General features: G+C 35.2%; 2 protein-coding genes and 1 long non-coding RNA gene across 5 annotated transcripts; all 3 read right to left on the bottom strand.

Moving 5' to 3' along the window:
* Positions 1-1,985: 1,985 nt before the first annotated feature.
* LOC149421117 (zonadhesin-like) lies at positions 1,986-58,750 on the bottom strand. 2 transcript variants are annotated; one of them, XM_089635820.1, is made up of 18 exons: positions 58,528-58,750; positions 57,829-57,996; positions 57,567-57,737; positions 57,201-57,374; positions 54,995-55,165; positions 54,629-54,802; positions 52,465-52,635; positions 52,098-52,271; positions 49,945-50,115; positions 12,435-12,608; positions 9,744-9,914; positions 9,383-9,556; positions 7,568-7,738; positions 7,211-7,384; positions 5,397-5,567; positions 5,040-5,213; positions 3,231-3,401; positions 1,986-3,043 (listed from the first exon to the last, which is right to left on the bottom strand). In XM_089635820.1, the coding sequence occupies exons 1-18, from the start codon at positions 58,694-58,696 to the stop codon at positions 2,862-2,864; spliced, it is 3,105 nt and encodes a 1,034-aa protein (XP_089491946.1). In that variant the 5' UTR covers positions 58,697-58,750; the 3' UTR covers positions 1,986-2,861. The 2 variants fall into 2 exon arrangements, with proteins under 2 accessions (XP_089491946.1, XP_089491947.1); XM_089635821.1 differs by lacking the exons at positions 1,986-3,043; positions 3,231-3,401; positions 5,040-5,213; ... (4 more) ...; positions 9,744-9,914; positions 12,435-12,608 and adding exons at positions 47,845-48,182; positions 48,400-48,591; positions 49,038-49,214; positions 49,308-49,490; positions 49,570-49,743 and having other exon boundaries at positions 58,528-58,746.
* On the bottom strand, positions 18,679-19,966 carry LOC149421118 (uncharacterized). Its single transcript, XR_016302636.1, has 2 exons — positions 19,533-19,966; positions 18,679-18,935 (listed from the first exon to the last, which is right to left on the bottom strand). It is a non-coding gene; the product is annotated as an uncharacterized LOC149421118 (long non-coding RNA).
* Positions 58,751-79,441: 20,691 nt separating the features above from the next.
* Positions 79,442-105,777, bottom strand: LOC149421116 (zonadhesin-like). Of its 2 annotated transcripts, XM_089635822.1 has the most exons (6): positions 105,591-105,777; positions 92,844-93,008; positions 91,347-91,511; positions 90,442-90,606; positions 89,525-89,710; positions 87,434-87,572 (listed from the first exon to the last, which is right to left on the bottom strand). In XM_089635822.1, exons 1-5 carry the CDS (start codon positions 105,667-105,669, stop codon positions 89,538-89,540), a joined length of 747 nt encoding a protein of 248 aa, XP_089491948.1. In that variant the 5' UTR covers positions 105,670-105,777; the 3' UTR covers positions 87,434-87,572; positions 89,525-89,537. The 2 variants fall into 2 exon arrangements, with proteins under 2 accessions (XP_089491949.1, XP_089491948.1); XM_089635823.1 differs by lacking the exons at positions 90,442-90,606; positions 91,347-91,511; positions 92,844-93,008; positions 105,591-105,777 and adding exons at positions 79,442-79,711; positions 83,080-83,253; positions 84,959-85,144 and having other exon boundaries at positions 87,393-87,572; positions 89,525-89,664.
* Between the last annotated feature and the right edge of the window lie 2,130 nt (positions 105,778-107,907).

The raw sequence follows: 107,907 nt of genomic DNA, 5'->3' as shown, positions 1-107,907 counted from the left end.
GCAATCTTTAGAGCACAGGCGTCAGGTAGGTATGCTGTCCTTGTTCTATCGGTATTACAATGGAAGATGCTCTGAGGAACTAGCGTCATTGATCCCTTCGGCACCTGTGCGTAGTCGGGATACACGCCAAACGCGCGCCCAACATTTGTACACAGTTGACACTTGTCACATGAGAACGGGTCGCTTCTACGATTCGTTCTTAAGTTCAACAGCTCGGCTGTGGAACGAACTGCCGGCCTCTGTGTTTCCTCCCTCCTACAACATGGGACTCTTCAAGACCCATGTTCACTCCTTCCTCTCCACAAAAAGACCCTCCACACAGCATCCCCAAAGATGACATAGGCCCTGAGGGAAATTATTTTCTTCAGAGCCTCCTGTGTGGAGTAAATATAAAAAAATAAAAAAAAAGTCGGATACCATATGAAAACGAAAGATAATCAGATGGGCTTCAAAAGAGAGTGCTCTACTGATTCGGCTATATTCTACGTAAAAAGAACGTTAGAATGCTACAAGATGAAGAAAACAACAAATTACGCATGCTTTCTGGACCTTAGTAAGGCATTCGACAGAGTTTCCCACCCCTTATTATGGAAAAAAAAAACAACTAAGTAAAGGAAAGGGGGATACCATGGAAAGTGGTAAAAATTCTTGAATCATGGCACCGTCAGCAGGAAAACCTTGTAAAGTGGAAAGATGGATTCTAAGAACCCTATTTCTTGAAAATCATGGTCAGACAGGGAGGATGTATGTGTAATAAGGGGATTACGAATTCTCCTGAAAATCTGTGAAGAATTTGCACACGAAACCAACATGATTTATAATGCGAAAAAACCGCACTGTTGGTCATAAAACACGGGGAAGGCCCAAAAAACATTCCCCCCGCCTTTTTGAATGTTGAGCTTTTGAAAACAGTAGAAACCACAAAATATCTTGGACATGTCATCAACAATAAGCTAACGGATGATGAAGATATTGACAGGCAGAGGCGTGCATTGAGTATAAAATGTAACATGCTAAGTAGAAGATTTCGGCTCTGTAGTCACGAGTGAAAAGGACGGCACTGGTAATCCAATAAACCAATCCAGGCACTGCAGTGCCTCCTCAATGTTTACAGAAGGGCGAGTTCCAGGATTTACAGCTCTATTAAGAACTAGAATTGCAGGACTGAAGGGAAGGATAAACCATTCCAGAAATATTCTTATCATAGAATCCCGTCTTACTTCAGGATGGAGCGTTGAAGACCATTGGAGAAAGATACATGTCCCACAATCTTAAATCCGATGGATACCCGTGCTTCTCTGCTTTAATCTTATTATTAATTTTTATTTTTAATCTATTTTCTTATTATGTAAATATTATCTGTACTTTTACCCTCTATGGGGTGTGTGGGATTGCACTCACCTCCCCACATCCTGGAATAAAGAATTTATTTATTCATACTCTTTTTTCTTGTGGTCATTAGGCTGCACCGGAAGTACTCGTAGGCCGCAACAAAAAGCCTCGCGGCCGCAGGTTCCCCACCCCCGGTATAGAGTCTAGTTTTTTTACCTTAAGAGTTTTGTCTAGGGGTCTTACTAATAAATTTGTTTTAAATTTTACACAATGGATAAACAACGATTATTGTAGCGGAAATGGTTGTTTATCAGTTTTGTAAAATTTAAAATACATTTACTGTCTCGATGCCCTGATTCACACATGAGTATCGAGAAGTTTGGTAAGCATTTATTTTTCTTTGTGTCTGTTTATTATATATTATACGAAATTATATATGTACTTTTCATTACACACCTATTTTAGAATTTTTTTTTTAGAAACCCTATTGCAATATGTATATTATTCTTGATGAATTGCATTATATTTACAATGAGTTCTAAAATAATAAAACCGCCTATAGACAAAATTGCACCATCAAATAATTTGTGGATCCAGAGCAAATTTGCCCTGAGTCAAGTCTGAATATGATTGTCAAAATAAAACACATTGAATTTTAGGTAAATTTTGCTGTATTTTTTTACTAATTTTTTAGAAATTTTACAGTGGAAGTTGCTAGGTACTTAAATCAAATAGGCAGATTTGCGATTTTGGTAATTGGTTATTCGACTTAATTAGTTCACTTGAAGCAAGGCACTGGAATTTGTTAATACAATATTTGACAATGATGCAGGTATACAAGAAGATGTTCCTTGGGAGGCTGTTGGATTGGCGCAAGTATTTTGACAATCATTAGCTCCACATTATGTCACCTTCCACAACCACAAACTGAACTTCAAACCATTCATAACCCTCGAGCAGCTGCGGGAATACGTCTGCCACAATTTGTTTTTTAACATGTCTGCATAAGGAATCTCGCTCCTTTGACACTCTTCAAGCGAAAGGTTTTAAAGTCATCCGACTTAGGGCTATGTTTTGATATTAACAATTTTTTAGTGTACTCTAACGTTCGCCCTTCAGGTATCTTGGGGTAGAAGATGATTGTTGGCTGAATGGTGCCAAACTCCCTTGGGATACCATCAACTGTAACTGTGCCCGATGACTTGACTGATGAGCTGGTCACTCCAGTTGACCTTATTCTGCCCATCCAGGACAGCCTGTGAGGTTTCCCTCGTTAGCAGTGTCAGCTCCACCACATCATCCTTGACAGCGCCTTGAACCAGTAGCGCCTCTTTGATAACCTCATACTTCCCCTTGTAAATAGCCAACTCCGCGAGTACAACAGCCGCCAGATCCAAAATAACATTTGTATTCGTAAAGACCTTATTTTTGTCTTCCCTGTTTAGTTTCGATTTAGAATCACTGACAGCAGACTCAATGTTCGTTATATAAAATTTATCTACCTACTCAAAATTATTATTCAATAGATCTTATATACTGCACTCTCTTTTCAGGATGCAAACTCCGTTCTGATCTCTTATGTTACCTTCAGAGCAAATGCATCCTGGCTCGCAGTCTCCTTCACATACTTCGGACTTATCTGGTGCATCGCAAGTGTTCTGGCAATTATTGTTGCCGCATTTGCTGAAGACTTCTTTATCCTTGCAGACGTCTATAAAATTAATATATATTCTTTAAAAGTTTCATAAATTTACTAAACGAATCGCATATATAGATTGACTTTACAAAAAGATGATGGGGCATTTAATTCAAAGATTAAAATAATGTCAGGAAAACATTCACACAGCAAAACAATGATATTTGAAGAGATATTAATGATGATGAGATGGTAAACTTACCACAATTCTCAGGGACAACACATTCTCCCTTCGTATTTTTCATGTATCCACCAGCACAAATGCATCCTGGTTGGCACGAGCATGTTCCTTGGGAGGCCTTTGGATTTTCGCAAGTATCTTGGCAGGCGTTGTTTCCACATTGGCTGTACTGCTCATTTACCTTGCAGGTTTCTAAATAGAACAGTATTTAGTGACATTACAAACAAGTTGCGAAAAGGTAACAGGGTTTATAAGACACTTCGTCGAATACATTTTACTTACCGCAGTCTTCTGGTAAAAATAACGAGGAAAGCATGAAAAAAATGCTCCCTCAACAAGCGACATTTCGCATAAGGAGTGACGCAGAAAGTCCCATCTTCACGACACTCACCCATGTGCCGCATGTGATCACACATTTTTCCAAATTTGTGTTCAGATGTAATTTCTAATTTTGTTGTGTAAAGTTTAATAAACCTTACAAAAATAGACCGAAGAAAGACCAAAAGAAGACAGCCATAAGATAATAAAATTAACTGTACAAATAAAACGTTAAATCGTTGGAAAGCGAGAACAAGGTTTGAGTGTGGCTGATCTAGCGAGCACATTCAGTTGGTCTACATAAACAAATTTTGTAATCCTCAAGCACAAGGATGAAATTAAGAAGATAGATACAACACCACTCCGTTACTCCAGCCTATGGACCAGTAGGTTATTTCTAACATTAAGAAGCTAATAAACTCTTTGAGCGTTGTTTTGAGGTGACTCAAGGGACAAGTCTTACTCTCAGAGAGTTTTGGAAAGATCACTTTCACATAGTTAATTACCTCAAGATGACTGACAAGGCGTAAGAAGGAGTACCAAGAGGACCATCACTTCTGCTTAGAATAAGCTTTGGCCAAAGGTCGCTGTCGAATGTGATTTTTAGGGGTTTGAAACAGTACCCGTGGAGTCTACAGGCCAATACCATGGGACTGGAGGTGGATAACAACGATATTGATGAGCTTGTAAAAGAGCACAGTTAAAAGCTTACCACCTAAAAGTTTATAGAGTTGCATTGTGTTTCACAGCTAGGAGGAGAGATTGTTAGTGGATAGGGAGGAAGTAGCAGAACAACAACCTTATGGCGCAATAAGAGAAATTTTGAAAGCATGGGATACTGTTGCATCATACATTGAGAAGCACCACCCTAATTAGGAGGTGCATTCTACAAATTTATTCAATGATAATGTTTTGTCGCATTTTCACCAAATTTTGAAGCGTCGGCAAAATCAAATGTCTCTAGACAGTTTCCTAGTAAAGAAGAACGAATTATTTGTTATAAATTCACAAATAATAAAGTAGTAATTTCGATTTTTCTTATTGATTTTTGCAAATTAAAATCGCATTCCAGGTTGTTACGCTCCTTAATAATTTATAACTTTGTAATTTTATTTCAAATTTGTTAAAAAAAATTAAAAAAATTGTATATGTTTGGCATGGAACACATTATAGTACTTTAAATTGATTTATATGGGAAAAATTATTTCGCTTTACGAGTGTTTCGCATAACAAGTAAGATTCTGGAACGAATTAAACTCGTAATGATAGGTTCCACAGTAGTTCTTCCTGACAAACACATCCAGGTTTACAAGGACATGTTCCTTGAGAGGCTGTTGGATTGGTGGAGGTATTTTGACAATCGTTAGCACCACATTCTGATACGACATCCTCGGGCAACCTCACCTTCCACAACCTCAAACTTTACTTTAGAATCACCTACAGCAGACTCAATGTTCCCTAAACAAATCTTATCTACCTACTCGAAATTATTATTCAATAGATCTTAGTTACCGCACTCGCTTTTCGGGATACAAACTCCGTTCCTATCTCTTATGTTGCCTTCAGAGCAAATGCATCCTGGCTCGCAGTTTCCTTGACAATCTTCGGACTTATCTAGTGCATCGCAGGTGTTCTGGCAATTATTGTAGCCGCATTTGCTGAAGACTTCCTTATCCTTGCAGACGTCTATAAATTTTATTTTTTTTTAAAGTTTCATACATTTACTAAACGAATCGCTTATATAGATTAACACTACAAAAAGATGATGGGGCATTTAATTCAAAGATTAAAATAATGTCAGGAAAACATTCACACAGCAAAACAATGATATTTGAAGAGATATTCATGATGATGAGATGGTAAACTTACCACAATTCTCAGGGACAACACATTCTCCCTTCGTATTTTTCATGTATCCACCAGCACAAATGCATCCTGGTTGGCACGAGCATGTTCCTTGGGAGGCCTTTGGATTTTCGCAAGTATCTTGGCAGGCGTTGTTTCCACATTGGCTGTACTCCTCATTTACCTTGCAGGTTTCTAAATAGAACAGTATTTAGTGACATTACAAACAAGTTGTGAAAAGGTAACAGGGTTTATAAGACACTTCGTCGAATACATTTTACTTACCGCAGTCTTCTGGTAAAAATAACGAGGAAAGCATGAAAAAAATGCTCCCTCAACAAGCGACATTTCGCATAAGGAGTGACGCAGAAAGTCAAAGCTTCACGACACTCACCCATGTGCCGCATGTGATCACACATTTTTCCAAATTTCTGTTCAGATGTAATTTCTAATTTTGTTGTGTAAAGTTTAATAACCCTTACAAAAATAGACCGAAGAAAGACCAAAAGAAGACAGCCATAAGATAATAAAATTAACTGTACAAATAAAACGTTAAATCGTTGGAAAGCGAGAACAAGGTTTGAGTGTGGCTGATCTAGCGAACACATTCAGTTGGTCTACATAAACAAATTTTGTAATCCTCAAGCACGAGGATGAAATTAAGAAGATAGATACAACACCACTCCGTTACTCCAGCCTATGGACCAGTAGGTTATTTCTAACTTTAAGAAGCTAATAAACTCTTTGAGTGTTGTTTTGAGGTGACTCAAGGGACAAGTCTTACTCTCAGAGAGTTTTGGAAAGATCACTTTCACATAGTTAATTACCTCAAGATGACTGACAAGGCGTAAGAAGGAGTACCAAGAGGACCATCACTTCTGCTTAGAATAAGCTTTGGCCAAAGGTCGCTGTCCAATGTGATTTTTAGGGGTTTGAAACAGTACCCGTGGAGTCTACAGACCAATACCATGGGACTGGAGGTGGGTAACAACGATATTGATGAGCTTGTAAAAGAGCACAGTTAAAAGCTTACCACCTAAAAGTTTATAGAGTTGCATTGTGTTTCACAGCTAGGAGGAGAGATTGTTAGTGGATAGGGAGGAAGTAGCAGAACAACAACCTTATGGCGCAATAAGAGAAATTTTGAAAGCATGGGATACTGTTGCATCATACATTGAGAAGCACCACCCTAATTAGGAGGTTGCTATGCGTTCTACAAATTTATTCAATGATAATGTTTTGTCGCATTTTCACCAAATTTTGAAGCTTCGGCAAAATCAAATGTCTCTAGACAGTTTCCTAGTAAAGAAGAATGAATTATTTGTTATAAATTCACAAATAATAAAGTAGTAATTTCGATTTTTCTTATTTTTTTTGCAAATTAATATCGCATTCCAGGTTGTTACGCTCCTTAATAATTTATAACTTTGTAATTTTATTTCAAATTTGTTAAAAAAAAATTTAAAAATTGTATATGTTTGGCATGGAACACATTATAGTACTTTAAATTGATTTATATGGGAAAAATTATTTCGCTTTACGAGTGTTTCGCATAACAAGTAAGATTCTGGAAAGAATTAAACTCGTAATGATAGGTTCCACAGTAGTTCTTCCTGACAAACACATCCAGGTTTACAAGGACATGTTCCTTGAGAGGCTGTTGGATTGGTGGAGGTATTTTGACAATCGTTAGCACCACATTCTGATACGACATCCTCGGGCAACCTCACCTTCCACAACCTCAAACTTTACTTTAGAATCACCTACAGCAGACTCAATGTTCCCTAAACAAATCTTATCTACCTACTCGAAATTATTATTCAATAGATCTTAGTTACCGCACTCGCTTTTCGGGATACAAACTCCGTTCCTATCTCTTATGTTGCCTTCAGAGCAAATGCATCCTGGCTCGCAGTTTCCTTGACAATCTTCGGACTTATCTAGTGCATCGCAGGTGTTCTGGCAATTATTGTAGCCGCATTTGCTGAAGACTTCCTTATCCTTGCAGACGTCTATAAATTTTTTTTTTTTTTTAAGTTTCATACATTTACTAAACGAATCGCTTATATAGATTAACACTACAAAAAGATGATGGGGCATTTAATTCAAAGATTAAAATAATGTCAGGAAAACATTCACACAGCAAAACAATGATATTTGAAGAGATATTCATGATGATGAGATGGTAAACTTACCACAATTCTCAGGGACAACACATTCTCCCTTCGTATTTTTCATGTATCCACCAGCACAAATGCATCCTGGTTGGCACGAGCATGTTCCTTGGGAGGCCTTTGGATTTTCGCAAGTATCTTGGCAGGCGTTGTTTCCACATTGGCTGTACTCCTCATTTACCTTGCAGGTTTCTAAATAGAACAGTATTTAGTGACATTACAAACAAGTTGTGAAAAGGTAACAGGGTTTATAAGACACTTCGTCGAATACATTTTACTTACCGCAGTCTTCTGGTAAAAATAACGAGGAAAGCATGAAAAAAATGCTCCCTCAACAAGCGACATTTCGCATAAGGAGTGACGCAGAAAGTGACATCTTCACGACACTCACCCATGTGCCGCATGTGATCACACATTTTTCCAAATTTGTGTTCAGATGTAATTTCTAATTTTGTTGTGTAAAGTTTAATAACCCTTACAAAAATAGACCGAAGAAAGACCAAAAGAAGACAGCCATAAGATAATAAAATTAACTGTATAAATAAAACGTTAAATCGTTGGAAAGCGAGAACAAGGTTTGAGTGTGGCTGATCTAGCGAGCACATTCAGTTGGTCTACATAAACGAATTTCGTAATCCTGAAGCACAAGGATGAAATTAAGAAGATAGATACAACACCACTCCGTTACTCCAGCCTATGGACCAGTAGGTTATTTCTAACTTTAAGAAGATAATAAACTTTTTGAGTGTTGTTTTGAGGTGACTCAAGGGACAAGTCTTACTCTCAGAGAGTTTTGGAAAGATCACTTTCACATAGTTAATTACCTCAAGATGACTGACAAGGCGTAAGAAGGAGTACCAAGAGGACCATCACTTCTGCTTAGAATAAGCTTTGGCCAAAGGTCGCTGTCGAATGTGATTTTTAGGGGTTTGAAACAGTACCCGTGGAGTCTACAGACCAATACCATGGGACTGGAGGTGGATAACAACGATATTGATGAGCTTGTAAAAGAGCACAGTTAAGAGCTTACCACCTAAAAGTTTATAGAGTTGCATTGTGTTTCACAGCTAGGAGGAGAGATTGTTAGTGGATAGGGAGGAAGTAGCAGAACAACAACCTTATGGCGCAATAAGAGAAATTTTGAAAGCATGGGATACTGTTGCATCATACATTGAGAAACACCACCCTAATTAGGAGGTTGCTATGCGTTCTACAAATTTATTCAATGATAATGTTTTGTCGCATTTTCACCAAATTTTGAAGCTTCGGCAAAATCAAATGTCTCTAGACAGTTTCCTAGTAAAGAAGAATGAATTATTTGTTATAAATTCACAATTAATAAAGTAGTAATTTCGATTTTTCTTATTGATTTTTGCAAATTAAAATCGCATTCCAGGTTGTTACGCTCCTTAATAATTTATAACTTTGTAATTTTATTTCAAATTTGTTAAAAAATTTTTTAAAAATTGTATATGTTTGGCATGGAACACATTATAGTACTTTAAATTGATTTATATGAGAAAAATTATTTCGCTTTACGAGTGTTTCGCATAACAAGTAAGATTCTGGAACGAATTAAACTCGTAATGATAGGTTCCACAGTAGTTCTTCCTGACAAACACATCCAGGTTTACAAGGACATGTTCCTTGAGAGGCTGTTGGATTGGTGGAGGTATTTTGACAATCGTTAGCACCACATTCTGATACGACATCCTCGGGCAACCTCACCTTCCACAACCTCAAACTTTACTTTAGAATCACCTACAGCAGACTCAATGTTCCCTAAACAAATCTTATCTACCTACTCGAAATTATTATTCAATAGATCTTAGTTACCGCACTCGCTTTTTGGGATGCAAACTCCGTTCTTATCTCTTATGTTGCCTTCAGAGCAAATGCATCCTGGCTCGCAGTCTCCTTGACAATTGGTGGACTTGTCTGGTAAATCGCAAGTGTTCTGGCAATTATTGTTGCCGCATTTGCTGAAGACTTCTTTCTCCTTGCAGACGTCTATAAAATGAATACATATTCTTTAAAAGATTCATACATTTACTTAACGAATGGCTTATATAGATCAACACTACAAAAATATGATGGGGCATTTAATTCAAAGATTAAAATAATGTCAGGAAAACATTCACACAGCAAAACAATGATATTTGAAGAGATATTCATGATGATGAGATGGTAAACTTACCACAATTCTCAGGGACAACACATTCTCCCTTCGTATTTTTCATGTATCCACCAGCACAAATGCATCCTGGTTGGCACGAGCATGTTCCTTGGGAGGCCTTTGGATTTTCGCAAGTATCTTGGCAGGCGTTGTTTCCACATTGGCTGTACTCCTCATTTACCTTGCAGGTTTCTAAATAGAACAGTATTTAGTGACATTACAAACAAGTTGTGAAAGGGTAACAGGGTTTATAAGACACTTCGTCGAATACATTTTACTTACCGCAGTCTTCTGGTAAAAATAACGAGGAAAGCATGAAAAAAATGCTCCCTCAACAAGCGACATTTCACATAAGGAGTGACGCAGAAAGTCCCATCTTCACGACACTCACCCATGTGCCGCATGTGATCACACATTTTTCCAAATTTGTGTTCAGATGTAATTTCTAATTTTGTTGTGTAAAGTTTAATAACCCTTACAAAAATAGACCGAAGAAAGACCAAAAGAAGACAGCCATAAGATAATAAAATTAACTGTATAAATAAAACGTTAAATCGTTGGAAAGCGAGAACAAGGTTTGAGTGTGGCTGATCTAGCGAGCACATTCAGTTGGTCTACATAAACGAATTTCGTAATCCTGAAGCACAAGGATGAAATTAAGAAGATAGATACAACACCACTCCGTTACTCCAGCCTATGGACCAGTAGGTTATTTCTAACTTTAAGAAGCTTATAAACTCTTTGAGCGTTGTTTTGAGGTGACTCAAGGGACAAGTCTTACTTTCAGAGAGTTTTGGAAAGATCACTTTCACATAGTTAATTACCTCAAGATGACTGACAAGGCGTAAGAAGGAGTACCAAGAGGACCATCACTTCTGCTTAGAATAAGCTTTGGCCAAAGGTCGCTGTCGAATGTGATTTTTAGGGGTTTGAAACAGTACCCGTGGAGTCTACAGACCAATACCATGGGACTGGAGGTGGATAACAACGATATTGATGAGCTTGTAAAAGAGCACAGTTAAGAGCTAACCACCTAAAAGTTTATAGAGTTGCATTGTGTTTCACAGCTAGGAGGAGAGATTGTTAGTGGATAGGGAGGAAGTAGCAGAACAACAACCTTATGGCGCAATAAGAGAAATTTTGAAAGCATGGGATACTGTTGCATCATACATTGAGAAGCACCACCCTAATTAGGAGGTGGCTATGCGTTCTACAAATTTATTCAATGATAATGTTTTGTCGCATTTTCACCAAATTTTGAAGCGTCGGCAAAATCAAATGTCTCTAGACAGTTTCCTAGTAAATAAGAATGAATTATTTTTTATAAATTCACAATTAATAAAGTAGTAATTTCGATTTTTCTTATTGATTTTCGCAAATTAAAATCGCATTCCAGGTTGTTATGCTCCTTAATAATTTATAACTTTGTAATTTTATTTCAAATTTGTTAAAAAATTTTTAAAAACTTGTATATGTTTGGCATGGAACAAATTATAGTACTTTAAATTGATTTATATGGGAAAAATTATTTCGCTTTACGAGTGTTTCACATAACAAGTAAGATTCTGGAACGAATTAAACTCGTAATGATAGGTTCCACAGTAGTTCTTCCTGACAAACACATCCAGGTTTACAAGGACATGTTCCTTGAGAGGCTGTTGGATTGGTGGAGGTATTTTGACAATCGTTAGCACCAGTAGCGGCGTTAGGGTAGGGCGCGGTTGGGCGACCGCCCAGGGCGCCGGATTTAAAGGGGCGCCACAGGCGCCCGGCGCGCCCCTTTATATCCCTCGTTCTTTGAACGAGGCCTACTTAACTACTTACTCGTAAATTCCCTAAATATAAGGAAAAAATTGTTATGGTTGCAACGCTAGAATCTAGAATGGAACCTTCGATTGCACCGCATGCAGTTCATTTTACCGGGAATCCCCAACCAATTGGCAATCATAGAGAAAAACATTAAAAAACATTATCCATCTCTTTTTAATATTTCATTTTTATTCAAAAAGAGTTGGCGGCGTTGGCGCTTCAAAATAATACAATATCAATGGAAATTAGCCTTCCTTATTGTTATATTTTATTTGGAACATTATAATTAGTTAAAATGAATAAAAGTTTTACCTCCATTCATGTTAAATAATGATCCTAGCTTCCCAGCCAAAAGGCTAAGAAGGGAAAACAGATAGTCGGAAAGCAAAGCGAGCTTATACCTACTAAGCTTTTGAAAGCGTCCGCACGCGAACTGCAAACTTAAGTGGCGCCATCTAGGAACAGCGATATGTGTTATAATTTTTCATACGATTTTGAAACACGATTTTTTTTCCGTTCAATACTGCGAAACTAAAACATTTTTTAACGTTTCTACGATTAAATAGTCAAATTATAAAAGAGTTCGCCGATACAAAGGCTAGAAAAGTGAAGTTATTTTAAATAAATAGTTTTTTTTTTAATAAACGGTTATTCCACTAAACCCATTGCCTTTTTTCGTATGGAATTGAATTGCAGTTAGGGGGCGCCGTAAAAATCTCGCCCAGGGCGCTGATAGTACTAAAACCGGCCCTGGTTAGCACCACATTCTGATACGACATCCTCGGGCAACCTCACCTTCCACAACCTCCAACTTTACTTTAGAATCACCTACAGCAGACTCAATGTTCCCTAAACAAATCTTATCTACCTACTCGAAATTATTATTCAATAGATCTTAGTTACCGCACTCGCTTTTCGGGATGCAAACTCCGTTCTTATCTCTTATGTTGCCTTCAGAGCAAATGCATCCTGGCTCGCAGTCTCCTTGACAATTGGTGGACTTGTCTGGTAAATCGCAAGTGTTCTGGCAATTATTGTTGCCGCATTTGCTGAAGACTTCTTTCTCCTTGCAGACGTCTATAAAATGAATATATATTCTTTAAAAGATTCATACATTTACTTAACGAATGGCTTATATAGATCAACACTACAAAAATATGATGGGGCATTTAATTCAAAGATTAAAATAATGTCAGGAAAACATTCTCACAGCAAAACAATGATATTTGAAGAGATATTAATGATGATGAGATGTTAAACTTACCACAATTCTCAGGGACAACACATTCTCCCTTTTTATTTTTTATCAATCCTAGTTTGCACGGGCATGTTTCCTGGGAGGCCTTTGGATTCTCACAAGAATCCTGACAGTCATTGTTTCCACATTTGCTGTTCTTCTTATTTCCCTTGCAGGTTTCTAAATAGAACAGTATTAAGGTGATACAATACCCTGATAACGTGGATTTGCCCCGACGCCGCGACGCTCACATTTTAATTATTTCTGATGTACGTATTAATAAAATCTAAAAAATTTCTAGAGGGATTTCCAGAGATGCAAGTTATTTATATTTAAAATTAATGAGATTAGGACCTTACCATTAAATATCTTATGTAAAACGGTTTGCAAACTTTTTAATTTTTATAAAAACTTTATCACGTTTTTCAACTACGAGATGAGCGGAAAGCACCAGATTATATTTTTGTACACGATGAATTACTTACTTCGCGAGGACTTCCTCTAGAAAAATTGAGGTTTTATTAATGTATTCATAAGAATTAATTAAAATATACCTCTCGGAAATATCCATTTTCTGTCGCGCTAAGGCAAACTCCGCCGTGCGTTTCTTCAATACTCTGGGGCGCCGTAACTGTATTCGTGTGCAGGTGCTTAAGTACTTACACCGTTACAGTTCAGTCACGGTCACAGCTTCAGCCGGAAAGGTCGTGTAAGTCCCGGCCTGACTGTCCAGTAATTTCTTTTATATATATTTTTTTTATTTAATCAAACGATTACTTTTAAATCTATTAGTGAAATTTTCTGTTTTTTAAAATTTGACTTCTTCCGCAATTAAGTAAAGGTTTTTTGTATGTTTCACCAATATAAAAGAATACATCATTTTTTAGAAATGATTTGTACTTTAAATGTGCACAGTGTTCAAGTTTCGGAGAAAATTAGAAATTGATAAAAAAATATGAAAACAGTTTATTTTGTAGAACATTTTTAATTATTAAGTTTCTTTATTTCAATAGTTAAATATTACCTTAAATATTTTTTTTCAATAAAAAGTTCCGCTGTTATGTGTGATTGTTATTTGTAATTGTCACGCCTAACAATGATTATAAAGTATAACCTTTTTTCATATAAAAAGTATTTCAAATATAATAATTATAAATATTTCCTTTTTACATATAATTCACATTATTTGGCTTTCAGTCACGCCAAATTTTGGGCACTGAAAAATTGGAACTGATTGTGAAGAATTCAGACATGCCATAAATACCTATATATATCTGATATAATATTTTAACAAAAAAATCCGCAAGACATCTAGATAATATTGCATATAATAAAGAAAATACGAGTATTGTGTCAAACGCTATACCGACACTCAACATGGTAATTTTTTCACAAGTTCTGTAAATTTAAATAAGTAAATGATATTAATTCTATAGGATTTTTATAGTAAGAGTTTCATTTGTAAAAATATTATATTTTTCTATTTTTATACTGTTCCGTATGTGGAACATATAATTTTGATATCAAAATAACTATGTATTGTAAGTTCCTACCGTCCAAAAGTGAGTTTTGTAACTCATCGGGATTGCTTTAGTAAGAAATAATAAAAAAAATCATTAATAATTAAAAACATGCGAATTTTTTTTTAACTTTCAAGTGTCTACCAAATATATATACATTTATTAACCAAAAATGGATTTGTGATTTATGTATTTTTGGGATCCCTTACATATTTTTTCACTGTACGTAGATACCATGAATTTCCAAACAATAATAATAAGAAATTTATATTTATAAAACTTGTCCGTGTGAAATCAAAACATGTCACACTGTGCAATGTTTTGGCGACCGCGGCAAGCAAATTAAACTTGATACAAAAAATACGAAATGGTTGGGTATCTAGCTTCTCCCACTCTAATCGCGTTCACGCCCATAACTGATATTTTTTTGGAGTCTTATTTCGCCTTAATGATATTACAAACAAATTGTGAAAAAGTAACAGGGTTAATAAGACACTTCGTCGAATACATTTTACTTATCGCAGTCTTCTGGTAATAATAACGAGGAAAGCATGAAAAAAATGCTCCCTCAACAAGCGACATTTCGCATAACGAGTGACGCGAAAAGTCCCATTTTCACGCCACTCACCCACGTGTCGTATGTAATCACATATTTTTCAAACTTGCGTTCAGACATTATTTCTAATGTTTGGAAGCACCCGGGAAGCTAGGTTCCAATCGAATAGGGAAAGAGAATGAAGATAATTAATATTTTAATGTTTTTTTGACATACATTAAAACATCAAAACATCACAAAATAAATGCTCTAATAATCGTAAAAATAACACCGCAGGAAAATTATACGAAAATTATTCATTTCATTACCGCCATCTTTCAGACACTAGGGAAACTTGATGTAAATAGATCCAATGAAAAAAACGATTGTTTTGGTAATCAACAACAAAGGTCTCTGTGTAGGAGTTAATTGATTTTCCGAGGGTCTGCTAACCGCCTTAATCTTCACTATAACTATTTTGTACTAAGAATTGGATGTTGCCAGTATACAGAGAGTGCGGTTGATGAATATGATCATAATTAGCTGGATAATTAGACCCTTGTCCTTAAGCTAAAACGCAACGCTCGTTGTATTCTACGTGTTCACAGATGGCGTTAATTAATTAATTTTGTTTAAATACGCTTTTGCAAGGTATTGCTTTACAGTATTAAGACAAATTATTTGTTTGCGCCCTCATATACGCAATATGAATATGAATAAATAGTTTTGTCCATATAAAAACTCAATTCTATCGAGAAAGGCATACAAATACAATATTGGATTGAATCATCGGTAAAATATTGTATTTGTGTGCCTTTCTCGAAAGAATTAAGTCTTTAAACGAACAAAACTATTGATTCATATCCATATTGCGTATATACGGGCGCAAACAAATGATTTGTCTTAAAATTGTAAAGCAATGCCTTGCAAAAGCGTATTTAAACAAAATTAATTAATTAACGCCATCTGTGAACACGTAGAATACAACGAGCGTTGCGTTTAACCTTAAATTTCAATTACCAAAATGAAACTATTATCACAATATACTTAAAAATCAATTATATTTACTTGGTGGTAGCGGCTTGGTGGTTTGGCAAGTCACCTTCGGAGGTTTTTTCGGATGCATAGTTGTAGCTGGTGGTCCACAGGGAGCCTTGGTTGGTTTTGGATAGCCCCCTGCAGAAGAGAGAGCGATCTGGGCACACAGCACCAGGGCGGCCAATACTAGAAATCTCATGGTTACTTGGTTACTTAGACTTGGAGCAAAATTAGAAATCTTCACCTCAACTTGAACACCAGTCGAATATGTGTAATTCCTCAAACTCTCAAATCTTTTATAGGAATCCGAATGGCTCGATCAATATGTGCCATGCAAATTGACATCGTAGCAGTATTTGCGAACAAATAATATTTGAACAATGGTAATACCCGCATGATTACGTTTCTGTTCAGAAACAATAATACACTAAAGTTGAACAGGTTTGTTTACTTTGTTTATGCAATTTTAAATTATTCCTGTAGGCTGCAGGGGTGTGAAAAGAAAACAAAGCTGAAAACAATTCCAATTCATGTTTCAAATGGCATTTTTTTATGAACCATCATTTTGGAATCATCAAATCATGTGCAATTACTTAAAAGTTCGAAATATTGCAAAAATTTTAAGTTATAGCATTTCATGGCCATCAATTATATAATTAGTCAATGCCATCAACCCATTAATATGTCAGTCTGACTAGAATATATCCCAATTTGCAATTATTATTCACCCTCGAGATTACATTGTACTTTCAGTCAAGGCCATTATTTTATTGTACTTTCAGTCAAGGCTCGAGATAAAAAAATCCCTTAAAGTCAATAAAATCAATTTATTAAATAAACAATTAGATTTAACAAACAGCCCCATTATAAATATATTTCCATTCCCTTCACCTATGTTTACCCCCTCTCTCCTATCTAATTCTTCCACCCCCACCAAAGTTGATGTTCTCTCTCCCTCTTCCAGCTTAACTATAAGAACCCATACACCTCTGTAATTAATTTAATATGTTTTTATTAACCTTGATGAAGGTTAGGGTTGAACTGAAACCGGTTGGTTATAAATATATACAATGAAGTGGTATTCAAACAAAGTTATGTTATTTTAATTATTATACATATATATTTTTAAGGTTTAGAAGACATTTTAAAACAAAAAAAAAATAATTTCACGGGTTGATTTTTTAAACCTTCAAACAATCCAAACAAACCTCTTTCATCCGTGACACGACTTATGTCAGCGTATGTATATCATTATTGAATTTTAATAGCATGGCTAGCAAACAGATTAAATGCAATAAATTGCATTGTTATACTTGTAATAAAACATTACCTGTGTTGAAACAGCTGAAATTAACTGTTTATTTCGCGTTTTCCGAGGAGATATTTACTAACAATACTGCCGATAAAAGCTATCTAACAAAGGAAGATCACCTTAGAACAATGAGAAGAGTCTCGCTTTTCGGCAAGCGCGAAGGGTCAACAACGAACATGATTATAACATGCCACCCGGACTGTCGAAAAGTCCTTATAGATAGCGGCCTGTGTTTCCTTGGGTGAAAAGCCTGCCACGTTCGTGACTACTTAGGAGCTACAAGATGTTATAAATGCCGCTTATATGGGCACATCTTCAGCAAATCTTGCACCATGCCGCCACTGCACCGGCCATGACCTTGAGGATTGACCTAAGAAGACACAGGCCGCTATCTGCGCAACTAGTTCTAAATTTAGTAATCCAGTGGACCACGCCACTGGAGATCGAGCATGCCCGGCATATAAAGCGGCAGTCAACGCCCAGATCCGCATGACCGACCATGACCGTTAATAATCTTCTCACCATAGGTCATGTCAACCTACAGAGATCCCGGGTGGCCACGATCGAGGCGCTGCGGGTTATGACTGACGTCATCGACACCATGCTTATCCGGGAGCAGTACACATGGCAAGGTAAAACACCACCGGGTGAGGTTCTTGAAGTCGGCAGCTCACCAGGGGCGGGTGTTCTAACTAATTATTCGATGGCCAGCCCCCTCCTTCTGGTCGGGCTGTTTAAAGAATTCCATACCATTGTCTCATTTGACTTCTGTAAAACTGAGATCATTCTGATCTCGGTGTACTTTAAATACCGGAACCCGGTAGGGCCATATGTCTTGCGCTCGCCATTGTGGTTTGATAATACAACAACACCTACTAACGTTTAACAGTTGATAAGCATTAGTCTCTGTAATTACTGTGATTATCAATAAAAATAAGTTTCCGAATCTAAAACTCCGGTACTAAATCAATACAGTTTTTCTCAATCTACAAAGTGATACTATTTATCTGATCTACAAACGCTGATAAACATCAATAACCAAATAAATTTCCAAAAAATTCTTGCTAACATTTTGTGCTAAATAATAACGTTGAAGTGAGAAAATAGTGTCGTCACTACGGAGATCCCTCATTGGTTATTAAATCTCCACCCGTTCTGTTAATGCCCGAGTGTTCGAAATCAAACTAATCACCTTGATAACTATTATTTCTCAATTTAACAAGTGATATCTATGGATAAAATCCGAAAGTTTCATTGCCATTTTTATTGAAATATGAAACGTGTTATTCTATTCTATGTTTGAAACATAAAATCTTTTGATATTGATTCAGAATGTAGTATTATAAATATTGTATATTTTATTGGGTGTCGAAAAGTTTTTTTTTTTAAATGTTTTTTCATCTCAAAGGATTGTTTAGCCAGTGTCTAATAGAGAAGGATAATTGAATGGCGGTCACCAACCTGACACCTAACGATGATAATTATTTTTTTTAAATAGCACGCCCTTCATTTTTACATATTTTTTATTTATTTAAAGTACTTGGTAAAAAATACAAAAATTGTATATGTATTGTTATTTTTTTTTTTCAACATTTAAAAAATATTTATGTCAAAAGAATCCAATGTATTCGCCATTAGTATCTTTCACTTTTCATTCCCCAACTCCAACTTCGTTGCTTCTGAGGATAGTGCCAGTAGCCAGAGTCAGACCAATCCCGAGAGTCTGATTTTGAAGAGGATTCCCAATAGTTTGTATCTAGTTCTAGAAATAAAAATATTTATACTTATAATAAAATGTGAATATCTTGATCTGTCAAAGAATTTATACAAAAAAATTCAAAAATCAGTCATTTTAATAACATGAAGGATTACGAAAGATTTTTAAAATGTTTATATTGAGGGATCAGTAGGATTTATAGGTCCAGTGAGAAGTTCTACCGAGCCGAACCCTATGATATGAAAATATAAGGAGTCGGTGAATTATTTTCCCATTTGATCTCTGGTGATTTGACGTGTTGTTGATCTTTTATTGTTTTGTATTTATTATGCTTATATAATGCACTTGCATAATGTGGATTGACTAGATGATCATTCGTGGAAAAGTGTGTGGAAGGGTTTAGTTTTTCCTGTGGGGAAGATTTAACCCGGACATAAAGTCGGAAGAAAAATAATTTTGAAATAAACTATTAAATTATAAAATAATATGTTTGAATGCCTTAAAAATCCTTTCTGAACCGAAAAAAAACATTAAGAGACAATGGGTAAACAAGAGACAATAATGTTTGAGTCAGGTGAAGTCAAGTTAAAACAAGAGTTTCAAGAAGAGATTGGAGATATTATGCAGTTTATAATTTTTTACCTCTGTTGTCAGGAATTGTGTCAATAGGCCTATTACCTAAGGACCTTACCACCGTAAGGGGTATTTGTATCACTTGGTTACTTGGCTCTGGTTGTGATGCAAACCATCTTGCTGACAATTCCATGGGTGCAGTTTGAATGACAACTTGCCGAGCTTGCCGAGGAGAGAGCTTAGTTTTCGGAGAAACTGTTACATAGTATAACGACCCAAGGGAAAGACAGACTTTATAACTCAACACCAATGCAATTAAAAATATTAACTTCATCTTAGTCTCGAACGGAAACTATTGTGAAAATTGATCAGAGAATCGATTCTCCTGCTTAGCACTTAGTGAATTGAGTGTTATTGTTTATGGTTGCGGCTTTTATAAAACGGATAATGAAGTGCCTGATAAAGATAGGAATTCACTTGTATCTATATTTGCTCCTAGTCAACGTAGCCATTCAAACAAAACAAATGTGTACCTACTGCATTGTTTTAGTGTGGTGCAGTGCTAGGCAACCGGTATGCTGCAGACATAGAATATAGAATAACACAAGAATTGCCTTGTGGGCGTGTTTCGTGATCCAAATATAAACCCAATTTGGGCCAATTGCCCAAATTTCCATACAAAGCTTTGATTCACCATGATTACAAAATTCAAAATTTGAATCCCATTTAGAATTACCAACAATTTTTTACAAATAGAACACACAGTTTTAAACGTACCAAAACCACGAAAACCAAATAATATAGTTCTTTATTATACAAGGTGTCTGGTGAAGATTTCAAAGTGAACTAACTTCGGGAGGTGATTCTACATGATGGTAAAAGTAAAAAGATAAATAACTTTTTCAGAAATTCAGTAAATTATTTATTTTTTTTTAGGTACGAAAATTGTTTTCCATAGAAGAATATATTTTTTCCATACCTACTCAATTCAGCTTTTTTATCTGAAAACTGAAAAAAGTTATTTTTCTTTTTTTACTTGCACTATCGTGTTGTTAGTGCAATATACATTAGGTCATTTGTATACTCGTACCCACAATAATAACTCGGCATTATTGAATTTTGATGCACTTTCGTCTACTCTTTCAGTAGGTCCTGCGGCCAGAAAAAATATTAATATTGTGACGTTCTGTTACCATTAAAATTGAACCAAATGTTTATGCGAACATGAAACATAGGGATAGGGCCACAATGTTTTTGTTTTCCGTGGATGATGTTTTGAATCATTTTGTCACTGGAGATCCGATTTTCACACATGAAGTACGAGTATGTTACATTTAATGAGTATGTTTTTCATAACATCATTTATATATTTAACTCAGCGGTTTCATTGCCGAACCCTATGGACTGTAGGTACTTTGATAGAATAATGTATCACCACAACTTATTTTTAAAAAAAAGTTAGTCTTAAATATTACCTGTATTTACATTGAACAATATCTGCATTGCACTAACAAAATATTATATGATCGAGATTAATTTGTTTACTCTTGGCTCGAGCTTGTGCTTTTGCTCTACAAAAATAAAATCCTTTTCAAGGTGCAAACTATCTCAAACTAAAAAAAAAAAAAATATTAAAAAAGGCAATAAATAATTTTAAATAAACTTTGCTAAAAGACATGTAGTAAACAACACCGACAGGATACATCATCAAGGATGGCTTCCGTGGTCTAGGGGTAAGGCTCTCGACTAGCAAACTTGAGGTCACGGTTCAAATCCTGGCGCGCGCAAGTAAATTTTATTTGATTAATTTGCGTTATTTCGCAAATTACTCATTTAAAATAATATATTTTATATTTGCGGCATGTTTCAGAGTGGAAGATATTATCAGTATCGCCCGGGTGTAAGACCCCCATTGAAAATTGAAAATTTGCTTGAAATGGCTTTAATCATGTTTGGTGACCAGATCTGAATAGCCAGGTATCTCCCCACCTTCCTCTTCCCCATCTCCTTCCCTACTTCACAACATACCCCAATTGGGGACGCCATAGTCTCACTGACTCCAGACGGCTGGGAGCAGTTGGGACTCTTGTAAAAATAAAAATAAATACTGTATGAAATCAGCACACATCATCCTTCTGCATACCGCAAATATGACAAAGTAATAATTTAATGACATTTAATGAATATTAGGATTGTTCATTCATATATAATTAGTTAAAATGTTCTGCGTTTGGACAATGGGTAACACCGCATACCTCTCTGATATGTGACTTCCAATGTGTAACACTGCGTACCTATCTGATATGTGACTTCCAATGTGTAACACTGCGTACCTATCTGATATGTGACTTCCAATGTGTAACACTGCGTACCTATCTGATATGTTCCAATGTGTAACACTGCGTACCTATCTGATATGTGACTTCCAATGTGTAACACTGCGTACCTATCTGATATATGACTTCCAATGTGTAACACTGCGTACCTATTTGATATGTGACTTCCAATGTGTAACACTGCGTACCTATCTGATATGTGACTTCCAATGTGTAACACTGCGTACCTATCTGATATGTGACTTCTAATATGTAACACCGGGTACCTATGTGATATGCGATTTCCAATGTCAATACTGCAATAATTTGTTTCATTTTCTCATAGTAAATAATAGACATATATTATACTAGTAATAGACATATATAATATTAGTAGCAATAAAGAATGCAACAAAGCTTGCCTAAAACCCTAGGAGTCGAAGCCCTGCATTTGCAGTGTTGAAGAATTGTTCCCACGCACATCACGAAGCATTGTAATTGAAGTGTCGACCTTATACATTCATTTTCCTTTCGATATTACTTCTACTTAGTTTGTTAAACACAAAAATTAAAATGTTACTTTATAATGTTGGCCTTGACAAAAATCATTTTTTTATTTACTTATTGAAAATTTTTACCGGCTTCTATGGGTTAAGGCTGCTTTTTTGATGTTAAGTAATATGTTAATAACCGAATTGATTCTGTTCAACAGCCAGACTGCTCTACCCACTGGCATGACCATTGGCAAGTTAGTCCTGAGTTATCTGTAGCCCGGGAAATAAAACAATCATGTCGGTGACGGATATAACCTTCGGCAACAAAGAAATGAATTGCCTCCATGATCCACGAATCAGTCTCAAGAAATTTGTAACATGTGAGCATGAAATATCAGCCTACTATCAAACATTATTCTAAAATCTTTCATGGTGGAGACGCTTAAGGCGTCAATTGTATACCCATAATTAGTAGGACAGGCTCTAGTGAATGATAAAATTAAACATTTAACCCTTTATAGGGAAATCTTAAAAAACGGGTAAGTACATTATGTACCCACCTGTTGGGTTATATTTCATGTGAGACACTGTGAAACATGACCCTTATAATTTTATTTTTAATACTTTTCCCAGGAATGCGCAAGCAACATAATCGTGTCCAACGCGAGTGGAGTTGGAGAGGAAAGCAGTGGAGTATTTTTGTACAAATGACATGTTAGTGGGGACGTGTGTGCCATTTGGAGGTTAAGGATCATGGCATTCGAACTTTTCAGTACGTGCTTCTAAATTATGTTAAATTATTATTAAATCTATAGAAAAATTCATATTTAAGTTATTATTTCTTCACAACGTTTTAGACAATCTCTTTTCTGGCACAATAATGTGACACCAATGATAATTTATCTGAACGGGAAGTGCCCTTTAAAGGTAATATATTGAACTGAATCTGATTCATTTTACTCCAGTCAACAATGTTATCTATATCTAAGTGGAGTCAATTTCAGTCTTCTAAAGTTAGTATTTCTAAGAAAAGTTATAGGCCATCATCGAAGAGAAAAATTTACGGTATTGCATGCCGGTCGACGAAATATTATGGGTAAAAATACAAAATCCCGGGATGCTTTTATTTTTTCTCTGATCTTCAAATCGAAACCTTCATTACCCTGCATCTAACAAAGAAATCCATTGTTTATGTCGTTATAATAATATTGATAAAAGTGTTCAAATACAGGCAAGAATTTTAATATCCAGGTGTTCACATTAAATATAATAAATTGTGTAGTCATTGAAGTAAACATAGTACAAAACTACTGACCCTGTACAAATATCAAGTGCGCCCTACTGTTGAATTTGGTAGCCACCTCTGGTCTGGAGCCCCAAAATACCTGAAAAACACCCTTGCCTGTGCAAAAACGGGCAGTCCTTTTGATAGATTCCCCTACATTAACAAACGAATTGCAATCCTTAGAGCACAATTGCAATCTACCGGTATTACAGTAGAAGATGCTTAGAGGAACTACAGTCATTAATCCCTTCGGATCCGGTGCATAGTCGAGAAACACACCAAACCCGTGCTCAACATACACGGTTGACATTTGTCACATGAGAACGGGGCGCTTCTATGACTGGTTCTTGAATTCAACAGCTAGGCTGTGAACGATTTTCCGGCCTCTGTATTTCCTTCCCCCTCTTCGAGACCCGTGTTCACTGATTCTTCTCTTCAAAAAGACCCTCCACGCAGCATCCCCAAAGATGACTTACGTCTTGAGGCAAATTATTTTCCTGGGGGCCTCCTGCGTGGAGTTAATGTAAAAAAAACTTTTATTATTAATCCATTTATTATAGAAAAAGTGTTGTAAATGACGTTCACCTGCTTTACAACAAATATTTGATAAACCTAGGATTAAGAAGTCTGGTCTCATTAAGTACTATGGTGATTATTTCAATTAATTGTGCTTCTTCGATTCGGGATTCAATTTATAAAACATAATAAATTTTAGCTGGTTAAAAATAGAGAAATACGTGCCAAAACCGAGGTCAGAATACTTGGAAAGGCCGTTATATAAAAAAAAAACTGTCTGCAAAGACACAATCATGTTTATTATTTTGACTGAAGATTGTACATACGTCATCGATGAAAAATCTTCCTTCTCAAACGTCTTGTTTGAAAACGAAAAAGACAGAAGATACGAGAACGATGACATCACTTACAACCACTCAAGGACTACTATATTACGTTTTCTAGTACGTATTTTGTCTGGATTCTTTATTTTAAAAGTTTTGTTATAATCCGTAAAATATTACAAATTTGGCAACAAAAGCAAAAAAACAAACGTCCATGCGTTGCTGTGGCTCAGTCTGTCTGTGCAGATAGAGAAACAATAGCGCTTTTTGCTTTTACGTCCAACGGATGACGCTTTATAAAAATAACTTGTTTTTACCTGTGTACAAAAGCACAAGTGTATTTGTATGCAACGAGTCAAAAACACAAGTGTATTTGTATGCAACGAGTCAAAAACACAAGTGTATTTGTATGCAACGAGTCAAAAACACAAGTGTATTTGTATGCAACGAGTCAAAAACACAAGTGTATTTGTATGCAACGAGTCAAAAACACAAGTGTATTTGTATGCAACGAGTCAAAAACACAAGTGTATTTGTATGCAACGAGTCAAAAACACAAGTGTATTTGTATGCAACGAGTCAAAAACACAAGTGTATTTGTATGCAACGAGTCAAAAACACAAGTGTATTTGTATGCAACGAGTCAAAAACACAAGTGTATTTGTATGCAACGAGTCAAAAACACAAGTGTATTTGTATGCAACGAGTCAAAAACACAAGTGTATTTGTATGCAACGAGTCAAAATTTCTAAGCAATCGGTGAAGAACTTTCGATATTGAAGATTTTGAACAAAAAAACATTTTTGTTTATATACAGGGTGTATCGGCACGTAGGGGAGGGCGGGGCTGGTACTAACAAATTTTGTAATATTGTTTATATTTTCAATGATATTGAACTTTTTTGTTTTTTTATTTATTCATAGCATGCTTTGGTTATTCAGCTATGATATTAGTAACAAAAATCATCAGTTAGGTAGGTCCTTTCAGAGACAGAGTCATCAAAACCAATAAAATCATTTGTTAATACATACCCCGTATCTGGGGTAAATATTAACGAAGCTGGGGTAAGTATTAACGCAAGGGATAATTATTAACAGAAGCTAAAATTCTATGAAATAATTAAATAAAAGTCATTCATATTAAAGATATATTTATTTGAAATGAAACAGTAATTTTTATGATAGGAACTATGATAATAATAATAATAATAATAATAATAATAACAATTCTGAACAAAATTTAGAGAAAATGATCGAGGTAGTTAAAAACTTTTCAGATGATATCAAAATGACATTTGGTTTAGATAAATGTAGAACGATCCATATAGAGAAAGGCAAAATTGTAGATGGGGACGAGAGTATATTTAGAAATTTCCAAATTACTAGTATGAAAAGGGATGAGGTTTATAAGTATTTAGGATACCCACAATCAAATAGATTAGACCATAGTAGTATTAAAAATGATATTAGGATTAAATTTCAAACTAGGATCAGGAAAATTTTAAAATGCAATCTATCTGCTAAAAATTTAGTAAAAGCAATAAATACTTGGGCAATACCTCTATTAACGTACTCATTTGGCATAATTAAATGGTCTAATACAGATTTAGATAACTTAGAAAGATTAATTAGAACTACGCTAACAAAGTTTAATTGCCATCATCCAAATTCAGCTATAGAACGAGTTAATTTACCTAGAAATTTAGGAGGTAGAGGTATAGTCAAAATAACTTCTTTGAAACATAATCAGGTAGAAATGCTAAGAACTTTTTTCCATAGGAAAGCTCATAGCTCAGAAATGCACAAAATAATTTGCAAGGCAGATAGAAATATTACACCTTTAAATTTATACGATGAGAATGCCAACATTTTTATAAATCCCAACCAGGAATTATTAGATTCCTGGTCAAATAAAATTTTACACGCAAAACACTTCAATTATCTCAACCAAACGTATGTTGACAAAATTAAGTCAAACAAATGGTTGAGTATTGGAGAGTTGAGCGCAGAAATAGAAGGATTTATGCTTGCAATTCAGGATAGAGTCATTAATACTAAAAATTATAGAAAGCATATAATCAAAGATACAAATCAAATTGATGATTTGTGTAGAAAATGTTTGGCTTTTCCGGAAACTATAGAACATATTATATCGGGATGTTCTATATTAGCACCGTCCGAGTATACATTTAGGCACAATCAAGTTTTAAAAATAATTCACCAAAATTTGGTAATTAAACATAACTTGATTGACTGCCGTAATGTAGTACCATATTATGAATACGAACCAAATTCATTTTTAGAAAACGAATTTTATAAAATATATTATGATAAAACTATACTAACAGACAGAGCGATTAGTCATAATAGACCCGATATAGTTTTACATGACAAAATTAAAAAAATAACTTATATCATTGATGTTGCTATTCCAAATTCCTGTAATATTCAAAAATCTGTTAGTGAAAAAATAAGAAAATACACAGATTTAGGAAATGAAATAAAAAGAATTTGGCATTCTCAGACTATAAAAATATTACCATTCGTTATTTCGGCTACTGGCATTATACCTAGCTCTCTAATTAAAAATTTAGGCGTATTAGATCTATCAAAAAATTTATATATAAAGATGCAAAATTCGGTCATTTTGAATACATGTAGGATAACAAAAGATTTTTTAAATATTTATGTTGAGGGATCAGTAGGATTTATAGGCCCTGTTAGAAGTTCTACCGAGCCGAACCCTCTGATATGAAAATATCTGGAGACGGTGAATTTTTTTTCCCATTTGATATCTGGTGATTTGACGTGTTGTTGTTCTTGTATTGTTTTGTATTTATTTTACTTATATAATGCACTTACATAGTGTTGATTGACTAGCTGATCATTTGTGGAAAAGTGAGTGGAAGGGTTAAGTTTTTCCTTTGGGGAAGACTTAACCCGGACAACTAAATAGGAAGTTTAAAAAAAAAAAAAAAAAAAATTTCGTCAAACAAATGGTTGAGTATTGGAGAGTTGAGCGCAGAAATAGAAGGATTTATGCTTTCCATTCAGGATAGAGTCATTAATACTAAAAATTATAGAAAGCATATAATCAAAGATACAAATCAAATTGATGATTTGTGTAGAAAATGTTTGGCTTTTCCGGAAACTATAGAACATATTATATCGGGATGTTCTATATTAGCACCGTCCGAGTATACATTTAGGCACAATCAAGTTTTAAAAATAATTCACCAAATTTTGGTAATTAAACATAACTTGATTGACTGCCGTAATATAGTACAATACTATGAATACGAACCAAATTCATTTTTAGAAAACGAATTTTATAAAATATATTATGATAAAACTATACTAACAGACCGAGCGATTAGTCATAATAGACCCGATATAGTTTTACATGACAAAATTAAAAAAATAACTTATATCATTGATGTCGCTATTCCAAATTCCTGTAACATTCAAAAATCTGTTAATGAAAAAATTAGAAAATACACAGATTTAGGAAACGAAATAAAAAGAATTTGGCATTCTCAGACTATAAAAATATTACCATTCGTTATTTCGGCTACTGGCATTATACCTAGCTCTCTCATTAAAAATTTAGGCGTATTAGATCTATCAAAAAATTTATATATAAAGATGCAAAAGTCGGTCATTTTGAATACATGTAGGATAACAAAAGATTTTTTAAATATTTATGTTGAGGGATCAGTAGGATTTATAGGCCCTGTTAGAAGTTCTACCGAGCCGAACCCTCTGATATGAAAATATCTGGAGACGGTGAATTTTTTTTCCCCATTTGATCTCTGGTGAGTTGACGTGTTGTTGTTCTTGTATTGTTTTGTATTTATTTTGCTTATATAATGCACTTACATAATGTTGATTGACTAGATGATCATTTGTGGAAAAGTGAGTGGAAGGGTTAAGTTTTTCCTTTGGGGAAGATTTAACCCGGACAACTAAATCGGAAGTTTAAAATTAAATAAAATAATAATAATAATTGTTTAACAGATTTAATATATACTCATTTAGATGAAAAAAATATTTTATCTGAACAACAAAAAGGTTGTCGCAGAAAACATATGGGATGTAAAGAACAATTAGTTATTGATTCTGTAATTCTAAAACAGATTCAAACTCGAAAAAGTAATTTACATACTTGCTATATAGACTACCAAAAGGCTTTCGATAGTGTCCCGCACTCGTGGCTGATCAAAGTATTAAATATATATAAAATTAACCCCATTATTATTAGCTTTTTGGAAAATATTATGTCCTTTTGGAATACCAATTTACTTATCAATTTAAAAGGTAAGAAAATAGTAATACCGGGCATTTCAATTAAAAGAGGAATTTTTCAAGGAGACTCATTGAGTCCTCTTTGGTTTTGTTTAGCATTGAATCCTCTATCTAAAATGTTAATTAAAAGCAAGTTTGGAATAAAAGTTAAGGGTAATACAAGGGAGAGTAGTACAATTTCGCATTTATTATATATGGATGATATAAAATTATTTTAGAATTCTGAACAAAATTTAGAGAAAATGATCGAGGTAGTTAAAAACTTTTCAGATGATATCAAAATGACATTTGGTTTAGATAAATGTAGAACGATCCATATAGAGAAAGGCAAAATTGTAGATGGGGACGAGAGTATATTTAGAAATTTCCAAATTACTAGTATGAAAAGGGATGAGGTTTATAAGTATTTAGGATACCCACAATCAAATAGATTAGACCATAGTAGTATTAAAAATGATATGAGGATTAAATTTCACAATAGGATCAGGAAAATTTTAAAATGCAATCTATCTGCTAAAAATTTAGTAAAAGCAATAAATACTTGGGCAATACCTCTATTAACGTACTCATTTGGCATAATTAAATGGTCTGATACAGATTAAGATAACTTAGAAAGATTAATTAGAACTACGCTAACAAAGTTTAATTGCCATCATCCAAATTCAGCTATAGAACGAGTTAATTTACCTAGAAATTTAGGAGGTAGAGGTATAGTCAAAATAACTTCTTTGAAACATAATCAGGTAGAAATGCTAAGAACTTTTTTCCATAGGAAAGCTCATAGCTCAGAAATGCACAAAATAATTTGCAAGGCAGATAGAAATATTACACCTTTAAATTTATACGATGAGAATGCCAACATTTTTATAAATCCCAACCAGGAATTATTAGATTCCTGGTCAAATAAAATTTTACACGCAAAACACTTCAATTATCTCAACCAAACGTATGTTGACAAAATTTCGTCAAACAAATGGTTGAGTATTGGAGAGTTGAGCGCAGAAATAGAAGGATTTATGCTTGCCATTCAGGATAGAGTCATTAATACTAAAAATTATAGAAAGCATATAATCAAAGATACAAATCAAATTGATGATTTGTGTAGAAAATGTTTGGCTTTTCCGGAAACTATAGAACATATTATATCTGGATGTTCTATATTAGCACCGTCCGAGTATACATTTAGGCACAATCAAGTTTTAAAAATAATTCACCAAAATTTGGTAATTAAACATAACTTGATTGACTGCCGTAATATAGTACCATACTATGAATACGAACCAAATTCATTTTTAGAAAACGAATTTTATAAAATATATTATGATAAAACTATACTAACAGACCGAGCGATTAGTCATAATAGACCCGATATAGTTTTACATGACAAAATTAAAAAAATAACTTATATCATTGATGTCGCTATTCCAAATTCCTGTAACATTCAAAAATCTGTTAATGAAAAAATTAGAAAATACACAGATTTAGGAAACGAAATAAAAAGAATTTGGCATTCTCAGACTATAAAAATATTACCATTCGTTATTTCGGCTACTGGCATTATACCTAGCTCTCTCATTAAAAATTTAGGCGTATTAGATCTATCAAAAAATTTATATATAAAGATGCAAAAGTCGGTCATTTTGAATACATGTAGGATAACGAAAGATTTTTTAAATATTTATGTTGAGGGATCAGTAGGATTTATAGGCCCTGTTAGAAGTACTACCGAGCCGAACCCTCTGATATGAAAATATCTGGAGACGGTGAATTTTTTTTTTCCCATTTGATCTCTGATGAGTTGACGTGTTGTTGTTCTTGTATTGTTTTGTATTTATTTTGCTTATATAATGCACTTACATAATGTTGATTGACTAGATGATCATTTGTGGAAAAGTGAGTGGAAGGGTTAAGTTTTTCCTTTGGGGAAGATTTAACCCGGACAACTAAATCGGAAGTTTAAAAATAATCAAAAAGATAAGAGATAAGACAATAAGACCCCAAAAAACAAAAGCTTGTATTCCTAGACAGCGTATGAAATGGACGAACGATGTCAATATGTTCATTGTTCGTTCATATTTTTATGTAACCAAAGTAGAAACAGATATGTTGTTATATAGGAAAAAATTACATTTACTTTTCTCACAAAATTATCCGATTGCCCAAGTAAACGAACAAAGATTAGCAGACCAAAAGCGAGCTATTTTCAAAAATAATTTAATTTCTGTAGTCACATTAGAACAGATTAAAAGAGAAGTAGCAGATAGATTGCAAAGGGGAAATAATTTAGAACAAATTAACACAAGTAACAATGTCATATCAGATGCATTGAATGTAGATAGTTTGGATAATATTCTAGTCGAAATGTCCAATGATATTACAGTAGATTCAAATAACTTAGCCGTTATTTATAATCTTAGGGAAATCAACATTGCAAATTTAAACTTTGTTGATGAAAATGTAGTAGAATTAGCTAACTTACTTCATAATAATATAAACAGATATATAGATGTAGAGCCAACAGTTAGACCAAAATTACCGAAATTGCATACGTCAAAGAAATTATCTAAATTAATTTTTGAATTAAATAACATAATTTTACCAAAAATCATATTTGACGAAATTAGTTTTTTAGGTCTTCATACAATAGTATACGCTAGTGCGATTACTGTTTGTAATAAGTTAGGAATTAAATTATCATCCTCTGACGATAGATCATATAGTTATAGTAAACCAGAATGGCAGATCAGATTAGAAAATGATGTAGTATTTTTAAGAAGTAACATAGCTAGAGTAATAGAATATAAAAATGGAAATAGAAGTAGGAAAATTTTGAGACATGTAGATGAAATTTGTAGAAAATTTGGTTATAACATTGATAGTCATAATAATGAAAATATAATCAATGATTTATTGGATTTATTAAAACAAAAATTAGGCGTAAAAGCTAGTAGATTAAAAAGATATAATTATACGTATAATAAAAAAAATAATAATAGATTATTTCAGAAAAATGAAAAAATATTTTATTCCAAACTTGACGATAAACAAAATATTATTTCGAATAATAATATTCCGTTACCATCTGAATCAGATATGCGCGATTTTTGGACTAAAATTTGGAGTAAAGATATAAAACATAACGAGTCAACTCCATGGATAGAAAATGAAGAACTCAATTTTTCAGGTATTGAACAAATGAGTTTTTCTAATATATCGGTTGAATTGTTAACCAAAATTATTAAAAATACTCATAATTGGAAAGCCACGGGTTGCGATTGGATACATAATTTTTGGTACAAACGTCTGACTACTTTACATCCTCTTTTGGCAAAAAATCTTTCAAAATTTGTCAGTCAACCTCAAAATTTTCCAAATTTTCTAACTAAGGGTATTACTTATATGTTACCCAAAAGCGAAAATATTAATAATCCTTCTCAGTACAGACCCATTACATGTTTACCGACAATATACAAAATTTTAACCTCTTGTTTAACAGATTTAACATATACTCATTTAGATGAAAAAAATATTTTATCTGAACAACAAAAAGGTTGTCGCAGAAAACATATGGGATGTAAAGAACAATTAGTTATCGATTCTGTAATTCTAAAACAGATTCAAACTCGAAAACGTAATTTACATACTTGCTATATAGACTACCAAAAGGCTTTCGATAGTGTCCCGCACTCGTGGCTGATCAAAGTATTAAAAATATATAAAATTAACCCCATTATTATTAGCTTTTTGGAAAATATTATGTCCTTTTGGAATACCAATTTACTTATCAATTTAAAAGGTAAGAAAATAGTAATACCGGGCATTTCAATTAAAAGAGGGATTTTTCAAGGAGACTCATTGAGTCCTCTTTGGTTTTGCTTAGCATTGAATCCTCTATCTAAAATGTTAATTAAAAGCAAGTTTGGAATAAAAGTTAAGGGTAATACAAGGGAGAGTAGTACAATTTCGCATTTATTATTTATGGATGATATAAAATTATTTTCGAATACTGAACAAAATTTAGAGAAAATGATCGAGGTAGTTAAAAACTTTTCAGATGATATCAAAATGACATTTGGTTTAGATAAATGTAGAACGATCCATATAGAGAAAGGCAAAATTGTAGATGGGGACGAGAGTATATTTAGAAATTTCCAAATTACTAGTATGAAAAGGGATGAGGTTTATAAGTATTTAGGATACCCACAATCAAATAGATTAGACCATAGTAGTATTAAAAATGATATTAGGATTAAATTTCAAACTAGGATAAGGAAAATTTTAAAATGCAATCTATCTGCTAAAAATTTAGTAAAAGCAATAAATACTTGGGCAATACCTCTATTAACATACTCATTTGGCATAATTAAATGGTCTAATACAGATTTAGATAACTTAGAAAGATTAATTAGAACTACGCTAACAAAGTTTAATTGCCATCATCCAAATTCAGCTATAGAATGAGTTAATTTACCTAGAAATTTAGGAGGTAGAGGTATAGTCAAAATAACTTCTTTGAAACATAATCAGGTAGAAATGCTAAGAACTTTTTTCCATAGGAAAGCTCATAGCTCAGAAATGCACAAAATAATTTGCAAGGCAGATAGAAATATTACACCTTTAAATTTATACGATGAGAATGCCAACATTTTTATAAATCCCAACCAGGAATTATTAGATTCCTGGTCAAATAAAATTTTACACGCAAAACACTTCAATTATCTCAACCAAACGTATGTTGACAAAATTAAGTCAAACAAATGGTTGAGTATTGGAGAGTTGAGCGCAGAAATAGAAGGATTTATGCTTGCAATTCAGGATAGAGTCATTAATACTAAAAATTATAGAAAGCATATAATCAAAGATACAAATCAAATTGATGATTTGTGTAGAAAATGTTTGGCTTTTCCGGAAACTATAGAACATATTATATCGGGATGTTCTATATTAGCACCGTCCGAGTATACATTTAGGCACAATCAAGTTTTAAAAATAATTCACCAAAATTTGGTAATTAAACATAACTTGATTGACTGCCGTAATTTAGTACCATATTATGAATACGAACCAAATTCATTTTTAGAAAACGAATTTTATAAAATATATTATGATAAAACTATACTAACAGACCGAGCGATTAGTCATAATAGACCCGATATAGTTTTACATGACAAAATTAAAAAAATAACTTATATCATTGATGTTGCTATTCCAAATTCCTGTAATATTCAAAAATCTGTTAGTGAAAAAATAAGAAAATACACAGATTTAGGAAATGAAATAAAAAGAATTTGGCATTCTCAGACTATAAAAATATTACCATTCGTTATTTCGGCTACTGGCATTATACCTAGCTCTCTAATTAAAAATTTAGGCGTATTAGATCTATCAAAAAATTTATATATAAAGATGCAAAAGTCGGTCATTTTGAATACATGTAGGATAACAAAAGATTTTTTAAATATTTATGTTGAGGGATCAGTAGGATTTATAGGCCCTGTTAGAAGTTCTACCGAGCCGAACCCTCTGATATGAAAATATCTGGAGACGGTGAATTTTTTTTTTTCCCATTTGATATCTGGTGATTTGACGTGTTGTTGTTCTTGTATTGTTTTGTATTTATTTTACTTATATAATGCACTTACATAGTGTTGATTGACTAGCTGATCATTTGTGGAAAAGTGAGTGGAAGGGTTAAGTTTTTCCTTTGGGGAAGACTTAACCCGGACAACTAAATCGGAAGTTTAAAAAAAAAAAAAAAAAAAATAACTTGGATAACTTGTATAGCGCCGTTTTTGTGCAAAAACACCTCAAGGGCGCTATGATAGGAACTATGTTAGGAACTTTGATAGTATATTTTTATGGTAGGCAATAGTTATTCGGAATACGATCCCTCATCATCCGAGAAACAATTGAGGCATATGTATTTTCTGGTGTCACCTCTAACACAAGTGATATGAGCCCATCTTTTGCATAAAATACATTGTATCCAGTCAAGTCCAGATGTGTCTTCGTTATAAGACTCAGCGCAAACTAAGCAGAGGCAGGCTTCTTCGTAACTGTCATCCTGCAGAATATGTTTCTTTACCTTTTTCACTTCTGCTCTCCGGGTTCCTTTGCCTTTACCTTTCCCCTTTCCTTTGCCTTTGACTTTGTTTTTTCGCTTCCATCTGACTATTTTTTATCTTTTTGGTTAACTTTAATTTGGCATCATCCTCTAAGGCCAATTTTTCTGGAGTATCGGTGATTTTCTTGAACGTTTGCGTTTGGAGTCAAGACGTGGTGATGCTTTTGGAAGCTGTCGTATGCTTTCAATATTAAACTTTTCTGTAGGCTTTGTATTTGATGGTCCTGGCAAATTTGAAGGTCCTGGCTCGTTTGAAGGTCCTGGCTCATTTGATGGTCCGGGCTTGTTATTAGTAGATGGTCTTGATTCGTTTGAAAATTCCGGCTCATTTGATTGTACGCGTGATATTTGATCAATAACCTCCGAAATACTTTTGTAAATATCAGGCATGTTAATAATAATTTCATGAACGGGGTAAGTATTAACACGTTAATACTTACCCCACTCAATTTGTTAATTTTAGCCCCAAGGTCACTTTTTTTACTTCATCATTTAGAGAAAACAAACTATTTAAAATAATTACAAACAAATAATATAGTGTTACTGTCAATAAAATAGAGCTCGATTCATGATAAAACTATAATTTGACTCAGCGAATGCATAAATGTTAAATCGATTTATTGTAAAGAACAAAAAGTTCGCTTCCCTGTCAATCTGAGGTCACTGCACACAACCACTACAAGCGACGGCCGGTTGGCATCTGACAAGTCAGGACACGTTCGGCTGTATATATAATTTAGATTAAATTTGATAATATTATTATTAAGTTCTGCAAGTGTTTTAGTTTTTTATTATTGTGACAGCTGTTTCGGCTTACAAGGCCATTTTCAAACTGTGGTTAGGCCACATTGAGACGACGTTTTTATACTATTTCAAATGTAAATTTTGAAGGTGCATACATTGATTTATTACTGGTTACACCGATGACATGATCTATTGTTGGTTAAACCAATCTATGTTTTCCCCTCAGTAAATGGTAATGGGTTCTTAATTATTTACTAATGACATTTATAGGGCGTGCCGTTTATATGTTTAAGGAACTTGTGTGGAGGCACGAAATGAAAGAGGTCGTGAAGGTCACAGTGTTTATTGAGTCAGGTAGCGTGATGAGAGATGATGTAGGACCGATGATGTACACTCCGGATGCAGGCGGTGATGTGCTGGTCAAGCGCGGGTCAGTGAGTTGACGCCGCTGCTGGTGACCGGACTCGTTGACGGTCAGGAACTGGCGAAGAACGTGGGTCTTCAGGTACTCCAGTTCTGACAGAAAAGCCGAAGGTGCGGTGGACCTTGTAGGCGGTTGTACGGGAGGTGCATAGACCAGGGGGAAGCCGCGTGGTCTAGGTGCATGCTAGTCCGGATATAGCGCTGGTCAGATGCCCTGGAACCAGGGGGCTGAGATCCGATGTGGCGCTGTCCAGGGACGGTGGCCGCGGCCAAGGCGCTATGATGATATCCCGATGGAGTCCATGGTTGATCCGTGCGGAGCCGGGAATATTGTCCTTCGCGCGATGAAGGTGAGCGGGTTATCACTCGCGAGACTTGCAAATTGTTGATGGCTGACTGAAGACTGACTGTTCGCTGCGTCGGGCCCATTTATACAGAAAGGTCGACGGCAACAGCAGGTAGGCGAGATCGCAGGTAAAACGGAGACACTCGCTTAGTCTGGGTCCTACTGGAACTTTCGTTGGCGATGCTATTATTCCTAGGCAACAGGCTAGAACCTTCTAGTGAGTTGACGTAATGCGCCAGACCAACTCGCAACGTATTGTCGTAGGTAGCTCTAGACGTCGCGAGTAGGTAGTCACTCGCAAGTAGATAGGTAGGTCGTGATGTTTACTATTAGCGAGACAATCTGGATTATTCTCTCGCCACATATGTATTCAATTCAATTCAATTTATTATTTCTTTTTAAATTGTTAATTTTAATGCGTTTTTAAATGGTTCCATGATAACTCATCAAAATGATAATTCAACACACCTATAAAAAGTGTTATAAAGTTATGAAAAGTGATGAAAAAAAAAACTAGGTTAAATGGGTTACAAATGTAACTATTTAACCTACTTTTTGTTTCATCACTTTTGATGACTTTATAACACTTTTTAAATGTCTGTTGAATTGTCGTTTTGATGAGTTATCCGGTCATCATATTGGATACTCGATATTCGATATATTATTTTAACCTCATTTTACCAACTACCCATTTTATTTTATTTTCATTTAAATGCATCTAAAGAACAATCTTCAACTGTAAGCGAGTCCCCAATTTAATTAGTTACACTCATAATTTCTTAGTAGTAAAATATTTAGACATTTAAATTGAATTGAAAATGAATAGCCTATTTATTTATGTCAGAACTGCTTCCTAGTAACGTCGGTACATATGTAAGTACTTGACAGTTATGTTATACCTACCTTTCTCTGGATTTTGATAATGGAAGTGAAACACCGTGAAAGAAAACAATTCTGGCGTTCTGAAAGTATTTTTTAAACTCTTACTCACCGAAAGTGCTCCTAAGCCGCACCAAAAAGCCTCGCGGCCGCAAGTTCCCCACCCCCGGATTAGAGTCTAGTTTTAACTTAAGAGTTTTGTCTAGGGGCCTTACTAATAAATGTGTGTTAAATTTTACACAACGGATAAACAGCAATTATTTTGGGGGAAATGGTTGTTAAACGTTTAATGTCTCGACACTTGATACACACACGAGTATCGAGAAGTTTGGTTAACATTTATTTTTCTTTGTGTGTGTTTATTGTGTATTATACGAAATTACATATTTATGTAGGCACCTTTCATTACACACATTTAGAATTTAGTTTTTTGGAAACCTTATTGCAAATGTATATTTTTCTTGATTAATTGCATTATAATTACAATGAGTTCTTAAATAATAAAACAAACTACAGTCAAAATTGGACCATTAAATAATTTGTGGATACAGAGCATGTTTGCCCTGAGTCAAAGTCTGAATTTGTGGATTTATTTTTTATATTTTTTTTATTTATTTATTTCTATATAATATTTACAGTGTTCACATAATTATTTATATTTGCACATGATATATTTCAAACTTATAACTATAATATGTTGTGTGTAAGGTAGGTTTGAGAAGGTGAAACTGTATGTGATTAATATTGTATGTTTCGTGAACACCTCACTAGGAGAACCTGTGCTGAGGTGTTTACGTGGTTATGTATAGGTGTGACAAGTATTTATGTGTTGTAGAAGAAAGTTTTTATTTTTTATAAGTTTTAATTTTAATTAATATTATTTTATTTTTTTGGTTTTTGTAAATTGAATATTCATAAAATTTTAATGGTTTTTGTAAATTGAATATTCATAATAAATATGTAAAAAAAAAAATTAATATATATAAACATATATGTAAGTGCATATATTTGTATTGTAAGTGTGAGTATAGTTGGTAAAATTTCGAAAAACGTGTTTATTTATTATACACTTTTTATGGTTTAGTTATGTTTGGTTTGGAATTATTATGTTTTGAAAAAATAAAATATCTTGGTTTTTGATCCAGGCTGTGATATGTTTTTTGTGAATTTTTGCGGATGTATTTGCAGTTAGTAGTTGCTTCAGAGTAATGGGCATACAATTAAACAGTTTAGTAGCGTAGTATTGAAAGTGTCTTTGTCCGTGTGTGGTGTGTGTTATCGGTATGTTTAGTGTTTTATTTGTTAAGGATCTGGTTTTTAACGAGGTTTTTGGTTGAATTGGACTAATGTTTTGTAAATTTCGCTTGATTCTGTGTCGAATGGTAATTTTAGGATTATTTTAATTATCGCCTTTTGAATTTTTTGAATTGGGTCAATTGTCATTCTTGTAGCACTTCCCCAAGCTAGTATTCCATATGTGGCAATGGATTGACACTAGTACTGGGCGTTGACGATAATTCCATCCAACGCCAACGTCGTTATCGTTGGCGATTTTCAACTGTTGAAAATAACTGTTGAAAATAACGCCGACGTTGACGCAACTATAATTGATTATTTCTATTGATTTATTAACTCAGGTCTGTTTTTAGTGCTTAATTCTCCAAACTCGATGAAACCTCATTCATCACATTTGTTATTATATTTTTTAGATAATTTACTAATATGTTAGTTATTTACTATATTCAAATTATCATAAAGCATTAAACGTTATAAAAAATTACGGTCCAAGTATTTCGAATTTTGATGCTTATTCAGCTTAGTTATTTGTAAGAATATAATGTCCAGTTTTGAAAAATTAATAAGATTAGACATTTTTTAAGAAAAATAAAACTATGACTTACATTATTTGATAGGTTTACTCCAAGCTCAGTCTATTTAAGGTCCCACTTTTTTTAGCACAGTTCAGAAGTTTTTACACATAAAATTATTTATGTATAATATTTACGGTTATTAAGTCATTTAAAGGTTATTTACAGATTGTTTTTTAACGCTTTTCTATATTTTCGAATCCATATTCAAAAACACCAGCTGTCGCACTTTTCCAGCCTTAATACTGCACCTGCGGTCGGATACAATTTGTCCAGTCTTGGAAAAAATTCGTTCACAAGGAACTTTTTCAGGAAAGATTTTTTCAAAATCGGAAAATATACTCCATATTCCTTCCACCATTTGAGGGGACAACTCTTTCTATCAAGAAGATCCATTTCGAGATACATGTCCAGTTCTTTGCGGAATTTTTTCTTTGGATTATTCACTGGCTTAATTTTTTCGACTACTGAATTTAATGCATTCCAAAATGATAACGGTTCATCTGAAGATTCTGTTTGATTTTCAGAAATATCTTGCGAATAGTCTTCTTCTTCCGAGGGAGTAGGTACCCCCTTAACAAAAGTTCGTGAACTATATTTTTAAACACATTAATAGTGTTGGGATTAGAGTAATAAATCACCTTCTGTTCAACTGTTTAATATTTATCATCAGTCCAAAGTTCAATCACACTACGACACTAACACTAATAATTATTATTTATTTAGAAATTAGTTTAGTCATCAAATTTAGATCAAACACTTATGTATTTTTACATCCTAAGTAAAACAATTAATAAAAACAGATTGAATAGACGCGCGACAAATCAGTACAATCAAACTAAACGTATAGGTCATAGGAGATCGACACGATTGGACACGATACTAACAAAAAAAACAAACAAAAAATAGATCAAAATCGTATTAGGGAATCTCTATCAACGGGTGGTTCCCCGGATCATTGATGTATTATTATTATCTCTATACCCCACACACGTAATAATAATCCTACAATAAAGTTGAAAGTTGAAACTGTTGGAAGACGTTGGTTTCGGTGTTGAAAACATTACCCTGTTGTAATATTAAAGACATTGAAGATATATTTTACTGGTCGTTGATAAATTAGGTTGTCCCTTGGGGCTGCGTATCGGCCGTATTGGATGGGAAAATAAAAAAAACGTGCAGTAGGTATGTACATTAGTGTAATCTCTTGACCCTTTTGATTTAACAAGCCAAACTGTTGAAAAGAATAGGTGCAAAACGTAGCTAGGCGGCCGACGTTGGTTATTTTTTGCTTGTTGATAAATTTGATTGTCCCTTGGCGCTGTGAATCGGCCGTATTGGATGGAAAAATAAAAGAAAAACGTCTAGCCGGAGATACACAACCAAAAGACCATTTGAAATATCGAGTAATGTTGTTCACGAAGTGCAAACTCTTAACCCTTTTATTTATTAGGCAGTTGAATCGTTGACTGCGTTGAATAATATTCGCAAGTAGGTATTATATCTCAACTATTGGCGCTAATTATTGTCAACAGCGTTGGACGTTGAAGCAATATAACTATTGTTTCCAACGGCTAGTTATATTTTGATACAGTACTAATTGACACAGTGCAAAATATATGGATCTGAGTATTGTTAGAGGGAAAATGTTTTTGATGGACTTCATTAGGTACATGACTCGTTTTAGTTTATTAGTGATGAAAGTAATGTGGTCAGTCCAGCTATAGTGTGTATCAATAATAACCCCTAGGTATTTTATGTGTTTTATCCTTTCTAAACGTTCCCATTGGCAATTAAATGAAGTTTGTTCACAGTCATGTAGTAATAGGTCTATGTTAGTTAGAGGTTGGCCTCTTTGTGTCATACTGTGTTTGATGTATTTTGTTTTAAGAGGAAACCCGGGCGCTGAGAAATTTGAACAATAGATATTTTAAAAATCACTTGCTATTTCACTCTGCTCAGCGAGCGCGCTATCGATGTGTAGGTACCCACCCAACTAAGAGTGTATGCATGTTACGCTCGTCCTCCCGCCCCGCATCTCCCGTCTTCCGTCCTTCGTCATGTAGGTATATCTGGTGTTTGTGGTTATTTTTCCGACTTATATAAATATCACGCACGCACAAAATAAAAGCGGAGATACATGAGCCTCAGATGACATTTTTTAATAATTGTTCCAAATCTATTCTGCCTAATCTAAAAAACAGTTTTAGACTGAAGGAACTAAATAGGTACATTTTCGTAATAAAATAGGAGGCCTAGGTACATTATTTCATAATTTATTGTATTGCTCTTACTTACTTGACCGGTCAGTGGCTGATTGGGCATCGCGTTTGGGTACCACCCGGGCGTTCCATGTTCGATTCCTCGGCTGGCTAAGTTCTCCATCACAACACAAGCAATATCTTCCGCTTAGTGTGGTGGTAGTAGGATTTTTTCAAATGTTAGGTTATTCGTAACCCAGGAATGTTTGTCTTTCTTTTAAAAATTAATTAAATTATTCTTTCTTTCTTTGAAAATTGATTACTGTAAAGTTGAAGATAATGCTTTAACATTAAAACGGAATCACAATTACTTCTACCAAGTACAAGGCCAGTTACATATTACTCGTCGTAATTACTGTTATTTTGTTGTGTGGAGTCCTAAAGGTTTACTGTATGAAAAAAATGAGAGGGATGATTCAATCTGGAAAAAAATCGAATCACTGTTGGACGACTTCTACCACCAATGCCTTTTACCAGAAATAATTGACGGTCGCATACCAAGAAATTTACCGGCGAGAGAAAGATCTAAACCATAAATTGTTTTAATTTCATTATCTCTTTGTAAAACATTTAAAATTTTGTACAATAAAACCTTTAACAAACAAAAAATCTCATTTAATCACTGAAGACAATATAAGCGAATCTCATTTGAAACATTTTTTAATTAATTAACTGTGAAATAAGACCAATTAATCAAATAAAATTTATTTGCGCACGCCGGGTTCGAACTCGCGAATTTCGGATTGGGAGTCGAGTCTTACCACTCGACCACGCCGGAACGAATCTTATTATTGTGTAATTATTCTTATTTTGTATAGGTCTTGGCGAGGGATGCCTTTGCCCACCTAATGCGTGGCTGGCCAGATCAGGAGAGACTGGTTGAGGGAGACCTTTTGATCACATCACAATGGTAGGGATGGAATACGCTATATCTACTTATAGATAATATAGCTTAGTGTTCTCAAAGAGAGAGAGGATATACGGCCGACCCTGAGGGAAAAAAATCCCCTCAGGGCCTATGTCATCCTTGGGGATACTGTGTGGAGGGTATTTTTTTTAAGTCCTGGGAAGGAAAAAAGCATCAGGGGTGGGTAGGAATCTCGATGTCAATGTCTTCATGAATGACCATCATATGAATCCATACCTCCCACTGCGGTGCAAGGCGATGTTCTGGAATAGTCCGGCTGGAGAGATCAAAAAGTCTCCCTCATCCAGTCTCTCCCGATCCGGCCTGCCACGCAACTGGCGGACCGATGCATATATCGCCAAGACCCGGACAATCCTCACCCCCATGAACCCGGGCACCCCTGCTCAAGTCACCAAACGTAGCGAACCACTTGGGGTGACCTATGACAGAGGTAATCCAACAAATGGTTTCCGGGGCGGCGGTACCCATAACCACCTCCCAAATTGAAAATTATTATAGTACTTCACGTATAAAAATTGAATTTGGTCCAATTTTAGTAAGATCGGCAAGTATAGTATACTCGAAATAGGTCACTAAACCAAAAAAAACTAATAAAATATATCAATAACTCGGGAAAAGACAACACTAGTGCACCGACACAATTCGATATACTACGCTACATCACTTTGCTGTATATTTATTTGTCGAAATAGAAGTTAAATAAATAAAATAACAATATACATTATAGGTTATTGAAGAATTATAATATTATGCTAGTTACCCCAAAGTCATTTTTAAAAAAATTATCCATTTGAGTGTTTTGTATCCAGAGATGTGCAAAATGGGTACCCAAAACCATTTGAAATGCAAAATGGAAATGGGTCAAAACTTTTCCATTTGAAAATGCAAAATGCAAAATGGTTTTTAGAAAAGCATTTCATATGCAAAATGCAAAATACTTATTTTCAAAATGCATTGAAAATGCAAAATGGTTTCTCAAGTCAAACAATTAAAATAATTAGAATTTTTAAACAATTTTGTCATTTAATGATGGACATCAATGTAGAACAAACATTATAATAATAATAATAATAATACTCGGATGACTTGTATAGCGCCGTTTTGTATAAAAAACCTCAAGGGCGCTGAATGATACATGATGGTAAATCCAATAACACCACTACAGATTATGAAACCACAAAAAAATTGCGCGGGACTAATGTTGCCAACGTAAAAACATAGAAAGAGCTATCTAACATTTAATATTACAGCGTCATGGCTCCATGTTCAGTATTTTTTGTAATGGTATCACTCAATTGCCAGGGCTCCTACCAGGGAGCAACTTGACAAATGTAAATTATCTCTCATAGCGAGGTTGAGGACCGACTGATATTTGGGGCTTATGAAAAAAAGATGAGTGGAGATAGTAGGAAGAATGTTGCAAAAAGCATTTAAAATGGAAAATGCATTGAGAAAAGCATTTAAAATGCAAAATGGTTTTTAGAAAAGCATTTAAAATGCAAAATGGAAAATACCCATTTTGCATTTTGCATTTCCATTTGAAATGGATTTATTTGAAATACAGCACATCTCTGTTTGTATCCATATTGGCAATACGGAACAAAATCACCTCGGAGTCGGTCTGACCGTAACGGATGTTTTTTTTACAGATATTATTTTACGTAAACATATGAAATTAAAGTAAGAATATCGGAATACTTCACCAAACAAACACAAAAGTGACCAAACGGAAAAAATAATAATAAAACATCGATTACTCAGGACAACACAACACTAGAATATCGAATATCGATTTATGACTACGTGACATCACTTCGCTGTATAGAAGTGGAGCCCTAGGAGAGATCACTAGGGAGATGACGAAATATAAAATTGACATAATGGCGGTGCAAGAAACCAGATGGATAGGATCTGAGCCATTTGACACAAGAACGCATACGATACTGCATAGTGGAAATGAAAGACATCATAAATTCGGAGTGGCCTTCATAGTGGACCGGAAAATGGGAAAATGCATATTAGACTTTAAACCCATTAATGAAAGAATGTGCAGCTTACGCATAAAAACGAAATTTTTCAATGTAACATTGATCAACGTACATGCTGAAACGGAAGATAAAGAGGACATAATGAAAGATACATACTATCAGAAACTCGAACAGGTCTACGACACATTACCATCGAACGACATTAAGATGGTAATTGGGGACTTTAACGCCAAGATAGGACAGGATCCTCTGCTCCAACACATTACAGGAATGAACAGTCTACACAAGCACGCTAATAATAACGGAACCCGAGTGATTGATTTCGCAGAATCAAGAAACCTAATAGTGGCCTCGACTCAATTCCCAAGAAAAGACATACACAAACGGACCTGGACGTCGCCAGATGGTAGACACCATAACCAAATTGATCATGTCCTGATAGAAAGAAGGGGGGCAACGAGCATCACAAACGTAAGGACGTATAGGGGTGCCAACTGTGATTCAGACCACTACATGGTGGTGGCCACCTATAGGAGCCGAATTGCAAACAACAGGACACGAAAATCACCAACTTTTCCAAAAATCAATACGGAAGCTCTAAAAACACCAGAAGGCAAAGAGCAGTATCACAACGCCCTTGTAAATAGCCTACCAGATCAGATCACTGAGCAGAACTCCCAAGAATCACTCGAAAAAGATTGGAATGATATAAAAGAAGCAATTGTAAGAGCAGTGGAATCAAGTGTCGGAAACATGCCCAGACAGCCCAGGAACCCGTGGTTTGATGAAGAGTGTGAAAGAAAGATAGCTGAAAAGAATATACTCAGAAAGAAGTACTTGGAAACGTCAACAAGAAACAAAAGACAGGCGTACGAACAAGCGAGAAAAGAAACGAATAAGCTGATACGGGGAAAGAAAAGAAAATTCTTGAATGATATACTGCTAAAAATGGAACAGGACTTTGTCAATAATAATCCTAGAGAAGCATATAGGGGAGTAAACTTCTTCAAGAAGGGTTTCAAACCGAATACAACACTATGCAAAGACGCTGATGGATCAATTATATCAGATAAGGAACGAATAAAAACAGTGTGGAAAAACTACTTCTATAAACTTCTCAACCCTAATAGCGACCTGAGAAGTCACCCTATCAACATCCCCACTGAATCAAGTAATGAAGAATCAGCGAATCCACCAACAATGCAAGAAATAAATGCTGCACTAAAGAAACTTAAAAACAACAAATCACCTGGGAAAGACAACCTCCCGGCAGAGTTGTTCAAATATGGAAATGAGCATCTGAGAAATCTGCTACTCAATTTAATAACTAAAATATGGACACTGGAAAAAATCCCAGAGGAATGGCAAATAAGCATAATATGCCCAATTCACAAGAAAGGTGACAAATTAAAATGCGAAAATCATAGAGGAATATCACTTCTATGCACAGCATATAAAATCTACACCATGATACTGAAACAAAGAATTGATAAATATGCAGAAAACCTACTGGGAGAGTATCAGGCAGGCTTCCGCACCGGTAGATCCACAACAGACCAACTGTTCACCGTCAGACAGATCTTGGCAAAGTGCTGGGAATTTGACATAGACATACACCAACTATTCATTGATTTCAAGCAAGCATATGATAGCATAGATCGGGAGTGTCTATATGACATACTACTACAATTCCAGATTCCACCTAAATTGGTTAGGCTCATAAAAGCCACAATGTCAGACTCAAGATGTCAGGTCAAAATAGACGGAGAATTGTCGGAAGAATTTACAGTATCACAGGGACTTAAACAGGGGGACAGTCTGGCTCCCACTCTCTTCAACATTGTGCTCGAACATGTAATACGAAAAACACTAATAGACACTGGCTCCAATATTTGTTTCAAGAGCAGTCAAGTTGTCGGATATGCGGATGACATCAACATTGTCGGAAGATCAATTTCAGCCATTAAGGAGGTCTTCGACCCTTTAGAAACAGCGGCGCGGGAAGTAGGACTGCGAGTTAATGGTGACAAAACAAAAATGATGGTACAGAGCAGGAACCCCTCACACAGAAGAAGAAGTAGTGCACTATTTAAAGACAACTACTCATATGAAGTGGTCGATCAATTCACCTACCTGGGCTCCAGCCTGACAGAGAACAATGAGGATCCAGCAGAAATCAGAAGGAGAATCACAGCAGCCAACAAAACATACTTCTCTTTGCTGCCAGTGTTTAAGTCACGTAGTGTCCACAGAAAAACCAAAATAACCATATATAAGACCATTGTAAGAACTGTATTGGCATATGGATGTGAGGCGCTGACACTGACGGTAAAGATGGCTGAAATGCTGGATACTTTTGAAAGAAAGGTGCTGAGAAGAATATGTGGACCCGTGAAAGAGGGCGAACAGTGGCGTATCCGGCACAATATAGAATTGTACGATATATATAAGGCCCCTAGCATCTCTGCACACATGAGACTCCTCAGGCTGAGATGGGCCGGGCATGTACAGAGAATGCCGGATACACGCGTCCCAAAAAGAATTCTGACTGGTCACCCAGGTGGAAAGAGAAAAGTGGGAAGACCCAGACTGAGGTGGGAAGATGAGGTAAGAGGGGATGCAGCACAGTTTCTCCAGGTGACAAACTGGAAGTCAGCCGCTGAGGACAGGAGGAGTTGGAGGCGACTGTTGCAGGAGGCCAAAGCTCGATATGGGCTGTAGCGCCATCGAAGAAGAAGACATCACTTCGCACAAATACATACGTATTTATCTAAACCCTGTCCCCCCGACCCTTACCTCCTGAATACTGAGCGAAAGGGACACATGCAGCTCGGGATACTAATACCTAAATGAAATCTTCAAAATCGAGATTTTGTATTCCCCATTTTTCTCCTCCAAAAGTTAACCGGTATTCAATTTTTTTTTTACCAACTACATAAGAAGAAACTATTCTATGTCGGACCGCCTTGCTTTTTTTCAAAATATATTGTCTAGTTTGTAGACTGAACGTCTTTTGACTGCGTTTAAATCAGGCAATTTTATTGATTTTTGGAAGGTCATAACTTCTATAAGAAGCAATTTATCAAAAAAAACAAAACGTACCGACACGCAAGTCGCCGATATCTATTTTATGTTAAAAAAATATTTGATCTAGGGTTAAAATCCAGGAAGATAAATGGGAACTACGTTTGTATGGAAAAATCAACGCCCGGTAACGTCTTAATTGTATTAATGGTAAGAGTATTACTGTTTAGCCATTTTTTGACAATTGATAAACTTTTTTCGGCTATTATAAATACATCTTTCCATGTGGCTGCTTGACACAGAAGAACTGTATCGTCAGCGACGGTCACGATTTTACTTTCAATTTTAATGTCACACGGTTCATTTATGTAGATGAGGAATAATAAAGGACCAAGTACACTCCCCTGTGGGACTCCGTATGTAATTAAAATTGGTTCACTTGTCTTGTTGTTGGATACAGAGCATGTTTGCCCCGAGTCAAAGTCTGAATTTGTGAATACAGAGCATTCTAGCCCTGAATCAAAGTCTGAATTTGATTGTCAAAATAAAACACATTGAATGTTAGGTAAATTTTGCTGTATTTTTTATTATTTTTTAGAACTTTTACAGTGAAAGTATGTAGGTACTTAAATAAAATAGGCAGATTTGCGAAATTGGTTATTGGTTATTCGACGTAATTGTTTCACGTGACGTAAGGCCCTGGAACTTATTTTTTGCAATCTTTGACAGCGATGCAGGTAGCATCGGTTTCAGATTTTTTGCAGTAGCCCTTCTTGCACTGGCAGCCTTTAGGGTCAGACTTCTTACCGCAGCCGGTGATCCAGTTTGGCTTGGCGCAGGTCCCTCCTCCGCAGCAAGGGGGGTTCTTCACTAGCTCTGAGTTTGCATCAGTGCAGCCTGAAAATATAACATCTCAAAATCAGTACAAAGTCAAAACAAAAATTAACGGAGATTTGTTAACGTTGGTAAAACTATGAAAGGAAATAAGTAGAGATAAAGACATTTTTAACAAATTCCATGATTGAAAAACTGCACTGACAATGATACTCACTAATTATGACATCAGCAGAAATAAGTAAAAGTTGGTGCATAGAAAATTAAATAAATGACTTACACTTGGCTTCAACGACGCAATCTTTGTTAACCCTGACATATCCTGGCTTACACTTGCATCCAGGCTGGCATGGTTTTGGATCAGCTGGCTTAGTTCCCTTGAAGACATTTGTGCAAGTCAATTCTGCTGGACTGGTAGATGGGCATTTGTCGTATACTTCATTAGTTTTACATGTCGGTGGTGGAGGTGGTGCTGGAGAAAAAACATTATTAATTACATGTTTCTATATTTTTTCCTCCATCTGTTTAATCTTGGACACCAGAACGTGTTACTTTACAAACTATTTGAAGATTCATTAATATAAAGGTTTATAAAACTAGAACGACTACATTGATTAGGACACGTAGCAAAAATGAAAGAAAGCGAACCACAGAAGAGGCTCCAATTTAATACAGCTGTAGGACGAAGGTGAGGCCTACATTTAGGTGGCTGGTTGATGTGGAGACCAATACCTTAGTTTTAGGCATAAATATTTTAAAGGAAACAGCAGGAGACTTGCAGGATCAGAGGTGTTTCCTGGAGGCGATTAAGACTCTCGAAGGGTTAAGGCGCCAATAATGAATTTATGTAGATTAGATACTCAATCTTAGAGAATAGTTTGGAAGCAATATGAAAAGAAGTTTAGATATGGTACTCACGGCAATCCTTTGATAAAATACATTTGTTGTTCTTGTCGCGAATATAGCCTTCCTGGCAGAAGCATCCCTTAACGCACATAGTAATGCAGGATATTTCTTTGTCTTTGTTGTCGCAGGTCTTGGGGCAAGCAGTTCCGCAGAAGTCGAATATTTCATATGGGCCAGGGCAGTTGTAAGCTGGAAAGGTTAAGTATATCACATTTCACAATATTTTGAAAAATAATTGTACCAAAATTAGGTTAATTAAAAATATACATAAATTAGTATTACCGCATTCGCCTTCTGGGACACATACTCCGTCCTTGTTCTTTAATGTTCCTGCTTTGCAGACGCACCCAGGGTAGCACTTTGGAATCAGGTTGCAGTCAGGAACTCCGTTTGGATATTCGCAAGTTCTTCTGCAAGGATAGTTTTCGCACTTTGTGTATTCTTCTCCGTCCTTGCAAACAGGTTCTGTAAAAAAATAGAAATCAAAAACTTGAAATCTTGAAATCTACCTACTTGAAATTATTATTCAAAAGATCTTAATTACCGCAATCGCTTTTCGGGATGCAAACTCCGTTCTTATCTCTTATGTTGCCTTCAGAGCAAATGCATCCTGGCTCGCAGTCTCCTTGACAATTAGTGGACTTTTCTGGTAAATCGCAAGTGTTCTGGCAATTATTGTTGCCGCATTTGCTGAAGATTTCTTTCTCCTTGCAGACGTCTATAAAATGAATATATATTCTTTAAAAGATTCATACATTTATATATTTACTAAACCAATGCCTTGAACAGATAAACATTACAGAGAGATGATGGGGCATTTAAGTCAAAGATTAAAACAATGTCAGGAAAACATTCACACAGCAATTAATAAACAATGATATTTGGAGAGAAATTATTGATGACGAGATGGTAAACTTACCACAATTCTCAGGGACAACACATTCTCCCTTGGTATTTTTCATGTATCCATCAGCACAAATGCATCCTGGTTTGCACGGGCATGTTCCTTGGGAGGCCTTTGGATTCTCGCAAGTATCTTGGCAGTCGTTTTTTCCACATTTGCTGTACTTCTCATTTTCCTTGCAGATTTCTAAATAGAACAGTATTTAGTGACATTACAATCAAATTGTGAAAAACTAACAGGGTTTATAAGACACTTCGTCGAATACATTTCTGGTTCAACGCAAAGTCCCTTCGAGTTTCAGATTACAATGGTACCTATCATAACGAGCACCTCCTATAACGATTATTTCGCATAACGAGCAAAACAGATGATAAAAATTGCTCCCTTAACGATCGACATTTTGCATAATGATGCAGAAAGTCCATATTCACGTCACTCACCCATGTGTCGCATGTGATCACACATTTTTCCAAACTTGTGTTCAGACATTATTTGTAATTTTTTTTTCTGCAAAGTTTAATAACCCTTGCAAAAATTTACCTGAAGAAAGACCAAAAGAAGACAACCTTAAGAGAATAAAATTAACTGTAGAAAGAAAACGTCAAATCATTGAAAAGCGAGAACAAGGTATGAGTGTGGCTGATCTAGCGAGTACATTCAATCGGTCTACATGAAGGAATTGCACTATCATCAAAAACAAGGATAAAATTAAGAAGATATATTTTATGATAGATGCAACAGTAACTCCTTTACTCCAGCCTATGCACCAGTAGGTTATTTCTAACTTTAAACACTCTTCGAGCGTTGTTTTGAGGTGACTGAAGGGACAAGTCCCACTATCAGAGAGTTTTGGGAAGATCATTTTCACATCGTTACTTCCCTCAAGACTATTGACAAGGCGTAGGAAGGGGTTACCAAGAAGACCCTCACTTCTGCTAAGAATAAGCTTTGGCCAAAGGGCATTGTCGAATGTGATTTTGAGGGGTTTGAAACAGTATCCGTGGAGTCTACAGGCCAATACCATGGGACTGGAGGTGGAAAACAACGATATTGATGAGCTTGTGGAAGAGCACAGTCAAGAGCTGACCACCGAAAATTTTGTGGAGTTGCATTGTGTTTCACAGCAAGAAGTTGTGGAGGAAAGTTTGTTAGTGGATGAGGAAGAAGTAACAGAACAACAAACTTCTGGCACAATAAGAGAAATACTGAAAGCATGGAAAACTGTTACATCGTACATTGACAAACATCACCCTAATAATAAGGTGACTATGCATTCCACATATTTATTCAATGATAATGCTGTGTCAAATTTTCACCAAATTTTGAAGCATCGGCAAAAACAAATGTCTCTAGACAGTTTCCTAGTAAAAAAAGAATGAATTATTTGTCATTAATTCATAAATAAAAAACTATTTATTTCGATTTTTTTATTGTTTTTTGCAAATCGAATTTTGCAAATTGCATTCCAGATTGTTACACTCCAACAATTGATAAGTTTGTAATTTCATTTGAATAAATGATAAAAAAAAAATAAAAATTATTTAGTATTTTTTTGAAATGGAACGAATTGTATGTTACTTTGACTTATATGGGAAAAAATATTTCACTTAACGAGTGTTTCCCATAAGAAGTAAGATTCTGAAACGAAATAAACTCGTTATGAGAGGTTACACTGTAGTTCTTCCTGACAAACACATCCAGGTTTACAAGGACATGTTCCTTGAGAGGTTGTTGGATTTTGACAATCATTAGCTCCACATTCTGATATAACTTCCTTGGGCAACCTCACCTTCCACAACCTCAAACTTTACCACAAACCATTTATAACCCTCAAGCAGCTCCGGGAATACATCAGCCACAATTTGTTTTTAATATTTTCCAAACCTGTCTGCTTAAGGAAACCCGCTCCTTTGACACTCTTCAAGCGAAAGGTTTTAAAGCCATCCGACTTGGGTCTACGTTTTGACATTCACAAATTTTTAGTGTTTTATAGCCAACTTCGCGGGTACAACAGCTGCGTGATCCAAAATAACATTTGTATTCGTATTGACCTTATTTTTGTTTTCCCTGTTTAGATTCGTTTTAGAATCACTGACAGCAGACTCAATGTTCCTTATATAAAACTTATCCCTCATACTCGAAATTATTATTTAAAAGGTTTTAGTTACCGCACTCGCTTTTCGGGATGCAAACTCCGTTCTGATCTCTTATGTTGCCTTCAGAGCAAATGCATCCTGGCTCGCAGTCTCCATGACAATCGGTGGACTTATCTGGTGCATCGCAAGTGTTCTGGCAATTATTGTTGCCGCATTTGCTGAAGACTTCTTTATCCTTGCAGACGTCTATAAAATTAATAAATATTCTTTAAAAGATTGATACATTTACTAAACGAATCCCTTATATAGATAAACATTACAGAAAGATGATGGGGTATTTAAGTAAAAGATTAAAATAATGTCAGGAAAACATTCACACAGCAATTTATAAACAATGAAATTTGAAGAGTAATTATTCATGATGAGATGTTAAACTTACCACAATTCTCAGGGACAACACATTCTCCCTTAGTATTTTTCATGTATCCATCAGCACAAATGCATCCTGGTTTGCACGGGCATGTTCCTTGGGAGGCCTTTGGATTCTCGCAAGTATCTTGGCAGTCGTTTTTTCCACATTTGCTGTACTTCTCATTTTCCTTGCAGATTTCTAAATAGAACAGTATTTAGTGACATTACAAACGAGTTGTGAAAAACTAAGAGGGTTTATAAGACACTTCGTTGAATACATATTACTTACTGAAGTCATCTGATTCAACGCAAAATCCCTTCTAGTTTCTGATTACATTGGAACCTACCATATAAGCACCTCCTATTATGAATAATTCGCATAACGAGCAAAGCAGATGATTTAAAAAAAATGCTCCCTCAACAAGCGACATTTGACGAGTGACGCAGAAAGTCCCATCTTCACGTTACTCACCCATGTGTCGCATATGATCACATATTTTTCCAAACTTGTGTTCAGACATTATTTGTTATTTTTTTTGGGCAAAGTTTAATAACCCTTGCAAAAATTTACCTGAAGAAAGACCAAAAGAAGACATCCTTAAGAGAATAAAATTAACTGTAGAAATAAAACGTCAAATCATTGAAAAGCGAGAACAAGGTATGAGCGTGGCTGATCACAATCAATCGGTCTACATCAACGAATTTCACTATCCTTAAGAACAAGGATAAAATTAAGAAAATAGATGCTATGATAGATGCAACACTACTCTATTACTTCAGTCTATGGACCAGTAACTTTAAGGAACTCTTCACTAACACACTCTTTGAGCGTAATTTTCAGGTGACTGAAGGGACAAGTCTCACTCTGATAGAGTTTTGGAAAGATCACTTTCACATCGTTACTTGCCTCAAAATGATTGACAAGACGTAGGAAGGGGTTACCAAGAGGACCCTCCCGTGTGCTGAGAATAAGCTTTGGCCAAAGGGCGTTGTTGAATGTGATTTTGAGGGGTTTGAAACAGTACCCGTGGAGTCTACAGGCTAATACCATGTGACTGGAGGTGGATAACAACGATATTAATGACCTTGTGGAAGAGCACAGTCAAGAGCTGCCCACCCAAGAGCTTATGGAGTTGCATTGAGTTACAGCAAGAAGTTATGGAGGAGAGTTTGTTAGTGGATGAGGAGAAAGTAGCAGAACAACAACCTTCTGGCACAATAAGAGAAATACTGAAAGCATGGAAAACTGTTACATCGTACATTGACAAACATCACCCTAATAATAAGGTGACTATGCATTCCACATATTTATTCAATGATAATGCTGTGTCAAATTTTCACCAAATTTTGAAGCATCGGCAAAAACAAATGTCTCTAGACAGTTTCCTAGTAAAAAAAGAATGAATTATTTGTCATTAATTCATAAATAAAAAACTATTTATTTCGATTTTTTTATTGTTTTTTGCAAATCGAATTTTGCAAATTGCATTCCAGATTGTTACACTCCAACAATTGATAAGTTTGTAATTTCATTTGAATAAATGATAAAAAAAAATAAAAATTATTTAGTATTTTTTTGAAATGGAACGAATTGTATGTTACATTGACTTATATGGGAAAAATTATTTCACTTAACGGGTGTTTCCCATAACAAGTAAGATTCTGAAACGAAATAAACTCGTTATGAGAGGTTACACTGTAGTTCTTCCTGACAAACACATCCAGGTTTACAAGGACATGTTCCTTGTGAGGTTGTTGGATTTTGACAATCATTAGCTCCACATTCTGATATAACTTCCTTGGGCAACCTCACCTTCCACAACCTCAAACTTTACCACAAACCATTTATAACCCTCAAGCAGCTCCGGGAATACATCAGCCACAATTTGTTTTTAATATTTTCCAAACCTGTCTGCTTAAGGAAACCCGCTCCTTTGACACTCTTCAAGCGAAAGGTTTTAAAGCCATCCGACTTGGGTCTACGTTTTGACATTCACAAATTTTTAGTGTTTTATAGCCAACTTCGCGGGTACAACAGCTGCGTGATCCAAAATAACATTTGTATTCGTATTGACCTTATTTTTGTTTTCCCTGTTTAGATTCGTTTTAGAATCACTGACAGCAGACTCAATGTTCCTTATATAAAACTTATCCCTCATACTCGAAATTATTATTTAAAAGGTTTTAGTTACCGCACTCGCTTTTCGGGATGCAAACTCCGTTCTGATCTCTTATGTTGCCTTCAGAGCAAATGCATCCTGGCTCGCAGTCTCCATGACAATCGGTGGACTTATCTGGTGCATCGCAAGTGTTCTGGCAATTATTGTTGCCGCATTTGCTGAAGACTTCTTTATCCTTGCAGACGTCTATAAAATTAATATATATTCTTAAAAAAATCATAAATTTACTAAACGAATCCCTTATATAGATAAGCATTACAGAGAGATGATGGAGTATTTAAGTCAAAGATTAAGATAATGTCAGGAAAATATTCACACAGCAATTTATAAACAATGACATTTGAAGAGATATTAATGATGATGAGATGGTAAACTTACCACAATTCTCAGGGACAACACATTCTCCCTTCGTATTTTTCATGTATCCATCAGCACAAATGCATCCTGGTTTGCACGGGCATGTTCCTTGGGATGCCTTTGGATTCTCACAAGTATCTTGGCAGTCGTTTTTTCCACATTTGCTGTACTTCTCATTTTCCTTGCAGATTTCTAAATAGAACAGTATTTAGTGACATTACAATCAAATTGTGAAAAACTAACAGGGTTTATAAGAGACTTCGTCGAATACATTTACTTACCGCAGTCTTCTGGTTCAACGCAAAGTCCCTTTGAGTTTCAGATTACAATGGAACCTATCATAACGAGCACCTCCTATAACGAGTATTTCGCATAACAAGCAAAACAGATGATAAAAAATTGCTGCCTTAACGAGCGACATTTTGCATAACGATGCAGAAAGTCCATCTTCACATCACTCACCCATGTGTCGCATGTGATTACACATTTTTCCAAACTCGTGTTCAGACATTATTTGTAATTTTTTTTTGTGCAAAGTTTAATAACCCTTGCAAAAATGTACCTGAAGAAAGACCAAAAGAAGACAGCCATAAGAGAATAAAATTAACTGTAGAAATAAAACGTCAAATCATTGAAAAGCGAGAACAAGGTACGAGTGTGGCTGAACTAACGAGTACATTCAATCCGTCTACATCAAGGAATTGCACTATCATCAAAAACAAGGATAAAATTAAGAAGATATTATATTCTATGATAGATGCAACAGTAACTCCGTTACTCCAGCCTATGGACCAGTAGGTTATTTCTAACTTTAAACACTCTTCGAGCGTTGTTTTGAGGTGACTGAAGGGACAAGTCCCACTCTCAGAGAGTTTTGTAAAGATCACATTCACATCGCAGCGACTTGCTTCAAGATGATTGACAAGGCGTACGAAGGGGTTACCAAGAAGACCCTCACTTCTGCCAAGAATAAGCTTTGGCCAAAGGGCATTGTCGAATGTGATTTTGAGGGGTTTGAAATAGTACCCGTGCAGTCTACAGGCCAATACCAAGGGACTGGAGGTGGATAACAACGATATTGATGAGCTTGTGGAAGAGCACAGTCAAGAGCTGACCACCGAAAAGTTTATGGAGTTGCATTGTGTTTCACAGCAAGAAGTTGTGGAGGAAAGTTTGTTAGTGGATGAGGAAGATGTAGCAGAACAACAAACTTCTCGCGCAATAAGAGAAATGATAATGACGCAAATGTTGAAAGCATGGGATCTGTTGCATCGTACATTGAGAAGCATTACTCTTATTAGGAGGTGGCTATGCGTTCTACAAATTTATTCAATGATAATGCTGTATCAGATTTTCACCAAATATTAAAGTGTTGGCAAAAACAAATGTCTCTAGACAGTTTCCTATTAAAAAAATAACAGATTATTTGTCATAAATTCAAAAATAATAATCTAGTTATTTCGATTTTTTTATTGTTTTTTGCAAATCGAAATTGCATTCCAGATTGTTACGCTCCTTAACAATTGATAAGTTTGTAATTTTATTTGAATAAATGATAAATATATATTTTTTTAAATTTAGTATTTTTTTCGCATGGAACGAATTATAGTATTTTACATTGATTTATATGGGAAAAATTGTTTCGCTTAACGAGTGTTTCACATAACAAGTAAGATTCTGGAATGAAATAAACTCGTTATAAGAGGTTCCACTGTAGTTTTTCCTGACAAACATATCCAGGTTTACAAGAACACGTTCCTTAGGAGGCTGTTGGATTGGTGCAGGTATTTTGACAATCATAAGCTCCACATTCTGATATAACTTCCTTGGGCAACCTGGTGAGGTGTTCCATAACCTTCCACAACCTCAAACTTAACTATTCATAACCCTCGAGCAGCTCCGGAGATAAGTCAGCCACAATTTGTTTTTTAATATTTTCCAAACATGTCTGCATGAGGAAACCCGCTCCTCTGACACTCTTCAAGCGAAAGGTTTTAAAGCCATCCGACTTGGGTCTACGTTTTGACATTAACAATTTTTCAGTGTATTATAGCCAACTTCGCGAGTACAACAGCCGCCAGATCCAAAATAACATTTGTATTCGTACTGACCTTATTTATGTTTTCCCTGTTTAGTTTCGTTTTAGAATCACCGACAGCAGACTCAATGTTCCTTATATAAATATTATCTACCTAGTCGAAATTATTATTCAAAAGGTCTTACTTACCGCACTCGCTTTTCGGGATGCAAACTCCGTTCTGATCTCTTATGTTGCCTTCAGAGCAAATGCATCCTGGCTCGCAGTCTCCATGACAATCGGTGGACTTATCTGGTGAATCGCAAGTGTTCTGGCAATTATTGTTGCCGCATTTGCTGAAGACTTCTTTATCCTTGCAGACGTCTATAAAATGAATATATATTCTTAAAAAATTCATAAATTTACTAAACGAATCCCTTATATAGATAAACATTACAAAGAGATGATGGGGTATTTAAGTCAAAGATTAAGATAATGTCAGGAAAACATTCACACAGCAATTTATAAACAATGACATTTGAAGAGATATTAATGATGATGAGATGGTAAACATACCACATTTCTCAGGGACAACACATTCTCCCTTGGTATTTTTCATGTATCCATCAGCACAAATGCATCCTGGTTTGCACGGGCATGTTCCTTGGGAGGCCTTTGGATTCTCGCAAGTATTTTGGCAGTCATTTTTTCCACATTTGCTGTACTTCTCATTTTCCTTGCAAGTGTCTAAATTGAACAGTATTTAGTGAAATTACAAACAAGTTGTGAAAAAGTTACAAGGATTTATAAGACCTTTCGTCGAATACATTTTACTTACCGCAGTTTTCTGGTTCAACGCAGAGTCCCTTCGAGTTTCTGATTAGTTCTCCTTGACAAACACATCCAGGTTTACAAGGACATGTTCCTTGAGAGGCTGTTGGATTGGCGCAGGTATTCTGACAATCATTAGCTCCACATTCTGATACAATTTCCTTGGGCCGACAAGCTAAAACAAGAATTTTATTTGAAGGACTAGATAAGCATCTAACCAGTTTACACAAATAACCTAACCTAACCTAACTACACAAATGAATAGGTACCGCAAGGTAGAGACGCCGGACGCCTGGAAGCACCCCGGGAAGCTAGGTTCCTATCGACCAGGGAAAGAGAATGAGAATGATAAATATTCAAGCGTTGTCGGGGTATAAACAAGCAAAGTCTTACCAACAAGGCAATGCTCTAATAATTGCAATAATAATACTGAAGGAAAATTATACGAAAATAATTCATTTCTTGATTTAAATGGAATCCAATTAGAAAAACAATTTTTTTGGTAATCAACAACAAAAGCTCTCTGTGTAGGAAATAATTGACTTTCCGAGGGTCTGCTAACCGCCTTAATTTTTATTTTATCTCTTTTTTACTAAGAATTGGATGACGCCAGTATGCAAATATGATAATAATTAGCTAGTCCTTAAATTTCAATTGCCAAAATGAAATTATTATCACAATATACTTGAAAATCAATAATATTTACTTGGTGGTGGCGGCCTGGTGGTATATACCTTCGGAGGTTTTGTCGGAGGTTTTGTCGGAGGTTTTGTCAGAGGCTTAGTTGTAGCCTTGGTTGGTGTTGGGTAGCCCCCTGCAGAAGAGAGAGCAATCTGGGCACACAGCACCAGGGCGGCCAACACTAGAAATCTCATGGTTAATTAGACTTCACCTCAACTACACCAGTCGAACAAGTGTAGTTCCTCAAACTCTCAAATCTTTTATAGGAATCGAAATGGCACAATCAATATGTGCCTTGCAAATTGACATTGTAGTAGTATTTGCGATGAAATCAATTCTATTTAAGATAAATAATATTTAAACAATTGGTATACCCGCATGATGAGGTTTCTGTTCAGAACAATACGACAGTAAAGTTGAACAGGTGTAATATTTTTTGTTTACTTTGTTGATGCTATTTTAAATTGTTCCCGTGGGCAGCAGGGGTGTGAAAAGAAAACAAATCTGAAATTAATAGCTTTTAATTCAATTCCAGTTCATGTTTTCACCAAATGCTAATTTTAATAATAAATACAAATAAAAAATTTAAATCTTGATAACCAAATTTTATGAACCATCATTTTGGAATCATCAAATCATGTGCAATTAATAAAAAGTTTGTTTAACTTATAGCATTCATGGCCATCAACCATTGATGTATTATACAATCTATGCCATCAACCATTGGTGTAATTAGTCAATACCATCAACCATTGATGTATTATACTAGATTAGCCCTGTCTAGCTAAATTCATTTTTAAAATGACCCCACATAGCGTACGTCACAAATATGGAGATGAACTTAACAACCCAACTCTGTTTAAACTCCTTGTACAAGCGTTCAAACTCGTAATCAAAACCACGGAGAATTTGTTGTCAGAGGTTTTGTAATATGGACATAAAGCCAAAAAGAAACTAACAATTACAGCAAATTTTATGTGCTGAATAAGGGCTGAATCAGGAAAGAATTGATAAATAACACAAAAATGATTTTAATTTAATTTATATTTTGTTTTGGAATTCTATACAGGTCCTACAAAAGCAAAAACGTTCACATTTTTATTATTGTGAAGAGGTTTTTTTTTAAATTTACCATAGTATTTAGATAGAATGGTATATAATTATTGAAGAAAACAATCACTTTGTGATTTGAAATCATTTAATTTAATTTGGTTTTATGCCCGGTCGGGCTTTTGTATGCATTTTAAAACAGAAGATATCTAGTAAGCTGTCGAAAATTATACAAAATAATTAAAACTGATGAATATAAAATAATATTAGTAAAACATTTAACATAAAATTATAGAGACTAGAACAACACTACGTATCATTTAATAATTATACTACTATCATTCAATTAAAAGTTATTTTGTCTTCGACCACTTTGTTAGAATTAAGACATTGTGTCAACTAGTTTTGGTCAGCTAGTTTCTCAACCTTCTTCAAGATAGCATTATTGAAAACTAACCTAAGTACTAAAACTAACCTAACGACTTTACATTCAACATAATGTAAGATTAACATAAAGAGAGAGATAAATCATCAAATATTGCGGATTCACAAGCGAGCTGAACCACGAGTTATGGGAAAGGAACGAAGCAACCTAATTGAATAAGCAACAATGATGAGGACAGAGCTTCAGAGAGCGTTTGGGTAAGGGGTAAGGGGGGTGGAGATTACATGATTACAATATATACTTATTTATTTATTTACGCCCGTTAAATAGGATTTTACGTATTATTTACGGCATTCACGAACATCGGTTGTTGCAATTCTGATACAGGAACAACCGGCTATTCGATTACAAAAGAAGTTTCAGCAGGATTGAGAATCAGTCTTGTTCGAGAAAAAACAATGGTGGTATCTATATTCGCAGGACCTGTGGCCATGGTGGACAGCGACTGTCCAATATCAGCCTGAAAACAACGACATTATCAATTAAAACCTGATCAATCCATAATAAACTTTCTTAAGTCTTTTATAATTACCGGAAAAACAGGCAAAGCTTTGCAGTCTACACGTCGGAGGCCGCTTGCAGTTAGATAAATATGTTTGAAAATTCTTAGAGCAAACGCGGTTTCCTGCTGATGGGAATTCGGATTGTTTCTAACCATTTCTCCATTTTTTCCGGTTTGTAGGGAAACCAAAGCGAAAATACCCATAAAATAAATGAATTCATTAAATGACGCAAATTTATTTCTATCAATTCTTCTACAAAAAATCGAAAAGGCGAAGTAGATATTACCCGAAAGGCAATAACGACTTAATACAACCCTGATTGGCAAAATGCACGGACCAAATATATCACACACTTGAGTTGTCGCGCGTGTCAACGCTAGACGACTAATACATCAATAATTATCACGCATTGGTTGCGTGATATTTGTATGCTCCCCACGTGATAATACTTAACAGGAATCACCCAATTGGTGGATTCCTTGTGGGTGTGTTATTCATGTGACGTCAGGAATTTTACCAGCAAAAATAGCTGACAAGCAAAATAGCTTAACTCTAGACCAACAAAAGGTAAAACGCAATGCACAGTGCCCATTTCGCATTGCGACACAATGCGTGCGCCTTTTCATAAATGTGCACGTGAACCAAACCAAAATTGTGTTGGGGTCATTTTTCAATGGTTATGCCGTGTCTAGTCTTATTTAGTCTATGCCATCAACCCATTAATCTGTCAGTCTGACTCGAATATATCCCAATTTGCAATTACTATTCAAGCTCGAGATTCTATTGCACTTTCAGTCAAGGCCTTTATTCTATCGTACTTTCAGTCAAGGCCTTTATTCTATCGTACTTTCAGTGGGGGCCATTATTCTATCATACTTTCAGTCAATGCCATTATTCTATCGTACTTTCAGTCAAGGCCTTTATTCTATCGTACTTTCAGTCAAGGCCTTTATTCTATCGTACTTTCAGTGGGGGCCATTATTCTATCATACTTTCAGTCAGAGACGTGCTTTATTTCAAATAAATCCATTTGAAATGGAAATGCAAAATGCAAAATGGGTATTTTCCATTTTGCATTTTAAATGCTTTTCTAAAAACCATTTTGCATTTTGCATTTTAAATGCTTTTCTCAATGCATTTTCCATTTTAAATGCTTTTTTGCAACATTCTTCCTACTATATATCCACTCGTCTTTTTTTCATAAGCCCCAAATATCAGTCGGTCCTCAACCTCGATATGAGAGATAATTTACATTTGTCAAGTTGCTCCCTGGTAGGAGCCCTGGCAATTGAGTGATACCATTACAAAAAATACTAATTCAAATACTGAACATGGGGCCATGACGCTGTAATATTAAATGTTAGATAGCAGTATCTATGTTTTTCCGATGGCAACATTAGTCCCGCGCAAATTTTTTGTGGTTTCATAATCTGTAGTCGTGGTGTTTTTGGATTTACATCATGTAAAATGTTTGTTCTACATTAATGCCCATTATTAAATGACAAAATTGTTTAAAAATTCTTTTAATTGTTTGACCTGAGAAACCATTTTGCATTTTCAATGTATTTTGAAAATAGGTATTTTGCATTTTGCATTTGAAATGCTTTTCTAAAAACCATTTTGAATTTGCATTTTCAAATGGAAAAGTTTTGACCCATTTCCATTTTGCATTTCAAATGGTTTTGGGTACCAATTTTGCACATCTCTGCTTTCAGTCAATGCCATTATTCTATCGTACTTTCAGTCAAGGCCATTATTCTATCGTACTTTCAGTCAAGGCCATTATTCTATCATACTTTCAGTCAATGCCATTATTCTATCATACTTTCAGTCAAAGCCATTATTCTATTGTACTTTCAGTCAAGGCCATTATTCTATCATACTTTCAGTCAATGCCATTATACTATCGTACTTTCAGTCAAGGCCATTATTCTATCATACTTTCAGTCAATGCCATTATTCTATCGTACTTTCAGTCAAGGCCATTATTCTATCATACTTTCAGTCAATGCCATTATTCTATCGTACTTTCAGTCAAGGCCATTATTCTATCATACTTTCAGTCAATGCCATTATTCTATCGTACTTTCAGTCAAGGCCATTATTTTATCATACTTTCAGTCAATGCCATTATTCTATCGTACTTTCAGTCAAGGCCATTATTCTATTGAACTTTCTGTCAAGGCCATTATTCTATTGAACTTTCTGTCAAGGCAATTATTCTATTGTACTTACATTCAAGGCCATTATTCTATCATACTTTCAGTCAATGCCATTATTCTATCGTACTTTCAGTCAAGGCCATTATTCTATCATACTTTCAGTCAATGCCATTATTCTATCGTACTTTCAGTCAAGGCCATTATTCTATCATACTTTCAGTCAATGCCATTATTCTATCGTACTTTCAGTCAAGGCCATTATTCTATCATACTTTCAGTCAATGCCATTATTCTATCGTACTTTCAGTCAAAGCCATTATTTTATCATACTTTCAGTCAATGCCATTATTCTATCGTACTTTCAGTCAAGGCCATTATTCTATTGAACTTTCTGTCAAGGCCATTATTCTATTTAACTTTCTGTCAAGGCAATTATTCTATTGTACTTACATTCAAGGCCATTATTCTATCATACTTTCAGTCAATGCCATTGTTCTATCGTACTTTCAGTCAAGGCCATTATTCTATCATACTTTCAGTCAATGCCATTATTCTATCGTACTTTCAGTCAAGGCCATTATTCTATCATACTTTCAGTCAATGCCATTATTCTATCGTACTTTCAGTCAAGGCCATTATTCTATCATACTTTCAGTCAATGCCATTATTCTATCGTACTTTCAGTCAAAGCCATTATTCTATCATACTTTAAGTCAATGCCATTATTCTATCGTACTTTCAGTCAAGGCCATTATTCTATCATACTTTCAGTCAATGCCATTATTCTATCGTACTTTCAGTCAAGGCCATTATTCTATCATACTTTCAGTCAAGGCCATTATTCTATCATACTTTCAGTCAATGCCATTATTCTATCGTACTTTCAGTCAAGGCCATTATTCTATCGTACTTTCAGTAAATGCCATTATTCTATCGTACTTTCAGTCAAGGCCATTATTCTATCATACTTTCAGTCAAGGCCATTACTCTATCATACTTTCAGTCAATGCCATTATTCTATCGTTCTTTCAGTCAAGGCTATTATTTTTTTTTTTTTTTTTTTAAACTTTATTTATTTTCATTTCTTTACACATATTATACATATTAATAGATAATATAAAATAACATAATATATAATACCAAATAGTTTACAAAAGAAATGAAAACCCACTAAGGCACTGACTGCCTGAGTGTGGGTAATATAAAACGATTACTATATTTCAAGTACCTAAAGTATAATATACATTAGTAGAAAAAGTTTTTTTTTGTTTATAGTTATTATAAAAAGTAAAGAGAAAAACATTATGTACAATAGTTTATAAAGTTTCAGCAAGTGAGTTGTAGAAAGGATAAATAAATTTATAGTAAAAGCGTTTCAATATCTGCGTCAATCAGCCATAATTTTACCTCTTTAATATATTCTATCTTTTTGTTTATCATTTGAGTTTGTATTGGTAGAAGGTTAAATGTACGAGGACCAATGAAACTGCTATGCGTCTGCATTAATTTAGTATTGGTTTGGGGGTGTAAAATATATTATTTGTTCTTTTGCTCATTCTGTTTTCATTTATTTTGAAATTGTTTTTGTTTTTAAATAGATATTTCATAGTTTGTAATATAAATAATTTACGAATGTTAAATAATTTAGATTCCTTGTATAATAGGTCGGTCGAAAAGGTTTTATTTTTGTTATATATGACTTTAATTATGTGCTTTTGAATTATTTGTAGAGGCTTAATAAAAGTATCAGATGCACCACCCCATCCTATTATGCCATAAGTGATTGCAGATTGCACCAGAGAGAAGTAGATCATTTTCAATTTTTCAGCGTTTAAAATTTCCTTGAGTCTATAAAATATGTAGGTTAGATATCTTAGTTTAGAAGTGGTTTGATTAATATGAGATTTCCAATTAAGATTAATATCTATTGATACTCCTAAATATTTTATATTTTTGACATTAGAGAGTTCGTTGCACAGGAAGCACATTTCTTGATTGCAAGTTGTATTATGGATTCTAATTTTAAGGTTGTCTTTTGGTTTGTTTTTGATGTTTTTATAAAAATGTAAGTAAAATGTTTTGCTGTAGTTTAAGACAAGTTTGTTGTATTTTAACCATTTTGAAACAAGTGAAATACATACAGTTGCATTCGAAAAAGTTTCTGTCCAATTATTACCATCCACTATTATTGCCGTGTCATCGGCGTAAGAAACAATTTTACCAGGGATTACAAAATTACATAAATCATTAATATAAATTAAGAATAAAATCGGGCCAAGAACAGTTCCCTGCGGAACTCCGTTTTTTATCTGTGTTTCTGAACTATAATTATTCCCAATTTTTGTTTTTTGTGTTCTGTCTTTAAGATAGTTTGATAGTAATTTTAGTGTGTGTTTTTTGAAGCCCAGTTGAGTTATTTTTTTAATGAGTAAATTATGATTAACGGTGTCGAAAGCTTTTCTTAAATCTAAGAATATTGCAAGACATTTCTTTTTTTTATCGATAAATGTATAAATATTTTTTGTCAATTCGTATATGGCATCCTCAGTGCTTAGATCTTTACGAAAGCCGTATTGGTTTTTCGATAGAATTTTATATTTTTCTAAGTGTTCAATGACTCTAAATTTGATGCATTTTTCGAATATTTTTGATAGATTTGAAACAAGTGATATTGGTCTGTAATTGTCTAATTTATGCGTATCCCCAGATTTATGAATAGGTATTATAGTGGAGATTTTAAACTGTTCTGGAAAATGACCATCTTTGAGGCATATATTAAAGATATGTTGTAATGGCGTTAATACATGTTGTTTTATTTTTTTTAATGTATCACATGATAGGCCATCATTTCCCTTAGAGTTGGATGGTTTTAGGTTATCAATATATTTTTCAATTTCATTAAATGTAATAGGAGAAAAATATTCTATTGAGTTAATTGAATCGTTATTAGAGTCTAATTGAGGAGATGTCTCCATATAATCATGATTAACATTAATGCCGGAAGATTGAAGTACCTCGTCTACTATATTTGTAAAGAAGTTATTAAAACATTCTGAAATGGTCGATTTGTTAGTTTTTTTTTTTTTTTTTTTTATTATTTAATAAATGTTTACAAGTTACATGTTTAGACATTTTTTTAACTACCATACTAGGCTAATGCCCGTGTTGTGGTAGTTATTATTTCATTATTTATTTTAACCTCATTTACAATATTTGAAGACATAATTTTTTTGTTTGCAATTTCATTTATAATATTCCAAGTTTTTTTAGTATTATTTTTAGCATTTTCAATTTGTTCACAATAGTATTTCTTTTTGCAGTTTCGTATCAGTCTATTTAGTAAGTTTCGGTACATTAGATATTTTGTTTTCAGATAAGGCATTGTTCTGAGATTATTATTTTGGCAATCCATTTGATATTTTATCATTTCTCTATATAATTTATCCCTTTGTTTAATTGATATAATTAATCCAACTGTAATCCAAGGTTTAATTTTTTTATATTTTCTGTTAGTGACAACTATTTTACTTTCACTTTTTAGAATATACTCTCTAAGAGTATTATAGAAATTCTCTAATGCTAAATGTGGATTTTCTATTGATATTACATTTTCCCAGTTTTCTGACTGAAGTAAAGAGTTTAGAGTTTTATAATCAATGTCTACTTTTTCTCGAGTTACAGAATTTTGGTTTAGAGGTGTATTTTTGAAATGGTGTCCATAAAAGGTCGGGTAATGATCTGTGATATTAGTTTCAAGAATTGAAGAGATAATATTGGTCGCCTTGTGCGACTTGACAAATATGTGGTCTAAACATGCAGAGTTACTTAAGGTTACTCTAGTTGGTGAGCTAATATATGACGTATATCCAGAGCTTGATAAACAATCTAGATACTCATTTTGACAATTTACATTTATATTGTTATCATTAATATTTATATTAATGTCACTTGTCAAAATGGAAAAAGTAAAATTGTTTCTGTCAAGATTTCTAACAAAAGATTTTAGTTCTTTTACAAATAAAAAATCATTTAATGATGGGGATCTGTATATGGCTAGTACGTGATATTTATAGTTGTTTTGAAAAAAGGTTAATTTTATTGCATTGGCTGACTTAAATTCAATAAATTCAGTGGCAACATTTTTCAGAGTATTGTGAAAGAAGACAGTGACTCCATCATGACCAGTATGCTTACAGGCAGAGGAAATTGTGGTATATTCTGATAAGTTATATGGAATAACATCTTTCATTTGTGTTTCAGTCAAAACAATTACGCTTGGAGAAAAATCTAGGTTATTAATAAGGATACAGAGCTCATCGAAGTGTTTCCTTAAACTTCTAATATTCATATTTAAAATAGAGAAATTAACATTTTTAAAAAGTAGATTTAGTTCATTTGGGTTTGTACATTTATAATTTTCATGTATATGGTTTTCTTCAGCCATGTTAAAGGTTGATTGGTGTTTGCTATGTGGTGTTATTATTATTTATTCGGAGGGGATGTCTTCTGAGCTGTTTATTTGTATGATGGGAGATTTTTCATTTTTTCTCATCCAAATTTTTCCGTTCTTTGCCCAAATAAATTTGTACCCAAGCCTTGAAGATTTAGCAAGGTAAAGTAGATGTTTATTGTAATGGGTCAGTTGTTCGTTAATATATATTGTGTTGTTTTCTTCAAAATTTATGTTTTTTGCACATAAAATACCATATTTCTTTTTATGTGTTATGTTTACGTCTTTACTATCTTTGTTTTGTAGACAAACTACTATGGGAGGATTTTTGTTCGGGTTTTTATTTTTGCTTCTGAAAATATTTGCCACTTTAATAGTTTTTTATCACATTTGAGTGTATCCAATATATTATTAAATACTTTTGTGATATTTTCATTTTCCTTCAAAGGAACACCCTGTATTTCGACGTTATTTTGTTTTTCATTTTGCTCCATTTTATTAATATCCTATCATACTTTCAGTAAATGCCATTATTCTATCGTACTTTCAGTCAAGGCCATTATTCTATCATACTTTCAGTCAAGGCCATTATTCTATTGAACTTTCAGTCAAGGCCATTATTCTATCATACTTTCAGTAAATGCCATTATTCTATCGTACTTTCAGTCAAGGCCATTATTCTATCATACTTTCAGTCAAGGCCATTATTCTATTGAACTTTCTGTCAAGGCCATTATTCTATTGTACTTTCAGTCAAGGCCATTATTCTATCATACTTTCAGTCAATGCCATTATTCTATCGTACTTTCAGCCAAGGCCATTATTCTATTGAACTTTCTGTCAAGGCCATTATTCTATTGAACTTTCTGTCAAGGCCATTATAGTCGTCACCATGACTGACTCATACCAAAAAATTGAATATTTTTAAATACAGGTTTATTTTTAAAATTTCTCTAGGTTTTTGAATTTCACTTTTGTTTTCTGGAATGAATGAATGCAAATCTTGGATGCGAAACTAACCCACTTCCCGACAGCCGATCGAGCTGAAACTCTGCAGATAGACTCATTGTCAAGGCATTCTATCAAATTTTAGTGGCAATCGCATACATACATGCCGTTATGTACGTATTTCTATAACATTACAGAAGTTAATATGTGAAATAAATGTCGGTCGTACCCGATCGGAATATGGCGAGGTTGTTAATGTGGTTGACTCCAGTCTCTGGGAAGGAAGATGCAATCCTGAGTCAAACCAAAAAATACATGTTCTAAGTTTTAGAAGACATTTTAAAACAGATGTATTTTAGTAAAAGAAAACTTTGTTTTTACAGGTTGATTTTTTAAACCTTCAAACAATTCAAACAAACCTCTTTCATCCCTGACTCGTGTTAAGTCAGCGTATTTACATAATTATTGTATTTCAATAGCATGGTCAGCAAACAGATTTAATGCAATAAATAAATACATTGTTAAACTTATAACAAAACATTACCTATGTTGAAACAGCTGAAATTAAATGTTTCTTTCTCTCTGTTTGAGAAGATATTTACTAACGATATTGCCGATAAAAGCTCTCTAATAAAGGAAGATCCCCTTAGAACAATGTGAAGAGTCTCACTTTTCGGTAAGCGCGAAGGGTCAACAATGAACATGATTATAACATGCCACCTGGACTGTTGAAAAATAATAGTTTAGCAGTCTGTTACTGCGGTTGACGCCATTATTAAGGCTTTACGTTCAAAGAAGCACCAGGCTTCGACAGACTCAATGGCATAATAGTGAAGAATGTATGGATCTACGCCAAAGAGGAGCTCTTCCAGGTGTTGGACACGTGCATGAGAAGGGGAGTTTTTCCCACAGTATAGAAGAAACATTCTACCAGAATAAATGCGATGAGATAAACGACGACCTCAAGAGAGGAAATGTAGAAAGAGCTCACGCTGCGGTGAAAGACCTCTTTAGGATGAGAGTTGGAAAGGGTAATGCAATAGAAGGAGAAGACGGTAAAATACTCTTCGAAAATGACCAAATAGGAGAAAGGTGGAAAAGATATCTCGAAATGCTGTACAATGGAAAGGGAAATTGTGACAACGAAACATTGATAGAAAGAGAAAATGAGGTAGACGCAGATGATTTGGGAGATCCAATCACTAGAGAAGAGTTTGACCTCGCACTGAAAAATCTCAAAAACGGGAAAGCACCCGGAATCGATGACGTTCCGGCTGAACTAATTAAGCCAGCAGGAAAAGGAACCACAGATGCCCTGTTTAAAATGATACAAACCATGTTTAAGACTGGAGAGATACCAGAGGATTTTGAGAAATGCCTAATTGTCGCATTACCAAAGAAGGTAGGCACGACGAAATGTGAACAACACAGAACTCTTAGCCTAATATCCCATGCCTCAAAAATATTGATATATACTAATATCATTCTAAAAAGAATCGAACCAAAAGTAGAGAACATCCTTTCTGGAGACCAGTATGGCTTTAGAAGAGGTGTAGGAACCAGAGAAGCAATATTGTCGCTACGAATACTACTAGAAAAAAGAGTAAAAAGAAACCAAAACACATTCATCGCATTCATAGACCTGGAGAAGGCTTTCGACAAAGTAGAATGGAAAAGACTCTTCGAGATTCTGAAGAGAATTGATATAAAATATAGAGATAGACGAATAATCCAGGCGCTATACAAGAATGAGGCCGCTATAATTAGATGTGACAATGAAACAAAAGAAGCCAGTTTAAGACAAGGGGTGAGACAGGGATGCTCTCTGTCACCTGTTCTTTTTAATGCTTATATACAGAGTGCGATTGATGACTTGAGAGAGAGAATAAGTCCCAGAAAAGGTGTAAAGATACACGGGCAAAAGGTGGATATGATAAGGTTTGCTGACGATATTGCTTTGGTTGCTGAAAGCGAAGAAGAACTGCAAGAGGCCTTAACAACCATGCAAAGCATTCTTCAAAACAACTACAACATGAAGATAAATAAAGACAAAACAAAGCTGCTGACTGTAGGCCGAACGCAACATCAGATGAGAGTAGAGATGGCAGGAGTTCCACTAAAGAACACCAAGGAGTTTGTCTACCTCGGGAGCAAAATAACATGGGACGGTCGGTCTAAGAGCGAGGTTGACAGCCGTATACATCAGGCTAGGCTTGCATTCAATAAAAGGTCGAAAATAATAGAATCGAATAATATAGACCTAAAACTGAGAATACTCCTCATCAAGACCTATGTATGGAGTATCTTGATGTACGGCTGCGAAACATGGTGCCTATCCGAAAGAGATAAACGGAGACTAGAGGCTTTTGAGATGTGGTCCTGTAGAAGACTGTTAGGAATTTCCTGGAGAGACCATATTACAAATGAGGAGGTTCTCCAAAGAATCGAAGGAGGAAGGCACCTGCTCAGGACCTTGTCCGAAAGGCGTGCAAGATGGATCGGCCATGTTATACGACAAGAAGGCCTCTTGCATGTCATAATGGAGGGTATGACCGAGGGGACCAACTCTAGGGGACGCCCACGCCGAGAGTACCTGGAGGACCTGCTGGTGGACGTGCGCTGCTCATCATATGCAGAAGTCAAAAGAGCCGCACAAGACAGGGAAGAATGGAAAAGGAGATTAGATGAAATTGCTGCAAACCAATCCCAGGATTGAAACCAGAGAGAGAGAGAAGAAAGGCGTGCTCGATGTCATTCCAAAAGGGAACAATAAACCCCGGACAGATGTCAAGGCGTACCGGTCCAGCTGGACTGACTGGCTGTATTTGGGAAAATCCACGAAAAACTGATCAGATACCGACTGCGGCAAACTTTTTCACTTCATTTTCATTTCAATTTGGCTTCATCCCCGGTATGTCAACGGACCACGCAATTTCGTATGCGCTTGAACAGGTGAAGTCTTGCCCTAAGAGGTTTGTGATTGGGGTCTTCTTAGACATCACTGGTGCTTTACATCATGCGTGGTGGCCAATGATACTATCTAAACTAAAATCTCGTAATTGCTTTCCAAGGTTATTCAAGATAACCGCAGATTAGTTGAACAACCGTTCTATCATTCTGTCATGTCACTATCGAACGGGAGGTCAACATGGGTTGTCCCCAGGGATCGGTTCTTGGTCCAGATTACTGGAACATTTTGTTTGACGACTGCTCCAGGTGGCCCTTGCCTGAGGGATGTATCTCGGTCGATTAAGCTGGTGACAAATTGCTTTTGTCTTGGGGAACAGCAGAAAAGAAGTAGAGTGCAAAGCGGAAGAAGGTTTAAGAAGGTTGTTTTGCAATTTTAGAATGGGGTAAGAGAAATCGTTTGATCTTCGCTCCCCAAAAGATCATGGGTCTCCTGATGAAGGGCTCCCTCAATAGAGGGAGAAATCCCTGCATGAAAATAGAAATTCCAACATCACATTTGCGGAAACCACTAGCTATTTAGGCGTTCTCTTGGATCAATCGTCCTCTTTCTTGACACATGTTAAGAGTGTATTAAGCAGGGCCCAAGCCCTCTTCTTGAAACTGAGAAGGATCTCAACTGCCGAGTGGGGATTGCGTTCTCCAGCGCTTCGCCTTCTACACTGAAGGGTGTATGTGCCGCAATTCGCTGAAGGATATTTATGCAGCCTCTGCGTGGTGAGAGCACTGCCTGGATAATGTATTGATCCATTCGGCACTCAAGAGGGGCCAGTAAATCCCCCTGTTGGAACTCTCGGGTGCCTATAGAACAGTTTCTTTGGATGCTTTGCTAGTTTTGGCCGGCATATTGCCAATTGATTTAGAAACTAGGGAGGTGCTAACAAAGAAGAAGCCTATCAGAGGAAGACCTGCTACTCATCTAGGTGTTGACTTAATACCAGGCGAGGCTTTGTCTCTCCCTGGTCTTCTTAGAGTGATGCAAGAAAGAACGCTGAGTGAATGGCAAGCACGATGGGACAGGTCAAATTTGGGAAGGTGGACTTACTCATTCTTCCCGTCTGTTAAACTCAAAATGGAAGGGGCATATTTAACCCATCGGCATACTAATTTTTATTTCTGTGCATACTTGAGAAGGATTATTACCGTGCAGTATTGCATCCCATATTTCCCCAAATTAAACACTTTTTATGCTTTTATATAGATTATAATTGTATTGTGAACTATCTAAGTATGTGGGAAATGTTTTAGTCGCCCCAATGGGGCAGGCAATATGCCGATGCAAAAAAAGTGCAGCCCCCCAATCTTGGCGACAGGTATGCCGATGGGTTACCTCGCCCTGTCCCCTCCATGGAATGAAATGGAATGCCGATCTCGTTTCGAACAAGGTGAACTTTGAGTGGCTGAGGAAGTTTACAAGAGTCTGGGTAGAGAGATGGCCTGATCTTAGAGTCGCTGATTAGATTAAAATCATTCAGAGTTTCAGGTGCCACGTTCGCTATGATGTCTTTTTTTGTTTTTTTATTAACGTTTGCAATCACCAATCCATTCTACCTTTTGTTGTTGTATTCTTTTTAATTTTTGTCTACTAATGCTTTTCTTCTTTCCATGGTATCTGTTTTTATTTTGATATTTTTCTTGTTAAAATTGCTTCTATTTCAGCAGGATCCTATGCGACACTGACGCCATGAGCGATGGTAGTAATGACACCATTGCACAACCCGTCGTAATGAAATGACTATGACTATAATGTAGACTTGCTTTTACATTTTTATTTGAGTTTTTAATTATTTTTTCGTTTATTTTTCTTTTTGCTTTGCATAATAATATGTTTCATGGTGTTATGTTCCTTTTTAGCATACATATTATTATGAAGAGCGTTCACAGCAGGCTGGAACTAAACTTTAATCGTCCTGTACCATCTGCAACCCTTTTTGGGTGAGAAATAGACCTCGTCCCTGCCTAATCAGACGCCTCCCGCACCAGACAAATGTTCACACAGAGTTGACTGCACCTCCCCCAACACCTAGGATCTTCAGGCACTCCCCGAACCTTCCCATATACTTTTTATTCAGGGTATAATCCGGCGGAGGGGCGCGGTAGTCGATCTTTGTGTACGGAGAGACCGATCGCCAGTTGACTGCCAGTTGACGGGTGAAATACTCTCCGGTAAAATTTGTATATTTTAAATGTAGATTCCTACAATGAAAACATGATTTTATATAATGTGTTTTTTTTTCATTTTAATTCTTATTTTTTTTATCTCTACCGATGGCCTAGTATTTAAGCAGATGTTTCGTCCATTATTATTTTTAGACTAATTTTATTTTAATTATACCTGTTCATATTTTAATACTGTTAATTATTTTTTCGTGTATATTGTATGCATTCTGCAGCCTAACCACTAAGTAGGGACATTGGGGGTGTAAATTCTTTTAATACCAAATGTAGAGTCGTTTAACCAAAAAAGTATTACAGTCCTTGAGAGAGCCCTGAAGGAGTAACCAGCTAGCTAGGTAGTATACCAGGGCGGGTAAGCGGTGGATAACTCTGATTTTTCTTTCGAATATACGAGGAGTGCTAAGCTCGTTGACCATCCGCCTCCTCTCCGATTGCCTGACGCTCACTTAGGCAATCAAGCGGGGCGTTGCGGCAGTCGATCTTCGTGTACGGACAGACCGATCGCCAAGCACATTCTCCATGGGACTACCAGTTGACGGGTGGAATACTCCGGTTATATTCTCGAATATGCTTCTTATTTTGTTTTATTACATAATGATGTCTACAATTAAAACATACTTGTATGTTTGTGTATTCTTTTTATTTTTTTAATCCAACAGATGGCCTAAGCTTTAAGCAGCTGTTTCAACCATTTTTATTTGTACGTTTATTTTAGTTTATCTATACTTTTATGTATTGAAGGCAGTTACATGCTGCCCGGAATTTAGGAATAGCTAATACTAAAGATAAAATAGAATTGGCTGCAACACGAACTGACGTTGATAAAAGAGTCAACAGAATTCAGTGTAAAAGTTAAAACTCACCAGTCTCATTACTTTAAAAATACGAGGTTAAAATATCGATAAATTGTTCATAAAGGTCGTACATATATGTAAATCTTATCAATAATAAATCTATATAAATAAAAGGCAATGTCTGTATGTGTGTGCTATATAGACTAAAAGACTACAGGATTGATAACAGGAAAAAATTTCAAAGTTTGTTCTTATTTTTGACAAGAGTATTTAAAGAGTCGTTTAAAATGGAAGATGTCGGGAACCCCCGAGGAAGACTTAATCACTTCTACACTGAAATGAGATACGGGTTCGAATTAAAATGTATTTTTTAACAGTAATAACAATGTGAATTTCATGACACTACATGAAGAAAAAGTCTGACGAAGACATCATCAATCGAATCAAATAATTATTTGTTGTAAAATGAGGCATACATTCTGAGCGTAGATGGGGGTGTAAGAAGAACATATGAGGTGGAAGTGAATAGTAGATGAAGTCGGAGACGCCAATTTTTAGCTACACTACAATTCACAACCTCAAAACTTTACTTTAAAACATGGGTGGCCAACCTTTTCAGCAGCCGGGCCAGATTTTAGAAAAGAGATTTCCTACCGGGCCGTACTAGAGGTGAGTCGTACTAGCTCATCTTGATACTTGGAACAACCAGTAAAAGTATGAATGGTATTGGGGTATTACTCACTCGGTGCTGGATTCTCCACAATAATTTTTCGAATCCATGTTGGGTTGTTCTAAGAAAAATAATTCCCCACAAGTTGATTTTCAAGTTCTGTGAAAGTTCTTTTCAAACTCTGTTATTATTTTAGTTCTGTGAAGCAACTAACCCATAATGATATAATAAAAGGACTTGAATACAACTTTCACAGAACTTGAAAATTAACTTTGAAATTTGATGAATTGTACAAATTCTATGAAACAACCCGTCCTTAGATAAATCCACTTAATTGTATCACACAGTATTACTTTTTGTACTATATTAATTTACTGATTACACTACGAAAGGAATTTAAAACTACGAGAGCAAAATAAACATAACCTAACCGCACAGTGGCTAGAAAAGCAGCACCGATTACTTGTTTTGACTTGGAACATATGCTCTGACGATTGGAAGAAGGTTGGAGTGTAATCAACCGATATACATGCAACCTAATAAGCCAATATTAGAATTTAGAATGGGCAGGAATAAAGGAATTGACTGAGCGTTCTTTTTTCATCTTTATGTCTTCCTTCTTCTTGCCTCTTCTTACATTTCCTTGACTCTTTTTTGCTCTTACTGGTTCATCTTGTCTCTTCTTGGCTCTTATTGTCTCGTCTTGTCTCTTCTTATCTCTTCTTGTTTCTTGTAGTTTCTCTTGGTTCTTCTCGCCTCTTCTTGGATCGCCTTAGGATTTCTTGCATATTTTTGCATCTTCTCACCCCTACTTGACTCGTCTTGTTTCTTCTTGCATATTCAAAAGTCTTACTTCTTCTTGCCTCTTATTGATTATTCGACCCTTTTAGGCTCGTCTTGTCTCTTCTTGTCTCTACTTGACCCATCTTGTCCCTTATTGTCTTTTCTAGTCTCTTCTTGCCTCTTTTCGTCCCTTCTTGGTTAGTCTTGTCTCTTCTTGCCTCTTCTTGCAATGTCTAGTCCATTATTGGTTAGTCTTGTCTCTTCTTGCCTCTTTTTGCAATGTCTCGTCCATTATTGGTTAGTCTTGTCTCTTCTTTTGATCTTCTAGTCTCTTTGTCACGTCTGAAGTCCCGTTTGATGTCCCGTCTTATGAGCATGGACCCTTGTCAATCACCAGGGCTATTATGGGGCTAAAGCAAGCAGGCATAATGTGTAAAAAACATTGAAGAACCTTGTTCATGTTGTCACGTCTGATGAGCAGGTTGCGCCGGGTGGAGATTCGACAGATGGAGTGCGAACGAGTGCGCGAGGCCATCCTCAATTAATCAGCTTCCATTTAACGTCTAACGGAACAATGATGATTCACCTTTGTGTCGCTTCGACAGCATGCTTGGTAATCCAGTGTAGTCCCCAAGGAATTACGCCTCACAAATAAAACCATTTTTACTTTCAAATAACTGATTTTATATTTTAATCTCTTCGAACAATACCACTCGAACAAAGAACCGGCTGATCTCGCGCAGGAGTCAAAACGTCTGGTTTATGTTTGGTTAATTTACACGGAAAGTCTCCGAACGATCGGTTCATGGTATTTGCGTGCTCTTTTCCATTTTTTGTACAATCTTAATTTTTTCCCGCAAAACGCCACGCACAACGCGGAATCGTACTCTCCCGTTTTTGTTCCCGTATTGTTCCAATCTAAATCTACCCGCGTTATTCTGCCCGCCCGTCAAACCGATCGCAGTGCAGCCACCCGAAAAACTCTCAACAAAACAATAATCGGGCACTACCCTGGCAATCCAAACTTGCACAATTCTTTTACGTTACATCTTCTTGGATCGTCTTGCCTCTTCTTGCATCTTCTTGCCACTTCTTGGCTTATGCCATCTCTTCCTGGCTCTTTCTATATCTTCTTAATTCTTACCGACCCTTCTGGTCTATTCCTGTCTCTTCTTTATTTCTTCTTCTTGCTTCTTCTTGCCACTTCCGTGGCTCTTCTATGAAATACCTATATAAAATAAGACAAAAACCTAACCAAGAAATGAAAAATTAAAATATTTCATCTATTCACATACGAACAAAGGACACTCCTATGAAATGTATTAAAAAAATCCGACTGTAAGTGGTCTTATCTATGATATGGTAATGTTCGACTGAAATATAAACAAATGTAATATAATATTTGGATTATCTAACACTGAAATTGAAAAGATCTTATCTCCGCGTATCGTGGTCCTGAAGGCGCCAGTAATGAAGTAAAGCATAAATCACAATCGTTACGGTACGTGCTATCTAGGCAGTTGTGTTATAAACCCAGTTCTCTCGGTAACACTTTGAACCTTTTTGTGTTTTTTCCTCTCTCACACCCAAAACGCACTGGATGTTGTTCACTCAAACCCAATGCACATTAATACTGACTCTTAACACTTTACACCACTTGAGTTGTAGCAACGCGTCTTTGTTTTGACCTGTAGGTTATAAATAAATCAAAAAAAGCAATTTGATTATTTTTCTTTTCTTTTCCGAGACAGATAAAATTATTTTGCAAAATGTGGGAGATTTCTCTAGTTGATATGTGTGCGTCTGACAAATTTCAGATGTGTAGCATTAATAAAACACTAGTTATTGGAAAAAGGAGCCAGGAGCAATCTAGAAACGTGTGTTTCATTCCGCACACCACTCAACTCTCTGGGATAATTCTACATAAGTTCAAGATTTTACTAAACAAATTTTTTAGAAATTTCAACATTTTAAGATAGTTTTTAGGTTAAAAAGTTGAATTGTTTGCGTGGGAAAATAAATATTCTCCTTTAAAAAAATATTTGTGTAAGGGAAAATAAACATTGGAATTTTGAAAAAAGTTATTTATTTTTTAATTCCATCATTTCTCCCGCGGTTAGCACATTTTACTCCCTGGATTCCCTGTATAAGAAAAATCAAAGGGAAAAATAAATCTACTAACAGTATTTTTTTTATTGGTGCCATAGACATATGAATATTAGTAGACCTGCCCTAAGTGATTAAAAGCGTATTATCCCCACTCCCCATACCGGTTCCATTGAGCCGGCTGGGCTCGCGTACGGCCTCAAGTGATATTTGAAAACGTGACGTCATCATTCTTGTGCGAACTATGGTCCAGGCATCATCGGTTCATTTTACGAAATAACACGGCAAAATGTTTACTTGTACTATGAAAACTGGTAAAAATAGATGCGAAAAAAGAGAATAAACCCAATTGTCGTATTACATTCCATATATAAGCATTATTTTATTTTATTTTAAGCATATTCACATCGTATAATATGAATCAGTTGTTACTATCACATCGAGAAACGTCTGGACGCGAAACACAAAGCTGGTTGGTTGCTGGGAAGTAAATTATGAACATTTATAAAAGTGTCTTAACTAAATACTCTGAACTAACTATGACTCTGAATATAGAAGCTGCCTTACTTTGCCGAATTTGGCAAATTTGTTCATAACGTGGCGAGTAATTTGCGCTCCCATGTAAAAATGTCTATTCATTCAAAGCAGATTTTACTTTTAAGAAGTAAATGGTGATATTATAATGCGAGATGCCTATTTACTGTCAGATTGATTTATTGACGAATCACAGTCATCTTCACTCCCTTCGTTCTTCAACAGTTGATTTTACCCCTCGCCTTTATCTTCTCGTCTATTAATTCCTATGTCTGTGATTGGTGCCCTTTTTTACTCATTTAAAGTACGCTCTAGCGTGTTTAAATCGCACTTTATGGAACGCGCGTTTTGAAGTGAAACTTCTTTAGGCGCGTAATGAATTTTCTGGGACGGAGTAAAACCGAGTCAGGATCGACACGAAAATGCGGGTACCCCCACCACCGCTCACCGTTCACTGTCCCTCTCTCACCATATGCGCTTGTTGAGGTGGGGGAGCCGCTCACGAACGTTCTCTCCCGACACGGGACAACAATCGATGCAGTTTTTGCACGATTCATTAAGGATTTAAGTGCTCATGTATATATCTCGCACTTTAGTTACCATAACCCAATTATCACGACATTAGGAAATGATATTCATGAAATTGACAATGAAAATGGCACATGATTGGTAAATTGTCATTGTAATTTCTTTGTAATTTTTAATTGTAATATTGTTATTTATGTAATATTGTATACTTGTGAATAAATTGAAAATTTTTGGAACTATACATTAATCGAACGTCATTCATCTATAAGAAAATATTAGAAAAAGCAAATCCATGCTTCGTCGTTGAATTATTTAACCTCTAATTTTCAAACTAACCTAAGAGAGAAAATAGAGATGATGAAATGAAAATAGAGAGAGAGGAATACTAGAAGTTTCACTTCTGTCTTGCGTAGGCTTGACACACCCACTTTTTTTAAAGTTACCATGGCAACATCAACAAATCAACAAAATGTGAAGTCATGTCAACTTTTAATTATAAATCCAACTATTAATCTTATGTGACAGATTGCAAATAAATGTTTGTGTTTTTCATTTCCATGACAACAAGATATTGTGATGTCACATCACGAATTCATTAATAGTTCTTATTTCCAAATTTTTAATAATAATATCAATATTTATGTTTTCAAGGTGTACCAATAAAAAAAAATAGCGTAAAGTATTTGTGGATAACTGGTCTTTAAAACACTTGCTTTATTTCGAGCACTCGGCTACGCCGTCGTGCTCGAAAAATCGCGCGTGTTTTAAAGACCTGTTTATCCACTTATACTTTAATATACTATTTTTATTTGATTGCAGAATATAATATTTTGTTTATTTTACGTTTTGCCTGATAACTTCTTAGTTGACCTAAAATTACTTAACTTAAGGCACTGGAACTTGTTTCATGCAATCTTTGACAGCGATGCAGGTAGCATCGGTTTCAGATTTCTTGCAGTAGCCTTTCTTGCACTGGCAGCCTTTAGGGTCAGACTTCTTACCGCAGCCGGTTATCCAGTTTGGCTTGGCGCAGGTCCCTCCTCCGCAGCAAGGGGGGTTCTTCACTAACTCTGCGTTGGAATCAATGCAACCTAAATAGCGATATTAAGCTGTAGTACTTTGTTTAATCTCTGTGATAGCCATTGATGTAACACTTCAAGTTTTCTCATAAAACGGTTTTAAAAAAACATATTATGTTCAAACGGAGCTCTCAGTGGAAGGATCATGGTGGTATATGCCCATTTCTTAGGGATTCAATGAAAAAAATATTAATTTGTATCAGTAAACTTATGAAAAAATTACATCAATTAGTCCGGGTCAGACATTAATGCCATTTTGTCTCAGCCTTTATGATACCAAATCAATAAAGAAAAAAGTACTAATATTATTTATTACTAGCAGTTAAAAACCCGCTCCGCGGGTTTTTGCTGCTAGGCCCTGCGGGCGGCACTTCTTGCACGGCACTGATATTAACTGTTATGGTACCTAATATAATTTGCTCATAGGAGACTTGCAGTGCTTAAATATGTGTTACAACCGTCAATGTCTATAAGTTGAATCAATATCGTATAGTTTGTCACAACAATTAAAGATAGTTATAACAAAGTTGACTGAAATAATAGATTATTACATATTGATTAATTGTACCTGTGTTTATGGATAAAAGGAGGGTAATTGTGCGATGAGATTAACAGTCGGTTTAATTAAAAGGTGTAAATTTTACTCCAACTGGTGGTAATTTTTTACCTAAAACTGTTACTGTATCTAATAAAGTTTAAAGTTAGAATATATATACACCTTCATCAGGAGAGTAAAAATCTATATATAAAGGTAGATTATTACAATATAGCGCCCCTGAGGTGATATCTCACAAAAGCGGCGCTATGCAAATTGTCCAATTAATAAATAAATATAATGTTTACATTTTATTATGTACGTATGCATTGATATACAATGGAAATAGATAAAATAATGTTATCCTATTAAACTTTATTTTATTAAAAAACAAATAACTTTTTTAACATCACTTTATTATACACAAACAATACATGTTTCATGAACGAAGTATACACCGAAGTCAAAAATTAAATATAGATTACAATTGGAAAAAAGAAGTAGAAGGAGGGGGGAGGGGTAAGAGTAGGCTGGGTTTATAAGAATTAGGAATTACAATATGAAAGACCAGTTAAGCGGGAAAATATTTAAAAGAGAGTTTATAAAAAAAAATCTTGTTAATTATATCTACTTTTATAAACATGTTCTCTTATTTCTAAAATTTCGAAATTATTTATTTGTGATGCTTTATATCCTGTGTGAAGTATTTTAAGACTTGAACAAAAAAATTGCATAAAACCATAAAACAATATATTCATAAGACAAATAACATTTAATAACGGTTATTCTAATAAATTGAAAGTTGAAATACTAAATAAAAAAATTAAACATATTCTCTTCAAACGGTATTTTTACCCTATTTCTTAAGATATAAATAAACAATCAGGATTAAAGCATCGCAAATAAATAATTTTTAAATTTTAGAAATTATAAAACATGTCAATATAAAATCAGATATTATTAATAAGCAAAAAAAATTATAAATAATAATGAAAAATGCCATTGCAAAGTTTAAATAAACTTCCAGAAGAAATCTTCTTATGAAACGCTTAATGGTCAAGTAATTTTGCATATTTAAATATTCGCGCCAGTTATTTGGTTAGTTTTTACACCGCCAGAGGTGCGCTCTGTGTCGGCCAGCTATTGCCGGCCATATTGAATGAACGCGTGCTTTTTTCGTCAAACGTCAAACGTAATCACGTAATTGTGGATAATTTTCACTGTAATTTAATTAATCCAATGGATTATAAACTTTCTAAAACATATTTTCTTCGATATTATCCAAAAATTATATGAGGAGAAACGATATTTTTGAAGAAATATCGTATTACATGTGGCGATTCTTTTTTAGTATGAAATCGTGTCTTAATTTTTAATGTCTTATTTTTTTTGTATCCAGTCGCCTGCAAACCGAAATGAACCTTACGGTTGCTTAAAATTGAGGGGCAGATTGGTATTTTTTGCCTGCAGACCCCCAATGCAGAATTTATCCGAATCACATAATATGAATTTGACCAATCAGAGGGCCTACATGGTCCAGACGCTGGGACAATAATACTATCAGATTTTTATTTATTTATTACAAGATAATTCATTACAAAATGATAACAAATTAATAATGTATTATTCCCAGTGAGTTTACAAAACTCATTTCGGGAAAGACAACATTAGATTAAAGACAAGACAACATAAATACATTAAAATAAATAAACGCAGAAGTTATTTTGGAGTTTCAAAGAAAGAATGTGTCAGTCATTAATAAAACTGCTGAGGAAAAATCTTTTAAGAGCTTTTGCCAATGTTTTTTTGTTCGTTGCCGGAAGTTTTAGATTACTAGGTAATGCATTATAATGCTTATGTGTAATGTATTGTAAGGAGTTAATTCCAAATTTAGTTGTGTAAGTAGATGATGATAAGTGTATTTGATTTTGTGATTGTGTTTTGTGCTGGTGTATGTCGGAATTAAAGACTGGTTTAGTGTTGGTGTGTGAGGAGTGTTAAATTATTTTTAGAATGGCAGTTGCGATGTTATACCTACTTTGTGAAGTATTTGTGTCTGTGAGTATAAGATTTTAAATTTACTAATAAGAAGCGAGACTTTGGTAGGCACATCAGGGGCCGTTTTCTCAGGTTCTATACGTCCAAATCAACTAAATCTTTGGATTTCTGATAATGATGGTGGACTGAACACAAATCAATGAAAAAAACATGATTTTTTCAGAATAAAAAATAAAAAATAAAACAATTTACCAGGCCTTTGGGTCGGACATTAGCACTGTTTACTCAGCTGCTATGGGGCTAAACCAACTGAATCTCTAACAGGGGTAGGCAGAGAGGAGGGACAACTCGGTCTCAGCACAGACTCCTTGCCTTATTCACATTCATACATAATCTTCTATTATTCTGACACTTGACATGGTCCGACTCAAGTATCCTTTTTTTTAAATGATTTTATTTATTCAGTTGTTTTTACATAGTGTCTTACAAATCTGAGTAGTATTCAATTTGATTCAATTGATTGTGCCATGTCTTCCTCGGGCGTTTCCGACTTCTGCTACCATTGACATTTGCGTCATATATTCTTCTTAGACTCTTTTCTTCGTTCATTCGCTCTACATGCCCAAACCATCTAAGCGTCTGAAAAATTAGGTATTTTGTGTTGATGGGAAGAGATTCAAAGGGAGGTTAATGAAAATAATCGGTAAGCTAAATATTTATGGTGCCAGCGTGAAAAGTCGACCTTTGATAATATTACATTGTACAAAGGTAAATCAGATAATGTAACGCAGAATCTACTGAATGACAATAGAAGAACATAACGCTTTTAATCAGTTAATTTACTCACACTTTCCTTCGACGACACATTCTTTACCGATTCTCAAAAAGCCAGTTTTACATTTGCAGCCTGGTTTACATGTGCTGGGGTGTTTCGGTGGGGTTGCTTTGAAGACGTTCACACAAGTACCTTCAGCTGGGCTGGTCGGTAGACATTTGTCATATGTTTGGTTGGCACCGCAAACTGGAGCAGGTGAAAAAGGAAAAAGAAGTAATATTTTACTTTATGGTTTACTGATGTTTTGTGAATACAAGCTAATACAACAGATGCCCAGAGTGGATCGTCCTTTTTTATGTGAATACCGCACAAGAGTACCAAGGACTCGCAACCTTTTCGAGCCAGTGAGACTATGGCATCCAAAATTGGGGTATGTAATTAAGCTGAAGATAGTTGGGAGGGGATGGAGATGGGAAAGATGAAGGTGAAGTAGTACCTGGCCATTCAGATCTGGTCACCAAATACGGCGTATCTCAGTATTGCTCTGGTGTAAGGCTTCGCCGTCTGCTCATTTTCGCCACTCGCCGCACTTTCATCGCCACCCAGCTCTTCCATCTCTGTGAAGCGGTGAATAAATAAAATTTTCAGTAATGGGCTAAAAATAACCAAAGGAAACTTCACGAGAGATCTTTTCACTCCCCAAAAGTGACCATGTGATGTGCAATTTCCAAATATGGGGTGATTGGGCCTTATTTTTTTTAGGGAGAATGGACCGGAAAACTGTGACTGTCAAACAGATATGGGAGACATCTGGTTTCAACAGGGCGGTGCTACAGTCCATACTGCTCCAGTTTCAATGACGAAACTGCGACAGATGTTCCCTGCACGCCTTATCTCTCTGACGGGTGACGTAGGGTGGTCCGCGCGGTCACCTGATCTGAGCATTTGCGACTTCTTCCTGCGGGGGTAAATCTTTATAAACTTCGACCTCACACCTTAAAAGAACTACAGGATCGAATTCGGTAGGAAATCGCCGCTATACCTGTCGAGATGTGCCAAAATGCAGCCGAAAACTTCAAAAATCGCCTTCATCAATGGATCGCTGATGGGGGCTATCATCTTTCTGATGTCATCTTCAGGACTTGATGCATAAAAAGGCATTACGTACCGAATAAAATAATATAAACCCCAATTCTGTAAGTTGCGCCGTTTTTTTTTTCTGTTTTGCTGCACCCTGTATTATTTTAAACGAATATTTTGAGATATAACACAAATTAATAAAAATAACTTATGCTTGAGCAAGCCTGGAATTGAACTCGCGACCTCCAGCTTGCTAGTTGAGAGCCTCACCCCTCGACCATGGAGGTCGTCATTTTTTTTATTTTATTTATACTGGGTTTTTACAGATGTTCTCACATGAGAACTATCCAGTTACGAAAACTCAGTTATGTTACATACAAAAATCTACAAATTACATACATACAGGTAAAAATGCAATTAAATACAGGTTACATATTAAACCAAACAAACAAACAAACAAAACAAAACACACAAAGTCTTTGCTAGTATTGAATTATAGGTACGTGTCAGTCGATATTATTATTCAACTAATCAACTCATTGGTACGAAAAATGAAACCCAAAACCGCGTATAACTCCAACACTATTGAACAATAAATAAAACTTACACTCACCGTAAAGTCCGTAAAAATAAACGGTTAAATAAAAGGCTGACGTATCACCACTCACCAGGTGAGCCACGAGTGACGCGGATAACGTGGACGCGACATGGGACTACCTAATGGTGATGAAGAGGCATTCGGGTAGTCTGGGTCCGAGTAGTTGATTTGAAGATTTCAAGAACCCATTCCAACTGAACCTATACATCGCTAGTGTGCAATAAAGATCCCGCCATGTAAGGAAACACAATGATAATGATAATGTTTATTTACCGCACGTTTCTGCAAGGACACAGTTTCCCTCGTCGTTCTTAAGGTATCCTGCAATACAGATGCATCCGGGATAGCATCCTGCCGCATATCTGCAGCGGTCCGAAATGTTTGGGTCTGCACAAGTGTTCTGGCATCCGTGGTTGTCGCACTTGCTGTACACTTCATTCTGCTTACAATCTATAGGTTCTAGATAGTTATATGGAAAAAATCGTATGAGAAAATGTCATCCGGCATTGATTAGGGTGCTAACACATTATGCTATACGCATCAAAGCATTTTTTATGACACCATATCATTCGCCATACAATCCCATACAGACCTGTCACACTTGACAGATGATGTGTTATAAGTGTGGGCGTGGCGACGATGATAAGCCTGCTAGCCAGGCGATATTTGAAAATGAGGTTGGATGGAGTGGGGTCAGATCAATTAAGGGAGTGCCGTGATCATGCGGCTATCGTGGAGGACACTTCAACATATAATCTATATAGGCCACGCCCAAATAAGCGTTAATGCATATAGCGTAATGTGTAAATAATGTGTTATCGTGTTAAACGGGCTTTATAAATTTTTGGGGATCAGGAGAGAGGCACGAAATGAAAGAAAGTTGTGAAGGTCACATGTGTTTATTGGTGAGTCAGTTGCCGTGACGAGGAGATGATGTAGGACAAATGTTGAATACTCCGGTTGCTGCGATGATGTGGTGGTCGAGGGACTCGATGAAGGTCAGGCACTGGCGAAGAACGTCGGTCTTCAGGCACTCCAGTGCTGACGAGACGGCCGAAGGTGCGGCGGACCTTGTAGGCGGTTGAACGGGAACGGTGTGACCAGTGAGGATGCTGCGTGTCCTCATGGTGGTCATGGTAGCGTGGAAGAAGCGCTGGTCAGAGACACTGGAACCAGGGCGCTTGTAATCCGAGTAGCGCTGGCCACGGACGTGGCCGAGGCGCTATGATGGTGTCCCGATGGAGTCCATGATGGTACGGGCGAAGCCGGGAATATGTCCTTCGCGCTAGTAAGAAGAGCGCGGGTGATCACTCGTTGAGCCTCGTAGACTGACGGCTGATAGATAACTGACTGACTGACTGACTCGCTGCGTCGGGCTTATTTATACTACACGGCCGATGGCGACAGTAGGTAGTAAATTGCAATTAAATCGAGACCACTCGCTCGGACTGTGTGTTTCGGGAACCTTCGACATTGCGGCGATTATGCATAGGCCGTAGACTCGAACCTTCTGGCGAGTTCTCGTAGTATCCCAGACGGACTGCAGTATTATTGTCGTCGATAGACAGGTAGGTACTTGAAGTACGTAGATTACTTTGTTTACGATGCGATGCAGGTACATAATTCGGGAGTAGGTACTAAGTAGGTCGAGCGGTTTATTATTAATTATTCAATGGATTATTCTCGACGCCACAAATTCAATATTCACCATACCAAAGTATGTAGGTACATAAACCACGCCTTTTCTAACCTACCAATAAACCATGCCCTATTTCAGTTTTTGCTTTTAGTAAAGTACCTAATACAGTCAAACTTGGTTATAACGATCACGGCATTACGAGTTCACGGCTATAATGAGCAATTACAAAACCATATTATAGTTCAGGCTTATCTTCATATAATTGTTATAACGAGGTTGATTCCCTGATATACCGAGCAAATAATTTTGTCAACACAATTTCTGAATACATGATTGGGTCGCTGGGCCTGATGGAAATTATTCAAGAATTATTCTCAAAGTAAGTAGTAAACAAAGCAAACAAAGGGGCGGGAATTTCTTATCCCGTTAGGGGTGGATTCATATTTTTTTATGGCACTACCTGTATAAGATTGCGCGCCTTTACGGCTGTGTGAACCATTTGCTATCCATCGAGCACAATGTAAAATTGTCATAAAATCTGCGAAATTTGAGCTTTGCAAATTTTTCCCTTTTTACGTCTTTTGTTGTATTACAACTCATCGTCAATTTTATTTTAAAAACCAATAAATATGTTTATGAAGGTACCTAGTTACGAGCACCCACATCCCTGCACGGGGTAAATTTATACCAGTGATGCACAATTTTTTCAGCCAGTGTTTTAAAGAATTACCCCAAACATTTAGATTTTTCTCTACAACCAAGTGAGCCGTATGAAGTTGACATGAAGGCCGCGAGAATGGGGCTGCTTGCCTTGCCCCTTGACCTTAACTCTTGACCCTTGCCTTGCCGTGCCCAGGGTTCTGGGTTCGAGTCCTAGATGTGACCGTATCCTTTTCTGATTTTTCAATTCATTTTTTCTGATTTTCGAAGATTTTCGTTTAGGAATCGCTAATATTGTCTTCAATAATTAAATATTACAATTTGAGGTTTTACTCACTCAGTTATTCCAAAAAATAAAAAAAACAATATTTTGTCATTAATCTGATTATTTTGATTCACATTACTTACCACAATCTTCTGCTAGAACACAGTTTTCTAAGCTTTGCAGTACATATCCTTCTTTGCACATACAGCCTTCGACACATTCTGTGCATTGGCTGGCGTCATAATAGGAATTGCGGCAAGTTTTTTGACAATTTGGATTTGCATCACATTCCGCATAGGTCCCATTTGGTAGATAAAGGCAGTCTGAAATAGTGAAATGTTTTGATAATCATTATTATTATTTTTTTTTTTAAACATTTATGAATTATAATAAAGTACAGTTACAGTGTTCCCAGATCTTTTTTGAATGTTTAAAATAATTGAATATATGTATAAGCCATATTTTATTTAATATTTTTGTTTTTTGTTTCAGATGACACATGTACATTATCTTCACTTTAATTTGAAGACTTTTGTTTATGATAGGCTGCGATACGCGAGCCCTCTAAGTCTAAGACAGAGGCATGAAATCGATGGACCACGACACGATAGAAGAAATTTTAATTTTTAATTTCTTTGTTGGATTTTTATTTTATTTAGGTATTATAGTCAGGAAGAGGCAAAATAGGCTTGGATAATAGGCTATAAGAGATAGGAATAGACTAGAAGGGTCGGTAAGAAGTAAGAAGATACAATAAGAGCCAGGAAGAACAAAACTAGCCAAATAGGAGTGAGAAATTACAAGATGCAAGAGGAAGCGAGAAAATCCAAGATTAAACTAGAAGGGCTAAGAGAGACTAAAAGAAACAAGAAGAGACAAGACGAACCTAAAAGTATCGAGAAGATGCAGTAAGTGGCATAAATAGCTAAGAAGTGACTAGAAGAAACTAAAAGAGACTAGGAGAGATGAGGTAATTTTGCACAAAAACGGAGCTATATAAATCATCCAAATATTATTATTATCATTATTAATAGAGAATAGATATGATGGACTCGCCGAACGTCACAGTGGTGGTGCCAATGTCAGTTATCTATGTGAGAATATTGTGTCAGCGCTTTATTAGCAGCAGACACATACCTGTGCTGGCACTGTTGGTGGACGCGGTGGACTCTCTCGCTGCAGCAGCTGGTCCAGTTTCTTCACCACCTAAGATTCTTGCTGCTGAGTCTCCATCGAATCCATCTATCTTCGTCGAACGTCACAGCTGTGCTGCCAAGGTCTGGTATCTATGTCAGGATATTGTGTCAGTGCTTTATTAGCAGCAGACACATACCTGGACAGATGACGAACCTCGTGCTGGCACTGTTGGTGGACGCGGTGGACTCTCTCGCTGCAGCAGCTGGTTCAGTTTCTTCACCACCTAGGATTCTTACTGCAGAGTATCCATCTTCTATCTTCGTGTCACCTGTTTCTGTTCTTCATTTAACTTAACTTAACTTCACTTTTTGTAATATTTATATTTTTTGTAATACCTGCATCAACTGTAAAGCGCCCCTGAGGTAATATCTCACAAAAGCGGCGCTATACAAATTGTGCAATAAATTAATTGAAAAAAGACATATCGTAAATAGAATATTCACTTTTATCAGTGTTTATTTTATTTTAATAATACCTGTACGGGACCAAGTTAGTGAAGCCCGCACAAATACTGCAAATTCAATAGGGCACCGGCACACATTGACACCTTGATCTCAAAGTTTTTGCAGGGGCAGTAGTAAAACATTAAATTAAACAAGTATTACTTTCCCGAGTACTCTCGGATGAGAAGTGACTGTTTGTACCAGTTACTTCTCTATTTATTGGACAAAATTATACATTAAATCTCACACATGTTCAATGAGAGTAATTAGCGATCACCCTTATCTCTTCACTGTGTTGAACAAAACAAAACATTAGTTTTTAAATGTATGGTGGCGCCGAAAATCCATTAATATTAACTATAGCAGTCGCACATTAAGGATGTGGAATAATATTATAGTATCATATTTATTTTGACACAGATATCTCAATGGTTTTATCAAAGATATTAAGGACATCGTAAAAACTTGAGATCTTGTTATCTCATAATGACTTTGGCTCTGCACGTCCGATATAATACCTATACAATATGAATAAATTATTTAACAAAAACAAGGTTCTTACAAGTTTTCCAATGACACGGTGAAGACACTGATTGATTTATGTCAATTACCTACCTAAAAATATATTTTCATACTTTTATTAGGGAATTAAGGTGGATATGGTGTAGTTGGAGACTTTGTTGAATTATACATTTGTTCCTTTGTTGGGCTTTTTGTTGGAGATTTTGTTGGGGAGCTTGCTGTAACGCTGGGGGCCTTTGCGGGAGCCCTTTTTGGGGCCTTTGTTGTAACATTCACAGATTTTGTAGTTGGAACCTTCGCTGCAATGGGACAGATGGAATAATATTTTTTATCACATATCAATGGTTTTACACGCGAAACATCAACTCTTTATTAAAAAAAGTATCAACAGTGCGCATACGAACATGCCACATGACAATAATAATATTTTTTATTGAATTACTTGTATCTGCATGACAAACTGATAAATTTAATAAATGAGTATGTTATAAAACAATACATTATAAGATTTGCAAAAAAATACTGGAGATTTACATTTTTTTTATGGGTAGAAAGAAAAAAATTCTAAAAATTTCAGGCAGTGGTGAAGATCGCGTCAATGAGGAGAGATTCGTTCAAGAATCAGTAGGATTTCACTTTTGAAACTCCTTACTGACGTAAAATACATAATGTCGGAAGAGATTTGGTTAAGGAGCAATATACTGCAGAACCGGCAGAACCATCAGATGGAACCAAGTCAGTGCTGTACGTAGGACGGGGGACGGGGAACGGAAGCTGGGGATGATTTCTATGTGTTTACTCATGTGAAGAATTGACTTAGGGCCCAGTACTTGAATGATAGTGAAGATCTTCAAAATGCTATCGGATAGTGGTGTTTTGATTTTAATTTTAGACTACAGAAGTAAAAGATTTGGTATTACATATTATTTATTTTAATAAATAATATCGTTGCAACTATTGTCGAGTGATTACATGTATAAGATTAAATTATTATATTTATATTTCAAGTATTTTCGTTTCGTTTGCTTACTGCATTCTTTTGGACGGACGCACTTTCCTTCGTCGTTTCTGAGATAGCCAGAGAGACAGTAACACTTGAGGTAACAGGAGCAAGTGGATGAATCGCTGAAGTGAGGGTTCTTGCAAGTGTCCTCGCAGCCGTGACAGTCCATGTATAATTCGTTTTCAGGGCACTCTAAAAATAAATACAGCCTTAAATATAATTTCCTAAACACCAAATTAAAAACGAAACCACTATTCAACCAGTAAAATACAGCACTATTTTATTACATATCTGTGCTGCTTTGTAGACAAAACGATTTTTAAAAGCGCTAACAAAAATGACTTATCTGAAAAACACAAAAACAAATTTGAATGGAAACTGCAAAAATTAAAAATCTTTAAAAATGTGCCACTTGAGAGTCCCACGGTTAATCATGTATTTAAATATTTTTCGATTTCACTATAATTTAAGACGTTAATTTAATCTCTTATATACATAATACTTTTACACACAGGAGGACCCGAGTAAAAAAAAACCCTTAGGGCCTATGTCGTCTTTGGAGATGCTGTATGGAGGGTCTTTTTTGAAAAGATGACGTTCTTGTAAAGAAGGGAAGGAATCAGGGGGGTCGTCCAGGAGTGACATAAATAAAATAAAATAATATTATTATTAAGTTCTGGAAGTACTTTGTTATTGTTCAGCTGTTTCAGCTTAAGGACATTTTCAAACTAAAAATAACTAAACACAGTTTTAATTTGATTTGCATTAAATTTTAAAAATAATTAAATGGAGTTCTACGAATTAAACATAAAAACAGTAAATAAAAAAATAACAATTAATACATATAGTTATTTCTCAAGCGAAATACTGCCGAATTTGTTTATCTCTTCAAATATTACTTATCATTACATATTATACATACGTATACCTACCACATTGTATAGGAAGGACACATTCCCCAGCATCATTCCTCAAATATCCTTCGGCACACATGCAGCCTGCTATATAAGGACATTCCTGGTTCTCTCGTCGATAAGGCTTCTTGCAAGTGACTTGGCAGTGATTGCTATCATAAAATATCTCGTTAAACGGACATTCTGGAAACAAAAAATACCTTTAAAGTTTTCAAAACAACTATTTTATTCAAATTGTTACCAGAAATGCTAGGTTATTTTAGAATATGGATCACCTTCAGGCATATCATCAATCATGACGCCGTGACGTGTAGAAGTAATGAATAATTAAAGTAGCGGACAATGGAATAGAGCAACCGCAATATATTTCTCTTCATTAATATGAATAAAGGTGAATTTCGTTTTTTTTTTTTTTAAGGGCGGAGACGGTTTACACGTAGTTCCCGTGAGCACTTAGGCCATAGGCCTATTGTGCTATCTACCATTTTACCTCAATCCTTTAACAGCAACCCAGTCCCTTTATTGACCTCTTAAGGACCACGCCCGAGTATACTCGGGCGGCTATTATGTGCCAGAATTCGGAATTCATACTAAAGAAAATTTTTAAGTATTTTTTCCACAACATCAATATTCAGTCCCATTTTAATAGCTTTTATATGAGGATATATATTTTGAGTAAATAAAATTCATTGATAAAAAAAGGTGTTTTTTTTCCATTTTTAATTTTTAAATGATTACTGAAGGGGTTAAAGTTCACCAGGGTTGTTATTGGGTATGTGGCTATGTCTTCTGGTTCTACTGTTTGTCTCCCCAGGTATCTGAGCCTTGTTCCCACCAGGGCAGGATATTGGCACCTTAGGTTAATGGGAGTCTCTTCATCCTCTTCACGTTTCCTGCATCTATTGGTGTTTTCCACTCACAATATCTGCATGTGTCTCCTGAGATGGCAGTGTCCCGTTAGTAGTCCTACCAGTTCCCTCAGTGAGTTTCTGTCCATATCGAGTAGTTTTTTCGTTTAGGTAGGGTCTGGTCCTTTTATGAGTACTTTGGATTGTCTCATTCCAGGTGCCCTCTCCCATTCTTTGCAGTGCTGGGATTTGACCCACCTATGAACATATAATTTTGCGTGGCAAGCTGCTACTCCTACGGCCGGCTCGGATCCTACAAGTGGTGATTTCGCCCCTTTTGTTTTTGGGCAGCTCACCTCTCTATTGACTTTGCATTGTAGCCTGTAGGCTGCCGCCATCGCCGCCCCTTCTTTTTCTAGGTTTAGGGGGGTAGGTTCAGGAGCACTCCCATGGCTAGTATTGGAGTGGTTCGCATAGCTCCCGTGATTCCTCTGCATGCGAGTCCCTGTACGTGATTAAGTGTGACCATCACTGTTTTCAGTGTTGTTCTCCTCCACCAGATTAGGGTTGCATGCATGATCCTTTGTTTTACAACAGATGTGTGCAGCCATTGCATCATTTAATTTCGTATTAAAAATAATAAAATGAAATAATTATTTTACTTTACCACATTGCTCAAAAGAAACGCAAATCCCTTCAGAATTCCGTAAATATCCTGAGATACAATCACATCCAGGATTACAGGTACATTTCATCAAGTGTAGGTATGGCGCAGTTCTGCAGGACCTCCCACATCCCCTACATTCCATGTATTCTTCATCTTCAGGACACACTGTACACAATGAATACATTTAAAGGCATTAAATTATATGACACATCTAAATATAAATATAAGAGAATTTTGTTATTCTGACGAGGCTAAAACTCTTAAACGGTGACCTGTTTAACTTTGTGACATTTGCACAGCTTTTTTAAACTGGAATTTCTAGACCCATTCTTTTCAACGTCAACGACAAGACGCCACACAGTTGTTCCAAAATTTCCAATTATTAAACAGAAAAATATTTAATTAAGTGTTTTAAGGCAAGCCAAACCGGAAATTGGTTGTAAAGTACATAGATAATATGTATATAATTATGTTATATAGAAGCTGTGAATTCATCATGGCAAGTAAACCTGCATGTAATTTGATTTTACACATAGTGTCTTTCAAACAGTTAATTCATTTATCTCCAAGTTTTTTTCTTTCAAGTCTTTTTCCGGTCAAAAACTAGATGTACACTATAGTCTTAAATTGAGCTGATGAACCGATTTTGAGAAAAAATGTCGAAAATTTTGTTTGAATGTCAATAATTTTTCATACACATCAAGAAGAGGCAAAAAACTGTTGTGTTTGGTTAGAAGTATGAGTACAATTCTCCTGTCTGGAATACAACATTCATTTACTAAATAAAGAATACATTCTTAAAACAGGTTCACACTATGTCGTGCCGATACTCTTGTGAAAGTCAATACAAGATGGGGGATGATGATAAGCCTGCTGCTCTGGAGACATTAATATTAGTATGATCACATAAAAGAAGGTCAAGAATATTTTAACTGCCATTAAGAATATAATTGAATTGGTGAAGGTTACACGTTGAAGCAAAATTTACGACTTAGTGTGATTTTTGGCTTGAGTAATTGGATGGAGCTAGTATTATGTCGTTAAGTGCTGTGTCGGGTGTCCATTTGGTTTCAGGTAAATTAAAATCACCAACGATTTTAAACTGTGATTTCGGCTTAAGGGCGCGCAGGAGCGCCGAGAAATTTTAACGATAGGTATTTGTAAAAATTATTTCTATTTCGTTCATCTCAGCGGGGACAGCAAAAGCGCTATCGGTGTATTGGTGAACCCCAATGCGTGTGTGTGCGTGGCTGCAGGTGTTGGAAGCACGAATCGTCGCGCCGCGCCCGATAGCGACTTCGCGTCATATTATCGCGATCAGTTCTTATTATTTCATTTACTGTTATTCATTTATTCCAAAAATTAATTAGGTGCCTAGGTACATATTCGTAATAAAATAGCGAGGTCTACATTATTTAATATTGTATTGTACTTAACTTTATTATTATTATTACTTACTACAAATATGTACGTAGATACATTTATTTTGCCTCCGTGGTTGAGGGGTAAGGCTCTCGACTTCGAGTCCGGAGGTCTCGGATTCAAATCACGGCGTGCGCAAGTAAATTGATTTTAATTAATTTATGTTGTTTCACAATATTAAAAATAATATTCATTAAAAAGAATATTAATTGAATATAATATAAAATAATTGTCTGGAGAAATAATGATACACGCGGCGACTTAGTTACGGTCAAATCAGCTATCAGCTTACAGGGTTTTGTAATACTAGTCCAATTAAGTCGCCAATTGGGGAATCCACAGTCTCACTGGCTCCAGACGGGAGCAGTTCGGACTCTTGTGCGGTATTCACATAAAAAAGTCACGTCGCAACTCGCAACTAGAGCGCCTGCTGTTCGCTCATCACCTCAGTCACATCGCGACTTGTGCGTAGTTATATACATGTGACTGCCTGCTCCGAGCTCATCTTCTGCACACGCACAAGTAAATGAGACTTGTGGGTGCGTGTATACAGGTTGCTGCACACATAAAAAAGTCATGTCGCAACTCGCAACTAGAGCGCCTGCTGTTGACTCATCATCTCAGTCACATCGCAACTTGTGCGTAGGTATATACATGTGACTGCCTGCTCCGAGCTCATCTTCTGCACACGCACAAGTCAATGAGACTTGTGCGTGCGTGTATACAGGTTGCTGCCTGCTGCAACAGATAAGTCAATACGCGTCGCGACTTGAGCGTGCGTATTCCTATATAATAGATATCTTCTGCGCTCATAGTTCATTCATCTTGTTACTATTAGTAAAGTAAGATGCACGCTGTTTTGGTTTAGTAATATCGGGAGATTCATACCATCTTTTTTTATAAAACGGCAGCATAGGCGCAGTAGGTCCTTTTTTAATTAAACAATAAATATCGCTAAAAATGTTGTCGTTTTTTGGCTCTCCCTGAATAACGTAAATTCATCAGTTTTGACTGTATGCATAAAGTGCATTAGTGCAAGTCGGTACATTTGTTAACATATCTAGTAACCTATAATAAATATTATTCTACGTCTTAGGCTGCGTATACACACGCCAGCCGAACAACAGATTATGGGAAAGGAACGAAGCAAAAGCAAACTACCCGAAACGCTGCGCCGCTTGCGGTTGCTTCGTACCTTTACCATAATTCGTGGTTCGGCTCGCGTCTCTGTCCGCAAAGAGTGGCGTGCACTGATTTTTCAGTGGGCTAGAATCCTAAGATTGAAAATACGACATTAATGATGTTGTCGTAGCTGAAAATTATTTTTTGTCCGAAATTTCAATTTTCAAATTCTGTGCACGCCACTATTCGCAAATATATACGTAGCATAATATATGTGTATTTAGAAATTGAGTTACATAAAATCGACTACTATATTACCTACCTTCAACTCAAAAATTTTTTTCTTACAGATAAATAATGGGTAAAAGAAATGGAAACAAAGCGCGTTTGTTTTTATCTACTAGACGTAAAAAACCGATTATTAGTATCAAACGACAGATTCATGTTGCACCACGTTCGACATCTAGGTAAGTCGAAATATCGCTTTCCTGTTACTCTTACTACTGAACCTTCCTAAGGTTACCTTTACGTACGTAAAGTTTTTTTTCCCATAAGTTGCTCACATAAGAGAGTTATGGCAAAATTACCAATGGGTATCGTTTACATTGATAATTTTGCCATAACTCTCTTACGTGAGCGACTTACGAGAAAAACCTAAAGATTTATGCTATGAGAGCCGTGTATTATGTAGCATGTATAACGGGAAAATGGGATGGACAAATTTAAATAAATAAATCATTTACATTTACAGGGATATGGATGTCATCGATACTACTTTTGGAAACTTAACTACATCTTCACTAATGCATGAAACTTCCATGGATGAATCATTTGCTCCAAATATAGACGAAAACGCAAGTTCATCATCATCAACAACGCTTGATGATTTGGTGATAGAACCAGACCATATTGATGAAACCCATAATTTCGAAGGTCGCAGAATTGTGGATATAAAATATTTGTTTTCGGAGATATCAAATATAAAGCACGAACACACCAACTGCACATTTTCCGATTTAAAATTTGTGAAGGAACAACGAAATGGTCTTCTAAGCCAGTATGTTTTCGAGTGCAAAATATGCAAGAAAATAGAATACGTACACTCCGAAGACTCGAAACGGAAAATGTCTATAAATACTGCTGTCGTCGAAGGAGTGATGTGTACAGGAAATGGGTATTCACAATGGAATGAAATTTGTGGGGTTTTAAATATGCCAAATATGGATTGTAAGACTTACACGAACATAGAACAATGTTTAGCGCCAACAATTGAAGAATGTGCCTTAGAAGAAATGATCGCAGCTGGTGAAGAAGAAAAAAGGCTAGCCATTTTAAACGGTGACGTAGACGAGGGTGGCTATCCTTTGGTAACGGTGGTTGCAGATGGCTCCTGGGCAAAGAGGTCGTACAAAAGTGGATTTAGCTCCTCATCTGGCGCAGGGTGCATAGTTGGACTACAAACTAAAAAGGTTTTATTTCTGGGAGTGCGAAACTCATACTGCTGTATATGTGCTAGAGCTACTAAACTACACATAGTTGCTTCTGAGCACAGGTGCTTCATAAACTGGCGTGACAGTGCTAATGCCATGGAAGCCCACATTATAGCAGAAGGGTTCTCGAGAAGCATGGAAATGCATGGATTGAAATTTAACAAACTAGTTGGTGATGGCGACTCCAGCATCATGAAAAAAATAATGCAACAAATGCCATATGGTCCTAACCTTATAGTACAAAAATTAGAGTGCAAAAATCACTTACTCCGCAATTTTTGCAACAAAATGAAAGCACTTGGAAAAAAAACCAACAACGCTAAAGGCTTTGTACCAGTTCATATAAGGAAAAAGGTTGAAGCAAACGTTTTACGCATGAGAAGAGCTGTAGTTGGAGCAGTAAATTACAGGAAAGAGCAAGAAAACACAGTACAAAGTGATAAAATAAAAAATTGTAAAATGGACATAAAAAATACCGCAAATCATGTGTTTGGTGATCATAAAAATTGTGCATCGTACTATTGCAAGCCGGAGAAGTATACTGATGATCCAAATTTAGTAAGCGATCTTCGAGATTGTGGAATATGGACTGATATCCAACAATTCTTATTGTCTCTAATAGCAAATGCAGAAAGTCTTATTATTGATGTGACAAATAACACTGTGGAGCAATTCAACAACGTTATCGCCAAATTTATAGGTGGAAAAAGGGTAAATTTTACTACAAGAGGATCTTACCAAGCAAGATGTTTTGGAGCAGTAGCTTCGTGGAATAGTGAATTGGCAACCCATTCAAGAATACAAAAGAAAATCCAAGGCCACAGTCCCGGCAAATACACGAAGCACTTTATAGAGAGAAAACGACGTTCGAAGGAGAATACACAAATGTGTCGAAAAAAAAAACTAAAGTATAATGAAAATACGACAGAAAAAAGAAAAAAAGTTACAGGGCCCGATGAAAATTATGGTCAATTGGAATTAGAACCAGATATGCCACCTGAAATATTTGAAACGAAAAAAGAGGAATTTCTCAAAGAATTATCTTCAACGAATAAGGAAGAGCTCGAACGGAATACGGTAGGCCAAAGCAATAACAATCTGTGGGCAATTGAAAGACGTAAGCGGATAACGGCGTCTAACTTTGGAAAAATATATAAGCTTCGGCAAAAAACTTCAGTTACGGGAGTATTAAACTCTTTACTGTACTCACAATTCAAAGGAACTATGGCCACAAATTATGGAAAAGAAAATGAAAGCCTAGCAATAGAGCAATTTTCAAAAAAAACATGTTTGCAGGTATCCGCTTGTGGGTTATTTATCGATAAAACCAAAAACTTTTTAGCGGCAAGTCCGGATGGCCTTATCGGTGAGGTTTCTATAATTGAAATTAAATGCCCTTATAGTATAGCAAATATATCACCAGAAGAGGGAATTGCACAAAAGATAATTGATTACTGTAAATTGGAAGACCATTCTTTAACATTAAAACGGAATCATAATTACTTCTACCAAGTACAAGGCCAGTTACATATTACTCGTCGTAATTATTGTTATTTTGTTTTGTGGAGTCCAAAAGGTTTGCTGTATGAAAAAATTGAGAGGGACGATGAAATCTGGCAAAAAATCGTTCCACTGTTAGAAAATTTCTACCACCAATGCCTTTTACCAGAAATAATTGACGCTCGCATACCAAGAAATTTACCGGCGAGGGAAAGGTCTGGACCATAAATTGTTTTAATTTCATTGTGTAGATGTTAAACAGTAATTTTTTTTACAATAAAGCGTTTAAAAACAAAAAATATTAGATCATTGAAGAAGATTGAAAATGTCAAGTGATGTAGGAGGTATTCCCAAAAGTGCATTTTTCTGTAATAATATAACGTATTAAAAAAGTTAAATAAAAACTAAACTAGTTATGTGTATGTACCTAATATGTAGCACAATAAACAATATGGTGCCTCTTATACATAGATTTCAATATTCATTTGTATAATATGATATTATAATATTAATCTTACGCTCAGTATTAATCTTACGCTCGTAACGGCAGCCCGCACGGTACTGTCTTCGCGCTCTCGTTACACCACAACGTAACACTTTCATGACGGTAGAAGAGTTGTTGAATACGCTAAAAAATGAAGTTCAAAAAATACAAACCGTTAAAGACTCGAAAACCAAAACTAATATCGAAAAAATTATTATTGATCTTGACAATGAAGTGAAATCTGAAATATTAAAAATGCAACAACAAATAATTCAACTACAAGACAAACTTATCGAAAAAAACGACCAACTGGTGGGAAACTTTGAAAAAATAATGAAAAGCGCATCAACACCATCCTATGCACAGGTATTATCAACAACCAAAGTCACTCCTCGAGAAGAAGAGAGATTCTCAATCATCATTTCGTCGACCAAAAATAATGCTAAAGCAGAAGAAATTGAAAAGATAATAAAAAAATAAATAAATTTAAGCAACATAAAGATAGGAATAAATGGTTTGAGAAAAACAAAAGAAGAAAAAATAATAATATCATGCCCAAAAAAGGAATATGCAAATACCTTAACCGCCGAAATAAAAAAACTGAATACCGATTTGGTGGTAAATGAAATTCAAAAGAAAAGACCAAAAATAATAATAAAAGGATTAAAATCCAATCTTACTGAAGACGAAATAGTTTGCGGAATAATTACCCAGAACGAAGGAATTGAAGATGTTTACAAGGAAAGTGAAGACAACAAAATCACACTTATAACGGAGATAAAAAACACAAACATAAACGAAAAGCAGCGCCAGTTCACTAGCTACATCATGGAAACTAGTGGCAAAATGCGAAAAAGTCTCCTTGCACTCGGTAAACTAAATATACAGTTTCAACGAGTAAAAATTGAAGATTGCGATCCACTGACTCAATGTTTTCATTGCTGTATGTTCATGCATACGGCTAAAAGATGCCTACACCGAACCAGCCCTCCAATTTGCCCACACTGCATGGGCGATCACATCCTTTCAAAATGTCCGGGAAGAGAAAAAACAGTACCAGCATGTGTAAACTGCACCAGACAAAATTCTAAATATGGAGAAAAAAACACCACGGACCACGCAGCCAACAGTATTAGGTGCAACTATAGAAACAAAATGCTGAAAATTACGAGGGATCGCATCGATTACGACTAATGATGCATATTATTAATTACAAGTGTAACGAAAACCTAAATAATATGCACAATATTTCAAAAAAATATTACGAAAAGCCCGCCCGCAAAGTGTTAACACGCAGTGATAATGTACAAGCCAACACATATAATATTATAATTGCAAATGTGAAGTGTATTCCCAGCGCCAACATTATTGTTAATTTTATTACTACCTCAAAATGAACGACTTTATAATAAACGCAATAGATAATTCATATAAAATAGACGAAAGGATTTTTGACACGGTAAATAATACAAACGATTTTATAGATATAAAACCTACAGCCAGCCTACCCGTTCATACACATGAACGTTAGATCTTTGGAAAAAAATTTCGAAGAATTTCTAATAACTATTAAACAATTAAATAGACTTGACTGTATAATATTATCAGAAACGCATTCATCGAGTGAAATTAATTATAATATACCGGGTTACTCGTACTATGCAACAAAATATAAAATTAACAGAAATAGCGGCGTCGCCATATTTGTATCAAATATTTACGCTGTCACAAGTGTAAATGAAATAATGGTGAATAATGTCAATTTATTAAACTTGGAGATAAATTTTATGAATTATTCATTTAATATCATTGCTATTTATCGGACACACTCTTCTGCTATAACCACATACATAGAAGAATTAAAAAAAAATATTACAACATCATAGAAACAAAAAAACAATACTCATCGGAGATATTAACTTAAATATCGCTAATGACTACTCCTCTAACGATAAAGATAACTATTTAAATATGTTAGCAGAATTAAATTACATTTCATGTATAAATTCATACACCAGAAACATTATCGGACAACGACCATCTTGTATCGATCACATATTCACAAACACCAAAGATATACAAAATATATCATCTGCGGTAATTAAAACATCTGTAACGGATCATTTTGCATGTATATTTAAATATGACTACAAACATCAAAACCTCTCATTACCAACCACAACGGCCGTTAATAATACTGATAAATACAACTATAGTATTAATATAAATTCTCTCACTAAAATATTAAGTAACGAAAAAGAATGGCAAGAAATATATCAATGTAACGATGTAGAAGAATGCTGCAAAATATTTGATAAAAAACTGAGTTTTCACATAAATGCTTGTAGAAATATTAAATCTAACAAAACATCTTCAAAACTAAAGCCAATCAAACCATGGATAACTCACGGATTAATCATCTCAATTAGACACAAAGAAACACTCTACAAACAATATACAAAACAACCGGAAAATATAACATTACAAAAACATTTCAAAGCTTATAAAAAAAAACTTACATATCTAATAAAAAACACAAAGGATGACTACTACAAACAAAAACTTGAATTATCTGGAAATGACAGTAAAAGGATTTGGTCCATCATAAATGAAATTGTCGATAAAAAACATTTAAAAAATAAAACAATCAACAATGTAAATCATAATGATTCAAAAATCTGCTGTAAAGATAAACCTCTAGAAGCCGCAAATGTATTTAACAATTTTTTTGCTAATGTAGGAAAAAACCTCGCTAAAAAAATCCAACAAGGCCTTACCCCAAATGACCCAAATACTACAGTAAATAATGAGCATAAATTTGAATTATTTCAACCAACAACACCAGAAGAAATTGAACAAATTATTACAGGTATGAAAGGAGGTTCTGCCCCTGGTTTTGATGGGGTCACAATACAAACACTGAAATGTATAAAATCACAAGTATCAAAACCATTAACTCATATAATCAATACAAGTTTTCAAAGCGGAGTTTTTCCATCCATGTACAAACAATCTGTAATTATACCAATATTCAAAACCGGCAATCCGGAAGAACCAACCAATTACCGCCCTATTTCTTTACTATCAAACATTGCAAAAATATTTGAAAAAATTGCCAAAAAAAGAATAACTCAGTTCATAAAGATTAATAATATAATTCACGAAAATCAGTTTGGATTCATGGAAAACAAAAGCACAAAAGACGCCATTGCTAAATTATCTAGTACCATACAAGACGCTTTAGACAAATCATTAAAATGTGTTGGTATTTTTGTTGATCTCCAAAAAGCCTTCGACAGCATATCTCATGTCAAACTAATACAAAAATTAAAGATCGTAGGTTTTAATGACACAGCATTAAGTTGGCTAAAAAGTTATCTTCACCAAAGAACACAAGTTGTAAAAATTAATCACGCATCTAGTCTACCACTCACAAGTGATTTTGGGATACCACAAGGTACTGTTTTGGGTCCTTTACTTTTTATCATGTACGTAAACGATATTTTCAAACAAAACCTCAGTGGAACAGTTTTATCTTACGCAGATGATACAATTATCATAATTAAGGGTAATGACTGGAAAATTGTAAATGAAAATGCAAATAATGACATCCAAATCCTAAAAAACTGGTTCGATACAAATCTACTTACAATTAACGCAAAAAAAACAGTTTATATACCATTCACAATAAATAAATTCAAAACTAACCCCAACATTCATATAATAATACACAACAAAAAATGTAACAAAGATGTTTGTAATGAATCATGTACCATACTAAACCAAACAACTGAAATAAAATACCTCGGTGTAATTGTAGACCAACATATGAAATGGAACAGACACATATGTGAACTTGTTAAACGCATTAGAAAATGTATCTATATATTCATTAGATTAAGAAATGTTCTCAAGATAAACAACCTGAAAAAAGTCTATTACGCACTAGTCCAATCATTACTTCAGTATGGAATCATTGGGTGGGGAGGTGCATATGAAAATTTTTTAAGCTCTGTTAAAGTGGTACATAAACTAATTATCAAAGTAATTTTGAAAAAAAAAACAACTTTCTCTTCAGCATCATTGTTCAAAATTTTCGAAGTACCAAAAATTGAAGACCTCTATAAAAAAGATGCAATATTACAAATATATAAAGAAACTGTAGTAAAAAAACTTAAATTTAACTCATCCTTAAGGCATAATTTTAACATCCAAATTCCTCTATTTTCAACACAACACTTGCACAATAACTACATTTACAAAGGCATAAGATATTTTAATAGTCTTCCCGAAGAAGTGAAAAAAATACCAGATTTTATTTTATTCAAAAAGAAGGTCAAATTTATCTTTAAAAAAAAATAATATCACCTATCAAATGTTATAACTTCAATTCATGTTACAACCAAAATTAACGTCACAATCCTCTTTTAAGTTTATATTTATTGTACTGTAATAATGTTAATTACTGATATAAACATGAAATAATTGTCAAATAACTCCTACGCCAAGCTCAAGAGCTAGCACTCTTCATTGGAGTAGAAATTCAACAACATATGTTTTACACTATTACTTATTATTACCTAATTTTATGTACAATGTAACAATGTTATAAGTTAAACCAGGGGTGTCCAAACTAGATGGGACCCAGGGCCAATAAAAAAGACTAAATACATTGGTGGGCCGCAAAATATTTATAAAAATAAAATACTGGTTATAATACGTAATATCGTTATTTTATTATCTACTTTTTCATTAATTTGTCTTTTACAATTCTGTCAACATCAACCTCAATACTAGTGGTAGCTAGGCGCAGTGCATGTTTAAGTGAAGTATATATCTGTCAATGAAGACCTGTATTTCGATTTAATAAACTTCATTGTTGAATATGCACTTTCACAAAGGTAGGTACTGCCCATCATCGAGCCCATTTTTTGCCCGAAATTCGTCAGTATCGGGAAACGTTCAGCGAGGAGCTTAAAAAAATCAATTCCTGTTTCCGGACTTTTTTTTGAAGTCGGTTAAAAAAAGGTTCAATGGGCCGCAATAATCTAAACCGCGGGCCGCATGCGGCCCGCGGGCCGTGGTTTGGACAGCCCTGAGTTAAACAATAAAAAAAAAAAATAAAAAAAAATAACATAATCGATTCAACAACATGTGGTAGATGCATGTACCACTGAACATACGCTGTACCAGCATTCCATCAAACGATCAGTGGTGTATGTACTTACCATCACACATTTTCTTGTAAAATATAATTTAAAAAAAAAAAAATCTAGAAATCTAGTCAAATATAAAAGTTTTTTTTTGGTTTGGTAGTTGTATCTTAAAAAAAGTGTCCTATAAAGGGATAATATTATGTTGAGTACAACCTTCAAAAGTTATCAAAAAATATTTTAATTAATTTTTGTGTTCCATATCCAACTCGGCAATACGGAACGGAATCATCTCGGGGTCTGTCTGTAACAGGTGTTTTTTTTTTCCATTAAGTTATTTGACGTAAACAAATTAAATTTGTCACAATAACTTTAGTAAATAAGCTCGGTAAGTATTGGCACACTCAAGATAAGTCACCAAACAGAAAAATAATTTTAAAAAAACATCGATAACTCGGGACATGACAACACTAGTGGACTAGTGTATCGATATAATTATTGAGAATGTCACATCACTTCGTTGACTGTATACGTATTCAACAAAACCCTCTCCGCCCCCCCTCACCCCCGAATACTGAGAGAAAGGGACACATGCACCTCAGCCTGATAATACCTAAATAAAATTGTCAAAATCGAGGTTTTGTAGTCCTCATTTTTCTACTCCAAAACTGAACCGATTTCCAAGATTTTTTTTACCAAATGTATTGGAAGAAAACATTCTATGTCTGTACCTTTTGCTTTTTTTAAAAATACATCGTCTTATTTGTATACTGAACGTTTGTTGATGGCGTTAAAAAAAGGCAATTTTAACAATTTTTGAAGGGTTATAACTCCTATAAAAAGTAACTTATCAAAAAAATCAAAACGTACCGACACGCTTGCGGTCAATATTCATATTATGTAAAAAAAAAAAATTTCTCTAGTGTCAAAATCCAGAGAGGGAAATGAGGAATACGTCTGTATGGAAAAAACACCACCCGGTTTCCTCTTAAGATGACACAATACCCTAAAAAAAAGTCAGAATCTTAACAACGTAAGTGATTCGTGCACAAAATATGCGAGGCATGGCCCTGGTATAGCAGACTCACGGTCGAATTTGCCTTAGCGAATCTCTAAAATAAATTGGGAATCTTAACGCAAGTGAAAAAGATGTGTAAAAAATACTCGGCATGCGGACCGGCATATTGGACAGTCGAATTTGCCCTAGCTGGCTACTAGTACTAATATCCGCCTTCCAAATTGAAAGAAAAACTTAATATTGAAACAGAGTTCTAAAAATTAAACACAATAACAACAATTAAACGTTTTTTTCCATCCTAAAACTTGCTATCGGCGGAGATTGAATTTGATTTTAATCGATTCTGCAAAAAATATATAAATGTGATAACTCACCCACAAGTATAGGTATATTTAACCCGTGTACCTATAAATTGTTCATTTCACACCTTTAATTGTGGTAAATACATACATGTAGCTCTAAAAATTAAATGAGGTACATAATATAATTATGTAATTCGACTTTCAATAAATTTCGAAGTAGGTTGTTGTAAATTATGTAAACAATAACCTCACTTACCAGGAGTCGAGTCAGGGTTTCCAAAAGTTCCAGGAACATGAATAGATAGCACCAGCAAAGAAAAAACGAATGAGTTCATTTCACAAGAAACCTTCACTCTTGGGAGAGAAATTCTACGTAAGAAATCTTTACAGAGAGCTGTGCACTCCGATAAGTGAAAATCTTGTATTTCAGCCTATTCGTTTCTCTAAATTTCACCAGAAGTAACGATATTGCTAAAATTTTGTTTGCTTTGTTTTTCAATTATCCAACTGTTCAAACCAAGCTAGAATATTGATACTACTAGTAAATCGAAAACTGATGATCTTCACACCATCAGTGTTCAGAATTGGTTATTTGTAAAGACTACAGGAAGGAATTATTTTAAAGAATGATTCACATTGTTATAATAAATTAATTTTCTCTTATTGTTCGCTTTTTTATCTCTATTTCTATTCTATTCTATAATGGGTAACGTTATATTGTTTTCATGCTCTTATTTTTAAATTTATTTATATTATTTTTAACACAACATGCAAACTAATAATGTAATTGGAAAAAAGATTTATTTTTTGGGAAGAATTCGTAAAAAAAATTTAACTTACTTAAGTCCAACTTTTGGCTAATTTGAAGTTTCTTTTACAAAACATTTTAAATCCTATTGAAATCCCGTAACCCTAGGAATTATATTCGTCCATCTATTGTCTAATTTCAAAAGCTCGTAAGTAATTGTCGTTGAGAATTGGAATTGGAATCGTTGGCGTGGTAGCAACGGCTGTCAATACCCTAATAAAATCCCATTTTAGAAGTCAAATTGCAGCGATTGGTATTAACAAAGGATAAACTTCGCCGTAAAAAGGTAAGCAAGCAAGTTATTCTGTTTATAATTAATGACACATAATTTCAATGTTCAGTTTATAAAATTATGATTTTAAACACACGAAACATACGAGAACTCTATATTTGTGATGCAGGAGGAGGCATTACAGCAAACGAGTTTGACAATATTATTTGAAGCTTTATCATTAACAAATCAGGCATCGAAAAAGAGGAAGAAATTATATTATTCAGCGATGAATGCACTTATCAGAACAGAAATACTACATTAACAAATTCACTACTTAATCTAGCCATGGCTGACGGCCGGCATAGTCCAGTGGTAACGCATTGGACTGCCATTCCGAAGGTCGCGGGTTCGAACCCGGCGTGCGCAAATAAATTTTATTTGATTAATTTGTGTTATTTCACAATTAATTAATTAAAATAATATATAGTATATTTGCGGCACGTTCCAGAGTGGAAGATACTACCAGTATCGCCCTGGTGTAAGACCACCATTCAGAATTGAAACGTTGCTCCAAATGGCTTTAGCCGTGTTTAGTGACTAGATCTGAATAGCCAGGTACTTCCCCACCTTCCTCTTTCCCTTCCCCACTTACCTTCAGCCTCACAACATCCCCCAATTGGGGATGCCATAGTCTCACTGGCTCCAGACGGGAGCAGTTGGGACTCTTGTGAGGTATTCACTATAAAAAAAAAAAAAATAAAAAAAAACTTTTTGCCTTTGTTATAATAGGGCAAGAGTAATGTGACTTATTGTTTTGACACTCATGCAATTTTAGAGTGTATTCTTTACCCGGTTGACCTCTTGAGTTTATTGAAAAGGCTAGATAATTAGTTTTAATTATATTGAGCGTAAGAGAGTTCATCCGAAGCCAATTTTGAAGTGCAGTTAGTCCATGTTCAGCCTCTTTATAAGCGTCCATCCAGTCCTTTTCGTGGAATAACATAACAGTATCATCGGCAAAACTAATTATATTTCCATTGATGGGAAGTTTGGTAATTTCATTTAAAAAGATGAGAAATAAGATTGGTCCCAAGACACTCCCTTGAGGGACGCCGTAGTTTATTGGAAGATGATTGCTTTTTTGTTGGCCTATTTGTACTTGTTGTGTTCGTCCTGTCAAGTACGTCATCAGTAAATTTAGTGGAGTGCCAGATATGCCAATTTTCTTAAGTTTTGTGAGAAGAATTTTATGATCTATTGTGTCAAAGGCTTTTTTTAGGACTATAAAAACAGCAAGACATTTTTTTCCACCGTCTAAATTTTTTATGGCTATTCTTGTTAAATGTTCAATTGCGTTCACGGTAAAAAAAAAAAAAAATAAAATAAAATAAATAAAATAAAATAAAATAAAATAAAATAAAAAATGGAAGAAGAAATTACAATAATACAAAAGATCTTATAACGTGGACACACCGAGATGGATGGCGCACTGATCCATTGAAGGCAGGTTGAGAATAGAGATATTTTCTCTCCTGCCGGCTACATAGATGC

This window comes from Hesperophylax consimilis, chromosome 9, assembly GCF_061612785.1.
Source record: "Hesperophylax consimilis isolate HC1 chromosome 9, BYU_Hcon_1.0, whole genome shotgun sequence".
In the NCBI taxonomy this organism is placed as follows: Eukaryota; Metazoa; Arthropoda; class Insecta; order Trichoptera; family Limnephilidae; genus Hesperophylax; species Hesperophylax consimilis.
The sequence above is the reverse complement of the archived record's forward strand: the minus strand, read 5'-3'. Positions and strand labels throughout refer to the sequence as shown.

What these genes read in the sequence shown, in the direction of transcription:
- LOC149421117 (XM_089635820.1), bottom strand. Translation starts at nt 58,696, where the DNA reads ATGAGATTTCTAGTGTTGGCCGCCCTGGTGCTGTGTGCCCAGATTGCT. An exon ending in CACCAGGCCGCCACCACCAA is followed by an intron (nt 57,997 to 58,527) that starts GTAAATATTATT and finishes TTCTTGTTTTAG; the next exon opens with CTTGTCGGCCCAAGGAAATT. An exon ending in TGTTGTCCCTGAGAATTGTG is followed by an intron (nt 7,385 to 7,567) that starts GTAAGTTTACCA and finishes AAAAATTTATAG; the next exon opens with ACGTCTGCAAGGATAAGGAA.
- LOC149421116 (XM_089635822.1), bottom strand. Translation starts at nt 105,669, where the DNA reads ATGAACTCATTCGTTTTTTCTTTGCTGGTGCTATCTATTCATGTTCCT. An exon ending in AAACCCTGACTCGACTCCTG is followed by an intron (nt 93,009 to 105,590) that starts GTAAGTGAGGTT and finishes CATTGTGTACAG; the next exon opens with TGTGTCCTGAAGATGAAGAA. An exon ending in CGTTTCTTTTGAGCAATGTG is followed by an intron (nt 91,512 to 92,843) that starts GTAAAGTAAAAT and finishes TTTTGTTTCCAG; the next exon opens with AATGTCCGTTTAACGAGATA.